Source organism: Schistocerca cancellata, chromosome 4 (genome assembly GCF_023864275.1).
Source record: "Schistocerca cancellata isolate TAMUIC-IGC-003103 chromosome 4, iqSchCanc2.1, whole genome shotgun sequence".
Taxonomy (NCBI): Eukaryota; Metazoa; Arthropoda; class Insecta; order Orthoptera; family Acrididae; genus Schistocerca; species Schistocerca cancellata.
The window spans coordinates 47,440,997-47,585,175 of record NC_064629.1 but is presented as its reverse complement, the minus strand read 5'-3'; the positions used below and the strand labels follow the sequence as shown (position 1 = coordinate 47,585,175).

General features: G+C 41.6%; 1 protein-coding gene across 3 annotated transcripts; it reads left to right on the top strand.

The window, feature by feature from the left end:
* The first annotated feature begins 34,675 nt into the window (after window positions 1-34,675).
* Window positions 34,676-139,437, top strand: LOC126184653 (R3H domain-containing protein 4-like). Of its 3 annotated transcripts, XM_049927133.1 has the most exons (7): window positions 34,676-34,854; window positions 51,827-51,990; window positions 58,977-59,092; window positions 92,618-92,788; window positions 95,359-95,500; window positions 111,271-111,319; window positions 139,255-139,437. In XM_049927133.1, exons 1-7 carry the CDS (start codon window positions 34,787-34,789, stop codon window positions 139,256-139,258), a joined length of 714 nt encoding a protein of 237 aa, XP_049783090.1. In that variant the 5' UTR covers window positions 34,676-34,786; the 3' UTR covers window positions 139,259-139,437. The 3 variants fall into 3 exon arrangements, with proteins under 3 accessions (XP_049783090.1, XP_049783091.1, XP_049783089.1); XM_049927134.1 differs by lacking the exon at window positions 139,255-139,437 and having other exon boundaries at window positions 111,202-111,319; XM_049927132.1 differs by lacking the exon at window positions 111,271-111,319 and having other exon boundaries at window positions 34,677-34,854.
* Window positions 139,438-144,179: the final 4,742 nt, after the last annotated feature.

Sequence of the window (144,179 nt, the reverse complement as noted above, 5' to 3'; positions counted from 1 at the left end):
CTACACTGGCCGTACACCACTGGTGATCGTCGAGGGGACACTGAATAGTGCACGGTACATCCAAACCGTCATCGAACCCATCGTTCTACCATTCCTAGACCGGCAAGGGAACTTGCTGTTCCAACACGACAATGCACGTCCGCATGTATCCCGTGCCACCCAACGTGCTCTAGAAGTTGTAAGTCAACTACCCTGGCCAGCAAGATCTCCGGATCTGTCCCCCATTGAGCATGTTTGGGACTGGATGAAGCGTCGTCTCACGCGGTCTGCACGTCCAGCACGAACGCTGGACCAACTGAGGCGCCAGGTGGAAATGGCATGGCAAGCCGTTCCACAGGACTACATCCAGCATCTCTACGATCGTCTCCATGGGAGAATAGCAGCCTGCATTGCTGCGAAAGGTGGATATACACTGTACTAGTGCCGACATTGTGCATGCTCTGTTGCCTGTGTCTATGTGCCTGTGGTTCTGTCAGTGTGATCATGTGATGTATCTGACCCCAGGAATGTGTCAATAAAGTTTCCCCTTCCTGGGACAATGAATTCACGGTGTTCTTATTTCAATTTCCAGGAGTGTAGTTGCTTTGTTATAGGAGTCGAGTTGACGTGAAATAGTCCAACGCAGAGTGGTGGCCATCCTTTTATCTCCTATTGTTTAGCTGACTATACACACTTTTGTTTAGGCATAGCGGCGTCGCCTTTAGGTGGCGGGCAGACGGTGGAAAGCTGAGATCGGGTGGCCAGCTGGACAGTTCTCTGTGATTTCGTTGTTGTTCCAAAGGACTCCGGTCATTCTGAGAAATACTTTTAACAGATTGGAAGAAAGACTTGTGGACGTTAAATAAAATTGTTTTCCATCACAGAACTAGAGGCCTATTGGAGGTATTGGGGACCTGCCTAGTCTGTGTCAGGTCGTGGCTGCAGGTAGGCCCCCAGCTATGTCACTATACTTTAGACGAACAAGCTGCATTCGAGACAGCCGTTCTTTTATCTCCTATTGTTTAGTTAACTATACATGCTTTTGTGTCGGTGAAGGACTATCGACTCAAAGCAGACAGCAGCCAGCATGTGCCACGAGGCTGCTGGCGGAGTAGCTCCCTCCCTCCGTCCATCCACCCTGTAGGTGGAGAGTGGGGAGAGGGCCGCGATTTTCGTCAGTTCGTGATTGTAGATCGGGGAGAATGCACGTTCAATTACCACCAGTCTTTTAGGACGACCATTTTCCCCAGTACCTGTGCTGCATTGGTTCAAATGGCTCTGAGCACTATGGGACTTTACTTCTCAGGTTATCAGTCCCCTAGAACTTAGAACTACTTAAACCTAACTAACCTAAGGACATCACACACATCCGTGCCCGAGGCAGGATTCGAACCTGCGACCCACGTGCTGCATTATGACCCATGCATTAGGAGTTCTGGTTTTTTCATGAAAATTTCGAAGTGTATTTAGAACTGTGACGCATTTTTTCCATCAGCTGTGATAGCGTGTACTGGATTTGGTTAGCTGGGCTGCAGGGTGATTTGCAGTTGGCGTCTGTAGCGAACTCTGACGTCAAACAGCGATAGATGCTGTATGCTTACAGGTAATACACTTTTTAAACTCCTCTCTGTCTAACACCAGCATGTCGTCAGTTGAACATATTTCCTGCCAAAAAGAATAAAGATAGTACCTTACACCCCAACCTTTTTCCTGCCAGCTTGTTGTTGTAGGATAGAGTCTGAGGTTTCTGCCGCTGGTTTCGAGTGGTATTGTGAAATTTTTTCCCAGTAGGATAACACCAGTTGTATGGTATCATCAGTTTTTGCGGCGTATTGCGATCTTATGCCGTCCTTGTGCAGCGCTATGCACGTAGTTGTGTAGTTAGGAGCGATCATTGTTGTTAATTACGTAATTAGGATCGATATTTGCTTCAGTTTCCCGACCAAAATAAATAAAGTACGCTAACCTAACTTTCCTCTCCCGCATCTGGACAGTTTCCATGTGTTAGCGGATGCACTTGTATGTATGGTCCAATATACTCTTCCTAGACATTTGTCAGTACCTTTTGGTAGGATTCCATATTTCCTTGATACTCTCACTGATGGGGAAGTGTGCCAAGTCTTTCCTGAGTACATCAGGAAATCTTCAAAAAATCTCGCACTCCTTGGGTTGAGCAATATGAAATTTTCTTGTATGAGACACAGGTACGTTCGTTGCATTAGGTATTCGAATTGTGATTATTGCTATTACAATGTAATGGTCAAAATCAACATTTGTACCCCTTTAGCTTCTAACAGCGGCAGAACACTTACGAGGTGCAACAGATCTACTAAAGAGACGTCTACATTACACTTGTGCGCTCGATTCTGGAGTATTGCTGCGCATTATGGGATGCCTACCAGATAGGATTGAGAGAGGACACCGAAAAAGGTCAGAGAAGGGCAGTTTGTTTTGTATTTTCGCGAAATAGGGGTGAAAGTTTGTCACGGAATTGATAAGGCGAGTTGGTATGACAATCAGTAAAACAAAGGCGTTTATCGTTGCGGCAAGATCATTTCACGAAATTTCAATCACTAAATTTCTCCTCCAAATGCTGACACCCACCTACATAGGGAGAAACGACCATCACTACATAAAGAGAGAAATCAGAGCTCGGACGGAAATATTTAAGTCATCGTTTTCCCATATACTGTTCGAGACAGAAACAGAAGAGAATTAGCTTGAAGGTGGTTCGATGAACCCTCCGCCAAGCACTTAAATGTGAATTGCAGAGTAGTAACATGGATGTACATGTATCACTGTCTATATGCAGCTAACAATGCCAGAATAACAAAACCAAGAGTTAACTGAACATTAATGAATGGGACCCTGAGGGAACAGCATACCGTTGTCATTGCTGTTGTCAACAGAAACTACCTTGTGTGAATGGAACAAATCTGCTTCCAAACAAATCACACAATGCACTGTGGTCGTCATTTGCGCTGCGCTGTTAAGCAGGTATTGTCAGTGCACTACAGAGAGAAAGATAAATTGAGTAAGATACAAAATGAAATGAAATTACTCTGTAACTTCTAACTGGGGACAATGTTCCCTAATACTAGAATATTCAGAAAATATCTAAGAACAAACTACTAAAGCTTTCTCGTTGCGTTTAGGTTCACCTCGTATATAACATTCTCATTACTTGGTTGGATTAATTGCTTGAATTGCAGTATCATTTGAGTTTATATTATGACAAAAATGTTAACATGATGAACCTAGTGGGAGTGTATTAATTATTTCTATTTATTGCCTTTGTTTCTATTGACTCACGCCAGTATGATGTTAATACGCTACATGAAACCTCCAATGGAACTCAATGATTAAAAGTATGACTGTCTGAATCACCATATATGGCAGCATTTCTTAGGGTATTTTGCTCAGTGATATGGAGTGTTGTAACTGAAACCATTGTTCGGTTTCAGATTAAACAGTAGTGCAACAGTATGGTAGGGAAATGAATTATGGGTTAATAAGTCTCAAGTTCATCAATAATTTGATGTTCTGACATGCAGTCATATATTTTCAGTATTTAAGAACATATTGTAGTTCTGTTTTTCTTTTCCCAAGACAAACTGCTACAAAGTACCCTCTGAACGAAGTGTTGTCTTTTATTTTAGTAGTGTTAATGACAGATACATCAATGAAAAGCCTTTTAACCAAACTATAACGATTTTTTCTACTAGTATTGTTACTCTAGACACAAATAAACTGTACTCCAATATGGAATAATTACGATATTTGGAACAGATGAGTTTTACCTATTTAACAATAGTAAGACAGTCTTCTTGTCTGAAAGTCACATCAGCAATATAGAATGAAACTTGGACAGTGCAAGCTACTTGTGTTAACGAAATGTTAGAAAAATCGTTAAACAGATGTAAGCTGGAGGTCCCAAGACAGAATCAAACAGGCATTACATCACTTCTTCAACCTACCTCAGCGTCTGCACATTGTCAGAACTATAATAACACAGAATTCCTACAATCATGAGTTCAAATTGGTGAGAATTGCACAACAGACTCCATATGACTTCCGAAACCTCTCTAGGGAAGCTTGTTGATGAAATACCACGTAATAGAGATGCAAACAAATTGTGTGTAAAATGCGAATATAGAATCAGAACTGAATGACAGTATTCTGTGACTCCTTGATAGTTCACCCACTTCAGCTGCTGATGTAGTGGATACACATGCAGCCTTTTCTGTGTAAAATGCAAATAATGATGGTTTGGTTTGAGAGGCAATATCCAATTCTTTGGAGCTTACACAATGGTTTCAAGTTTACCAACTATCTCTTTCTATCTGCTCTTTGCACTCTTATCCTGTACACTCAGCACAGTATTCAAATTGCCTACTAATAATAGTGACACACACTTTCTCAAAATTGATTCAGTTAATGGCTACAGCTTCGAACTATCTGCATCTACATGACTATTCTAAAGTTCGCATTTAAGTGCTTAGCAGATTATTTCTCTTCCATTCCACTCTCGAACAGAGTGCAGGAAAAACAAACACTCACATCTTCCAGTGGGAACTTTGATTTCCTCTGTTTTATTACGATGATCATTTCTCCCTATGTCGGTGGGTGCCCAACAAATATTTTTGCATTCCCTGGAGAAAACTAATGGCGGAAAATGCATGAGAAGATCTCACCTCAACAAAAAAACGCCTTTGTTTTAATGGTTGCCACCACAACTCGCGTATCATATCTGTAATAATCATTCCCGTATTTTGAGATAATACAAAATGAACAGACCTTCTTTAAACTTTTTCGATGTCCTCAGTCAGTCCTATTTAGTATGAGCCCCTTTTCATAGAGCAGTACCCCAGAAGGCGATGGACAAGAGTACCGTACTGTAACCAGTCTCTAAGTGTTCGGCCCATAATGCACGGTCTTTGGTTGGCTTTCCCTACAACATTAACTATGATATTGTTCCAGTTTAAGTTTTTCAAAATTGAAATCCTTAAGTATTTATATGACTTGACGTGGATGACCTCACACTTTTTATTATTTAGAGGTAATTACTACTTTTCACACCATACAGATATTTTGTTTAAATCATTTTGTAACTGGTTTTGGTCCTCTGATGACTTTACTAGATGGTAAACGACAGCATAATCTTCAAACAATCGGAGAGGATTGCTCAGATTGTTTTCTAAATCGTTTATATAGATTAGGAGCACTGTTGATAGAACTCATTACTTCACGAGAATAAAGAGATATGTGTGTTTCACAAGAACGATATTTTGTGAACCTTTGCAGGTTATGTGTCAATAGACAGTTTTCTTCGATATGGTTCATAATGTTTAGACACAGTATATCTTCCAAAGTCCTACTGCAAATCGATGTCAGTGATATGGTTATGTAATTCAGTGGATTATTCCTGCTTTTTTACTTGAGTATTGGTGTGACTTGTGCAACTTTCCTGTCTTTCATCGAGCTAACGGTTGTATATGATTGCTGAGCATCGTGCTGCTGTATCAGCACACAATGAGAGAAATCTAGATGGTATACAATCTGGACCAGACGACTTGTCTTTATTAAGTGATTTAAGCTGTTTCTCTACACCAAGGATCTCTACTTCTAAGTTACTCAAGCTGCCAGCGGTCTTTGATTCTAATTCGGGAAAATTTACTTTGTCTTCTTTCGAGGAGGAATTTCGGAAAATCTTATTTAGTAACTCTGCTTCAGTAGCACTGTCATCGATAATTTTACCCTGGTTATCGCACAGCGAAGGTATACATTGAGTCTTACTGCTGGTGCACTTTACACATGACCAGAATCTCCTCGGATTTTCAGCCAGCCTTCGAGAGACAGTTCCATTGTGGACACTATCAAAAGCATCTCGGATTGAAATCAGTGCTAAATTTTGGGTTACAGTGGTGAAGTAGGTCATCAGAAATCCCTTGGTTCAGGAAATAAATGTTCTTTGTATTAAACACAATTTTATTCACTGCAGCTATACAAACAGAATAACAAGTTGTATCTCATTTCTGTTTTTGTACCAATATCACAATTTTGCAACATTACATATTTGCATTATGCCATATTATACATTTGCTTATTAGGTATCTTCAACTTCCAGCATGAAAAGGCAATAAGTCTTATACACCATAGAACATACTTTATCTTAAATACTGTAATGTCATCGAAGTAATAATCATGTATTGGACAATGATTCAGATATCGATTCTTCTCTTCGATCATGATAATACCAACAATACAATCTGCAAACTGCCTGTTCAAGATACAAGATTTATATTGATATATACACTCCTGGAAATGGAAAAAAGAACACATTGACACCGGTGTGTCAGACCCACCATACTTGCTCTGGACACTGCGAGAGGGCTGTACAAGCAATGATCACACGCACGGCACAGCGGACACACCAGGAACCGCGGTGTTGGCCGTCGAATGGCGCTAGCTGCGCAGCATTTGTGCACCGCCGCCGTCAGTGTCAGCCAGTTTGCCGTGGCATACGGAGCTCTATCGCAGTCTTTAACACTGGTAGCATGCCGCGACAGCGTGGACGTGAACCGTATGTGCGGTTGACGGACTTTGAGTGAGGGCGTATAGTGGGCATGCGGGAGGCCGGGTGGACGTACCGCCGAATTGCTCAACACGTGGGGCGTGAGGTCTCCACAGTACATCGATGTTGTCGCCAGTGGTCGGCGGAAGGTGCACGTGCCCGTCGACCTGGGACCGGACCGCAGCGACGCACGGATGCACGCCAAGACCGTAGGATCCTACGCAGTGCCGTAGGGGACACTGTTGCTCCTGGGGTATCGGCGAGGACCATTCGCAACCGTCTCCATGAAGCTGGGCTACGGTCCCGCACACCGTTAGGCCGTCTTCCGCTCACGCCCCAACATCGTGCAGCCCGCCTCCAGTGGTGTCGCGACAGGCGTGAATGGAGGGACGAATGGAGACGTGTCGTCTTCAGCGATGAGAGTCGCTTCTGCCTTGGTGCCAATGATGGTCGTATGCGTGTTTGGCGCCGTGCAGGTGAGCGCCACAATCAGGACTGCATACGACCGAGGCACACAGGGCCAACACCCGGCATCATGGTGTGGGGAGCGATCTCCTACACTGGCCGTACACCACTGGTGATCGTCGAGGGGACACTGAATAGTGCACGGTACATCCAAACCGTCATCGAACCCATCGTTCTACCATTCCTAGACCGGCAAGGGAACTTGCTGTTCCAACAGGACAATGCACGTCCGCATGTATCCCGTGCCACCCAACGTGCTCTAGAAGGTGTAAGTCAACTACCCTGGCCAGCAAGATCTCCGGATCTGTCCCCCATTGAGCATGTTTGGGACTGGATGAAGCGTCGTCTCACGCGGTCTGCACGTCCAGCACGAACGCTGGACCAACTGAGGCGCCAGGTGGAAATGGCATGGCAAGCCGTTCCACAGGACTACATCCAGCATCTCTACGATCGTCTCCATGGGAGAATAGCAGCCTGCATTGCTGCGAAAGGTGGATATACACTGTACTAGTGCCGACATTGTGCATGCTCTGTTGCCTGTGTCTATGTGCCTGTGGTTCTGTCAGTGTGATCATGTGATGTATCTGACCCCAGGAATGTGTCAATAAAGTTTCCCCTTCCTGGGACAATGAATTCACGGTGTTCTTATTTCAATTTCCAGGAGTGTATATACAGTTAACACTGATACGATAAGAAACTGCAAAACCTTTTTTTTCAGAATATCATTTATTCATTTTTTGGTTCTACAACTGTCTTGACTTCACACTGGAAATATTCAGCTGTCACAGCTTCTGTTCAAGTGTTTCACTTGGAAGTGAGAATTAATATGAAAACTAGTTGTAGAAAAAGCAGCAGTAAAGGAGTTTTTGACAACCAAGAGGGAAGCAACCATAGGTTTCCTACGTTTAATGAAGACAGTGTTGCAGTTCATGTGGATGAAAACAAAATAACGACACCTAAAATATTTCAACATGTAGAAATTGCTCTAGAGCTGTTTAAGTTCTGCACCATACCACTCATCCGACCTTGCTTAATTGTGCTCTGTTTCTAATAGTGTCATTGGCAGACAGACATTAAGTCATTTCCATGTACACTACGTCCAGTATGTTTCGGTCGCACTGGTTCACCCAGAAGACATAAACCAACTGGGACTGAATGAAACTACTACTCAAGTCCACAAGACATTTTAACTTTAGGTCCTTCAGCAGAGGAAGCCATGACAGTTTTTTATCGCCTTCAAGACCCACAGATCTTCCAAGTCCTTAAAAATTCAAAATAGTTTTCTTCAGCTATAACTGATGAATTTTAAAATGGAAAGACATAGATTAAAGTGAATAGCGATTTCTCTTCTTCTAGAAATGTAAAACAAATTTTCTTACTCATTTTCAGGGTCTCTTAAGTGGCAACTGCTCTTGGTGGCCTATAGATGTAAGACTACGCGATTAACAGCAAATTGAAAAGTTGTCTACCAACAGGGAGTGCTGCACAGCATGTTTGAATGTGGATGATATACTGTTTATCACTAAAGTTAACAAGGTTAGGTGCACTTAAAATAATCCCCTGGGGAATGCCATTTTCTGATTGAATATTTCTGCAGAGCAGGTGGGATAGGTCTTCGGCCCTGAGTTGATTCCAGACTCTCTACTGAAAGCAGAAATTTACAAGAAAAATAGCAATAAATCGTAGTGGTGACTACGAAGGGAAGAAAGGAAGATAAGGTTTACATCGTGTCAGTAACTAGGCTGAAAACCGGCAAGCCAACTGGGAGGTCTCTTTTCCATTAATATGAGAATAACACTCTACTTAAAGGATAACGAGGAGGCAGAACATGATGATAATGTTTATAAAAGGGAACTGGAGTGCTGTGATTGTTCCTACTAACTTCCAGCTAACTTCAAATCTTAACTACATTTAAAATGGTTGGATCTTCTTTTCTTTTTGCTTTTGAGAGTGCGTGGTAAGAGGGCAGGACGCTGGATGTGAGACAGATACAGCAGTGTCTGATGTAACGAAAAAAGCGGATTGTGACATCCGAAAAGACAGACAGCTTCAAGTGACTCCATGAAGAATACCCTAGCTGGGCGAGCTCCTGGGGGTCAGAGCTATTTTGCATTTGCTAACTGCTCCCAACCCTATGGCTGAGCAGAGGGCAGGGAAGGAACTTCATTAGTGGGAGACTGGCGCTTTCCCATGTTCTGAAGAGTGCCTTCAGCAGATAACGATTTTACGCTTTCCCAAAGAAACATGGCATGCACGAAATAAGACCCTAGCCTAGGGGACAGTTTTTTACTTTCAAAGGAGCTCTAATGTATGGCTAGTTCCTTGGAGTGAAAACATGATTCGTAAAAATGTTTGTGACGTCACGAAGACGGAGTAGAAGCAGTAGCTTCTTGAAAAAGACGGGTGAATCAAAACGTCACTGGGATATTAACACAAGGTGATTTCTTGGTGAGATTTTTGTGCAAGAAGGAATAATGCTATTTGGTGGTTGAGTGTACTTATTCAGCAGTTGGCGAGCATGTCCTCTTAGGTAGGAAGAACAGAGCAGGCTGCACAGTACAGCCAGAATATAAAGGATTTATTTATGGGTCCCAGATGTGTATGGATCGAAGAGTGTGGGGAAGAGTGGGTGCGCTGCACATCTTGACAGCTGATCGGGGTGCAGAGTTCATGTTGGTGGAAGCACAGCCCTCGTCCTGTACCGCAGAAAAAGGGACAGTGGCATCTTTCTGCATGTCACATGCTGGACATTTACTGTGAGCGTTATTAGCAGCACCAGCATCGTAGGGCAACTCTTTGTCTGCATTTGCTCAGATTATTACAGTTATCTATCTTCCTGGCTAAAGTATGTTGTCTGTTTTACCTTTTTTATTTCCGTTTCAAACCTATTTTTGCACGTATCTCAAACCCTTTTACATATCATTTTATAAATACATTTCAGTCGTGAATATCGTATGAGCCTGAGATATTGCCACTAGTTTACTATTTCCTATATTTAGATTACAGTTCGCCTCCGTGATATTAGAATGCTACTGTATGTTTCCAGGACAGTCAATGTAATACTTCATTCTCTCTTGCTTAGATGTGTTGGAAGAAACCAATCAGTGTACGACATAACATCTAAACCTTAACTGTCTCAGTGATGTGCATGCTGTCTACAGAAAGCTTCCAGTTCCAGTCTGTGGCAGATCCACGATTTGAGCCTCTGACTTTGCAAGGGACTCGGAGCCAGTTAGCAGCGACCTTCCAGCAGCACGGTCGACTCGTGCCTGGAGGCAGGGGGTCACATCGTGGCTGCTGCAGAGGACACTCACCAACGCCGTCATGGGGAGCGAGAAGTTTTGTAATAACCGTAGTGAGATTTGTAGTATGAGCAACCTGTTGTTTCACAGTCTCACAGGGGTACAAATCCTCATTCTGTGAGCTTTGTGGGCCATTCAGCGCCAGTAAAGTGTTATATTTATCGTTGTTTCGGCCATAACGCGAATCAATTTTTTGAGTCTTAAGCGGTAAGACGCAGGAATTATGACTGTTTTGTTCTATGCTGTATTTGAGTGGTTTACTAGAGTAAGCAAAATTACAGACCAATACCTCTAACTTCTGTTTGCTGCAGAATCCTTGAACACATTCTCCGTCCGAATATCATAAACTTTCTTGAGACTGAGAAGTTTATGTTCACGAATGAGCACAGTTTCAGAAAGCATCGCTAGTGCGAAGCTCAGCTTGCCCTTTCCTCACACGGTATATTGCGAACTACGGATGAAGGGGCCGGCCGGAGTGGCCGAGCGGTTAAAAGCGCTACAGTCTGGAACCGCACGACCGCTACGGTCGCAGGTTCGAATCCTGCCTCGGGCATGGATGTGTGTGCTGTCCTTAGGTTAGTTAGGTTTAAGTAGTTCTAAGTTCTAGGGGACTTATGACCACAGCAGTTGAGTCCCATAGTGCTCAGAGCCATTTGAACGGATGAAGGGCACCAGGCAGCTCCCGTACCTCTAGATTTCCGGAAAGCATTTGACACAGTAACCAACTGCTGGGTGTTAACGAAGGTACGAGCATATGGAATAACTTCACAGATAAGTGAGAGGCTCGAGGCCTTCTTCAGTAATAGAACTCAGTATGCTATCCTCGACGGCGAATGTTCATCAAAGACAAGTGTATCGTCAGCAGTGCCTTAGGCAAGTGTGATAGAACCGCTGATGTTCTCTACATACATAAATGATTTGGAAGATAGGGTGGGCAGCAATCTGCGGCTGTTTGCTGATGATGTGTCTAAAGTGTCGAAGTTGAGTGACTGTAGGAAGATACAAGACGACTTAGGCCAAATTTCTAGTTGTTGTGATGAATATCAACAAAGTTTAAATGAGGAAAAAGGTAAGGTAATGCGGATGGGTAAGAAAAACAAACCTGTAATGTTCGGATACAGTGCTAGCAGAGTCCTGGGCGCAACGTTGCAAAGCGATATGGAATGGCGCGAACATGTGAGAACTCAGGTAGGGAAGGCGAGTGGTGAACTTCGTTTAATTGGGAGAATTTTAGCAAAGTGTGGCTCAGATGTAAAGGAGACCCCATGTAGAACGCTGATGCAATCTACTCTTGAGTACTGCTCGAGTGTTTGGGATTGAAGGAAGACATCGAAGCAATTCAGAGGCAGACTTCTAGATTTGTTACCGGCAGGTTCGAACAGCATGTAAATGTTACGTAGATGCTTCGGGAACTCAAATGAGAATCCGTGGAGTGAAGGTGACAGTCGTTTCGAGGAACACTAATGAGAAACTTTAGAGAACCGGCATCAGAAGCTGTCTGCCGAACGATTCTACTAGCGCCAACATACACTCCTGGAAATTGAAATAAGAACACCGTGAATTCATTGTCCCAGGAAGGGGAAACTTTATTGACACATTCCTGGGGTCAGATACATCACATGATCACACTGACAGAACCACAGGCACATAGACACAGGCAACAGAGCATGCACAATGTCGGCACTAGTACAGTGTATATCCACCTTTCGCAGCAATGCAGGCTGCTATTCTCCCATGGAGACGATCGTAGAGATGCTGGATGTAGTCCTGTGGAACGGCTTGCCATGCCATTTCCACCTGGCGCCTCAGTTGGACCAGCGTTCGTGCTGGACGTGCAGACCGCGTGAGACGACGCTTCATCCAGTCCCAAACATGCTCAATGGGGGACAGATCCGGAGATCTTGCTGGCCAGGGTAGTTGACTTACACCTTCTAGAGCACGTTGGGTGGCACGGGATACATGCGGACGTGCATTGTCCTGTTGGAACAGCAAGTTCCCTTGCCGGTCTAGGAATGGTAGAACGATGGGTTCGATGACGGTTTGGATGTACCGTGCACTATTCAGTGTCCCCTCGACGATCACCAGTGGTGTACGGCCAGTGTAGGAGATCGCTCCCCACGCCATGATGCCGGGTGTTGGCCCTGTGTGCCTCGGTCGTATGCAGTCCTGATTGTGGCGCTCACCTGCACGGCGCCAAACACGCATACGACCATCATTGGCACCAAGGCAGAAGCGACTCTCATCGCTGAGGACGACACGTCTCCATTCGTCCCTCCATTCACGCCTGTCGCGACACCGCTGGAGGCGGGCTGCACGATGTTGGGGCGTGAGCGGAAGACGGCCTAACGGTGTGCGGGACCGTAGCCCAGCTTCATGGAGACGGTTGCGAATGGTCCTCGCCGATACCCCAGGAGCAACAGTGTCCCTAATTTGCTGGGAAGTGGCGGTGCGGTCCCCTACGGCACTGCGTAGGATCCTACGGTCTTGGCGTGCATCCGTGCGTCGCTGCGGTCCGGTCCCAGGTCGACGGGCACGTGCACCTTCCGCCGACCACTGGCGACAACATCGATGTACTGTGGAGACCTCACGCCCCACGTGTTGAGCAATTCGGCGGTACGTCCACCCGGCCTCCCGCATGCCCACTATACGCCCTCGCTCAAAGTCCGTCAACTGCACATACGGTTCACGTCCACGCTGTCGCGGCATGCTACCAGTGTTAAAGACTGCGATGGAGCTCCGTATGCCACGGCAAACTGGCTGACACTGACGGCGGCGGTGCACAAATGCTGCGCAGCTAGTGCCATTCGACGGCCAACACCGCGGTTCCTGGTGTGTTCGCTGTGCCGTGCGTGTGATCATTGCTTGTACAGCCCTCTCGCAGTGTCCGGAGCAAGTATGGTGTGCCTGACACACCGGTGTCAATGTGTTCTTTTTTCCATTTCCAGGAGTGTACATTGCGCGCAAGGACCACGAAGAAAAGACACGAGAAATTAGGGTCCATACGCAGGAATGTAGACAATCGTTTTTCCCTCGCTCTATTTGCGAATGGAATGGGGGAGGGAATGGCTACTGGTGGCACGTGGTACCCTGCGCCAGGCACCATACGGGGGCTTGCGGAGTATCTATGTACATGTAGAAAGTGAGGAGTAGCGGCATGACCAGGTGGAGGAGCTTCTCTTTTTGTGATTGTGCGGTTTGTGATTTGGGATGTTGAAGGGCGAAAGCAGCACAATGACAGAGCCAGCGACGCAAGGCGTGTTGTAACCTGAGGCGATGCGGATTTTCTTGGAAAAGGTAGCTCAATTAACAGCGGATAATTTAAGTAATCAGTTAGCAGCCAGGGGTGCCTCAAGTGCCACAGCAGGAAGATCCGGCTGCTGCAGCGTTTATTGTTCCCGTTTTCGGGTACAGCATCTGAGGATGTGCGTTCTTTTGTAGAAGATATAGAGACGTCGGCTGCGACGAATGAGTGGAACATAATCAGTTGTTGCACGTGGCTAAGTTGTGATTAGCGGGAGAAGCTTAAACGTGTGTGATGTGTTCTGAGGCCTTGAGAAAGGTGATGAAGAGATATAAGACACAGAATAGTGCACGGTACTTTCAGGAGAGGTTGAGTACGATGGTAAAGAGGCAAGAGAAAACGGTGGAGAAATTCGCAGATAGGTTAAGAAAGATGAACGAGCACAATTATGAACTTGGACAAAGTAAAGAGGCAAATAAGGTTCTGATACAAGAGGCCGTGCAGAGGGATCTTGGTATCTTTTTGAGGGGGTTGCTGGTGAATATGTCTAGAATGTTGCGTGAAGGGTCACCGAAGGATTTGCACTCTTCTATTCAGTTGGCGATTCAGTATAAGAAAACAGACATAGCAACAGGGAACGTGGTAAGTGGCTAGTGTTTTCGACTAGCATAAGGTGTCATAAGTGTGGTTATATGGGAAATGTGCAGATGCAATGTCGCCAGCCCCAAGGGAATAGGGGTAGAGGTGGTAATCAGTAGTGTGGAGGATGGAGGGGTGGACATGGTAAAGTTAAGCAGTAATTAAGTGACAGAGGGAGCTCACCTAAAGGAGTTCTCACTTAATTTCAGTGCAGAGGTGGAATGCTCAGTGGCAGGATTTATAGGAACAAGAAATTTAAGATTTTGTTGGACACAGGGGTGCATGTGTCCATGGCTAGTAAGATCATAGTAGGTCAAAGGAAGTTGAACCCACCACATTACAGGTTGGGTGGAGTAGGGGATGGGGAGGTCACACCGCTGGAGCCAGTGCACATAGATTTTCGAATAGGGGAGATTCAATTTTATCTGTGCATGGAAGTTGCACTGCTTGTAAGCGAAGGATGTGACATGATCCTAAAGGCAGAGTTCTTGTTTCAGTGTCATGTCAAAATTGAACCTGGGCAGCGAACTGTGGAGCTTAGTGGAATGTTATTTTAGATAGGGGAAACCGTTGTCAACGCAGATTGGTCGAGAGGGGTGTTCAGTGTAATGAACAAACCAACTGAACCACGTACATTAGCACTAACGCTCAATTCGCATAACTGTGTGTCTAGTGGCACTGGAAAGTCACTTTGGGTGAATGTGGAGTCAGGTCTACCTGTGGGTTGGTGTGTATTCTTCAATCATTAGAAGAAAGTGACGCTTTGGATCCAGTAGGTTGTTTTGTGAAATATAGTATTGTACATGTACAAGAGGGGAATGATGTACGAGTAGTATCCATGAATGTGGATAAGTATAGTGCCATGGAAGTGAATCTGAGGAAAGTGATGTTGATAGCGAATTAAGATGTTCTGGATGAGCAACATTGGTGCACGAGGGATGCCCATAGCAAACAACCATGAGTCACTGATAGAGCTGCAATACATAAGAAAATTGAGCATATGAAAGGCGTGGAGAAGGAGCAGATGTAAGAATTGTTATGGGCATTTGAGGAGTTGTTTTTTTTTTCCACAAGGGCCATTCCCATTAATTCAACACAGAACACCAAAGGGGAACGAAGCACCATTTTACCATAAACCCTATGGTATACCAAGGTATTTGCAACTGATTGTCGAGGATCTTAATAACCTGCAGCTAGCTGATGGTATAATGGAACATAGTAATAGTGCTTGGGGAGATGGGATCATGGCTGTGCCAAAAAACTCTATCGATGGGACAAGGAAATACAGGTTCTGCTGCAAGACAATAACGGATATGCACCCCATTCTAAATATATATAAGACAGTAACGGATAATCACCCCATTCTAAATACATCTGAGACTTTGAATCACTTGGGACACTGCCAGTGCTTTGCGACCATGGGTCTGATGAGCAGTTATCATCATTTAGAAGTGACTCCAGAGGAACGTCCGAAAACTGCATTCTCCTCACATGGAGGTCACTACCAAAACAGAAGGATGCCATTCAGTTTAAAGAATGCTCTCACAATGTTTGAGAGATTGTTGGACAGTGAATTGAGGGGTTTGAAATCATGGCAGTGTCTTGTATACCTAGACGTCATTATAGTATTTTAGATTAGCATGGAACAGTACAGGCAGCGTGTAATGGAAGCGTTTAAGAGGTAACGAGTGGCATGTTTGACATTGTGCCTGAGGAAGTGTCATTTTACATTGGAAGAGGTAAGATATTTGGGACATATTATTAATAACGATGGAGTGCAGATGGATCTGAGGTTGGTACAGGCAGTGCTGCATTTTACAGAACCTAAATCAATTAAAGGAGTTCAGTTCTTTCTCAGGATCTCGAATTTCATAGAAAATTTGTGAAGGGATTTGCCGACATGGCATGGCTGTTAACATGGATGTTACGAAAAGGTGTAAAATTTGAGTACATGGGGGAGTGTCAGGAAGCATTTGCCAAATTAAAGGAAGTGTTGACATCGAGTCCGGTTCTTATTTTCCTAGTATTTGAGAGGGGATTTATTCTGGCATGCGATGCACCTAATCAGGCACTCGGGTGTGTTCTTAGCCAGGAAACTGATGGGAAGGGGCATCCTGTGACCTATGCATCAAGACAATTGAATGCAGCGGAAAGAAATTACTTGATGACAGAGAGGGAACTGCTTAGTGTGGTTTATAGGGTTACATTTTTAGGTGTTATTTGTACTGGAAAAAATTTCTTGTGGTAATAGACCACGGCACTTTGAAATAGTTACTGAGACTAAAAATTCCACCTAACAGGCTCGCAAGGTGGACTCTAAGGCTTAGTGAGTTCGACTATGAAGTCAAACACCAGCCAAGGAAGAAGCACGGTAATATGGATGCACTAAGTAGAAAAGTGGCAATATTGAAAATCCTGGGTCACAATCTTGCGATATGGCAGAAAATGCAGAACACTGATGACGATTGTAAGCAATACCAGACACAGTTGCAGTTTAACACGTATGATCGACGTCTGTGCAGAGAAACAAGGTTAGAACCACAATTAGTGGTGCCAGGAAAGTTGAACGAGGAAGTACTAAGAGAAGCAAATGATCATCTATTGTCTGGTCATGGTGAATGTAAGTCGACAAATAGGAAAGTAACGGAGAGGTGCTGATGGAAGTGAAGAAGGAATGTCATAGACCAGTATGTGAAGAATTGTGTGCAGTGTGTGCAAAGGGTCGATTTGAGTCAGAATTGTGTGCAAAAAAAATGGCTCTGAGCACTACGGGACTTAACGTCTGAGATCATCAGTCCCCTAGAACTTAGAACTACTTAAATCTAACTAACCTAAGGACATCACAAACATCCACGCCCGAGACAGGATTCGAACCTGCGACCGTAGCGGTCGCGCGGCTCCAGACTGTAGCGCCTAGAACCGCTTGGCCACTCCGGCCGGCAGAATTGTGTGCAGTGTGTGCAAAGGGTCGATATAAGTCAGAAGCAGGTACAACAGCAGAGACTGCAAGAAGCGTCAAATCCATTTTCTGTGTTGGGGATTGATGTCATAGGACCGTTCAGTCAAATTCCAGCAGGGAAGAGATTAGTTATGACGATAATAGGCCATTTTTCTAGGTTTGTATATATGGTAGCCATGCCAAATCAGCAGGTGACAATGGTCGTACAGGTTTTGGCGAACAACTAGATTCTGAAGTGTGAAATAACTGAAACGATTATTACCGACCAGTGCACCAATTTTATGTCAGATCTATTGAAAGAACTTTGTCGGTTTCTGGATGTAAAGAAGTTCAGGACGAGTGCTCTGTATCTGGAGGCAAATAGGATGATGGAACGTGTGCACAGAACGATCGGTAAGATGCTGAGTTACTATGTAAACTTACATCATCAGGACTGGGGCGAATATCTGGGGTAAGTTGTTTGCACTTACAACTCAAAGGACCACACGAATACTGGGTTGTCTCCATATGAGATAGTATACAGACGGAAAATGCCATCTCCATTTGACCTGATAAAAGTAGGAAAGGGAAGAAACAACGAATAAGTGTGAAAGTTCACAAGAACGATTTGGGAGATGTGGAAACGAGTGCACAAGAGCTTTGGAAAAGCAGGAAGAGGCAGTGAGATGAATGACGAGTTTTCCACAGTACAGAGTGGGGCAATGGGTGTTGCTGTCCAGCCCCTACGCGCCGAAAGAGAAGACCAAGAAATTCATCACCAGGTATCAAGGGCCATATCAGGTAGTAGAAACCACCTCACCTGTCAATATTAAACTTCAGTTCCTCACCAAATCGACAATTGTGCACACTGGACGTCTGTGGCCATTTATGGGCTGTCTAGATATAATTCTGGCTTTTTCACAAGGGGAAAAAGGGAAGAAGAAAACGCGAGGAATAGAAAGGAAATTTGTGGTAAGTTCCTATGGGACCAAACTGCTGAGGTCATCGGCCGCTAGGCTTACACACTACTTAATCTAACTTAAACTAACTTACGCTGAAGACAACACACACACCCAAGCCCGAGGGAGGACTCAGACCTCCAACGGGGGGGAGCCGCACGAACCTTGGCAAGGCGCCTCAGACTACGCGGCTACCCCATGCGTCGGAAATAGAAAAATATGATTGGGCGACAGCATTAGGTGCCATATGTATTGCGATCTGAGAAGTAGTAGGAAGTAAACGCAATTTTTTCTATTAATTAGTAGTGAACGACCAGTCCACTTTGTTGTAATTTAGTTATTGTTGTAACCGCGGCCGGAACGGTCGCGGGGTTGCTGAGAATGAAGCGCGGTGGGACCAAACAGGAGTGGCTCAGGAACAAACAAACGAACAGGAAAGGACAGACGTGGACAACAACGGATGACTGAGCAAGACCTTACGAACAACAACTCGCAAGAAGCAACGGGGTCACAAGCGACAACCTCACGAATCCACAACTTCTACTCGTACACGGAAACAAAGTAAAGTAAACACGCTGTCTGTAGGCGAGATGTCGATAGACTCACGCGAATATCAGACTGCCTCGCTGAGCTAGAGGCAGGCTCGTAAATACAGGATAGGGTACGTTGCTATTGGCTGCATGGGGTCATGTGCTCCACCGTGGAGCCCTCGCGTTATACGCAGGCCAGGAACGCGCGTAGCCACGGCTTACGGCGCGACAGCTGCAGAGATCTCTAATGGTAATCGAGGTCGATGCCATCTGGTGCGGATTCGAAACCCGCAGCGCTTGGTACCAGATCCTTCCCCCTAGAAACTTACGCATAGGATCGGAAATGCCCTGGACAGTACAGAGGTGGTCGGCAGAAGGGAGAAGACCCATGCTCGTCAACCGCCGTTGGTGGAGAGGAAGGAATGTCCGAGGTGTCCATGATGGCTGACCCAGAGGCCAGGCTGGCGGAGGGAGAAGCCGATCCACCTGGGGGTGGGGAGGGCTGACGGCAGGCCCGCGGGGAGGCAGCAACCAGAGGCATTGGCAGCGACTCGAGGATCACGTCTGTAACTGAAGGAGGTAGCAGAGGAGGAGGCAGTGGCCGGAGTCCCGGGGGGGGGGGGGGGGGCACACGGATGGAGCTGGTTATGATGGCGGCGCTCCAACCCTTAAGACCTCTGCACCGACGTCACACGCCACCCATGGGCCGCAACGACTGTGGCGGGCATCCAATCTGCCTTGCTCCCGGACACACGAGCCCACACAGCCGCGCCGGGGGTGTAACGCTGGGAGGGCTGGGAGTGGGGGCAGGAGGGGGACAGCATCAGCAAATGGAGCAGGGTCCGCAGCTGTCGCCCACAGAGAAGCTCCACAGGACTATGTCCGCCATTTGGCATGTTGCGACAGGTGCTCAAAAACAGGGTGAGGACCAACATGGTTGGACATGTGTCTACTACTTTTGTCAACTGTTGTTTAGATGTGCGGACAAGCCTCTCCACCATGCCATCAGAGGAAGGGTGGAAGGGCGGGCTATGGATATGTTTGATACCGTTGGCCTAACAGAAGTCGTGGAAGGAGGATGCTGTGAATTGGGGGCCATTATCGGTGACCAATGTGTGATGCAGGGCCAGGGGCATGAGTGTGGCCGCTGTGGTGGTGCACGCCATGTGGACGACATATGGGTATTTGGAGTAGGCATCAACGATAAGTAACCACATGCACCCCAAAAACAGGCCTGCAAAATCTACATGGATGCAATCCCAGGGCCTTCAAGGCACAGGCCAGAGTGCAGACGACTGAGGGGGGCTTGCCTGGTGATGCACACACACAGTGCACCTGTTGACCAGGTGGCCAATATCGCCATTGATGCCGGGCCAATACATGTGCCAGCGAGCAAAAACTTTCAATCGGAACATACCCCAGTGCCCGAGGTGTAACAAATTGAGCACTTGATGTCTCAAATCTGGAGAAATGACCACCAGATGGGGATCCAACTCTGTGGCCAACAGAAGGACATCATCGACCACAGAGAGCCTGTGGGACAGGTAGTGCCAGCGGCTGAAATCGGTCCGCATCCGACGAGTAATGTAGGCAGATCACCTGTGGACCACGTAGCGGAGAACCTGCTGCAAGATAGGGTCTCGGCGTCTAGCCATGGCTACGTGAGCAGCCATAAGAGGCAGACCATCCAGCGCATCCCGGCGGGCAGAATCACTGTGAAAGCAGAGGACCTCCTGTTGGTTAAACGCAGGATCGGGGCCTGCTGGGAGACGTGACAAAGCGTCCACGTTAGCATGGCGGGTGGTGGGCTTATACTGGATGGTGTAAGCGTAATTTCCTAAAAATAACGCCAAGTGCTGGAGACGTTGAGCCGTCCGCTCTGGAAGGTGAGAGTGGGGTCCGAAAAGCGTAACTAAGGTTTTATGGTCCATCAGGAGGGTGAAAGTTGCCCCAAAGAGATAGGTGTGAAATTTTTAGACGGCGAACACGATCACCAGGGCCTCCTTTGCAATCTGGGAGTAGTTCCGTTGGGCTGGGGTCAAAGTCTTAGATGCATAAGCGATGGGCTATTCTGAGCCATCAGCATTCTGATGCGCGAGGACAGCCCAATGCTGTATGCCAACGCATCAGCTGCCACAACCAAGGGGTGGTCCAGAGAGAAGGGAGCAAGGCAAGTGGCGGACTTCAGCATCTCCTTTAAACAGAGAAAAGCCTGATCACAGGCAGGGGTCCAATCAAAAGGCATCCCTTTGCGACACAAAAGATTGAGGGATTGAGCAACAGAGGCAGCCTGCGTCCGCATTACCATGTTGAGCTGTCGGATGATACACAATCTCGTACTGGTACTGAGACAACAACAAAGCCCATCTTCACAATTTTTGGGCAGTTCGTACAGGAACCGGCTTGGTCGAATAAAACAAGAACTGCAATGGCTTGTGATCCGTTACTAAGTAGAATTTTCTTTCATACAAAGAGTGGTGGAATCTGGTGACACCACACGCAATAGCCAATGCCTCTTTCTCTATTTGTGAATAGTTATACTGAGCTTTGAACAACACTTCTGATGCGAAAGCAATAGGCCTGTCTGTCACTAAATCTGTGCGAAAGCACTGCACCAATTCTGTAAGAGGAAGTATCGGCTTGTAATGCAACTGGTTTGTCAGCATCAAAATGAATCAAGCATCGATCACTGAGCGATGCATCTTTAAGTTTTTTTACAACCTTCTTCGAACTCATCTGTCCAAACAAAGGGGGTATTCATGTGATGCAATGGAGCCGCCATTAGTGCAGCATTCGGTATGACCGAATATAATAGTTCATTTTGCATAAAACTGACTGCAATTCTGTGATACTGCAAGGAACTGGCAGGTCACGTATGGCTAACAAATGTGACTGAAGAGGGTGTACACCATGACTGTTTATAAAATGACCAAGATACGGCAACTCAGGTTTAAAAAATCACACTTGTCCAGTCTACACTTTAGTCCTGCATCAGATAACACATGAAACAAAGCACACAAATTTGTAATGTGTTCTTCAGGTGTATGACCTGCTACGACAATGTCGTCCAAATAGTTTGAACAGTTTGGTACTTGAGCAGTCAGGTGTTCCAAATACCGTTGAAAAATGGTGGGTGTGGAAACACTGCCAAAAGGCAAACGCAAATATTTAAACAAGCCGAAATGAGTACTGACTACACACACTTCTTGAAATTCTTCATCGAGCGTTGTTTGAAGATCACGTGGCGCAAATCAGTTTTTGAAAAATAGCGTCTAGCGCCTAATTTGTCCATGAGATACTCTGGGCGTGGCAATGGATAAGTATCAATGAGAGTTTCTGGGTTGACTGTAGACTGTGAACACAGAGGCGAATGCGACCTGAAGGTTTGGGGAGCAAAACCAGTGTAATTGCCCATCAAATAGCTGATATGGGCGCAATAACTCCGTTATCTTTCGATTCGTTAAGTTCAGCAGCCACTTTGTCCCGTAATGCAATGGGAACAGTTCTGGCCCAGCAAAACTTAGGCTGAGCATTGTCTTTTGTAGTAATATGTGCAAAAAAATTATTAGCCTTGCCTAAATATTCGGAAAAGTGTTCAGGGAATTATTTCAGCAAGCTAGGTACACTGTGTTGTCAGTGAGTGCATTCAGTGCTAAAAACATTGTCCTGAATTTTAAAGCCAACAAATCAAACGCATCAAGGCTAAATATGTTCTCACAATCGTGTGATTGTAGCACAGCGAAAGTCACAGTTCGCATATGCGAGCGATAATGGCAGGCAAAGTACATTTTCCAATAATGGTAATGTCGTGTCCATTATAAGCCGTCAGGTGCATGCTAGTTTTAGACAGGCATGGGGAGCCTAATAGTTCATATGGGTTTCGATTCAGCAATATAACAGATGCACCTGTGTCCAAACGAAATTTGATATGTTTTCCACTGCGATACAAATGAACAAAACGTTTGTTCGACTGCCGTAGCACTGACGAAACTGTTGGCTTGCTAGTTTTGCAAATGCTTGCAGCAGGCTTTAAATACACATCATTTATTACAAGGGCCTTGTGACTAGATTTTTATGCGTGGGCAGAATGCGTACCTTTGTTCCATTGCAAATATACGGGTTGATGGTAGGATGCAATTTCTGGGTGAGGCGAAACACTGCATTTCCTACCGTGGCCAAAAAGTAGTACAGTTTCACAGTACCTGGTACATAGTGAGCAGTTACGTGGGCTTCAAACTGTTGCAACCACTTAAGCCACTCTTCTTCTCTATCATTAAACTGGCGAAAAGGCGGTACGGCACTCGGAGCTGTAGGTAGTGATTGTTGTTCTGTATCGATTGCTCAAGTCGTCAGAAGCTGCTGTACCATGTTTAGCAGTGTTGATATTTGCTGGGTCTGAAACTGAAACATCGGCATTAGATAAGTTGAATCTATCGCTTGCAGCTGAGGTGCCCGAGCAGGGAGTGGGAGAGGTGGATTGCTCATTTTGGAAGAGATAAATGCAATAAACAGACAGGGCAAGCAATAAAAATAACTACAAAAGCAAAAACAATTCCGCAATGCGCACCTGAAAACTCTGATTACCAAAAACACTGTAAGAGACACTATTAAAGCAAGTAAACACTCTTCTGTGAGGAAAAGACAATGTACAACTAAGGCACCAGCAAAACACAAAAACCCATGAAATGAAAACAGTGAGTCTGTGGAGGCTGTCAGCTCTAGGTCCTTTTGATACCTCGTCACCAATGTTGCATCCTGCCTACTTGTCAAATATGGGGTGCCTAGGAAACCTGCTTTCTCAGATCGCTCAAATCGTACTAAAGAGTTTATTACACAATGAATCAATGACAATACTTAGCTCTGATAATATATGCAAATAAGGAATCTCTTCAGTATATACAATTCCTATTACAAGTGTAGTAACACAGCTGATGCTTCCCGCAGGTCGCTTCTCATAGAACTCACACAACTGGCCACGACCAGTCGGGTGCAGCACTTACGTTCTCTTTGCGTAGAGGGCACTGCCATCACGTTGTCACCAAAAGAGGGATCAGTCCCCATACAATTGGCTCACGTCTTCTCCACAGCCCTCACTGCTCTAATGTTCCTGACTGGCGTGCCAGCGCTTGACTTTACGCTGGAACATATAACACGAATCTATAACTTTAAAAACTAGCAATGCGGATTGGCCCTTCCCCTTAAATGAACAAGTGCTCAATATTCTAGGTCACGTTCTTTCCATCAGTATCTAATCACAGAAATAATGCGAGAATGTGCTGCGATGCTCAATGCGTCAATGGCCACTCATTCAACTTGTGTGAACTGCAAGGCTGATAGGGCTATGGCCAGAGCTGTGTATACTACCTATTTTGCTCTCCTACTCCATGACAGGGTCCCCAGCCGGCTGTTGTCGTCATGCTATCATATCGATCAGGTGTGATGTTGGTGCAACTACAGCAGCGCGCATAAACGACACAATTCCGCGAAATTACCTGGAGTTCTAGAAAAGGTATACAGCTCCTCCGCAATTACTCCGTATCGCCCAGTACAGAGTACTGCATCCTTATCGGATGGACACTGAAAGGCAAGTGTGTCATCTCTACCAAAATCTAGTGTGGCGTGCTGCTCCGCTGCTGTGGCTGTAAAATCATAACATTTCAACAAATTTTTCACCAATGAGCGCTACTCGTGATCGACTGTGAGTGCGGGAGAAGCTCTGCTGACATTACATCGATCTGGCTAATAGCAGTCGCCTGTGGGAGTCGCCGCACATCCGAAAAACTTTCCAGATGCTTCCTTGGCGCCAGCGTCTGAATGGACACATTCTGCTCCTCTGTCCCATGCTCAAAAACTGTGGAGTGGGGGATTCACAGAGGTAATTACTTGCAAACAATGTCGCCAGCGACGCTTTTGCGAGCCCAGGGACACATGACAGAATGTGTACTCCAACGAACATCTGATTTATTACAAATCATCTCAGGAAAGCAAGATTTATATCTTAAGCACCAAAGAGAGGCAGAACACAAAACCACATTGAACCTGGAGAAAATGAAGATTAAATGTCTTTCCAGACAAGAAAAAATTCTGATTCAGCATCAGAAAATAGCGTGCCTCGAAGTTTTGATGGTAGTATAAATGTTTATGAGGGAAACAATTAACCTGCTAAAACTGCTAAAGATTTAGAAGTAGAAGCCTTGATTTTTGGGCTGATACGGTTCTTGGCTCCATCGAAACAGATGGTGAATGAACTTTATGTTAGATACATAGTAACTGTGAACGATGATAATTATTTCCGTAAGTTAATGAGAAAAAATGCCAAATGTGAAAGAACGTTTTTTTTTTCATTGATAGAGAGTGGAGCTTCAAAAATAAATATGTAGTGCAAGTGTTATGAGCTTCGAAATCTGCATTTTTTCTGTACACCACATTTGTGTTTGCTATAAATAAAATAAGATTATGTTCACGAAAAAAATTTCTCAAAAATTTTTTAATGTCATAAATTTTAAACGTCATAAATAGAACAATACATTTGCAATTTGATGTTAAATATATTTTAGGAAGGAAACACACACATAATACTGGTTTAATATTCTACAGTTTTTATTATTTATTTCTCAAACTGGTTTTCGGCTGTCACGCTATCATCAGGTAACACATGATGGTAAAACACCCAAAAAACGGCTTGTGAAATAAATAATAAATATTATAGAACATTATTCCAGCGTTGTGTATGTTTCCATTCACAATGTATAAAATATTTTACCAAAAACCAACCGAACAGTCAATCAAAGCAATTAAATATATTTAATTACTTTTTAGAATCTCAGGGATGAAGTATCACTTGAGTCATATGGTTATTTTAAATGAGTGTCCCAAGTATACTCATTTGCTGGGTAACTTTTTAACAAACATGCATTAACCCTACATAGTGATGACTAGTGTACAGCAAGATTTATTACATGAAAGATAAGTGGAAATATCTCAGAGTATAAATTTTTTGTAAGAGCAATCGATACTTTTGAAGTAGCTGATGTATCCCCAGTCTACAGTTTGTAACTATTATATACAGTACAGTTTCGTTACACAAAAACATATGCACTGACAAAACATGAAAGAGAGGTGACTGCCATTTTGATATAAAATGTCTTAAATTATCTGGAAAAGATCGCATAAATGATGCATGAATTTTGTACAACAAACTATCATACAGACTAGAAAGTATATACAAGACAAGAACGGCAAGATGGCGGAGCGTATAGAAATTGTAGTTAATCGCTCTGCAAACCAAGATTACTTAGCGTCACTAAAGTGCATGTTATCAATAAAATCGTGTCAAGTGGCGTCAGAATGTCCTCAGTTATGCAGAAATGGTATCATTCACATTGATTCGCGAAAATAGACCAACAAGTTATCTCGTGCGCGTGTGGTACGAAGTGCAACGGTCGTTAAGCCGCGATTGAAATGTGAAGTGTGCACCATGAACTTAAAGTGCTAGAAAAATTGTAAGACGATAAAATACTTATGTAGACCACCACATCAAGGTCGAAGAAATATCCAGATTTACAGTGACCCAAAACATACAAAATCTAAATCTATTTCAGAAGCATTCAAACTTTCTTCAGGAAATAGAATCCTAAATTTAGATTTAGTCGACGAACCTAATACTGTTGAGGCTTGCGAATCAGGTAAAATGCATCAAACGGGATGCTTTAGGCAACGGCTAGGTCACAGTACATTAGCAGAACCCGACTGTCGTAAAGGGAAGGTAAACAAACCATTTAACAACAACACTCAAAAGAAAAAAAATAATACTAATACAGCTCTGCTTGCTGACAGCCAGGGCAGAGGAATTACAGGCATGCTTAGATACCAGCAAAACATAAATACTCGTATTACGGTGCCAGCATTGTGAAACCTGGGGCTGGATGGCAGAGGATTCTGAAGAACTACAACAACAAAAACAGTGTATTACAAATTCAGTGTCTCGTGATTCTAGGTGGCGCCAATGATGTGTACAAAAACGAACTCAAAATTGCAACCACAGTTATAAGACACACTGAGTAAAATAGACGATCAAAACGGGATTGTGATAGGCATACCACATGGGCACGACCTTATGACATCTCCTCTTATAAACAAAGAGATTCAAAAGGCCAACATGACTTACAGATAGATTTACCAGTCCAATACAAATGCTTCTTTCCTCAGCATAGATGACCTGGAAAGAAAACACTTTACAGCATATGGCATGCATCTGAATAAATGAGGCAAATAATTACTTAGTCAGAGAATTAAAGTGTTCCTGGAAAGTATTCATCATAGAAATGAGAACTGTGACACCATTCCACTGCCACCAGGAAAAGAGGCATGCAAACATCATACACAACCAAGGCCATCATAGATCTGCACCATCCTTCTTTACCAGCTGATCCAGAGGACAAGGAAGCTGTCACTGTATATCCATCTGCACTCACAACAACAATAGGAATAGAACACACTGAAGCACCACCAGCAGAAGAAGAGGAAACAACTGCAAGTCGATCTGCACTCACAGCAACAACAACAGTAGAAGACACAGAAACACCACCAACACAAGAAGAGGAAACAACTGCAAGTGAAATGTGTAGTGTAACAAGCAGGCGAAAAATAGTGTCACCATCCCATCTGAAGGATTTTTTAATGTCAGGCCCAAAGAGGAGGAAACCACCACATTAAGTAGAACTAAATGTTAAGCAGTATTTCATCAAAATATACAATCCATAAAGAATAAAGTTCAGTAACTAGAATATGTATAATCGAACATTGGTGGTAGGAAGATGAAATTGTATATTTTGCATTATCATCATATGATATGGCCTGTTCCTATAATAGAAATGTGAAAAAAGTTGGTGTTGTGGTCTTCAGTCCTGAGACTGATTTGATGCAGCTCTCCATGCTACTCTATCCTGTGCAAGCTTCTTCATCTCCCAGTAACTACTGCAACATACATCCTTCTGAATCTGCTCATTGTATTCATCTCTTGGTCTCCCGCTACGATTTTTACTCTCCACGCTGCCATCCAATACTAAATTGGTGATCCCTAGGTGTCTCAGAACATGTCCTACCAACCGATCCCTTCTTCTAGTCAAGTTGTGCCACAAATTCCTCTTCTCCCCAATTCTATTCAGTACCTCCTCATTAGTTATGGTGATCTACCCATCTAATCTTCAGCATTCTTCTGTAGCACCACATTTCAAAAGCTTCTATTCTCTTCTTGTCCAAACTATTTATCGTCTATGTTTCACTTCCATACATGGCTACACTCCATACAAATACGTTCAGAAACGACTTCCTGACACTTTAAATCTATACTCGATGTTAACAAATTTCTCTTCTTCAGAAATGCTTTCTTTGGCATTGTCAGTCTAAATTTTATGTCCTCTCTACTTCGACCATCATCAGTTATTTTGCTACCCAAATAGCAAAACTCCTTTACTACTTTAAGTGTCTCATTTCCTAATCTAATTCCCTCAGCATCACCCGACTTAATTCGACTACATTCCATTATCCTCGTTTTGCTTTTGTTGATGTTCATCTTACATCCTCCTTTCAAGACACTATCCATTTCGTTCAGCTGCTCTTTCAAGTCCTTTGCTGTCTCTGACAGAATTACAATGTCATCGGCGAACCTCAAAGTTTTTATTTCTTCTCCATGGATTTTAATACCTACTCCGAATTTTTCTTTTGTTTCCTTCACTGCTTGCTCAATATAAAGATTGAATAACATCGGGGAGAGGCTACAACCCTGTCTCACTCCCTTCCCAACCACTGCTTCCCTTTCGTGTCCCTCGACTCTTATAACTGCCATCTGGTTTCTGTACAAATTGTAAATAGCCTTTCGCACCATGCATTTTACCCCTGCCACCTCCAGAATTTGAAAGAGAGTATTCCAGTCAACATTGTCAAAAGCTTTCTCTAAGTCTACAAATGCTAGAAACGTAGGTTTGCCTTTCCTTAATTTTTCTTCTAAGATAAGTCGTAAGGTCAGTATTGCCTCACATGTTCCAATATTTCTACGGAATCCAAACTGATCTTCCCCGAGGTTGGCTTCTACTAGTTTTTCCATTCGTCTGTAAAGAATTCGCGTTAGTATTTTGCAGCTGTGACTTATTAAACAGATAGTTCGGTAATTTTCACATCTGTCAACACCTGCTTTCTTTGGGATTGGAATTATTATATTCTTCTTGAAGTCTGATGGTATTTCACCTGTCTCATACATCTTGCTCACCAGATGGTAGAGTTTTGTCAGGACTGGCTCTCCCAAGGCCGTCAGTAGTTCTAATGGAATGTTGTCTACTCCCAGGGCCTTGTTTCGACTCACATCTTTCAGTGCTCTGTCAAACTCTTCACACAGTATCATATCTCCCATTTCATCTTCATCTACATCCTCTTCCTTTTCCATAATATTGTCCTCAAGTACATCGCCCTTATATAGACCCTCTATATACTCCTTCCACCTTTCTGCTTTCCCTTCTTTGCTTAGAACTGGGTTTCCATCTGAGCTCTTGATATTCATGCAAGTGGTTCTCCTTTCTCCAAAGGTCTCTTTAATTTTCCTGTAGGCAGTATCTATCTTACCCCTGGTGAGACAAGCCTCTACATCTTTACATTTGTCCTCTAGCCATCCCTGCTTAACCATTTTGCACTTCCTGTCGATACCATTTTTGAGAAGCTTGTATTCCTTTTTGCCTGCTTCATTTACTGCATTTTTATATTTTCTCCTTTCATAAATTAAGTTCAATATTTCTTCTGTTACTCAAGGATTTATAGCAGCCCTCGTCTTTTTACCTACTTGATCCTCTGCTGCCTTCACTACTCCATCCCTCAATGCTACCCATTCTTCTTCTACTGTATTTCTTTCCCCCATTCCTGTCAATTGTTCCCTTATGCTCTCTCTGAAACTCTGTACAACCTCTGGTTCTTTCAGTTTATCTAGGTCTCATCTCCTTAAATTCCCACCTTTTTGCAGTTTCTTCAGTTTTAATCTACAGTTCATAACCAATAAATTGTGGTCAGAGTCCACATCTGCCCCTGGAAATGTCTTACAATTTAAAACCTGATACCTTTTAGTATCTCCAGGGTTCTTCCATGTATACAACCTTCTTTTATGATTCTTGAACCAAGTGTTAGCTATGATTAAGTTGTGCTCTGTGCAAAATTCTACCAGGCGGCTTCCTCTTTCATTTCTTCCCCCCCCCCCCCCCCCAACCCATATTCACCTACTACGTTTCCTTCTCTCCCTTTTCCTACTACCGAACTCCAGTCACCCATGACTATTCAATTTTCGTCTCCCTTCACTATCTGAATAATTTCTTTGATTTCATCATACATTTCTTCAATTTCTTCGTCATCTGCAGAGCTAGTTGGCATATAAACTTGTACTACTGTGGTAGGCGTGGGCTTCGTGTCTATCTTGGCCACAATAATGCGTTCACTATGCTGTTTGTAGTAGCTTCCCCACACTCCTATTTTTTTATTCATTGTTAAACCTACTCCTGCATTACCCCTATTTGGTTTTGTATTTATAATCCTGTATTCGCCTGACCAAAAGTCTTGTTCCTCCTGCCACCGAACTTCACTAATTCCCACTATATCTAACTTTAACCTATCCATTTCCCTTTTTAAATTTTCTAACCTACCTGCCCGATTAAGGGATCTGACATTCCACGCTCCGATCCGCAGAACGTCAGTTTTCTTTCGCCTGATAACGACGTCCTCCTGAGTAGTCCCCGCCCAGAGATCCGAATGGGGGACTATTTCACCTCCATAATATGTTATCCAAGAGGACGCCATCATCATTTAACCATACAGTAAAGCTGAATGCCCTCTGGAAAAATTACGGCCATAGTTTCCTCTAGCTTTCAGCCATTCACAGTACCTGCATAGCAAGGCCGTTTTGATTAGTGTTACAAGGCCAGATCAGTCAATCATCCACACTGTTGCCCCTGCAACTACTGAAAAGGCTGCTGGCCCTCTTCAGGAACCACACGTTTGTCTGGCCTCTCAACAGATACCTCTCCGTTGTGGTTGCTCCTGCGGTACGGCTATCTGTATCGCTGAGGCATGCAAGCCTCGCCACCAACGGCAAGGTCCATGGTTCATGGGGGGGGGGGGGGGGGGGGGGGGTGAAAAAAGTATTACATTTAAAATCAGAAAAGACCTTGTAGCAGTGATTGAAGGCAAACATTCTGAATTATCAGCAGTTGAAATATCAAAAAAGATCATGCCAAAAAAAAAATTAATTGTATTTTGTTTGTATAGATCCCCTAATGGTAATACAGGCATTGTTTTCTCAAAACTCAATCAGACCTTGGATGAGGCATAGCTAGTCCCAAAATTAACATTCTCATATGTGCGGACTTAAATATCAACACATGGAATCAGATGATATTAGTAGTACATACTTGAATATCCTCTGCAGCTATGTGAACTGTCCAGCTAGAGTGACTAAACAATCTTCCTCAATAACAGACAATGTGGCAACAGGCATAGAAAGAAAGCACTGCAGGTTACTACCAGATCTAGGCCTATCAGATCATCTCTGTCAGATATTAAAAACAAATATTTATATAGAAAAGTCTGCCAAACTGAATGCATACAAAAGTGTCTTCTCAGAACCAAACCTATGTCTGCTCTCATACCAGCTACAACATGAAAAATAGAAGTGTCTGCAGAAACAAATGTAAACAAAATGTTTAATAAGTTCATGACAATATTTAAACTAAAACTTGAGGAAGCATTCTCCAAAACATTGCATTCCATTGGAGCATAAAAGAAAACATATATGGTTGACCGGAAGTACCAAAAAATCGTCTGAAACTCTAAGGTATCTTACATCCATTGAAAATAACCAGACTGACCCAGCCTCTTCAGAATTTTACAATAATTACAAGAGAAATTATAGAAAGGTAGTGGTAATTACAAAAAAAAAAAACTTGCAAACAGTAAAACATTAATGAAGGCAAATGACAAAAGCAAAGAAATCTAGAACATAATCAAACAGGAGACAGCAAATGTTGGACCAACACACCTGGAAACACAGATTAAAAACAAAGATGTGCAAATCAGCAACCCAAAGGAGCTAGCAAAGTTCGTGAATGAATACTTCAGCGGCATCGCTAAGAAACTGCAAGAGAAATTTTCTGACATATGTGTTCTACACCACCAGGACCAGCTACCACACTCAGTGGCACTCCTTCCACCAACAGAGAAAGAGGTGGCACTGGTAATACACCAATTAAACAATAAAACATCCACAGCGTTAGATGAGAGCCCAGTCAGCGGCCTTAAGAAATGTATAAACAACACAAAAAACCTTAAAAACAATAACTAATGTATCTTTCAGATCCGTCCGCTTCCCTGAATACCTGAAAAAAAAATACCAATAATCAGAAATGGTAATCCAGAAAACAATTTCTTTATTATCTCACATCTCCAAAACAACAGAAACCATGATGAAAAATTGACTAATGAAGTATGTATATAAATACAACCTCTTATGCAACGAACAATTCGGTTTCAAGCTCACAAGAAGTACACAGCCAGCTATAGCACAGTTTACTACAGTTGTATTTGAAGCATCAGACAAGAGCAAGAATGCAAAGGGCATTTTTTTGGATCTATCAAAGGCATTCCACACAGCTGAGCACAGAATTTTACATCAAATATTAGGAATAAGGAGTATGGCACAGAATTGGTTTAAGTCATATTTGGAAACCCATGTGCAAAGAGTTGAAGTCTTACATATTTCGGAAAGACTAGTGGTAAATCACTTATCAGATCCTAAATATATTAATATAGGTGTTGCCCAGAGAAGTGTATTGCGCCCAATGCTCTATAAAGCTATATAAATGATTTTCCGCAGAGTGTCAGATATGGAGGAAAGATGCTATTTGCTGATGACAGCACTGTGGTGATTACAGACAAAAATTTAACTCAGTTTGCAGAAAAAGCCAATGAAGCTCTCAGAGACGTTCATAACTCGTCATTAAGGATAGAGTAACTTTAAATTTGAGAAAGACAAACGGTATAAACTTCCGTGAAAATTTTGGCAAAGAAGCTATCCTCGGCATCTTATGCCCTGCGAATCCGTGCACCTGTGTGCAGCACTTCACGCTTCAAAGTAGCCTAGTTTGGATATATTAATTCAGTCCTCAATTATGGGATAATACTTAGGGTAATAAGTGCTGGAACATACAGACTGATTTCAAGATATACAAAAGAGCTGTATGAATAGTAACAAATATCTACAGCTCATGGTCTCACTGTAGCATTCTTGCTTCCTGAGCACGAGGTTCCAGGTTCGGTTCCCAACGGGGTCAGAGATTTTCACCTGCCTCGAGATGACTGGGTGTTGTTGTGTCGTCTTCATTATCATCATTCATCTCCATTACGGTTGGAGGAAGGCAATGGCAAACCACCTCAGCTAGGACCTTGCCTAGTACAGAGGTGTGTGTCTCCTGCATCATCCCCTATGCTCTGTCAAGGAGTATGGGACTTCATGATCATCAATAGTAACTGTAATGGGCAATAGTAGCTTAATGGGGCACACTGTAAACATTTATTCAAAAAGCTAGAAATTCTGACAGTTCCTTGAGAATACATCTATTAAAACATCATGTATATAAGAAAAAAATCTTAATCTTACACCACAAACAGTACAATACATGACCATGGAACCAAACTCAGACAGTGTTTACATCCAAACAGAAGAAACCTGTCAATAACTCAGTATAGTGTATTAACTATCGAATAAAATTGTAAAACAGACTGCCACAAGAAATAAAAGGTGCACATGATCCCCACACCTTTAGCTACTACACTGTAAATGAATATTTAAAAAAAATTATAGATTGTACCTTAATTTCATAAACATTGCACTATTTAAAAATTGTGTGATATGATTAGAAAAGTAGAACCAAGTGAACTACTGTAAGAGGAATGTTTACACTAGTAATTGAACAGTAATAATTGTACAAACATTTGACGTCATCCATAGAATGTATATTGTTCTATGGATAAACGAATCAATCAATCAGTCAAAATATAGAAAGAAATTAAGAATACCCTATGTATGTAGAATAATGAAAAACACAAACAATAAATTAGAGCGGAACTTTTTGTCAACAAGAATTTTTTCGTCTAATAATATAGGCTACATGTATAAACAAAATGAATACTTCTTGTCTGAATGTTTCTGTTGTTCATTTCCCCCAAGATTGCACTTCACATTCAACTGCACAACACACTACTGAAGCAAGGCTTGTAATGGAAGAAGAGGAGTCAGAGATCCATGCGAATGTCTCGCAGCATTGGATTTCCGGGATATGAATAAATAAATAAGGAAGTGATAAGATGAAATGCTGTACATATATACTTGTTAGAGAGCTAGGTGGCACAGTGGTTTGCACATTGGACTCGTCTTCCGGAGGACGACGGTTCAAACCTGCGTCAAGCGATCTCAGATTTATTTTTTCCGTGATTTCCCTAAATCGCTCCAAACGAATGCCGGGACGGTTGTTTTTGAAAGGGCACGGCCGATATCCTTCCCCATCCTTGACACAATCCGAGCTTGTACTTCGTCGCTAATGACCTCGATGTCGACGGGGCGTTAAAACCCAATCTTTCTTCCGTTTTATATACCTGTTGCGGTTTTGTGTGTAAATTGTAAACTACAGCATTGTAGTCATCTTGTACTGACGTTTGTAATATGCTTATATGTGTTTCTATAGCTTGTCGTGCCCAATACCAGTTTGTAGAATGATTAAAAAAAATAAATAAATAAAATATTACCACTACTTTTCCAACTGAAGCAATGGGCTCTCACACTTCTGGATTCAACTTTGTCTGCAGGTACCAAGATATTTATGGTCATGAACGAAGATTAAAAACTCTGAAAAATATAAACGCTTTTTATTCAACATCCGCTGTTCATGAACTAAGTACATGCATTTTTATTTCCCGAAAACTGAACAATATTAATTGTATGTGAAACGACATGAATCTTTGGTGTCAACTGCTCAATGACACCGATGTTGATAAACAGGTTGCAGTAACTTGGAGACTCTCCGTTCTGCTAGGAAAAGGAACGAGATATACGATTGGTGTGTAGTGGAAGGAAATGGGTGTAATTAAAAAGAACGATAGTAAAGTCAGCATAGTTTCACCAACATCGGATGATTCATTGCAGTAAGTTTAATGTTTATAAATTATTTTAAATGATAGTTTGTTGTTATAGAGGTAGAGATCGTCATAGAAGCCACTGGAGTTGTTTCGAAGTCGTAATGCAATATTTACCTTTTTTTTCTTCCAGGATCGTAGTAGAACTTGAGCGTTCAATCTGTTTTCATTCTCATTTAAATTTACATTGAAACAATTTCTTGGAGCTCAGTTGATTATTATCATACTCAGTGTCAACTGGAGGCCTCTCGGGCCAATACAAATATTGGTGCTCTTTTTTTTCCGTACTCTTATTTAAAAAAAAATCTTTGAAGTACCTACAAAGCTTTCGTTCGATACTATAAAAGATGACACAGTGGGTTCTTTTTCTTTAAAAGAAAAAGGTCGCGGTGTGTGTGTGTGTGTGTGTGTGTGTGTGTGTGTGTGTGTGTGTGTGTGTGTAGGGAACCTAATGTGAGTTTAAAATTTAACTTATTTCATGATAACTTAGTGAGTATATTTGAAAACTGTTTCCCTAAGAAAATAGTAAAACATGGTTGTAAGTAACCATTTAAAAAGCCAAGGCTTACTGAAGGGATAAAAAATCTTTTAAACAGAACAGGGAAAATTATCTTATAGCTGGAAGGAGTAATAATCCATAAACAGTCAAACATTTTAAAAACTACTGCATTGTATTAAGAAAAGTTAAAAATCCAGAAGTATGTGCTTTATGTCTGAGATTTGTGCCTCTTATAATAAAATTAAAACAGTTTGGAATATTGTTAAAAGGAAAATGACAACTGAGAGCACAGGAAGACCATATTTCTATCACACTCAATGAAAAGTTTATGAAAAGTCAGAAGTAGAAAATATTTTAATAACCGTTTCAAGAGTTGTAGAGAAAATGGGATCCAGCCCACCTCTCGTACTGAAATTAGGAAAAAAAATAAATTCACTCAAAACTGAAAGTTTGCATGGAATTCATGGCATTTCCAACAGAGTACTAAAAGCTTGTTCCCAACAGATAAGTAGTAGGCCTATTCTCAGCCACATATGTAGTAGCTCACTGCAGCTGACTGAAACAGGGCATTTTTCCAGATATACTGGAGTATGCCACTGTTAAAGCATTGCATAAAAACGGGGGCAGGTCTGATGCCAACACTGCCCAATCTCAGCTTTATCCAAAATTCTTGAGAAAGTGACGTATTCAAGAGTAGCTTCACGTATTTGTAAAAATAAAATACAAACAAAATGTTGGTTTTTCGGAAAGGCTTTTCAACAGAAAATGCTAGCTATACTTTCATTGATCAGGTATTAAATGCTCTGAATACCTGAACATATCCCACTGGGATATTTTGCAATCTCTCAAAGGCTTTTGACTTTACAAATCATGAAATTCCTCTGGAGAAGTTAAGTAATGTGGTATGAGTGGGATGGTGCACAAATGGTTTAATTTATATTTAACTGGAAGAATGCAGAAGGTTGAAATTAACAGTACAGATAGTCTGCAAAAATTGAGTCCTCTAACTGGGGAGGTAATTAGAATGGTGTCCCAAAGAGTTGTCCTGGGTTCCTTATTATTAAAACTTGGCACTCTATATTCATTAAGATGAAAAGCTAGTTATTTTTTCTGATGGTACAAGTATAGTAACCCCACTGAACAAACAAGAATTACCTGAGGAAATTGCAAACAATTTTTAAGTCATTCTCTGCAAATGAACTTTCACTAAATTTTGAGAAAACACAGTATATATAATTATGTACAGTAAAGAGTATAACACCATTCATAAATATAGATCTTGAACATTGTTGCTAAAGCAGAATATTCAAAATTTCTGGGTATTTACATTGATGAGAAATTGAATTTGAAGAAACACATTGCTGATCTGCTGGAACGGTTAGGTTCAGCTACTTACGTTATTAGGATTATTGCAGATATAGGTGATAAACATATCAATAAATTAGCCTATTATGTCTATTTTTGTTCACTGCTGTCATAAGATATCAAATTTTGTGGTAATTCCTCAATAAGTCAAAAATTATTCATTGCACAAGAGCGTGTAATCAGAATAACAGCTGGAGTCCACCCAAGATCACCTTGCAGACATTTATTTAAGGAACTCAGGATATTCCTAGTACCTTCACAATACATATACTCAGTTTTGAAATTAATAACCCATCCCAGTTCAAAAGTAATAGTGAAGTGCATAGCTACAACACTAGAAGAAAGCATGATCGTCAGAACTTTTCTGGGTTAAATCTGACTTTGGCACAGAAAGGTGTGAATTATGCTGCCACAAAAAAATCTTGGGTCATTTTCCAAACTTGTGTGTGTGTGTGTGTGTGTGTGTGTGTGTGTGTGTGTGTGTGTTTGTACATACTGACATGCTGCACATCACTACGAAAAGTAGTATTCATGATCTACGGAACAAGTATTAATGTAATGTAAACAGAAACGAAATTTATCACAGTGCAGTAGTGAGAAGTTGCAATCATTTTATGTATTTATTCAGTCATTTGTCCTTTGACCATTTGATGTGGTGGTATTGTACATGTCACACATAAGAGAAATAATATAAGCACATATGGAAAATTCTGAAAAACATCTATGGGCCAGTTCAGAGACAGGGGATCTGGATAAAGAGAGCAACAAAGGAATTGTACAAACAGGCAGAGACAATTACAGACAATATAAGAAAAAGAAGGGCAAAATTCTATGGGCACATTCATAGGATGAATGAAAATAGGCTGACCAAGAAGATTTTTAACATAGTGGTGACAAATAAGGTGAAAACTAACTGGCTAAAGGAAACCATGGAAGACCTCAAAAATCTAAACATCTCCACAGAAGAAATATCAAACAGAGGAAAATACAGAGAAAAAAATCAACAAACAGAAATTCGAAGAAACACCAAAAGAGAAGTAATCGGGAAAGAAGTGGTCAGAAGAGAGGAAGAAGAAACACAGTGAATTTATGAGACGTTTTTGGGAAGAGAAAAGAAAGAGACAGAAAAAAGTGCCATGAATTTGAAATGTACCAATCTATGTACCATATTGTCATTGTGAATATTGTGTTTTAACATTCTCCTTAATGGGGAATTAACGATGATGATAATAATAATAATAAAAGCACATATGGCATTGTCAAAGGAACCATCACAGCATTCGCCTTAGCAGTTTGGGAGAACTATGGAGAACCAAGTCAGGCTGGCTGAACAGGACACAAACTTCTCTCCTGCCAAATGCGAGTCCAGTGTGTTAACACTGGAAAGGAAACCACATTTACCTAGTATACAATGAGCTAACATCATGCACAGGAAGTACAATCAGTGAAATAACTAAAACTTGAAACTTTGCTGTATTACACTTCTGAAAAACTGTAAGCAAAAGAATACACAATAGAACAACTGCCAATATGATGTCCATCAAAACTAGTCTTACAACAGCTTCCCTTCCATGAAGAGCTGTATTGCAGTGAATCTGAGACAGGAAATCAGCAACAGAAACATTGTTTTTCAAACACATGTAGAGCATAGATGGTACGTCTATTAACAGATTAAAAAGTACCTGACAATGAGGACCTAGTATTTTTGTAAGCCAATGTGTTCACTGTAGAAACACTTATCAAAATAAATGTTTTTAACTCTGCTGTAAGTGTTGTCCTTCTCCAGCCACTTTACGTGCATTCGCCGTGTGTTATAAAGAATGACACAAAAGTGGTTTACATGTCTTTGGGTGTGAGTTGCTTTTGCTCACTCTACATGGAGGAACTTACTGTTGCCAGTGCTAAAACTATGGTAATCATTAGTTTGTAGGACTCCAAGATTAGCTCAAGTCTTGAACACACTTTTGTATATGTATACATAAGATACTTAAAGTCCACATAGTTTTTTATAAAGGGACTTGCAGTGAGCCCTAGTAGATCTGCATGACAAGATTGAAGTAGGCCTAACCATTTTCCATTGTGTTAAAATTTCATTAATTGACTATTAGTTTCACCCCAAAAAACGATTCCATAAGCTACAAGGGACTGCAGGTAACCAAAGTAAGCCATTCTAGCACCTTCTGAGGAGCATACTTTAGAAATGATTTTTCATGTGGTGTTTGAGTCATTTTTATTTCCTTCCATTCACTTTGACTTCTTTTTTCTAAACTTCATTGTCATGTGAGTAACCTCTGTGACACACGCTACTTTTTCCGGACTTTAGCCTGCAAATTTTCTAGATCTAAGTGTTCTCATTGTATGTGCTTACAAAAGACCTCACAAAGAAATGATTGGAGTGTGCTATGCTGATACCAGGATTCTGCTAATCACTGAATATTTCTGTATAGGCTTCAGTTTTCTCATTTTGAGAGCTCTGAAAGATGATCTGCTTTAGTTGTAAAAATAATTCAACAGCCAAGTATTTTTTAATTTAAGACAACTGGTTTCAATGGAAATTTGCTGTATCTTAAGGCATTGAAACTCTTTGTTGTGAAACAGGTTCATTTTACACTTGACCTCATGCACAAGATGTCAAGTGTGTAAAACTCAGCACATTATAAAAGGTTTATCATTGCTGAAATATTTAATAACATAAAGCACCTTGTGCAAAAGGCCATGTCCACATACATGCTGCTCACAGATGCTTGTTAGATCATGCAAACACGGTACACAAAAGCACATCAAAAAATGATGCCTGAAATGTTGTCATTGCAGAGTGTAAACAGATCGAAAGGCATCAATATTTTATTATCCAAAGGCCTCTGCAAAATAGCATGAGCTACCATCTTTTAGCTGTTTCTCCAACAGCAACAACAACAACAACAACAACGCAATGAGGTTTTTCGTCACTGGTTGCAAAGAAATCCTACTCAACATATATACCAAACTCCTTTTCATACAGACTTAAACTGATAAAATTCTTGTAATGTTTATATTGGGCAGCAGATCCATCACTGAAGTATTGAATGTGCATGATTTCATATATTGTTATCCTCAAATATTTAATCAGCCTCATTAGAACGCATGGTGAAGGCAGTCACTGGTTACACGAACACTTACATCCTGTAGTTCTTTACTACCAAAGTAAAGTGCAAAGGGGTGTAATGAGTGTGGTTTTTCTCCCTGTGAAACTCTTGGACAGCATGTTGAATGACAAAAAAATAGTTCTCAGCAAAAGCCACCAAAATAATCACCATCCCGCAGTATTTTCTTTCAGGTAGATTAGATTAGATGTACTTTATGTTCCAGTTGACCCATAGTGAGGAGATCCTCTGGGCTGTGGAACATGTCAAAAGACAAAAATACACAATAAATATTAACAAAAGAACAGATATGCTAATGTACCTTCCACAGATCCCAAATGACATTGAAAATCATATTTACATTTAAGAGACTATAAACTTGTCACCAATATTTATTCTTTCTATAGGTTTTTTAATTATTAATCCTAATTTGATTAGAATTTTGTTAGGATGAGATGGTTTGGGTTTGGTTTCGTATTGTTTAGTTATTTATTATCAAAATGTAAAATCTCACAGTGCTGGTATATTAACTGCACTTTCTAAAAATGTTCAATACACTTAGGTGCATAAGATAACTCGTAAGCTGTTGTAACAATGCATCATCAATTAAGAAACATTTTACAGAACTTATTTGCAATGATGATCACATCACTGCACCAAATTTGTGCAGAAGTCAGATTGTGCACAATATTCACATTGTGTGGTATTATTAACGTATGCGCATCAGTTGGTGCTGCTAAGATAGTTCATCAGTGGGGTAGGAGTTAGACACCAATAAATCCTTTACTCTGTTCTCAAACTGAACTTTACTACTAGTTAAACTTTCTATGGGTGCTGGCATGTTACTGAAAATGTGTATTGCTGAATAGTGGACATATTTCTAAACCAAAGTAAGTGACCTTAAAACTTCGTGAAAGTTATTCTTACTTCAAAAGACTCTCACAGTTATAGCTTTCGGCCATAAAAGCCTTTGTCAACAACACACACGCACATGGGCGCGCGCGCGAACGAACGCAACTTGCACACACGACCCAGCATCTCGCTATATGGTGAGTAGCAACTTTCCTTCTCATGATATTGTTACATTCCATCCAGGATTTTCCATTGTTTCATTAGTCGTCCGCCCAGTATTGCTTCCATGAACTGAGCTGTTGGTCTGAAAAAAAGATGTATTTATAATGACAGTTTTCTTTAAGGAATAAAAACATATTGGGAAGCACTAGTTAGTATCCACAGTTCCTTAACAGCCCTTAGCAGGATTTTGTTAAGTTCGCACAACAAATAATTAATATTGCACATTTTTGGGCTCGGAAAACTTGCTTGGCTTGATGAGTTACCTCAGAAAATTCCTGTATGACATTATGGTATGAAAGTAAGATACTATGCCAACTTTTTTTTTTATATCACGTATGTCTGACAATATTTGCATAGGAAATAGAGATTCATTTACGTGCTTCAGCAGTTTTGTGGTCTGTTCCTCGCAGGTGCTCACACATGGACTTTGGTTTGTTTTTAAGTGAAATGGTGGCTTTTCAGACCACGTGTTTTTGCAACCAGTTCCTCACTCTTCTACAGCTGCATGCTGCAACTCTAATGTATCCCCCTCAGTATGAACCCACAGTGTGTGTTGTATAATTTATTCTGGATCATATTATTTGAAAACATCTACCAAATAAGCTTCGAGCTCAGGTTTTCCGGGACATTATTTATTGATTCCAAGCAGCACACAGTTTTCTTGAATAATTTCTTGTAGTTATCATTCTTGATAGGTGTTGCAGCCAATGTCAGTTCGATAGTGTGATGTATTACATGTACTCAAACTGAGCCTGTACCAGCTACATGATCTGTAAAACGCTACTTCAGCCTGGGTTCACAAAATTTTGAGAAGCTCAATTCATTGACATTTTGTTTACTATATGCTGTAAACATTTATTTCAAGTTACAAAGTAGGAGCTGTTTCTGCTTATGAACTTTGTCAGCATTCAACCTTACTGCTATGTAATAACTTTTCCCTGGGCACAGCCGAGAAAATTTATCACCTTCAAAGAACCTGAGGACTTTTGTGTCTGATCTTACATGTAAGCCTTTTCCCCCTCTTAATTTTTGGGTACTGCCAAGATGCAAGCCTCCATCTTTAGTTCCTCTACCTGCTTCACCATTCTCACAGAATCACTAAATTGTTTTTCTGTGTGTTCTGTACTCCAGCTGCTTGGAGCCAGGGTTAAAATTTGACTTGAATGATGCACTTAATTTTTAGTTCATTAATTAAAATGTCCATATCCTTAAATTTCTGGCAGTGCTTCACTATTCGTGTTTCCACAGCATCAGTGGAGCTCACACCAGCAGCTACTGCAACAGGCTTGGTGATGATACCTTGTACATCCTGAACTTTGTGCCTTATGTAACCCATTGAATCCCATTTGCCAATTCGTTGAAGCCTTAAAGGCAAATCTCAGACACACACTCGTGAGGTGTTCACTGTGTAACAAGCTTTAGCTTATTCCATATAATCAGTATACATTAATTCTTCTTGCTCATCCAGATGCTGTAGTTGCTTATGAGCAGATTCTTGTCTACATCTTGGACAAAGCTTGTGGCCAGGCTCGAAAACTGTATAAGTCAACAATTTCAACATTTTATCATAAGAGACGCCAATTGATACAAACCCTTCTCAACTTTATATTTGTTTTTCCCAAATGGATTACAGCACATATTTTGCAGAAATTGAAACTCTGTCACCAGCAGGGTGTTATAGTATGAACAAATTTGGGCACCTTCTGTAGAGTCAAGTTCAGCTACAAGTTTTAAAAGCTCTTTGCCCAACAGTGATAGTTCATTCACTGGCTCAAGCTGACCACAGTAAAATGGTGAAGGCTTACTACAGTGCCATCTCATTAAAAAAAAAAAAAAAATAGGTGGGGGGGGGGGGGGGGGTTAGGAAGCATCAGACACTTCTTGGGTCATCATTTGTGTGGGAAACAAATTAGTTCAGCCACAAACTTTTCGAAGAGCAACACTAGCGTGGAACTGACAGTTCAAAGAAAATATGTATTCCTTCAACAGTCGGGTAAAAATGTTTTGGCGATGTTTTACCATTGTTTTCAAGAATTTAATAATGGTGTAAAAATGCAATAATTAATTTACAATAAAATTTTTTTTCTGTGTCTTAAGAGAAGTTGTATGAATTTTATTCAGGGATGAATTTTTAAAGTAGGCATGGATTTTCATTTATTTGTTGCTGCTTGCTTGCTCATAACTACACTTGTTTTTATTCAGATAAATGTAGGTTTCACTGGCTTTACTTTCTGTTTCACTGGTTTTACTTCCTGTTCACTCATTGTCACATTAGAACATGCACGCTGTGTATGAAAAGTAATCACTTCGAGCATTTATTTTCAACCATAATCACGCATGGGCCAAAAATTAAAATATATTAGCTACTGAAGCTTACAGAATTCTCTTACAGGATATAGCGAAATAAAAAGGATTAAAGACTGAGATTAAGAGTGAGATATGGGCCCCAAAGCTACCCACAGTTTGGCTACAAATGGCTCTGAGCACTATGGGACTCAACTGCTGAGGTCATTAGTCCCCTAGAACTTAGAACCAGTTAAACCTAACTAACCTAAGGACATCACAAACATCCATGCCCGAGGCAGGATTCGAACCTGCGACCGTAACGGTCTTGCGGTTCCAGACTGCAGCGCCCTTAACCGCACGGCCACTTCGGCCGGCAGTTTGGCTACCAAAACGTTTTAATGAAATTTGCGTGTGCATATATTTTGAGGAAGGACAGAGGCTATTATACACAAAGAACAAGATGACAGAATGGCTGTGTGTCATATTACTAACTCCTGGCCAAATCCGTCCATAAAATTGTTACGGCTGGTTAAAGATTGGCTCTCCAAGTCACACAATGAATTTGACGAATTTCAGCTGTCACCAGTTATATTTAAAAATCTGATCCTTAATATATTCTTATTTACCACAAAAGGTTTTTTTAAGTATTCAAAAGTGGAGGCTTGTAAGTTAAGATTACCTGTCATAGAAGTTATCCAAAGTTGGCACTATTGTTCATACATAAAGGTGTTGCGAACTTGGGGCCCCTACCTATGAGAGTCTGTAGAGATTGAACCGATGGAGATATTGAGCCAAAACTTTGTGTGTCCATCCTTGGACATTGTGGAACTTTTTGATAAAATTTCATGACATTTGGAAATGATCAAGTGGGGACTGCCGGTTCATTTGACAGAGACTGAATCGTATGTAACGACACATTCCGTGTCTGAGTAGCTTCAGCTTAGGTCTGTGGAACATCAGAGACTCAATAAAATTATTCAGTAACTAGTGTATATGCACAGACTGTTCATCTAGGTTTCTCTTCTATACTAATCTGCAAAAAATAACATTTGTGCAGAAATAAAATTTCAGCATTTGTATATTGCTGTAAAAACATTTATTTGGTGAGAGTAATGAGTTCTCTCTAAACATAACAACATTTCATTAGAAAATGAACCTATTTTAGATTGATGCAGGTACACTTCTTAGTTGATGGAGGGTTGGAGTAGAAATCCTTCTGCCATAGTTAAATGAGCCTGCTAACAATGGACTGTTGGTAACTGTTATGTATCAATTAGTCTCGACTGCAGAGGCAGATAGGAGGCTCCATATTGGCAATTACTGAAGTACACTCAAAGTTGAACATACTTAATCCTAAATATATAGATGACAAAAACTGGATGCAAATTTTAATGGCACAAACATCATATTAATTCTACACTACATAAAAAGTCCACATAAAAACTGGATAGTAAATACTTTGTGTTGTGCACATGCACACCCCAAACCTCTTGAAGAAAACAATTATGTAATTATAAATCCTTAAAACTGCATTGCAATAACTATTGATAACACAATAAAAAATAGGGGCTTTGGTATCAGTCCTGAATTTCATGTCAGGAATTAAAAAAAAAAGTCCACGTTGCACATACTCTTGCTTCGGCTCTAATACAACAAATTACTGGAATGAAGTAATACTACACTTAGACTACAATTAGACAAAAGAATGTAAGTACCCACATAATATGAAGTAGTCACATTTGGCACCTTAAAGAGCTGAAATTTGAAGATGCAGTCACCCCTGGGGTAATGTCTGTGCCATTGAATGCAAGCAATTCTTAAGTGTCGTTCCTTCCACTGTGGTCATAAGACTCGCTGGAAACAGACAATGAGCACACATACTATTGCAGACCCTCCGCCATTCCTCGCAATTCGAAGAAGATTGACTCTATTGTACACATCCCTTCGATACTCCTTGTCTGTTAACACATCCTATTTTAGGTGTCTGGATAAAAGCAGGATCGTTGAGAAACTGCATTTTTTCCCATTGCTTGGTAGGCCAGATACTGTGCTTCTTGCTAAAGCCTCTTGTTCTCATTCATTTAGGTCACAAGAGCCTTGGCAGTAGCAGCTTTACAATGTTTGTAGCTGCACAATTTTTAGTTGATGCCATTGGGTCACATTTAGTTTAGCAATCATTGTAGAAACAAAACTGATCTCGTTAAAGGTAGCAGTTGTTACTTCCTGCTGTGTTTATCAGTAAATTTTATTTTTGTTTTAGGATTGTGGTGAGCAGATTTCCTGTGAATCCTGTACACTACCATGACATGAAGTACTCACATGTTGCCACAGATTTGATTCATTTATTTATTTTTCTCAAGTTCCAAGAGATCGTGTGAGCCAAAACAACTCAGTCACGGATGGAGTCCCTACATACTACACAGAATGATGACAAAAAATTACGAAAATTGAAGATCTGTAACAGTATGTAAAGATGAATACCATATCAAAATGGCTCACATGCCACATCATTATTATGGTACGGGACAAAACCGACATCCGGTATTGGTAGGTTCAGCTGACCATTAGGAAGTGTAATCTAGGTGCAGATAATTTTCTTCTTGAGTGTTTATTAAGTGAATGCTACAGTTCCTTCTGATTATGTACATTATTAACCACAAATCTCATGTGGGGATACATGTACAGGGAGGGCAGTCAGAATTCCAAGGTGCTTGAACAACTGACCATCCTTTCCTGGGCTAATGACCGTTCATAATGCAGATTTGCCACAAAATATTACACTGTTGGAAATGATAGAGTGAAAGTAAGTAAAGTGTATAAGTTTCCACATTTCAGTCACAGTCACAGTGACAGTACAGATTTTTTTTTCCCTACAGGTGCAAGCAGTGAGCTTGTAGACAAGATCCTGAATGTGATTCATACATGTGATGCATCTCAGTAGGATGTCTGTAGGGTCTAAGACAGCACTGGTAAACTGAATCAGCATGTGCTTACTTTGTGCTTTTCACTTGAAATATTCAGTACATAAACCAAACTTATTAATCTTTTATGTGAAAATCAAATGTTGCATGATGATTGACTAGTCAAAAATCATCCCATCTGCTAATTTTTGGATAGGTGTGTTTACTAATTGAAGTGTTCACCAGACCTTCATGAGATTCTGATAGTCTTCACAAACTTGGGGAATCGTGCACGATGACCCCCTTTCTAATGAGGATTCATTACTTTGTTTCATTCCCTCACGGCAGTCTCTCCATAGATGGCATAGAGGTTTAGGGGCATCCACCACTTCTCTAGTTTTTTCCACCATTTGTCACTCAACCTTTTTTCCCCACACAAGAACAATGAAATTTCTTAGAAAAGCTACATTATTCAATGAATGTGTGGTAGCAGCAATTGAGAATTGTTCCATACCAGAACTGGAACCCAGATATCCTGTTTATCATAAGCAATCATTGTAACCATTAGGCTATCTGACTGCACCAAATGAGTGACAGACAGCAAAGTTGAATTTGGAAACAAAATGGAACAGTTTCTTCTTGAAAACTTTCTATTCTGTAGAAAGTATTTCTATTTTTGTAATTTGTAAAAGGCATAGATAGAAATTACTCACATGTATATTAAAAAAAGAGACTTGCAAATGCTCAGTGTGTAGCTGTATATATAAATAAATATGAACTGCAAATGAATGACTTGGTCTGTGTCTTTACAATTAATCATATAAATGATGGATGAAGCTAATGAAACTAACTACAGTTCTAGTTCTGACTCACTTTCATTGTTAAGTTAGTTTTATGTTCTATCGATCATCTGCATGATAAATCATCATGATGTGGAATCAGTCATTTTACATTCAAATAACAAATTAATTTGTAAATATGGTTACATGCTGATCATTTGAAAGGGTTTTTTTTAACTATGCAAATGTGGGTTAGTAATTCCTACCCACCACCTTTTACACGTTGGTCGTGGTGGTGGTGGTCTTCACCCCAAAGACTGGTTTGATGCAGCTCTCCATGCCACTCTATCCTGTGCAAGCCTTTTCATCTCTGAGTAACTACTGCAACCTACCTTCTTCTGAATCTGCTTAGTGTATTCATCTCTTGGTCTCCCTCTACCATTTTTACCCTCTCCGCTTCCCTCCAATACTAAATTGGTAATCCCTTGATGCCTCAGTATGTCTTCTACCAACTGATCCCTTCTTCTAATCAAGTTGTGCCACAAACTCCTCTTCTCCCCAATTCTATTCAATACCTCCTCATTAGTTATGTGATCTACCCATCTAATCTTCAGCATTCTTCTGTAGCACCACATTTTGATAGCTTCTATTCTCTTATTGCCTAATTTACCAGTGTCCATGTTTCACTTCCATACTTGTCTTCACTCCATAAAAATACTTTCAGAAAGGACTTGACGCTTAAATCTATACTCAATGTCAAAAAATTTCTTTTCTTCAGAAATGCTTTTCGTGCCATTGCCAGTCTACATTTTATGTCCTCCCTACTTTCACCATCATCAGTTATTTTGCTTCCCAAATAGCAAAACACATCTACTACTTTAAGTGTCTCATTTCCTAATCTAATTCCCTCAGCATCACCTGATGTAATTCGACTACATTCCATTATCCTTGTTTTGCTTCTGTTGATGTTCAACTTATATCTTCCTTTCAAGACACTGTCCATTCAGTTAAACTGCTCTTCCAGGTCCTTTGCTGGCTCTGACAGATTACAATGTTGTCAGCAAACCTCAAAGTTTTTATTTATTCTCCATGGATTTTAATACCTACTCTGAACTTTTCTTTTGTTTCCTTTATTGCTTGCTCAATATACAGATTGAATAACATCGGAGATAGGCTACAACCCTGTCTCACTCCCTTCCCAACCACTGCTTCCCTTTCATACTCCTTGACTCTTATAACTGCCATCTGCTTTCTGTACAAATTGTAAATAGCCTTTTGCTCCCTATGTTTTACCCCAGCCACCTTCAGAATCTGAAAGAGAGTATTCCGGTCAACATTGTCAAAAGCTTTCTCTAAGTCTACAAATGCTAGAAATGTAGGTTGGTCTATCCTTAAACTATCATCTAAGATAAGTCGTACGGTCAGTATTGTTTCGAGTGTTCATTTCTATGGAATCCAAACTGTTCTTTCCCAGGGCCGGCTTCTACCACTTTTTCCATTGGTCTGTAAAGAATATGTGGTAATATTTTGCAACCATGACTTACGAAACTGATAGTTCAGTAATTTTCACACCTGTCAACACCTGCTTTCTGTGGGATTGGAATTATTATATTCTTCTTGAAGTCTGAGGGTATTTCGCCTGTCTTGTACCAAATGGAAGAGTTTTGTCACAGTTGGCTCACCCAAGGTTATCAGTAGATCTAACGGAATGTTGTCTACTACTGGGGCCTTGTTTCGACTTAGGTCTTTCAGTGCTCTGTCAAATTCTTCACGCAGTGTCATATCTCCCATTTCATCTTCATCCACGTCCTCTTCTGTTTCCATAATAGTGCCCTCAAGTACATCGCCCTTGTATAGACCCTCTGTATACTCCTTCCACCTTTCTGCTTTCCCTTCTTTGCTTAGGACTGGTTTTCCATCTGAGCTCTTGATATTCATACAGGTGGTTCTCTTTTATCTAGAGATATCCTTAATTTTCCTGTAGGCAGTATCTATCTTACCCTAATGATATATGCTTCTACATCCTTACATTTATCCTATAGCCACCATCCCTGCATAGCCATTTTGCACTTCCTGTTGACCACATTGTTGAGAAATTGTTAATCATTTTCGCCTGTTACATTTACTACATCTTTATATTTTTCCTTTCATCAGTTAACTTCAATATCTCTTGTGTTACCCTAGAATTTCTACTAGCCATCGCCATTTTACCTACTTGATTCTCCGCTGCCTTCACTATTTCATCTCTCAAAGAGAGATGCTCTCTCTGAAACACTCTACGACCTCGAGTTCTTTCAGTTTATGCGGGTCCCATCTTCTTAAATTCCTACCTTACAGAATTTCTTCAGTTTTAATCTACAGTTCATAACCAATAAATTGTGGTCAGAGTCCACCTCTGCCCTTCGAAATCTCTTAAAATTTAAAACCTTGTTCCTAAATCTCTGTTTACCATTGTGTGATCTATCTGAAACCTTCCAGTGTCTCCAGGTCTCTTCCGTGTTTACAACCTTCTTTCTTGACCAAATTTTAACTATGATTAAGTTGTGCTCTGTGCAAAATTCTGCCAGGCGGCTTTCTCTTTCATTACTTATCCCCAGTCCATATTCACAGACTACTTTTCCTTCTCTCCCTTTTACTAATATTGAATTCCAGTCCCCTGTGACTATTAAATTTTTGTCTCCCTTAACTATTTGAATAATTTCTTTTAACACAGCATACATTTCTTCAATCTCTTCATCTGTGGAACTAGTTGGCGTATATACTTGTATTACTGTGGTAGGCACGGGCTTAGTGTCTATCTTGGCTACAATAATGTGTTCAGTATGCTGAAACTTCCTGGCAGATTAAAACTGTGTGCCCGACCGAGACTCAAACTCGGGACCTTTGCCTTTCGCGGGCAAGTGCTCTACCGTCTGAGCTACCGAAGCACGACTCACGCCCAGTACTCACAGCTTTACTTCTGCCAGTACCTCGTCTTCTACCTTCCAAACTTTACAGAAGCTCTCCTTCGTACCTTGCAGAACTAGCACTCCTGAAAGAAAGGATATTGCGGAGACATGGCTTAGCCACAGCCTGGGGGATGTTTCCAGAATCTCATTCTGTTCACTATGCTGTTTGTAGTAGCTTATCCGTTTTCCTATTTTCTTTATTCATTATTAAACCTATTCTTGCATTACACATATGATTTTGTATTTATAACCCTGTATTCACCTGAGCAGAAGTCTTGTTCCTCCTGACAGTGAACTTCACTAATCCCCACTATATCTAACATCAACCTATCCATTTCCCTTTTTAAATTTTCTAACCTACCTGCCCTATCTGACATTCCACGCTCCGATCCGTAGAACACCAGTTTTGTTTCTCCTAATAACAACATCCTCCTGAGTAGCCCCACCCGGAGATCCAAATGGGGGACTATTTTACCTCCAGAATATTTTACCTAAGAGGATGCCATCATCATTTCAGCTTACAGTAAAGCTGCATGCCCTCGCGAAAAATTACAGCTGTAGTTTCCCCTTGCTTTCAGCTGTTTGCAGTACCAGCACAGCAAGGCAATTTTGGTTGATGTTGCAAGGCCAGATCAGTCAATCAACCAGACTATTGCCTCTGCAACTACTGAAAAGCCTTCTGCCACTCTTCAGGAACCACATGTTTGTCTGGCCTCTCAACAGATACCCCTCCTTTGTGGTTGCACTTGTGATAAGGCTATCTGTATTGCTGAGGCATGCAAGCCTCACCACCAATGGCAAGGTCTATGGTTCATTTGGGGGGGGGGGGGGGGGTGTGTGTACACATTACAATAATAGTGTCTCTGTTTTACACATTACAGTAATAGAAATTCAGTGGAATAGGAGGAATGTTGACAACTTTTTCAGTGTGTTTCTTTTGAACTGCAGTGCTTTATTTACAATAAACTTCATGTTGGAATAAATGTACTCAGATGCAGTAGTCAAATTGCCTAACTCCTTAAACAACAATATAAGGAAAAGGATAGATTGCTACTCACCCTAAAAATGACACATTGAGTTGCAGACAGACGCAATGAAAACTCTATGAGGTGTACTTCCTTTGTGTGTGTGTGTGTGTGTGTGTGTGTGTGTGTGTGTGTGTGTGTGTGTGTGTGTGTGTGACAATGTCGGGCCCAGTCAAAAGAAATGTCTGCTGATTGCATTGGTTGAATTACTAAGTCCAATTTACTGCATACTTTTGGTTAGATAAGACATTATCCGTTGATTGACTATACCATCAATGCTGTAAAACATCGATTTATCTAGGAGAATATTGTGATGCATATTCAAATGCTTTAGACAAATCACAGAAAATATCAACTGGTGCTATTTTGTTATTTAATGCTTCTAAAATGTGGTGTGTGAATGTGCAAATGGTATTCTTGGTGGAGCAACTCTTCTAAATCCAAACCGTGAGTTACTGAGGATATTGGTGTTGCTTGGGTGGGTTGCTGTTCTAGAATACATCACATTTTTAAAACTTTCACTGATGTTTCCTCCTTTGACTCATGAACACTACCATCAAAGGTTCTACCATTGAGAATAAAATGGTGTAAACATCAGCGATGATGAAAGTGTGAATGTTTAAGGTTACTGATCCCAGTAAATGGTAAAAATGGGTTTGAGACCCATTGTGGCACAAATTTTCAGTTGTCACAACATATTCATCACATTGTTGGTCTCTCATGTCTGAATGATTTACACATATATTGTTTCATGTAATTAGATTTTCATTGATCGCATTCCCTCTTCATTTTATTGCAGTGCATTTAATTAATACCTTAGATTATTGTATGTTGAAAATTTACAAACTAGGGTGAACCTATATTGAAGAACACTTTAACACTGATCAGTACATCTTGTCAGGAAGACGTTATTGCTTATGAAAACTTCACTTCTGTAACAATTGTACAAGTGGTTAATTATGTGACATGGTTAACTTTTGCAGGATTGCACAAAGTGACGATGAGCTGTCAATTGCTAGTGTTAGCACTGATGTCAGTGCAAACATACCTCAACCAGTTCCACAACAAAGGAACTACCCAAAACCGATGTCTTTCCATAACACACGGAGAAGAATGGGCAAGAAGCAATCTAGGCGACATGACAATGGTAATGATATATTTTTTGTAACTTTTGAAATTCAACATTTTTCCATTTAGACTTTTTAATTGCACATTTGCAAAATAATTTGAAAGATTTCGAATTTACTACAAGGCATAGTTTAGGCATGATTTAAATTTAGGTGCTGTACTAGTTAATGTCAGCATAGTGTTGTAAGCAGAGGTACTAGGGCTTGTTTGAAAGAGGTTTTGTATGTTAATTGCTGGCAGCTAGCTAATGTGGGATATTGTTGCTCGAACAGTCCATGGGTATACTGCCGGTTCATAGTGTCCAACTCGGTACGTAATAACTTAAAAGTGGATTGGTCATTGTGTTCACAAATCTCGAATAAACTATTTATTATATTAAAACATAGACCAATTAGGAATATGTAGTTCAGGAAACACTCACTACTTTCAAAGCCGGAAGAAACTACTGAGTTTGGCTCATCTGTTTATTTCCTGCAAATGTAATTCTATGTGTAGTGGAAGTTTGTTTTGTTTGTATGTTCCATTCATAGATTTCCAGTGTTGCCGAAGTCAGAGGCACATAGTGAATTTCAATTGCTGTTACAAATTCTTGTCATTTTTCTCATTTTGTGTGACGGAGCATAGTGAATAACAGCATATCATTGTATCAACACGTCTTAAATACATTTTCTGAAGGTACTCCTAATGCATTAGAACCCAAAATCCTTCCCTTCTTTTTTCAGTTTTTCTGTGCTTTTGTCCTTTCAAAATCTGATGCTAATCTAGATTTACTTTCCTTCTTGCATATCAAATCTGCTCTTATTTCTCCACATCAGATCACCAGTTCGAGTTACAGTTTTGTCAGCCAGTCAATGCCTTGCAGTGAGTACCTATCTCTTTCTTATAAAGAGAATCTACTGAAGTTAGTTTATGATGTGTTTACATGTAATGAAGATAGCTAAATTGGTTCTCCTCAGGGTTATTAGGATGTGAACATAAATATTCTCAATGATGAAAAGAAACATATGGAGATCAATACAAAACTTGTTATTGATAAAGATATTGTTCTGAAGATAATGTTAGGCTACAAAAATTTTACGACATGCTGATTAGAAACAACAGAAGAGGAGTACCTCAGTATGTATGAGAACTCAATATAAGCACACCAGAAAAAAAAAAATTTGTCATGCCAGGACACATCACACTAATACTTCATGATAATGACATCAATTTGGTGAGGAAGTGTCCAAAAGTTTTGTCAAGTATGCTATATCCATCTGAAGCCACTCATTGATGGTTAGATCCCTTAGAGCTACCAAATTGCAGGGACTTATGATTGCTGTGTTTCACACATTGTTGTAAACAGTCCAGGGCATTTTCTGTGGGATTAACACGGATGATTTAGTGGCTAACCAAAATGCGATAGGGTGCTTCAGGTTCATCAAACAGGGAAGTTATACGTGCATTTCTGTGAACATAGGAAGGCAGGAGTGCTCACAGCATACTTATTCTGGTACCGTGTGCCACAGAATTTGAATCCGTACCAGACGTCATGGATGTCGAAGACCCCCTAGAGGTCTCTGCACCATCGCGCTGTAAGCTGTGGCGGCGCATGCCACCTGGCCCGCTTTTAGTGTGAGGGCGCCACAGTGGAACACGTGGTTCCAGTGGCCAATAACCGCGCCCCTGATAGAGTACTTAAGTGCTAGCCTCTCGCTCAGCCAGTCAGTCTAATCCCACGTAAGTCTGTGGACACATCGCCTTGCATTAGACAGCTTACTTACTTGTTATGCGTATGAGTGGACATGTTTGGTTTCCTGTGACTCTGTTGTTAGATCTTGTTGTTTGTTCGTTCTGTCCTTCGTTGGTCGTGTCCGTCCTCTCCTGTTGTGTTGTTGTTCGTGGGCCTATCCATGGGTCCTGCCACGCTTTCCGTCATTTCAACCCTGCGACTGTCCCAGTCGCAGTTACAACACTTATCATAAAGATGCAGAAGAAAGGGCAGTCTTTGATCACTGAGAATGTTGAAATAAACATCTTGGTTCATGTCCACTGTAACTTCAGTGAGGGAGCCCAAGCCATGGTCGGAAAAACACCCCAAGCACCACAGAACCACTTCTGCCTGAACTACACCTTTCACACACTGAAGGTCAAACACCTAATTGAAAAAATCAAAATCATGGCTCATCGGACCACACTACATACATACTTGCGATCACAAGTGACCCTCATTGATTTAGAGCCTAAAGACTGTCACTAAAATGACAAGCATGTACAAATTCCATGGACAAATTGCACCAACATTGATAAACAGCTGACATCTCATGTCCATTGTGCTGGGTAGTTCTTGAAAAGATCCAGCCTCACACAAGCCGAATATACAGCTTCACAGAATTTCAGCTAATTTCAACATCTTCTCATGGTCTCAGTACATACAAACCAAATACAGTGTATGAAACTGTAGACCACTCTATTTTCCTGTTTAATAAACACTCATTTTTCTTCTTCCACTAATGTATTTGGAAAAGTAGTAAATTTCTGAAATGAGTTCTACGTCTTTGATTTGCTTGATGTCATCATCGGTTTCACTTTTGCTGGCTTCACCCAACCTTCTTAATTATCTGCAGTATGTATCCCAACATTTGTCATCCCTGTAATTTTGCCTGTGCTGTCTCCCTCATTGCCACATTAATTATATCAAGTTGCCTTAACACATGCACCCCTCATTTTGCTTCTTTTGCTAGGAATTTTCCATTGGTGTACTTCCTTACCTATTCTGTCTCTAATACATCTTCATTTTATTTTTCATTGGGAAGTTGTCTTACATCCTTCTGTAACAACACTAGTGAAATGTCTGTTTCTTCTTGGCTGGTTTTTCATTTTCCATATTTTAGTTCCATATAATGATCTGTTCTGTATGTACAGCAACAGAAACTGCTTCCTCATTTCTTAGGTAGTGTTTGAAGCCAATATGTTTGTTTTGTTGAACACCTTCATTGTTTTTATCAATCCATTGCATATTCCTTGCTTTATGTGCATTATGTTATCTTGCTTTTTGCATAGTGTTATTCTTTCATTTCTAGGTGATTCCATTGTTACGTGTATAACATTTGTGCAATAAAAGGCGAAGTATTAACATGAAGATAAAACCCTAAAACTACCCATTTTTTATGGTTAGACCTTAATATGAACAACACACAGCCATTGTTTAGTGAAGAGTGCTACAGATGTAAGATAACACACATGTATTTGAAATTCTTATAATATCTGAGAGATTCTTCAATACTAAGAGAAACTTGATAGGAGTCTGGCAACAGGAATGGAAAGAAACAAGACACAAAGGCAAGAAGTACACAATAATTCAGCTATCAGTCACCTGTTCCATGGAATTTCATACAAATTCGCTGGAAAGGCATCTCACCTCACCTAATGGCCAGGTCAAAATTTAAGCAAGGATGTTTCCATGAACATCTTCATAGACTGCATGTTGTAGACACACCTTTCTGCTCTTGTGGAGAAGAGGATGACACAGATCACCTTTTTTTTTGGTGCCCCACGACATAGAAGCACTACAGTCCTTGTACAAGAAGTTGTGAAACTGTCATCCATTGCCAGCCTGTGTTAACAACAAAGGATCATAGACTTTTCTGTGTGATGTGCAGATTTACTGTTGCTGCAGTTATCCACATCTGAGACTAACCTATCACTAACAGTTGACTGCATGAAAGTGTTGTTACAATATTTGATTTTTCACTGATTACACAATATTGATCTACAACATGTGTGTGCATGCAAACACACATACATGCGAACATTAATTTTCTATTTATATTTATACATGTATATTTTATGCAAGTATGAGCTGGCTGTATGGTGTAAGCTAAAGACCAATAAATTCAATTAAAAAAATCATGTAAAATTCCTATAAAAGCAGAATCTCCATGAGGGACATGATAAATATGGGTGTCATCTAGTGACCTCACGAAAAGCCAGGGTGGGTGTGTGTGTGTGTGTGTGTGTGTGTGTGTGTGTGTGTGTGTGTGTGTGTGAGAGAGAGAGAGAGAGAGAGAGAGAGAGAGAGAGAGAGAGTGCCAAATGCTGCACTCATTGGCAGAACAGTTAACACACAAGAACTTCCCAGGACCCTTGCCTGTGGAACACAATCTTGTATTTGCCTCTCCAGAGCAGAGTTAAGATGTGAATAATATGAAAATAATGAGTGTAGTAAGTGTTGATTGTGCAAGGAGAGAAAAAGAAGTCATTAATTTAAGTTCCCATTATATTCACCTTGCGGCCTTTCAGACAGATATATCAAATGAAATAGAAAATTAAATGAAAGTTAACATGTCTGACAATCTCATTGGGGGTGGGGGGTAAGTGCGGGGGAAGGGAGGGCTGTCAAGAGTGGACCACCGCCTCTCAATGTACATATGTGTAGACTAAGCTGACATGGCTCACTCAGTGGATATTATGTATACAGTAAGCAGCCACATCATTATGACAATTGACCTGTTATTGATATAAACTCGTCCAGGCGATAGCAATGTCATCAACCTAACAAGGCTTCCCTGCTTCCATGCCATGATGCGTCGCCACTTCATAGTGTTCTGGTTGATCAGTGTATGTTTTGTGGTTGTGGACATACTGATCTTGCGTTATACTTTCTAAGTTTGAAAGGTGATTGTAAAGGCAGTAATAGAGCATAGTGATCAGTAAAAGATTATTTTACAAATATATGGGTTTGTTGATTAAAACAAAAATGTTTCTGACATTTCTGAATTCTTTTTGCCTTTCATCTCATTGCCAAGTAGCCCTCCTCAGTATTTTAGCAAAACTTTGTTACTAAACTTCACACAGACATAAATGCTACTGTAACGGTAACCACACACACACAATATGGTATATAATAGAGTTGAAGTTATCTCTTAATTTTTTAGTGTCCCTTCCTGGAGTTATCAAACCAACAAATCCCACTCAGGGCTAGCTACAGAGATTTTACAGCCCTGTGTGGAATTTTAAAGGGCTGGCACCCCCCCCCCCCCCTCCCCCTCTCCGGCCCTCCTTCCATATCCCGTCCGAGGCTGACGCCACCTTGCATTGACATCATATTTTTGCATATCACACTTGTATATCTTTTTGATGTGAATGTCAGCTTTTTGACGCAAATACTTCCAGCTTTTAGATGTGAACACATCCAGCTTTTCAACTTGAATACATATTTAAGACCAGAACCAGAATGAGGTACCAGTCAGTGAAACATACAATGCATTTTGTATTATTACTTCAAAATTAATTATGGAAGCAATATTCAATTATGTCACCAATATTCAGTTATGTCACTCACTGACTATACAACTAAAATCTACTAACTTTTTCTCATTCGCTGAACAGAAGGGAGAGTGCGGTGTGAAACCAGCAGTAACCACCACATCAGAGACATTGTTGATGGTATCGTTGTTACTTCTGTTGTACCAAGTGGAAGGTTGTAGGACAATGAATGACTTATGTATAAACATTTAATTTCTTGTAATGCCTATTTAGTGTGTTCATAGTATATAAAGGAAAAAGGCTATGGTCAAATATTGAGCTGGTGTGCTTCCCGACATGCCATGACCATGATTTATGGCTCAAAACAAGCAGTTATGCAAGAACTTCCATTTATTGTAGCAAGATGTAACAGTTATATGCTAAATGAAGTTTCTGGAATGTGAACAGTGTGAAATAGGGGGAAACTGGGTAAGCAGTTTGTAGAATGCATTTTAGTTTTGTCAGCTCTAAAATAAGATTTAACAGGTTTTTTTCCATAATATTTTTAATATTAATATCTATTGATTATGACTTCAACACCGAGGAAAAAAAGGGATGGGGGAAAACTTAAAAGAAGTTACAGACAAAGCAACAAATTTACTTCAGAGGATTGTGAGAAGAAGAAGAGCAATTTAAATGGTATTAATGGCAGATCCAAAGGATAGGGTGTGGTGGTGGGGAGGGGGGGGGGGGGGGGAAGGATGGCACACACCTTTCGATGTGTTAATGCTTATTAATCACAATGTTTGGATTCAAAAGACAATGGCATGTGACAGGAAGTGCATATTTTACTTATTTTTCCTGTATTTCAAAATCTTTTTCTTAGCGATACTCCTATGGTATTTAAGGAATTGTTAGGCCATCATATGCTGAAATTTTTCTTATTTCTTTATAATAAAGTTTATCACTTCTTTAGGGGCTTTCAAGTTGATGCAGGTACATTTCGATCATTGTGTAGGTTCACAGTAGAAATAGACTTGCCAATAGTGCCAGTAGCAACGTTTGCTATTTTGAAAGAAGTGACTAAGGTGAGCAACTCTGTCACTTCCTTTGTCAACTATTCCACAATGATATAGTGTTTCCAGTTAGACACTAGATTTTATGATGATTTGAATTTCCAACTTATTCTCACACTACTTCATTCATTTATACAAACTTTCATTGTCTTGTTTTTTCGTCCTTTTGAAACTGTGTTAAAAGTTAAGATTTTTCTTGCCCAAAAAAACCTACTGTCCTGTGTGGTGGCAGGACAAACCCCCTCTCCCAGTCAGCTAGCCTTGCTCACACCCTTACACATGCATGGCTATGTTGTCCTGGTACTGCAGCCAGACTGGGCTCAGATGTGTTACAGTGCTAGGACGTGTAGCCAACTGGGACAATTGAGACAGGCTTGTGTATTGCGTTAGTCTGTCAGCTTAAAGGAAGGACATTGAGAGCTTATAAATTATTTAAATTTCGCCTGTGTCCGCCGAAAGCTCAATGCCTCAACTGTATGATGGGTGGTTACCTTTACGACTTCCATAATTTTCCCTTCATTTCATGTTTTATTTATTTTTTGGTATAAATGAGGTAAGTGTTTCTTCGTCATGTTTGCTGACAGTTGTTAATGTACAGCAGAAGATATTTTTATTTACATTTTGTTTTGTGTGCTTAGTGTTACATATATCTGTGTTGTAAACTGTATGCAGTATTATTAAATCTTTGCTTTTACACTTCTAGCTATGCTGCTTGAGACATTAGTAGAAGAATCTGAAATCCAGGAAATCACGTTTCAAGATTTAATGCAGAATCCAAGTCCTGGTTTCTCAAGGCTCTTTGAAGATGACAATATGGAGGTCAGTACCTTAAATGATTATCAGAATAGTTTACATACATGGTATAGTTCTCAGTAATGCAAATATATTACAGACTGAGAACATATTTATAATTCAAGCTAACACAGTTTAAGTCAACAGAACTAGATCATAACACTGTTTTGTTGAAATTTTTTGTTACACGCACAGAATGATTCAGTGAAAATAATTTATTTTAGTCTTTATGGGTCACCTTAAGACAGCTTTTTAGAGGGAAAAGAACAAGTGTAATTCACTTGAATTACCTTGTGACTGTAACTGCAGTAGGTAATCATTAAGTCTTCATCCAGACCAGGGACACTGTTGTTACTTTCGTGTTTTGTGAAGCAGTGTTGACAGTGCGTGCAGTGGGGCGATGGCGATGTGTTAACAGCTGGTTATAAGTATCCAGTGAGATAGGAGCCGACAGATGACAAGATTATTGATGATCAGTTAAAGTAATTGTGCCAAATATTGGTGTGAATAGGGCCTGGGCATGTGCTGTGTATTCAGTAAACCAGTGGTTGCAACCCACAAGTTCTCTCAATATTTGCGATAACACTGAAAACAAATGTGACTCCTGATATACTGCTAAAATCAATTATTGAACTGTTCATTAACTGTAGCTATACATTTTTCATGTAACATTTGTTAGCTCTGCCTAATTGTAATGAAACGACTTCCTTCCAACCTAACGTATATCTTAGGTTGTGCTACAGATCAGTCTGCCACAACAAACTTCATTAAAAAAAAAAGTAGAAAAAAAATTTTGGAAGCTGTGACTGTGACAACTAAAGGGAACCTCCCATGACACTAAGTAACCATGGAAATATAAAAGGTTTAAATTTTGGCACTCAAAATACATCATCTCATTCTTCCCGTGTCATAGTTACCTAAAGTTATCTTTACATTGGCTATCTAAAACAGACAGGTTATATCATGTGAGTAAAATTAACAGTGAATGTTACCGTGTTAATAATGTTGTTGGTATGACTGTGAGACATAGTTCATGATTTCATACTGACTTTTATGGAGATATACAGGGTGAGTACAATTAAAGTTAAACTTTCAAAATGCTGTAGAAATAACACCACTGGTCAGAATGATGTCAAATTGCAATGGAATATTATCAGAGAAGGGGAAAAAAATATGGCAGAAGAAAAAATAGTGTGAAAATTGATCAATAGTGGCACTGAATGTGTCAGAATACGTAAATGAAAACACCTGTCATGCGCATGACCCATTGAAGTTGGTATAAACCTGCCAGGTACAGGACTTTTCCTTCTTTCACGTATGTGACGACCGCCATGACTGTCTCAGTGCAAGATCTCAGGATCTCAGGATCTCAGGATCAGCTGTATTACAAGAATGATGACTGTGCACACATCACTGTGCAGTGACACTGAAGGGTTTGAAAAAAGGCATTGGTACAATGACTGCCTTGGGTCTGGAGAAAAGATTCATAAATTCGAAAAGACAGGTTCTTTTGGTGTGCTACCTGGTAGAGGGAGAAAACAAATTGATTTGACATCATTGGAAGCAGTGGCCCCAACAATGCAGGAGATGAGTGGTGGTGTGCAAATGGTAGTGCACAGAGAGTTGCCTGAACATGGGACATACCAGTGAGCACAGTGTGTAAAATCCTATGAAACATCCTTCTTTGCTATTCATTCAAAATTGCCCATGTGCACGAGTTGCTTCCTGTTGATCCACCAGCAAGAGAGACATTTGCTTTAGAATTTCTTCCTCACGTGGAAGTGGACAATGATTGGCTATGGAAGATTTTGTGGACAGACGAAGCCCACTTCCATCTGACAGGATATGTGAATATACAGAATTGTCGAATATGGGCAGTGGAAAATCCACACGTAAATCAACCAGTACCACTTCATCCTGAAAAGGTAACTGTGGTGCAGGCTTAACCATTATTTATCGTAGGGCCACATTTTTTTCGAAGAGTCAGGTGCTTCTGGTCCTGTTACCTGTACAGTCACTGGTAAGCGCTATGGGTGTCTTGTGTGCAACCACATCATTCCAGCTCTCCAGTAGCGTATTTTTATGCTAGATGGTGCACCTCCGCACATTGCAAATCCAGTTAAGCAGCTGCTGAAGTGCCATTTTGGAAATGCTAGAATAATCAGCTGCAATTTCCCTACAGCCTGGCCATCCCAATCACCTGATCTTAATTCATGTAACTTCTGGCTGTTTGGCTATCTGAAAGATGTTGTGTTTGGTGTTCCAACTGCAAACTTACCTACGTTGAAGGCACGCATTGTGCAACACATTCAGAACTTGACCCCGGACACACTTTGATCAGTTGTGGAACATGCTGTGTTTTGATTTTCAACTTGTTGCAGAAAATGGTGGACAGTATATTGAATATGTTTTGCACCAGTCACATGGAAATTAATAGTCGGATTTGATTTTGATTGATGCTTTTTATGTGGTTCTTGGCCTCAGGGCAATTAAAAACTGATTTTTCCCATCCAATGTGATAACACCTTGCTGTGGTGGATGAGCTTATGTACCCAACAGTATCACACCTGTACACCCATGCACACCGATTAGTACAGTTTGTTTAATGTCAAACGTACACCTTAGGCATTGTTGTATGATTCCTTTGTCATTTGTAGTCAACCATTATTACATTATGATGCTTACAGCGCCATCTATCGCTACATTTCATAACTTTTTTTTCCCCCCCCTGCCATACATTTTCCCCCTTCTCTGATAATATTCCGTTGCAATTTGACGTCATTCTGACCAGTGATGTTGTTCCTACTGCAGTTTGAAAGTTTAAATTTAATTGTAGTCACCCTGTATATAGATGAGGTTGCAAGATTCCCTTGTGAACTAAACCTCCAAAAGTCTTACTCAGTCCATAAGAGGTGACATAGGAGCCATACAGATCAACTGAGCTTGACGTTGTACTTTAGAATGGAAGGAAAAGATAAACCTTTCTTGAATTACTTTTTCAAATTGAGATACAACTTCCTCCTACTTGTTCTGCACAGTATTCTCCTTGATGTCATCCCTTGCAGCAGATACTGCAGTGCACTGGAAATATTCTGAGCTGCAAAAGATCTGATGCATATGTCTGTGTAGGGATGTCCGGGTAGCAAATATAGTTTAAATAGTAGTTAGGGATGCTATTACAGTGCTTTTATTGTTAACCTTATAAAATACTGCACAATTATTAACTTTGATACACTCAAATTTGTAATATGCTGAAAACAAAGAGCCATGGTTGACATAGAGTTCAGACCAGGAGCACATAGTAGCTCCATCTGATTTACATGGTGCCCAACAACAATCACTAGCAATTTTGTATGACACAAGAGGGCTCTGTCCCTTGTCAGCAGCATATTCACCATCATTTGTTACTTACTGCAATTAGTTTACTGCATAGTGTAGTACTAGTAAAGAAACTTTAATGGCTCTTAGTCTGCCCCATGCATTTATTACATTAAAAGTGAGTTTTAATAATTAATGTTTGATACACGAATAGTAGTTGTTTCGTGCCATAATGTCAGGTGGTCCACGATGTCAGATTGCTACAGTAGAGATGATCTCGTGCCTTGTTTAGTTTCTCACACTACCAGCGTACTTACAATGACATGTAGTATGATCTGCCCACTGACTGTGAGAATTGCCTCCCAATACATTGCAGTAGCTCTCTGTATTACTGCTCACAATAGAAATTTAGCCATCTTAGCCATAGTGTTTCAGAATAATATGAAAAAATGAAATAGATGGGGCCTGAAATAAGAGGAATGTTACACAAAGGCTAAAACAATGGACCTCCATTTAATATGTGTGGGTTTCATGTTAGCATTGAGATGATTCCTTGAACAGACCGTTTCTACTTTCAGATCAAACGTCATGTTGGATGGATGTTGAACTCAACATTTCTTCCTTTGTTTGATTACGTGCTTCTATTCAAGAACTAGTGTAAAGTACAATAGCAGTTGAAGAAGTAGCAGGTGTAACCAACTTTCAGAAACAATTATTGTTTGCCAGGTATTTTATAGGAGGGTTAAATGTCCCTGTAATTCAGTCTTATTGGAAACATTCATTAGATGATAAGGATATTTTAACTCTTTCCTATATTGTATACTGCCTGACAAACTTAGTGAAGTACCCAGAAGGCATGATTGGAAATCACTATAACTTTACACATGCACGCTCCACTGGTGGGTACGTAAGTGTTATTAGTGTTTCAATTCTTTGTAACAGTTGAATTCCACCAGAGTACATTAGTGGTGTTCGTGTTTAGTGTTGTTACCAGGCATGGTATGAAATATAATGGGGTGTGAAAGTATCAGATGTTGTGTGATCACTGTGTAGGACATAGAGCTACCAGATACTCATGTGAGAAAGCATTGTCAGCACCTGACAGAGTTTGAAATGGGCCTCCATTTGGCTGGCTGATTGAATCTTGAAACATTCAGATTTTCAGGGCATTCAGACATGATAGTGGCCCAGTGTTGTACTGCACGGGAACCCGTGGGCAAGTATACTTGTGGTCAAGGTTTCAGTCGACCATGTTGGACCATCACAAGGGAGCATTGTTATATTGGGCGCCAAGCACATTGAAACCCTTTCATGTCTGCACTTGCTATCCAAGAACACATAATGAATATTGTGCAACATTGTGTCATCCTGTACTGTTGGTTGGAGACTAGCAGCAGCAGCAGCAGCAGCAGCAGGACTAGGGACACACATTCTGTTGAATAGGGTGTTGTTGACAAGACAACACAAATGGCTGCCTTTGTAGTGGTGCTGTGAATGGGAAGTATGGACTGCTGACAAATGGCACAGCATTGTGTTCAGCATTGAATGGTAGTTCTGCACTACCTCAGATGGTCATCATTTGTGAGCAGGGCAGTGACCTGGGGAGAGATCCCACTCTTCCAGTTTTTTATGAGAGGCATAGTGGTGATATTGCTCATGTCATGGTGTGGGGAGCCATCAGGTATAATTTCAGGTTATGAGTGGTAGTGATTGAGGGAACTCTCATGGCACAATAGTACATCACAGACATCTTGCATTCTCCTGCTAATTTGGTAGTGCCGTGGTTAAATTTTTTCAACAGAACAGCACTCATCAACACATGGCACATCTGTCCTAAACTGCCTGGGTGGTACTGAGATACTCCCACGGCCTGCGAGATTCCCGTATGTGTGTGGGACAGAACATGTGGGATCAGCTCGGATGTAAACTGTCACAGAGCCATTATCCAGGATATCAAGGATGACTTAAAACATTAATTTTGTGGGTCAGCTTGCCTCAGGAAAGGATACAACAGTAATATGACACACCCTTCCCAACCAAATCAGTGCATGCATCCAGGCCAGAAGGGGTGCAAAGTCATGCTGAACAGGAGATACCCTCTCATCCTGTGAAGTTTCATTTCATGGCCTCCTCCCCGCTTGGGTGCTTCACTTTTATCCAGGCAGTGTATTTATGAATATCACTGTTACTCTCATTCTAGCATATGTCAGTGGCATCAAATTTTGCCGTTGACAATGTATTTTTTAAGTATGATATTCATAATGCTCTAACCAGTGCCAACAAGGTGTGTGGTTTTGAACTCCACAGGTAATTCTAATTAATAGCATGTTTAGGAAATCGTACGTGAAGTCACATAGCAAGATTTTACAGGATGAAGAATGAGCATTAAGTGGGTGAAAAATATAGAATTTTAGATTTCATCTCCTTTCTTTTGGAGGGGCCCTTAAACTGCTTGTTGGGAGCAGTCATAACATTTGTGTGGCCTGTAAAAGTTTTCAGTCTTTCTAAGCAGATTATGCACACAAACAGATGCTTTATTTCCCATAATTCTGTGCAACTAATATTAAGGCTTCAAAATAACAAAAACCATAAAGTTTAGTTTTAAAGCTAGAGATTGAATTTGTAAGCAACATATTTTTGGAATAGAAGTAAGAAACTTTCACACAAATGTCGCATAAAATAGTCTTAGTTTGTATCTAAATTGACACATTTTGCCTCGCCCTTCAAAAAAATTACAGGTTATTGAGCAAAGAACAGATGACTGATCTCTACACATTGCTGTGGCCTCCCTCTGTTTCATGTGTTACTGCATACGTTGTAGTAGCTTAGTTTAATAAGGCATGCTACTGGTTCATTTTTTTACATCATGTGGCAGCCAGTGCAAGTCTTGCTTGAGGAAGAAATTTTGATTTTTGAATACCAGTCATGCAGTATGGGTTATAGAAATTCTGATGTAACTTTCAGTGAAATTAAAAGCAAAGGCATCAACATTTAGAATGCCTTAGAAGTTCCACTGTTAAACTTGGAGTAGAGAACGGGTACATGGAAAGAGTACGCTGAAGGCCACTGTGAGGGGAAGGAACTGTGTACTGACATGATAGAAGCAGGAATGGATGTTAATATGAAAGACATGGGCTGTAATATTAGTCTGAGATTGACAGAGCTGTGAGATAGGTAACAATCCTTCAAAATTTCTAAAGTCATTGGGGGAAGGGGCGGTAAGCAAACAATTATTCAGGCTAGTGTGTAGAATCTATGAGGCTGGAAACATACCACCAGACATTTGGAAGAATGCCATCCATAAAATCCCAAAGATATGAAAGACAGATATGCAAAAACTCTCATACAGTCAGCTTAACAGTTCCTGTATCAAAGTTGCTGATAAGAATTTTATAGAAGAGAATGGAAAAGAAAAGTAAGGATCCATAAAATAATGGTTAGTTTGGCTTTAGGACATGTAAAGGCACCAGAGAGGGGTTTCTGGCATTGCAGTTGCTCATGGAGGCAGGGTTTAAGAAAAATCAAGACAGCACCATAGGATCTGTGAACCTAGAAAAACACTGATCAACATAAAATGGGGCAAGATGTTTCTAATTTTCAGAAAAAATGAATGTAGGCTGTAGAGAGAGCAAAAGAACAAAGGCAGAGTAATAAGAAGGGAAGACCAAGAGAAAAGTGCTGGGATTAAAAAGAGACAGCAAGGAAAGTCACCTTTCTCCTCTGCTTTTCAGCCTGCAATGATGGAAATAAAGAAGGTTTCAGGGTGAAAAGACAACAATGACAATATTGAGAGATGACATTTATATCCTCAGTGAATGTGATGGAAAAATTACTGGACATGTTGAATGAATTTAACAGTGCAGTAATCACAGATTATGAACTAAGAGGGAACCAATGAAAGAAAAAATAAGGCGTAGCAGAAATGAGATTAGTGATAAACTTAACATGATAAACTTAACATCAAAATTGGGGATCATAGTTGACTAAGTGAAGCTTTTCTGCTGCGTTGGAAGCACAATAACTCTCAATGATTCAAGGAAGAGGGATGTAAGAAGCAGACTAGCACATGCAAGAGGCAGTTTATTGTTAAAAGAAGTTAACTTTTACCAAATATTGGGGTAAATTTGTCTAGTAAATTTCTGAGAATGTATGTCTACAATACAGCAGAGTAAGCTAGAAAATTAAGGTATTTGCAATGTATGCTGAAGATTAAGTTTGCTCATAACATAAGAAATGAAATGGTTCTCCACAGAATCAGCAGGGAAGGGAATGTGTGGTAATCAGTGAGCAGAAGAAGAGACAGGATGTTAGAGTATTAGCAGGGGCCAAAGAGGGCAAAAACTGTAGGGGAAAACAGCAGTTGTAACATATCCAACAAATAACTGAAGATACTGAGTGTAACTGCTGCTATGAGATGAAGAGGTTGGAACAAGATAGCAATAGGTCGACTGATGACAGAAGTTTTGGAACATGTCCTCATGACTCTATCTGTGGAAATGAAAGTAGGCCATTGTCAGAAAAACATATAACTCGCCATCCCTCCCTTTTCCCCCTCTCTTCCTTCTATCCTTCATTGTGCACAAATTATCCAGGACATGATCACCAACCTCCCCTGTGTTCAAGGAAGAAAGAAGGAAAGATGCAACATTACAGAACACTTAACTGATCTTTGTACCTTGAGGCCAGAAAGGAGTATGAATATTTACATCCAGTCAACATGGTAACCAATTTTATTAGTAGGGACTGATGGCCTTATAAGTTAAGTCCCATAGTGCTCAGAGCCATTTGTTAATAGTATCTCCAATGTTCCACCTGATGCACCAGCCCCAAAATGTCCTCCATTCTACTTTTGTAACCCTTCAATTAAGTTAGTGGCCTTTCCCTCAGATGGGTGTTCAAACTAAATCAGCAACCAAATCTACAGGGTGTTACAAAAAGATACGGCCAAACTTTCAGGAAACATTCTTCACACACAAAGAAAGAAAATGTTATGTGGACATGTGTCTGGAAAAACTTACTTTCCATGTTAGAGCTCATTTTATTACTTCTCTTCAAATCACATTAATGATGGAATGGAAACACACAGCAACAGAACGTACCAGCGTGACTTCAAACACTTTGTTACAGGAAATGTTCAAAATGTCCTCCGTTAGTGAGGATACATGCATCCACCCTCCGTCGCATGGAATGGCGTATTGTATCACAGCTCGTCCACAATACGATCACGAAGAGTCTCTACATTTGGTACCGGGGTTGCGTAGACAGGAGCTTTCAAATGCCCCAATAAACGAAAGTCAAGAGGGTTGAGGTCAGGAGAGCGTGGAGGCCATGGAATTGGTCCGCCTCTACCAATCCATCGGTCACCGAATCTGTTGTTGAGAAGCGTGCGAACACTTCGACTGAAATGTGCAGGAGCTCCACGCGCATGAACCAGATGTTGTGTCGTACTTGTAAAGGTACACGTTCTAGCGGCACAGTTAGAGTATTCCGTATGAAATCATGATAACGTGCTCCATTGAGCGTAGGTGGACGAAACTAAAATGAGCTCTAACATGGAAATTAAGCGTTTACGGACACATGCCCACATAACATCTTTTCTTTATTTGTGTGTAAGGAATGTTTCCTGAAAGTTTGGCCGTACCTTTTTGTAACACCCTGTATAACTTCAACAGAGGCCTCCACACTGGTTCAGTGGAAAGCACTCAGATTTTCTGTGGAATTACTAAAGGTGGAGACACCAACCAGAATCAAGCAGATCAGCACCTTTACACTAGCCAGTGGACCAAAGAGCCTGGCTTGATCATCATCTCGTCCAGAACTCAAAACCCAAAAATTACCACAAACACCCTAACTCCATAAAGCTAAGAACGAAACAAGAAAAAACCAAAACCTTACCCTGCAGTTTTACAAAGTGGGGCCAATAAAAGTGGCCCAGACGAGTGGCAGCATTAACGAAGAAGCAAAAGACCTAAAGTTTCTTCCAACAGGGTGGAACAACTGCCCATACAGCCAGCCGAACCATGGAGCACATTTACATAATCTTCACACCTGACAGTTGTTAGCAGAGGTCAGTCTGATTGTGGCCCAAGCTGACCACCAAGGTCACCTTATCTGTCAGTGTGCAATCATTTTGTGTGGGGAACCCTCAAGTCTAAGGTATATTGCAACACCGAGCGAGGTGGCACAGTGGTTAGACACTGGACTCTCATTCGGGAGGACGACGGTTCAATCCCGCGTCCGGCCATCCTGATTTAGGTTTTCCGTGATTTCCCTAAAATCACTCCAACCAAATGCCGGGATGGTTCCTCTGCAAGGGCATGGCCGACTTCCTTCCCCATCCTTCCCTAATCCAATGAGACCGATGACCTCGCTGTCTGGTCTCCTTCCCCAAAATCAACGTATATTGCAACAACCCTCATAGTCTTCAAGAACTGCAGCCTAATATTTCGGATGAGATTGCAGCAATTCCAGCAGTCCAGCTTCAAGCTGCCTTCAGAAACTTGCTGACCAGGGCGGAAAAGTACTATGAGATGAATGTGGTCATGTCAAATATCTGCTATAGTCATGTTAGTCCTTTCCTGTACTGTGTTTCTTTGTACCCTGGCATTATTTTGTTTAGATCACTTTCATTTGTCCCACCCTGTATACTGCCTGGCCCCCTCATCTAATGCAGAAGGGCATGTGTATTTTGATGTTACACCAACTTCACATTAGGGGCTTTAACAAAAAAAAAAAAAAAAAGAAAAAAAAACTATGACAGTTTATCTTAATTGCCTCCACTTTCCCCTATTTAATGGTACTACAGTGGAACTGTAATGGTTACCACAACCACCTGCAGAACTGATTACTATTTACCTTATTGTACTCATTGAACCCCCCCCCCCTCCCCCCCCATGAACCATGGACCTTGCCGTTGGTGGGGAGACTTGCGTGCCTCAGCGATACAGATAGCCGTACCGTAGGTACAACCACAACGGAGGGGTATCTGTTGAGGGGCCAGACAAACATGTGGTTCCTGAAGAGGGGCAGCAGCCTTTTCAGTAGTTGCAAGGGCAACAGTCAGGATGATTGACTGATCTGGCCTTGTAACAATAACCAAAACGGCCTTGCTGTGCTGGTACTGCGAACGGCTGAAAGCAAGAGGAAACTACGGCCGTAATTTTTCCCGAGGGCATGCAGCTTTACTGTATGATTAAATGATGATGGCGTCCTCTTGGGTAAAATATTCCAGAGGTAAAATAGTCCCCCATTCGGATCTGCGGGCGGGGACTACTCAAGAGGATGTCGTTATCAAGAGAAAGAAAACTGACGTTCTTCGGATCGGAGCATGGAATGCCCGATCCCTTAATCGGGCAGGTAGGTTAGAAAATTTAAAAAGGGAAATGGATAAGTTGATTTTTGATATAGTGGGAATCAGTGAAGTTCGGTGGCAGGAGGAACAAGACTTCTGGTCAGGTGACTACAGGGTTATAAACACAAAGTCAAATAGGGGTAATGCAGGAGTAGGTTTAATAATGAATAGGAAAATAGGAATGCGGGTAAGCTACTACAAACAGCATAGTGAACGCCCACACCTACTACAGTAGTAAAAGTTTATATGCCAACTAGCTCTGCAGATGACGAAGAAATTGAAGAAATGTATGATGAAATTAAAGAAATTATTCAGATAGTGAAGGGAGACGAAAATTTAATAGTCATGGGTGACTGGAATTCGAGTGTAGGAAAAGGGAGAGAAAGAAACATAGTAGGTGAATATGGATTGGGGCTAAGAAATGAAAGAGGAAGCCGCCTGGTAGAATTTTGCACAGAGCACAACTTAATCATAGCTAACACTTGGTTTAAGAATCATGATAGATGGTTGTATACATGGAAGAATCCTGGAGATACTAAAAGGTATCAGATAGATTATATAATGGTAAGACAGAGATTTAGGAACCAGGTTTTAAATTGCAAGACATTTCCAGGGGCAGATGTGGACTCTGACCACAATCTATTGGTTATGACCTGTAGATTAAAAAAGAAGAAACTGCAAAAAGGTGGGAATTTAAGGAGATGGGACCTGCATAAACTGAAAGAACCAGAGGTTGTACAGAGTTTCAGGGAGAGCATAAGGGAACAATTGACAGGAACGGGAGAAAGAAATACAGTAGAAGAAGAATAATGGGTAGCTTTGAGGGATGAAGTAGTGAAGGCAGCAGAGGATAAAGTAAGTAAAAAGAAGAGGGCTAGTAGAAATCCTTGGGTAACAGAAGAAATATTGAACTTAATTTATGAAAGGAGAAAATATAAAAATGCAGTAAATGAAGCAGGCAAAAAGGAATACAAACATCTCAAAAATGTGATCGACAGGAAGTGCAAAATGGCTAAGCAGGGATGGCTGGAGGACAAATGTAAGGATGTAGAGGCTTATCTCACTAGGGGTAAGCTAGATACTGCCTACAGGAAAATTAGAGACCTTTGGAGATAAAAGAACCACTTCTATGAACATTAAAGAGTTCAGATGGAAACCCAGTTCTAAGCAAAGAAGGGAAAGCAGAAAGGTGGAAGGAGTATATAGAGGGTCTATAAAAGGGCGATGTACTTGAGGACAATATTATGGAAATGGAAGAGGATGTAGATGAAGATGAAATAGGAGATACGATACTGCGTGAAGAATTTGACAGAGCACTGAAAGACCTGAGTCGAAACAAGGCCCCGGGAGTAGACAACATGCCATTAGAACTACTGACAGCCTTGGGAGAGTCAGTCCTGACAAAACTCTACCATGTGCTGAGCAAGATGTATGAGACAGGCGAAATACCCTCAGACTTCAAGAAGAATATAATAATTCCAATCCCAAAGAAAGCAGGTGTTGACAGATGTGAAAATTACCGAACAATCAGTTTAATAAGCCACAGCTGCAAAATACTAACACGAATTCTATGCAGATGAATGGAAAAACTGGTAGAAGCCAACCTCGGGGAAGATCAGTTTGGTTTCCGTAGAAATACTGGAACATGTGAGGCAATACTGACCTTACGACGTATCTTAGAGGAAAAATTAAGGAAAGGTAAACCTACGTTTCTAGCATTTGTAGACTTGGAGAAAGCTTTTGACAATGTTGATTGGAGTACTCTCTTTCAAATTCAAAAGGTGGCAGGGGTAAAATACAGGGAGCGAAAGGCTATTTACAATTTGTACAGAAACCAGATGGCAGTTATAAGAATCGAGGGACATGAAAGGGAAGCAGTGGTTGGGAAGGGAGTGAGACAGGGTTGTAGCCTCTCCCCGATGTTATTCAATCTGTATATTGAGCAAGCAGTAAAGGAAACAAAAGAAAAATTCGGAGCAGGTATTAAAATCCATGGAGAAGAAATAAAAATTTTGAGGTTCGGCGATGACATTGTATTTCTGTCAGAGCCAGCAAAGGACTTGGAAGAGCAGTTGAACGGAATGGATGGTGTCTTGAAAGGAGGATATAAGATGAACATCACAAAAGCAAAACGAGGATAATGGAATGTAGTCGAATTAAGTCGGGTGATGTTGAGGGTATTAGATTAGGAAATGAGACACTTAAAGTAGTAAAGGAGTTTTGCTGTTTGGGGAGCAAAATAACTGATGATGGTCGAAGTAGAGAGGGTATAAAATGTAGACTGGCAATGGCAAGGAAAGCGTTCCTGAAGAAGAGAAATTTGTTAACATTGAGTATAGATTTAAGTGTCAGGAAGTCATTTCTAAAAGTATTTGTATGGAGTGTAGCCATGTATGGGAGTGAAACATGGACGGTAAATAGTTTGGACAAGAAGAGAATAGAAGCTTTCAAAATGTGGTGCTACAGAAGAATGCTGAAGATTAGATGGGTAGATCACATAACTAATGAGGAAGTATTGAATAGGATTGGGGAGAAGAGAAGTTTGTGGCACAACTTGACCAGAAGAAGGGATCGGTTGGTAGGACATGTTCTGAGGCATCAAGGGATCACCAATTTATTATTGGAGGGCAGCGTGGAGGGTAAAAATCGTAGGGGGAGACCAAGAGATGAATACACTAAGCAGATTCAGAAGGATGTAGGTTGCAGTAGGTACTGGGAGATGAAGAAGCTTGCACAAGATAGAATAGAATGGAGAGCTGCATCAAACCAGTCTCAGGACTGAAGACCACAACAACAACAACAACAACAACAACAACAACCCATTGCAACATAGGAACTGAGTTTCATATAATACCATATCCCTCATGTTAGGAATTATCATGTCTGCTACAAATTCATAGTCAATACCAAGAGGCCACCTGGAGGATGATGCCTGGTGGACCACCACAGCACTGTTAGTGAGCAATTCCCATGCCCAAATGTCTGCTAGAACAGTAATACGTACTATCTACCTTTGTCCTCCCACAAGATAAGAGGCCATGTGGAACAGTTACCTTTAGCCTTTGTATTAATTCAACATGCTCACATCCCTTGTGTGGAGCACTATGATCACCAATAGTGGACAATTATTGGACTGACTGCTTTCAAAATTGGAACTATACTTACTAAACACAGGGGCTCTAGCATATTTTAGTGCTACCTACTTATACTTACGTGTTTCAAGTTGGTGGTACGCATAAGACATGCAGAATCTTACTGAATGCTTTCTCAGAAAATTATTTTGAACAATTAGTTCAGCAGCTTACTCGAAGTGTAAATGATTGCAAAAACATACATGACCTCCTATCAGCAATTGGATCATCATGACAGGTACAGGGATTAGTGACTACAAGGATGTTGTAGTGAGACTGATTACCATAACATCCAAACTAAACAAAAATATATGCAAAATTAATCTAATCAAAAAAGCAGATGACAATTGACACTTACCTAAGAGACAGTCTCCACTCCTTGCAATCTGACCATGTAAGTGTAGACAATATGTGGTTTAAATTCAAACAAACAGTATTGATGGTATTTGAGATACATACACACCAAATAAATTAATAAGAGATGGTACTGATTACCCACAGTACAAAAGCAGGTCAGAACTCTCTTTCAGAAGCAACGAAAAAGCATGCCAAATTTAGAACAACACAAAACCCTCAAGATTGCTAAAGTTTTACAGACACTCAAAATTCACCATGAACTTCAATGCAAGATGATTTTAATAGTTTCCACAATGAAACTCTGTCTCTAAATCTGGCTGAGTAACCAAAGATGTTTTTATTGTATTTAAAGTACACCAGTGGCAAGACACAATCAATACCTTCACTGTACGATAACAATGATGATGTGGATGATGACAGTGCCACCAAAGCAGAGGTTACTAAACGCAGTTTACCATAATCCCTTCACCCAGAAGATGAAGTAAATATTCCAGAATTCGATTTAAGAACAGAGCTGCATCAAACCAGTCTCAGGACTGAAGACAACAACAACTACTATCATGCATAACTAAGGAGTAGATACCCTCATTGTAGAAAAACAGCTTAAATCATTAATAAAGCAAGGCTTCCAGTCCAGATCGTACACAAGTGATGTTCCTTTCATAGTATGCTGATGCAATAGCTCTGTGCTTACCATATTTTATGGACTATAGAATGCTACTGACTATCAGACGCACCTTGATTTAAAGCAGTTTTAAAAAATAACATTTTTATCATTTTTATTATTAGATTGGAAAGCCAGACTAAAAAAGTTTTTAGTTTATAAAACTGAGCTGACCTTTAAAATGTCTGAAAATCTCCATCTGAGCTTTCTTCTTCTTCCTCTTCATCCTTTTTGTCACCATTGCTATCCTCCTCAGATATAAGATCAGTTTAAAAGGAGCCTGAAAGACTTACTAGTGGCCAACTGCTTCTACTCCATTGATGAATTTTTTAATAGAAACAAATGATGTATATATTCATACTATTAGTATTGTTATTTCAGCTTTAAAAAATTGACATGTTCCACATCCACGAGGATTCCCTCAACACGGATCTATGGAACAAAAAAATAATCTAATCTAATCTAAAAAGATGGTCTTCACTGCCATTGAGAGCATTATTTCTGCCACACTTCTTGAAAGATTTAACAGTAATGTCTTCTTACTTTAGATCACGACTCTTTGATCCACTGACAAGCTGTTCAATTGTAGGTTATTTTTAAACCTCCCTTAGGCATGAATTCATATTGGGTTTCATACATCAGCCATTTGTTCCATTCCTCTCTCATATACACTTTAAATGGCTTATTTATCGAGACATCGGGAGGTTGTAATTGTGCAGTACATCTTCCCGGAATAACAGCAAGCTCTGTATTTGCCTGTCTCAGTTTCTCTTTCACGGAATTTTTCAAATGACTACTAAACTGATATAGCACAAGAAGAGAACTCTTCTTCAGTGAAGCACCTTTCCTTCTCTCCCGCACTCTGTTAATCCGCAATTTCATACCAGCCTCATCCATCCAACCCATGTCATGTACAAGAACTCCCCCTGCGAGCCCGGCGGTTAGTATAGGCCCGAGGTATTCCTGCCTGTCATAAGAGACGACGAAAAGTAGTCTCACACCTTTAGGCTTTTATGTGATGGTTCCCTGTAGGGTTTCACCTCCATTTTTCAAAATTTTCCTGAAGAGCGAGTCAATTGGGGAAGGGCGCCTTACATGGTACATCGTGTTCATCATGCATTGAGATCTTCAGCCCACTTTCTTGTTGTGGCATTGCAGTCCCACTCATCCTCCCATCTCTTGAGCGAGGACATCTACCTTGGTGCATTTTCTTCCACCCACTATGCAGTGTCGCTTTCTGTGCTAACGAGGACCATGGAATTCTTTGCGCCTCATATCCAGCACGGTAGCCAGTCCGGTGTGGTGGGGCCGCCATGTTCCCTGTTGGTTGTAGCCCCTGACATCACAGGGATCGCTCTGCTGATGCCTGCGCTATTAACACCACACGTATGCCATAGAGTAGATGCCCATCTCCCTGGAGCTTTGGGACTTCCGGAATTGGCCATCCTGCCAGGTGGCCCTTGGTGAGGCTGAGTTGTGTCTGTGGGGAGGGGCCCTGGTCAGAGTGGGTGGCATAAGGGTGGATGACATGCCATGAAGCATAGTACGTCATCTCTTGCTGGTGGTCCGCCGCCAGCAGTCTCTAAGCGGGCAAAGTCTAACTTCAGTACTAAGTGTTTCATGGAGCATTTTGAAGACAAGTTTGGGAGGTGGAGGGCTTGTCCAAAATGGGCTCTGAGTCAGTCGTGATAAAAACAGTATCCTCTGCCCAGTCATGGGCATTACTCGCTTGTGACAAGTTGGGGGATGTTACTGTTACCGTCACGCCCCATAAGAGCTTAAATATGTTCCAGGGTATTATATTCCACAGGGACCTTCTTTTGCAGTCTGACAACAAGCTGCATGCCAATTTAGAGTGGCGAGGTGTTCATTTCGTCTGGCGCATCCATCGGGGTCTGAGGGATAATCTCGTTGCCACCGGTGCCTTCATCTTGGCATTTGAGGGTAACACATTGCCTGAGAAGGTCAAGGTGATGGGTCTACCGTTGTGACGTCAAGCCATATATCCCTCCCTCGATACGGTGCTTTAAGTGCTGGTAGTTCGGTCTTATGTCTTCCTGCTTTACTTCCAGCGTCATATGTCGAGATTGTGGACATCCATCGCATCCCAATACTCCATGTGCCCCACCTCCCATCTGTGTCCACTGCGGAGAACATATTTCACCTTGCTCTCTAGACTGCAGGATTTTACAGAAAGAGAGGAAAATCATGGACTATAAGACACTGGACCAACTGACCTACACTGAGGCTAAGAGGAAATTTGAGCACCTATATTCTGTGGCTATGACCACCTCTTACGCTGCCGCTGTTGTTGTGGTCTTCAGTCCTGAGACTGGTTTGATGCAGCTCTCCATGCTACTCTATCCTGTGCAAGCTTCTTCATCTCCCAGTACCTACTGCAACCTACATCCTTCTGAATCTGCTTAGTGTATTCATCTCTTGGCCTCCCCCTACGATTTTTACCCTCCACGCTGCCCTCCAATACTAAATTGGTGATCCCTTGTTGCCTCAGAACATGTCCTACCAAACGATCCCTTCTTCTGCTCAAGTTGTGCCACAAACTTCTCTTTTCCCCAGTCCTATTCAATACTTCCACATTAGTTATGTGATCTACCCATCTAATCTTCAGCATTCTTCTGTAGCACCACATTTCGAAAGCTTCTATTCTCTTCTTGTCCAAACTATTTACCGTCCATGTTTCACTTCCATACATGGCTACACTCCATACAAATACTTTCAGAAATGACTTCCTGACACTTAAATCTATACACGATGTTAACAAATTTCTCTTCTTCAGAAACGCTTTCCTTGCCATTGCCAGTCTACATTTTATATCCTCTCTACTTCGACCATCATCAGTTATTTTGCTCCCCAAATAGCAAAACTCCTTTCAAGACACTGTCCATTCCATTCAACTGTTCTTCCAAGTCTTTTGCTGTCTCTGACAGAATTACAATGTCATCGGCGAACCTCGAAGTTTTTATTTCTTCTCCATGGATTTTAATACCTGCTCCAAATTTTTCTTTTGTTTCCTTTACTGCTTGCTCAATATACAGATTGAATAACATCGGGGAGAGGCTACAACCCTGTCTCACTCCCTTCCCAACCACTGCTTCCCTTTCATGCCCCTCGACTCTTATAACTGCCATCTGGTTTCTGTACAAATTGTAAATAGCCTTTCGCTCCCTGTATTTTACCCTTGCCGCCTTTAGAATTTGAAAGAGAGTATTCCAATCAACATTGTCAAAAGCTTTCTCTAAGTCTACAAATGCTGCCGCTGCCGCTGTCACTATGAGAACAGTTCTTGGCCCATCAGTTCCTTGCATGTATGTCACCTCTCAGAACCAGAAGACTACACCTGTACCCTTGATGGTGGGGGGGCACTGTCCGCACCACCTACTTTGGTAGCAACCCCCCCCCCCCCCCCAACAATCAAGGATATCAGTCCCCACATCTTGAGCCGGAGAAGCATAAGTCATCTTCGGCTCCTCTTGCTAGGAAGGGGTCCCTTGGGTCACTCACTTCCCAGGTTTCTGCTAGTGGGAAAGATGACACCTGCAAGTGGCTGAAGAGCCCAAAAACAACTGGTCATTAGGCTACACGCTCATCCTCAGTCCCGCAGTCTTAATCATTGAAGTCCTCCCAGCCATGGAAACCCAAGGAGCAGTGGGAGAAATCCAAAAAGAAGGTCTCCAATACCAAGGAAATAGCGGTGGCACCCACACCACTCTTACCTACAAGCTCTGTGTCTGCGGATGAGGTGGAGATTTTGGTGTCCGCTGAGGACCTAGATCTTGCCGGACCCTCAGACACAGACTGCTCAGGCAAAAAGTTGGTGGCAGCAGGTGACCCTGAGGTGTAAACTGCCTCATTGAATGTGCCATGCCTTCCCAGTCTCATTATGATGTCATCCACCATTGGAATTGTGGCAGTTTTTTCCATTTCCTGGCTGAGCTACAGCAACTTTTAAGCTTTACCTGCGTTCTGCATTGACCTCCAGGAAACCTGGTTCCTCGCAATGCGGTCCCCTGCCCTCTGCAGCTATAAGGGACACTACAGGAACCTTAGCACTATAATAGAGTGTCAGGTGGAGTTTGCGTCTATGTCCTAAGCTCAGTCTGTAGTGAAACTGTGCCCCTTCAAACCCCTCTTGAAGCTGTGGATGTTAGAATAATGACGACACAGGAAATAACTGTCTGCATTGTATATCTTCCTCCAGATGGTGTAGTATCACTGAATGTATTAACTGCACTGATTGATCAACTCTCTTAACCTTTCCTACGTTTGGGAGATTTTAACTCCCATAACCCCTTGTGGGGTGGCACCGTGCTTACTGACCAAGGCAGATATGTTGAAACTTTGTCTCAGTTCGACCTCTGCCTCTCGAATACTGGGGCTGCTACACATTTCAGTGTGGCTCATGGTTGCTACTCGGCCATTGATTTATCTATTTTCAACCCAGGACTTCTCCCATCTATCCACTGACCTGTGTAGTAGTGACCACTCTCCTACCTTCCTGTCACTGCCACGGCATCAGGCCCATGGACACCTGCCCAGATGGGCTTTAAAAATGCAAACTGGGAAACTTTCACCTCTAGTGTCAATGTTGAATCTCCCCCACACAGTAACGTCGATGTGGTGGTTGAGCAGGTGATTGTTATTATCATTTTTGTGGCAGAAAACACTATACCTTGCTCTATAGGGTGCCCCCAGCGAAAGGCAGTCCCTTGGTGGTTGCAAGAAATAGATGAAGCAATTAAGGAGCATCAGTGAGCACTAAAGTGGCATAGTGGCACCCTTCCCCGGAACACTTCATAGCCTTTAACCTGTTAACTGGGTAGTTTGTGCGCGCGCGCCTCTTCCACAGTGGGTAATATACGCCAGCGCACCCGTTCGTGGTGGTGCTGCGCACTGTTCTCACGTTTTCCTTCGTGTTTTCATTGTTGAATTTAAATTGATATTGGGTGGAAATGAATAAAATATATTGCAGACGCTAACAAAGCTGTATTTTCACAAAATTACATATTGTTTTCAGTGTGAAACATTTTAAAACAAGGTGCTGCATACAAGGAAACTTCACATTTTGCGCACCAGTATGAAGTCTCTTTGCGAAGGCCTTTTCTCGTACACACCACACACCTCCTTGTTGCTCTTTTCTTTGTTGTGGGTGGCAGAAGGTCTGGAAACTGCCTGGCTGTAAGGCGTGTTGCTTTTGCTGTTAGAGGTGGGCGTCCTACTGATGTCCCTTGATGTGGTGAAGATATGGTCAACTGTTCACCAAGACTAATCAGGAAGCTCATTCTACTTTGTTCGCCACCATGTTGCTTGTACAGAATGTATGCGTTGTAGCATGCAATGTCCAACAAGTGGCGGAAAAGCTTCTGATAGTATTTTTTCAGCCTGCTTCTGACCATCCGGTAGCTTTGTAACTGAGAATCGCACCTATCCACGCCCCCCCCCCCCACCCCCCCCATTTTCTTGTTGTAGTCAATGACAACTTGTGGCTTTTGAACGATTCCTTTCTTCGAGTTTACATTTACAAATGTATTGTCATGGAAGGTGCTGATCATAACAACGTCTCTTTTGTCTTTCCATTTCATTACCATTTGCTTGCCTTTGTACCCTGTTATGTACTCCCCTTTCTTCAGTTTTTCCATTTTTACGAAGTCAGGGAAACCCTTCCTGTCTTGCCGCATTGTGCTGACAACATAGGTGTTATTGCTGGTTAGTTTGTCCACCAAATCTCTACTGGTGTACCAGTTGTCAAGGTAAATACAGTGGCCTTTCCTAAGTAGATCGTGTGCAAGCGCCAAAACAATTCGAGAGGTTATTTTTTTGTCTGGATAGTGGCTACCATAATTAGTGTCCTTACCAGTGTAAACAATAAAGTCCCATACATACATGGAACTGCTTTCACACAGTTTGTACAGTTTGATGCCAAATCTGGTACGCTTTGATGGAATATATTGCTTCCATCCAAGCCGTCCTTTCCAGAGCAACAACGATTCGTCAACGGTGAGTTTCCTTTCTGGCATGTACACTGATCTGAATTTATGCCGCAGATGCTCCATAATGGGGTGAATTTTGAATAGTTTTCTGCTGATGGTGCCTAGTGGATCATATGAGGTATCGTCAGCAAAGTGGAGGAATTTCAATAAAAGATGAAACTGCTTTTCACTCACCACTTTACTGAAGAAAGGTGTGTCAACTGATTCCCTCTTTGAAAAGTACATTTTGTCTTCTGGTTTGTGAAGAATTCCTTGCAGTGCAAGCATTCCAATAAGTGTTTTTACCTCGTCGCATGTAGTATTCTGTCAACTGTGAACCCTGGAGCGTGTTGCTAAATTGGGATGAGAAGCTATGAACTGTTCTGCATATAAGTTCGTCTGTTCAGCTATCATTGTCCACAAAGCATCATCCACAAAACACACAAAACAACTCATCACATCGTTTTGTTTTAGAGGCAGAACTGTACCACTATTACCACTAAACAAATATTGAATATGAATTGAACTTGCACGCACAAATTCACTAGTTACCATCTGCTGCAGTAGTGTCTCATCGTCAGATGTTTCTGAATCGAAGTCACTTTCACTAGCCTCAACATCTGTATCTTGAAAACTTTCAGAACTGTCACTGAAATTATCGTCACTTTCTAAAAGCAGCTTTTCAATCTCTGAATCTGACAAACGAATTCTTTTTGCCATTGCAAAAGATCACTCGTTAACGCTGCGGTAAACACAGACAACAAAGGCACGCTTTTGCGGCTGCTTCACAGGACGCGTTTTCTTGATGCGCGCTCGGGTGGACAATGTTACAACTAGCCTAGAACATGCTGTGTTGCATGACAAGAGCTGCCATCTTGTGGACGAAGCTCTACGAATACCACAGTGTCAACGGCAGGCCGATAACTAGCTACTAGCCACAGAATGCAGTGGACAGATATATCCGTACTACCCACTGTGCAATAGCGCGCCCACTTAAAAGGTTAAACGGCTCCGTACCTGCATTTGCCAACTTATCAAACGACTGAAGCAGGAGTGTTGGGAGAGATGCCTCGACCGTTGGGTGCCGTACGTCACCTTCTCAAGTCTGGGCAAAGATCAAACGTATTTCTGGGTACCAGACCCCCAACAACAGGTATTCCTGGTGTTAACATAAAGGGCATGTTATCTACCGATGCAAACGCGATTGCTGAGCATTTTGCTGAGCACTATGCTTGAGCCTCTGCATTGGAGAATTGCCCCCCAGCCTTTCGCACTCTGAAACAGTGGCTGGAATGGAAAGTCCTGCCCTTTACTACACACTAAAGTGAATCGTATAATGCACCATTTACAGAGTGGGAACTCCTCAGTGCCCTTGCATATTGTCCCGACACAGCTCCTGGGCCAGATCGGATAAACAGTCAGATGATTAAACATCTCTCATCTGACTACAAATGTCATCTGTTCATCATCTTCAACTGGATCTGGTACGATGGCGTCTTTCCGTCGCAGTCATAGGCTCTAGCCCATGGTTTCCAGTTTTCGGCCACAAAGGCGTGTGTTATGCACTTCTGTCAGCGTCGTACCAATCATCCAGACCAGAACTTTACCTTAATGACGATTCACTCACTGTAGTGGAGACATATCAGCCCTTAGCACTGGTTTTCGGCACCTGATTGACTTGGCTTCCTCACCTTCATTAGCTTAAGTGGAAGTGCTGGCAGCACCTCAATGCCCTCCACTGCCTGAGCAACAGCAACTGGGGTGCTGATTGCTCTACACTGCAGCAGCTCCACAGAGCCCTTGTTCAATCACGCCTTGACTATGGGAGCCTGGTTTGGCTGTGCCCTCAGCATTGCATTTACTCGACACAGTGCACCACTGTGGCGTTCGCCTAGTGACAGGAGCTTTTAGGACGAGTCCAGTGATCAACGTCCTTGCGGAGGCCGGAGTCCCTCCATTGCAGGTTAGGCGTGCACAGCTGCTTGCCAGTTACATCGCACACGTTCATAGTTCTCCTGCGCATCCAAATCACCATCTCCTATTCCCACCCACGGCGGTTCATCTCCTGCATCGACGGCCCAGGTCAGGGCTTCAAATGGCAGTTCATGTCCGATCCCTTCTTTCCGAACAGGAGTCCTTGCCTTTACCACCTCTACTTGAGGTCCATTCACGTACAAGTCCATGGTGTACACTTAGGCCGTGGCTTCGCCTGGAACTTTCGCATGGCCCTAAGGACTCAGTTAACCCCGCGGCTCTATGCTGGCACTTCGTTTCAGTTCTTGACATGTACTGAGGCCACAAAGCGGTTTACACCGACAGCTCGATGGCTGATGATCGTGTCAGATTCACTTATGTCCATGGAGGACATATTGAACAGCATTCCTTGCCCGATTGCTGCAGTGTTTTGATGGCAGAGCTGGTAGCTATGTCTCGTGCTTTTGAGCAAGTCTGTTCATGCCCTGGGGAGTAGTTTCTTCTGTGTAGTGACTCCTTGAGTAGCCTACAAGCTATCAACTGGTGCTACCCTCGTCATCCTTTGGTAGCGACCATCCAGGAGTCCATCTATGCCCTGGAACGGTCCAGTCGTTCAGTGTTGTTTGTCTGGACCCCAGATCACATTGGAATCCCAGGCAACGAACTTGCCGACAGGCTGGCCAAACAGGCTATGTGGAAACCACTTATCAGTTTCTCTGCAACTGACCTGCATTCAGTACTATGCCGCAAGATTTTGCAGCTTTGGGAGACTAAATGGCATAACCTCAGCACGCACAACAAACTGCGTGCATCTTGTATTCAAAATTAATATATAAATGTCCAGTGTGTGATTTAAAATTTCTGCAGAGCTGGCAGAGATGCACCTGAATTTTGGAGGCAATTTTTTTATTTTAGGAAAAAGTGCATATAATAGGCTCTAAAATACTGTACCATTAATATACAGTCTCTCACTCTTTGGAAGTGTTGTGACTCGCCGATTATTCAAAGTGCCGCCGCGCAATTACGCACGTCCTCTACGTGCGGCGCTGTCTGCCAGCCATGCAGCAGCTGCGCCACCTAAGCAGCCAGCTGAGCAGCGGCCGCTAGACTGAGACTCAGTGTTTAATCGAATGCCGACTTGTACACAGGTCAAGTTACTCAGTGACTTATATGTGTTGTTTTGTTGTCCGAAATATGTGTTAAATTTGAAGATTTAACAGGACGATCTGTACCTAAAGAATGGAAAGTTGCACAAATCACACCACTACATAAGAATAGAAACAGGAGTAACGTGCTGAATTTAGACCCAGGTCACTAATGTCTGCCTGCAGTAGGATTTTGGTACATATACTGTGTTTGAATATTGTAAATTGCCTCTAGGAAAACAATTTATTGACAAACAGCCAACACATATTCAGGAAATATTGTTCTTGTGAACAACTAGCACTTTCTCAAGAGATAATGAGTGCTATTGACAGGAGATGTCAAATTGATTCCATATTTTTATATTTCCATAAGGCTTTTGACACTTCTAATCAAATTGTGTGCTTATGGAATATTGTCTCAATTGTTTAACCAAATTCATTCTTTCAGAAAAGTCACAGTTCATAATAATTGACAGAAAGTCAACGAATAAAACAAAAGTAATGTCTGGTGTTCACCAGGAAAGTGTTATAGGCCCTCTGCTGTTCCTGAGCTATATAAATGATTTGGGAAGAAATTTGACCCATCCTTTCAGATTGTTTGCAGAGGACACTGACATTTAGCATCTTGTAAAGTCGTCAGATGATCAATATGAATAGCAAAGTGAGTTAGACAAGATTATCCGCATGGTGCGAATAGTGTCAGTTTGCTCTAAATAATGACAAGTGTGAAGTCATCCACATGAGTACCAAAAGGAATTCTCTAAACTTTGGTTATATGACAATTCACGCAAATCTAGAGGCTGAGCAGTGTGGGATCCACATCAGCTAGGATTTACGGAGGAAATTAAAACAGTTCAAACGAGCAGTTTTTGTGTTATCGCTACATAGAGGAGAGAGTGCCATGGATATGATATAGGAATTGGGGAGGCACTCATTAAACTGAAGACATTTTTTGTTGCTGTAGGATATTCTCATGAAATTTGTCGCCAGCTTTCTTCTCAGAGTGTGAAAATGTTTTGTCGGTGCGCAGCTGCGTAGGGAGAAATAATCATAAAATAACATAAGAGAAATCGGAGCTTGCATGGAAAGATCTAAGCATTCATTTTTCCTGCATGCTGTTAGAGAGTGGAATGGTTGAGATGTAGCTTGAAGGTAGTTTGATGAACTCCCTGACAGGCACTTAATTGCAAATTGCAGAGTAATCATACAGATGTAGATGTTGGTCTCACAATATGCAGCTCTAGCTGTAACATGAGAAACAATGGAATGTTCAAGGGGAACTTTGTGATGATGATCACTTTCCAGTAATACTGTCCCTAGCAAACCAAAGGACTAACAAATTTCTGCTCTGCTGCTGTCTTGGATGAGGTAACTCAGAAGCCTACACCTCTGAAAGGCTGTTTCCTTAATACCAGTTTAATTATAGTCAAAGCCAAATCATGATTTTTTAAATTAAAAGATGAAAATAATGAATGTTGGGAGCAGTGTATCTCATCTCATAGCATCTACTAATGGAAACAGAAGCACTGACCTCGAGGATATTGCTGAACTTCTAGTAGCACACTTCACAGAAATGTGTGTACACAGTAATTAACATCCTACTTTTACAAATTACCCACATTTGCAGAACACAATGTTTTATACTTCAACAATCAACACCTAGAAAATCATAATGTCTCTTTTAAGGAATAGTTACTCAGTATATCTTTAGCTTTATGTCAAGCTGTGTCCTCAGGGACTGAAAATACCTGATCAAATGTTGCAACACCTTACACCTTAGCAATAACAGTCAAAAGAGTATCCTGTAAATTTTTAACGAAACATGGTAGGAGAATTTCCCTCCCAGTAATGGGAGAGCATCATGGTACCCATCTTAAAACCGTGAAAATGTGTATGGAACATAATGATGGATCAAACTGCCTAATAGCCAGTTTTATGCAAATCATTACAAAGAATAGTTATGACTGGTCATGTGTGGAATCCTGCAGACTTTGATTCCACTGTGCAGTTTGAGAATCCTGGTCCACCAATTATGGCCTTTTTGGGTCCAGGACCTGCAAGTACGACATGCTTTTTTACTCTGCCAACACCAGATCTCCATGTTATTTGACATGCAAAAAGTGGACAATACCACATGGCATTACCACATACTGTACACCTTATATGAATGACTTTTAGTGACTGCCTGCCCATTTTCATACAAAACTTTGCATCACTCAGTCTGACTCTGCTCAGAGTGAGCACAACCTTTATCAATCAACACATCTAAGGGAAAGGGCTCCTGCAGGGAGCATCATAAAGTTCTTCCCTCTTTACGACAACAACAAACTGCTTCCCTCTTTGCGACAACAATAAACAGTACCATAGCTGCAGTCCAACTGTTGTGACTCGCCGATCATTCAAAGTGCCGCCGCGCAATTACGCGCGCCCTCTACGTGCGGCGCTGTCTGCCAGCCATGCAGCAGCTGCGCCACCTAAGCGGCCAGCCGAGTAGCGGCCGCTAGACTGGGACTCGGTGCTCATTCGAATGCTAACGTGTACACATGTCTTACTTGTCAACTTACTCTGTGACTTATATGTGTTGTTGTTTCGTTCCGAAATATGTGTTAAACTTGAAGTTCTAACAATTGGCGACAGGGTAGTGGATTTTTCCTTTTCACCGTTAACTCACAGGGTTCCATGGCTACTGTCGAGCAACTATTGCAAAATCTCCTTGAACAGCAAACGCTTCTAACAGCGGCGATTTGCGATTTCGTCACGGCGTCAAATGCGGGGCGTTTCTCGTCGTTGGCTATACCTCCTTTTCCTCCTTACGACGAGACGGCGGAAGATTGGTCTGATAATGAAAAACGTCTTCGACAGCACTTCTTGGCATTTCATGTCATGGACAAACAACCGTGTAAGTCTCTGTTCCTTTCCTGGATTTCACCTCAAATGTATCGGTTGTTGTCGCAATTGGCTCCTTTGAAGGATCCTGCGTCTTTGTCCTTTGCTGAAATGTGCTCACTTCTGTCTATTTTCAAAAGCAAACGCATGTGGTAGCCTCTCGTGTTGCCTTTTATCGTTGTCAAAAACAACCAAATCAATCCTATCGCGCTTGGGCTGCTGAACTTCACGGCCTCAGTCGAAAGTGTCAATTTCTTACTGACGTTCACAAAGAATCCTATGCCGATTCCGTGGTACGGGATGCTATTATCCGGTCGGCACCCGACAAAGAAGTTCGGCAATGTGCCCTTGAGTTGGCGAATCCGACTCTAGATGAAGTTCTCTCCATTGCGCAGTCTTTTGAAATTTCTCACGCCGCTGGGGCGCAAATAGAGGCGTGGGGTGATGTCGGGGGAAATACAACCTCAGTGCACTGTTGACGACGCGTGCGGCACGTCCCCGCCGGCTGACGTGGCTGCAGTGCGCTCCCACGCGCAGCCTCGGCCTAGCCGTAAACAACCCGCTAAGAAACTGCAGCAAAACCCCCGGCAACTTCCTTCATGTCCGCGGTGTTTTACGAAACATTCACGCGAGGATTGTCCCCAACGTTGGGCTGTGTGTCACAACTGCAAAAAGAAAGGTCATGTGTCTTCCGTTTGCAAATCCGACCGCATACATGATGATCATGAACATGACGCTGATTCTGATTGTGTTGTCTGTTAATTGCACTTCTTCCCTTTCAGGGAAGTTATTCCTCACTGTCCAAATCCTTGGTCAAGATGTTCGCATGCAAGTGGATACCGGTTCTGCTGCCACTATAATTAATTCTCAGACGTATCTTCAGCTGGGTTCTCCACTCCTGTGCCCTGTCACTCGGCAATTACGGACGTACAATAAACAGAAGATTTCTCTCTTGGGACAGTTTAATGCTGAGGTATCTTACAAATCCGTCGTTCGCACTGTTCCCATATTTGTGGTCGACCAGAGCAACGCAGAAAATCTTTTTGGTTTCAATGCCTTTCGCGTTTTGGGTTCTCCATGGATGACTCTGTCAATATTGTCTCTGATGCTATTCCTTATGCTCAACTGGATTCCTTGTCGACGACATTTTCGTCCCTTTTTTCTCCTGGGTTAGGCCGTGCAAATGAATTTGAAGCTCATATCACGCTCAAACCCACTGCTCGGCCCAAGTTTTTTCGGGCTCGGTCCATTCCTGTGGCCCTTCGTGATCGAGTAAAACGGGAGTTGGATCGTCTCACTGCTTCAGGGGTCTTGCTTCCTGTCACTTCCAGTGAGTGGTCCTCTCCTGTCGTTGTAGTTGCTAAGCCAAATGGTGATATTCGTCTCTGTGGTGATTTCAAAGTCACTGTAAATGCTCAATGTCTCATCGACATTTACCCTATGCCCCGTCCTGAAGAACTGTTCACTAAACTTTCTGGAGGCCAGTATTTTTCTAAAATTGACCTGTCTGAAGCTTATCATCAACTTCCTCTCGACGCTGCTTCCCGGCAGTTTCTGGTCCTTAACACGCCTTTCGGTCTCTATCAATACCAACGCTTGCCATTCGGGGTTGCTAGTGCCCCTGTTCTCTTTCAGCGATTCTTGGAACAATTATTGCTCCCTGTCCCTGGGTGTATCAATTACATGGATGACATTGTTGTCACTGGCTCCACCACTGAGGAACATCTTCAAAATCTCCGCACACTTTTTCATGTCTTACAGACTGCCGGTCTTAAGTGTAATCTTCAGGAAATCACAATTTTTTCAGGCGTCTATCACGTACTTGGGGTTTCAACTTTCTCGGGATGGTATTCGTCCGCTTCAACAAACTGTCGCTGTGATCAATGCCCTTCCTCGCCCTACATCTGTTAAGGAACTGCAGGCCTTCTTGGGGAAAATAGCATACTATCACAAGTTTTTACCGTCTGCGGCTTCAGTGGCTCAGCCGTTGCATCGCCTGTTGCATAAAAACGTGCCTTTTCACTGGTCCGCGTCATGTGAAGTGGCTTTCCAGAAGTTGAAGACTATGCTGAAACAGGCCCCGTGCCTGGTTACTTATCGACCTGGCCAACATCTTGTTCTTGCCACAGACGCCTCTCAATATGGGGTCGGTGCAGTCCTTGCGCACCGTTTTTCTGACGGTTCGGAACAACCCATTGCTTATGCCTCCAAAACGCTCACGGATGCCCAACAAAAGTATTCTCAAATTGAGAAAGAAGCTTAGGCCATCATTTATGCTCTTCATAAGTTTGGTGTTTTTCTCTATGGCTCAAAATTTCATCTTATTACGGATCACAAACCACTTGTTTCCTTGTTTCATCCATCAACGTCACTTCCCGACAAGGCTGCACACTGCCTCCAGCGTTGGGCTCTTTACTTGTCCCGTTTCAATTATGAGATTCATTTCCGGCCAATGGCTCAACATGCGAATGCTGATGCTCTGTCTCGCCTTCCCATGGGTCCTGATCAGGCATTCGACAGGGACGAACTTTTGTGTTTCCACCTGGATGTTGCCGAGCAGCGGGTTGTGGACGGGTTCCCCATCACTGGGGGCAGGCTGGCGGCTGTTACGGGTTCTGACCCTACCCTCTCCTGGGTTTTACCCTGTATTCAGAAGGGTTGGCCAGATTGCCCGTCCGCTAAGACTTCTGATCCGTTGCGGAACTACTACACTTTGCGCTACCGCCTCACGGCTAGGGATGGTGTTATGCTCCTCTCCACTGACAATGCTTTGCCGCGTGTTGTGGTACCTGCGTCTTTGCGTGCTTCGGTCTTGCGCCTCCTTCACCAAGGGCACTGGGGTGTGTCTCGCACAAAATCTCTGGCGCGCCGTCATGTGTACTGGCCTGGCATCGACTCTGAAATAGCACACATGGTCGCTGCCTGCGGCCCTTGTGCGTCACAGGCCGCTGCCCTGAAGTCATCTTTGTCACCGTGGCCTTCGCCTGAGAAGCCCTGGGAGCACATTCATGCTGACTTTGCGGGGACCCTTTTTAGGTACTTATTGTCTCCTCGTAATTGACGCCTACTCTAACTTTCCTTTCATTGTCCGTTGCACGTCACCTACCACCGCGGCAACCACCAGTGCTCTCGCCCGCATTTTTTTTTGGAAGGCCTCCCCTCTACTCTTGTTACTGATAATGGTCCACAATTTGCTTCTTCCGAATTTGCAGATTTTTGTGCTCATCACGGCGTTACACATGTCACGGCCCCGCCGTTCCATCCACAATCCAATGGTGAGGCTGAACGACTGGTCTGCACATTTAAGGCTCAGATGCGGAAACTTCTGACTTCTTCTTCTGCTGCTGATGATGCGCTTCTCCAGTTTCTGGCGTCTTACTGTTTCACCCCCATGGGCGACCACAGCCCGGCTGAGCTCTTACATGGCCCACAGCCCCGCACGCTACTTCATCTTCTGCGGCCTCCCACCTCACGGCCACGGGTGCCTTCACTGGGCCAGTTCACCGCCGACGACCTCGTCTGGGTACGGAGATATGGCAGGCGGCCAAAATGGAGCCTGGGCCGCATCTTAAGACAGCGTGGCAGACTCCTGTATGAAATCCAGATGGACACGGGTGTTGCAGTGCATCATTCAGACCAGCTTCGGCCTCGGGTGCCAGCAACGCCTGTTCCGAATGCCGCCACACCACCTTTGGCTCTGCCTGACGATCCAAACTGTGACTTGGACAGTATATTTGCAGTCAGATGCTTAGGAGACGCTTGAACACAACCTTCTCAAATATTTTTGAAAAAATCCGGTAAAAGGGAAACTGGTTGATAGTTTGATGGTATCTCTTTATCCCCCTTCTTGTAAAGAGGCTCACCTTTAGCGTTATTTAGCAAGTGTGGAAATGTTCCACTGATAAGAGATTGAGTACACAAATAACTTAAGGTAGAACTCAACTCGCATGCGCACCCTTTGATTACTTTTGTTGTTACATTATCATAACCAAAATAATTCATAAAATCTAAGGATTTTATGATGGATGCTACTTATTTGAGAGACGAGAGTGTCATTTCCATTTTACTGAAGTTATTTGTAAAGACTGATATCAGATACTCCATTGCAATTTATAAAGAACATCTGTACCAAGGTACATCCCTTACAAAACTACTTCAGGGACACACACAATTTTCCTGGATTAAGGTGCAAGGAAGTTCTTTCCTTGTCGATAAAGAAAGTGCAACCATCATTTCCAGCTCTAGCATTGTATGACAAGAATATTGGTAGAGAACTTTACACCAGTCCTAGCAGGAATGGGATAGGAGCAGTTCTAGTACATATTCGAGAAGTGCTCAAAAGGTGATAGCTTATGCTTCCAGAGTACTCTCGCAATATGAGGTAAAGGACTCTACAACTGCCTTGCAGTTCTGTGGGCCATCAACAAGTTGCTGTTATATTTATTTGGCAAACCATTAATTGTTGTGACAGATGACCACTCTCTCTGCTGGCTGACCAGCATGAAGGTCCATCAGGTGGACTGCCGAGATGGGCATGTAGGCCTCAGGAGTATGATATCCCAGTGATATATAAAAGTGGCTGCAAACATGAGAACACTGACTGCCTTTCAAGGAATCTTTTGGCAGAACACAGCAGGGTGAACAAAATCTGGTACCACTGCCTTGAATGATGTTGCTGTTGAACAGAGGGAAGCATTAATGAAAAGAATAGAAACCTTGAAGGAGGATGAACCAACCAAAGGAGAATTCCACTTATAAAAGGGAACAGTGTATAAAAGGAACTATGGTTCAATGAGGCAACTCATGTATGGCCAGCTATCCTGAAGTTTTTCCGTGAGGTTCAACATCTGGTCATCTGGAATTCATGAAGACTCTAAACAGGATCAGATGCGGGTATCACTGGCCATGTCTTTACCAATCTGTTACACACTGTGTGAGAGACTGTAAGGAATGCCAGTGATGGAAGCACATGCTGCATTTACCTCCAGGACATCTGGTACCAATTTCACCTGCACAAGGCAACTCCACTGAATTGAGAGTGATTTCTTGGGAGGCTGCTGAAGTTGACAAATGGGAATTTATGGACAATAGACCACACTGACTACCCCACCCACTAAACTGTCACCAAAGCTGTGCCAACTGCTGCAGGTCTAGAAATTGCAAGGTTCCTTGTAGAAGACATCATTCTGAAGCATGGAGCACACTGTGTGATGATCTGTGATCATAGGAAAATTTTCCAGTAGAGGTAATTTGATGTTGTCATCCCTCACACAATGACAACTGCTAACCACCCACAGATGAGTGACCTGACAGAACACTTTAATAAGACATTGGCAGGTATACTCTCAATGTGCATCGATAGTGAACAGAGATTTGGGTACAAAACTACCTGCCATAATATTCACATCCCGCCATATGAAGGAAGACCCTACATACTTCACACTGTGCTTCTGCTCCATGGTCATGAGGCCAAAACAGCATTGGATACACTGTTCCAATTTGAACCAAACGGTGCTCAGGATGGCTATGTGAAAAACAACACAAGGACTGAATAACTATGACAGCTGGTTTGCCTACAGGCTCTGGACACCAAGGAGAAGGACTGAGAGTGCAATGAAGCTAAGCACCAGCCAGTGAGATATAGGCCTGGAGACTTGGTATGGAGTTTTTATGTCTGCAGAAACTAGGGCTACTGGAAAAGTTAGTAAAGTGCTGTCTTTCGCCATTTGCTGACAGGAGGGGCTACCTTCAGTGATAATAATAGGGAAAAGGATGTGACAGTGTTAACAGAAACTGAGGATCTGCCGGAACTGGTATACAGAGAAGATGTAGATGCTATAGTCGGCTCCAGTGGAATGGGAATGCCGTGTGGTTAGGGCCTCCCATCGAGCAGACCGTTAGCTTGGAGCAATTTTTTCGAGGTAATGCCACTTCGGTGACTTGAGAGTCGATGGGGATAAAATGACGATAAGGACAACACAACACACAGTCCCTGAGCAGAGAAAATCTCCGACCCAGCCGGGAATCAAACATGGGCCGTTAGGTATGACATTCCATCACGCGGACCACTTGGCTACCAGGGGCGGACAGCTCCAGTGAGAACTTACAAAACAGCAGGTAACTGTATCCCCAGGAGAGGGAGAAATGTTGTGAGATGCGCCGCATGCACTGTGGAGTAGTGGTTAGAGTTACTGGCTGTTGTGGCAATTATTTGTTATTTAGTATTTACCATTTCTAGAATGTTCTTTAAATTTTTTATGTTTGTGATTGCATAGTCAGGAATATTTTATGTTTGCATAAATAGAAACACTTGTGTTCTGTCTGTACATTGCTGTTCTTAATGAAAATACTTTCGGTGACAACTGTCGTACTTCATTGATGACCCGCTTTTGGATTGGGACTTGACTGTGGTTACAATGTGACAGTACACATTATGCATTGCAGGATCCATTGAATTTTGATCCATAGTAGTTAAACTTGTGAAAAATGGTATGTAAAATAATTTAATGATAATTATATGTGAAGAGTTAAAACTGTGAGGGGGCCAGGATTCGGACCAGGATCTGATTTTTGCAGGTAGTGCACTACCAAACACTGTGCTTACAATACCAGAAGTAATTCTCTAATTTAATGATAGTTGCAATAAGTTCATTTCTTTGACAAATGTATTTTGGTTTATATTTCATATAAATGTGCATTTTTCATGAATTTCCATTTAGTATTTAATGTATTTTTTCAGAAATGGTATGAATTCATGGAGAGCAGTGAAGAAGTGCAGAAAAAAATCATTGAACACAGCCCAAAAAAACGCTCTTCGCCTTTTAACTCCTCTCAGAACAGTGCTGGGAAGGAGTTTCAGAGGATTAAAAGTGGTGTCAGAAATGTGCTGAAGAGATCTCATGTACCTGTGGTAAGTTTATTTTTGACACCTTAATTGGAGAATTTAAAATACGTGTAACAAATATGTTAGATCCGTTATGTTATATTTAAGCTCGTCACTGGACTTAACACTAGATATTAGATTTTAGTTATAAAATAACCATATCAGCTGGCTCAAGGTTCCAACTGATATGTTTGTTCTTTCTTATTCTTCACAATACCACTCGTGATAAGAGTAAGGATATTGTTTCAATTGTCCAGGCTGACAGGGAATCAAAAGACAATTATATTGTTTTCATAATGCTACACTCTTCATAAGGAAAGAAGACTACTTGAAATGTCTGCTACAGAATTCTGTGTCATCCAGTATTATTATTTTGTGTAGCCTCAGTTCAAGGAGGACTAGGAAGGACATTAGGTTCACCAATCTAATAACTGAAGATAATAGAATTGCGGAAATATCCTGTATGAGATGGGCTCAGATTAGAGTTATAAAACTACCATATACTGCCAAAGTAAGCTTAGTGTACAGTAGTTCCCCTGGTAGCTTTTCTCAGTTAAGGTCATACCCACGTTACCTGTATATTGGATCTGTAGTGTACTATTGGATGTTATCTCATAATGATCCTTTTGCTTTCTTTACGTTTGCAATGAGTGTCTTACTATATTCCCCTAAAATCCAGAAGTGGTGAACCATCTAGAAACTGAGTGAGGATATATAAAGGGCCAGGGAACCTACGGAACATTTTTGTTCTGCATACTTACCCTCATGCCTGTAGTTTCGTGAGAATAAACAGTACTTATAGAAAAACTGAAATTATCAATGTTTAATACAGGTTTTATTAAAAAATTGTTGATTTGTAATGTGAAACAGAGGGATGTTGTAAAAATAAAGAGAATGATTCAAATTTATCATAAAGTGTTAGAAAAAACAAAAGGGTAAAAAAAAGGTGAAACAAATATATATCAAACATCACTTCAATACTTTGTCAAACTTCTGTAAAAGATGTTTCTGTTATTCATAAACAACCTTTGCATTTATTGGTAACAACTCTTGCCTTCGATCATGATGAAGACCATTCTGTTGAGTACAAAATAATGATAATTGTACAAATGTTTTTATGTTTGTGCATGTAAACTGTACTTGCATCAGAATTAATTTCTGTGGTTACATAAAAGTGGAGAAGTTATGAAATCAACTAATTTTTATTATTTATTAAAAGACATGCAGTTCTAATTATGTGCAAAACAACCAACCAAATAAATAAAAAACAAAGAGAAGCCATTATATCCTATTTTCTCTCTTACACATTCATTCATGTTTTTCCCTACCAGTTCTATCAGTAGTCCTACACTTTACTATGTCATTTATGTAGTGTACCAAAACCACCGTACCGTAGTTTTGGTAGAGTGCAATTCTAGTTCTCAATAATGAAACAGTAAACATCTTGCAGTGTGTTGGTGTAAAAGACACTGACAGTGCTGGTACACATAGACTGCATTTGCATACCTCAGGTATTTCAAAACATAATACAGAATGCGTATTATAGCTGTGCAACGCAAATATACAGTTTAAGGCATCTCTCATCATCATCATCATCATCATCATCATCATCATCATCATTGTTATTATTGTGGTGGATAATCCTTGCCTCTACAATTATGTACTAGAAATCACAAGACAAATGTCAACCTATACAAGTATTTTAACTTAACAACTTCCGTAAACAGAGACAGTTGCTAATATCGTATTACAAGTCAAATCAAAGTGGCAACCCAAAGAGATACTTGTGAGATACTTGTTGTTTAGTCTTTATTCTTTCACTGAGGCATACCACTTGGAGTCAACAATTTTTCTGACTTTTCTGTACATTTGTATAATTTTTCTGTCTTCCGTCCTACTTAACTTTATAATCGTTGGAAGAAAACAGTATATTCTGAATAAGTTTGCTTAAATGATAACTTTTACCTAATAATACTAGCTTGCAGTAAAAGAATGAGCATTTAGTATTATAATGTTGCAGAACCTGATGTGTCAGTGGTTAGTTGAAATTATGTTAAACATTGCACAAACTGTGATAGATACTTCCATTTTTCTGGCAGTATTTTGTATTGCAGTTGTCAAGTTGTGGATCCCGGAGTGGCAAAGCCATGGTCAAGAAGTAGGAGTAAAATAAATTTTAGATAATTTAGAATTATTCCTATCTATTTAAAAAATGTTGAGAGAAGGCTTGTACAACATTCATTTACAAGCAGCAGCAATTTTGAGTAATTCTCTCTCTCTCTCTCTCTCTCTCTCTCTCTCTCTCTCTCTCTCTCTCTCTGTTTGTTTGTGTGTGTGTGTGTGTGTGTGTGTGTGTGTGTGTGTGTGTGTGTAAAAGTAATTTCTTCCAACTGGGTATTCTTTTTGTTTCTCTTTTTATTATTCAGCATGAAATGATTTTATCCACCAGGCTTTTGTTCCATTTTCATTTCTACACTTACTATTTGTAGAGTTTGTTCTGTTCACAGTATGCTTGTGCTCAATGTGCTGCTAAATTATGAACATTCCATTACATTGATCACATTTGTAATGTTATTTTGTTTTCAATTTTTTTTCAGGGAATGCTTACCTACCTTGAGACCGAGGTTGTAAACTTTTTCTCTAAGTCCCCACAGAGTGTGTACATTTCAGGAATTCTGTCCAGTTTTGAAAGATTACTTCTGCATGCCATATCACAGTATCACCAGCTCTGTTCTTTCAGTGAGTACATTTAGAAAGTGGCAGTTTTTACTGTAAATATAGTTCATAAATGAATTCTGACAAAATGTTCACTGGTTTCCACAAAATTAGCCGGTCACAAAAGCTGCAACAGTTTATAAAAATGAAGCAATAGACACTGTAGGCGAGTGTGGTTTTACCACAGTAGTGCTGGAGAAACTACCACACCCAAAAGTGACACTGGAGTCCGAATGAACCATCTGCGTATTTGGAGAAATGATGGCAATTGGTGTTTTGAAAATGAAAGACAGCAGCTTAAATGTCAACTTGAGGCATCATTTACCAGATAGACAGTAGTGGAGAGCTATTGGCGAATTTTGCTCCTTAAAAGTACTGACGCTGGTTAAATGTTCACCATTCTGCTATTCATAAATTCTGTCAGCAATGTTTAGCTACATGTTGGGATTTAAAATAATTACTCATGGGCTACAAAGCACTGTTATTACCTGTATTTGCTATAAGGACTCGAAGGATTGAACTTTGTCACCATCGACTCTAATGTGTCTTCGCTGTAGCCACCAGAAGGTGATATATCTATTGGAGAATTGAGAACAACAGCTAGGGTTGATCCCAGTATCCCATCCAGTCGGTCATTTCATGCAGCTGTTAGTAACCCTAAGGTAGCAGTTTTACTGGATTACTTTGAGCTTCAAATGTAGGTGGGTCGTTTGCCAATCAACACAGGAAGCAGCTTGATGAGACAGTATATTACCCTCTCAGCTAATCTTATTATGGATAAGATTGACCTAATACATTGATCTTGTTGATACTAAACTCTGTGATCGAGAAATGTGCAGGTCCGGTTGAAGACAAATGTGGGCATAGTTTTGTCAAAGTATAGCACTGTTCATATATCTTGCCAAATGCTTGGTACCCTGCAGGCTGGTGTAACATGGGTAGGTTTGTTAGAAATCTTACTACCATGTACAAATTCCTGGCACAGTGGATTTGTAGTCCAGATGAAATAATAATCGGAGTAGACAAATGAGGTGTAATAGTGTGGTGTGCAGTGTGGTATTGGGGGGGGGGGGGGGGGGGAGGAGTTGGAAGAGCTGTTCTTCTAGTTGTCAGGATGGCATTTGGCTCTCCCTCTTGGGTGTTGTGGGATTGATGGTATGACAAGGGCTGCAGGGGTCCATTGGAAAAGTGAAGTGGCTGCAGCAAAACAAGCTTAGTGCAGCCACAGGTGTGCACTCTTGCTGTGTGGCATAGCTTGGTGTTGACCCACATCGTCTTCATGTTGGTATCATAGAAGTGGCACCCTTGAAGGTTGCACATGCCGTGGGGTCCCCAGCGTCCTGTCAAGGCACCGAGTAGCATCAGGAGCCAACAACTAAAGCTAGCACGGCATTCCGATGGGAGTTCACTTGGCCCAGCTGGCAGTGTGAGGGGCTGAAAGTGAGACTGGCTGGCTGGTAGTATGCTCAGTGGTTAGGAGAACCACAGTTCAACCCTAGATCCATCTGGACTCCCTGTGGGTCCGGGGGTAAGAATAGGCCTGCGGTATTCCTGCCTCTCGTAAGAGGTGACTAAAAGGAGTCTCAAACGTTTCGGCCTTAATGTGATGTTCCCCTAAGGGGTTGTGTTCCGGGTAGCATACATTCCCTCCATTGTGCGCTTCCATCGTCACCCTTGTGATATACGTGAATATTAGACACCCGACATCCAGCATGGTAGCCAGTCCATTGTGGTGGGGTCGTCATGTACCCTCTTCGTGGTAGCCCTCTGACTACACAGGGATCGCACTGCTGATGATGCCTGAGCTGCTACCTCCCCACGTATGCCGAGTAGTAGATGCCTATCCCTCTGGGGTATCAGGACTCCTGGCAAAGGCCATCCTGCCAGGTGGTCTTTGCAATGGCTGGGTGGCGCCCATGGTGAGAGCCCCTGGTCGAAGTGGGTGGCATCAGGGCAGATGACCCGCAGTGAAGCGTGGTACATCATCTCTCGCTGGTGGGCCTCCACCAGCAGTCTCTAAGCGATCTAGGTCTAACCTCAATGGCAAGAAATATGATCAGAGATCATTTCCCTCCCTGGCCACTCCATGGGAGCAACATATGGCTAAAGACGGCAGTGCAGATTATTCACCTTGGTACCTTGTCTGTATGCGAGTTGATGGTGAATCGTTTATGTCGACCAAGCCTCAGTTTTTTGTGGAGCATTTAGAGGACAAGTTTGGGGAGGTGGAGGGCTTGTCCAAAATGCGCTCTGGGTCAGTTCTAATCAAAACAGCATCCTTTGCCCAGTCACGGAGGTTGCTCACTTGTGACAAGTTGGGGGATGTTTCAGTTACCATCATGTCCCATAAGAGTTTAAACATGGTCCAGGGTATTATATTCCACAGGGATCTTCTTCTGCAGTCAGATGATGAACTATGCACCAACCTAGAATGATGAGGTGTTCACTTCGTCTGCCGCATCCATCGGGGTCCGAGGGATAATCAGGTAGCCACCAGTGCCTTCATCTTGGCCTTCGAGGGTGATGTCTTACCCGAGAAGGTCAAGGTGATGGTTTACCGCTGTGATGTGAAGCTATATATCCCTCTTCCGATGCAGTGCTTTAAATGCTGGAAGTTTGGGCATATGTCATCCCAATGTACTTCCAGCATCACGTGTCGAGATTGTGGACGTCCTTCACATCCCAATACTCCATGTGCCCCACCTCCCATCTGTGTTAACTGCAGAGAACACCATTCCCCCTGCTCGCTGGACTGTAGGGTATTCCAGAAAGATCGGAAGATCATGGAATATAAGGGCCTCGACTGCCTGACCTACACTGAGGCTAAGCGGAAATATGAGAGGCTACATCCTGTGCCAATGACGTCAACCTACGCCACTGCTGCAACAACGGTTCTCCCATCTCCCATGTCGTCATGTACGGTTGGCTGTATGATCCGTCAGAATCCACCTGCCCCCTTGATTGTGGGGGGCATTTCACTCCCTGTTGTTCCGGCTCCATCTACTTCAGGAACACCCCCCCCCCCCCCAACCATTGGGCCACTTCCCAGCCAGAGAAGCGTAAGACTACTTCGGCTCCTGTCACCAGGAAGGGGTCGCTTGGGGACCTCCCTTCGCAAGTTCACACCAGTGGAAAAGTGGACACCCACCAGTGGCTGAAGCAACCACAGGTTGCTGGTCGTAGGGCTTCACAATCCTTGTCCGTCCCTAAGGCTGACCCGGTGAAGCCCTCCCAGCCGGAACCACCAAAGGTGCAGCGCGAAAAGCTGAAAAAGAAAAAGGCTTCCAAGAATCCAGCCGTATCGGTGGCACTCATCCCACCACTTCCTACAAGCTCAGCATCTGAGGATGAGGTTGAGATTCTGGCGTCTGCTGAGGACCTGAATCTCGCCGGAGCCTCGGACGCAATGGATGTCACTCGTGCGGGTACTGAATCGGTGGTAGCAAGTGACCTAGTGGCGTAATCTGCCTCCCAGTCCCCTCTCGCCTTTCTCAGCTGTGGACAATGTCATCCTCCAGTGGAACTGCAGCAGTTTCTTCCACCATCTTGCTGTGCTCTGACAACTTCTCAGCCTTCACACTTTCTTATGCATTGCTCTTCAAGAAACTTGGTTTCCAGCAATGCGAACCCCCGCCCTCCATGGCTATTGGGGTTGTTATAAGAACCGGGCAGCTTATGAAAGGGTATCTGGTGGTGTCTGCATCTATGTCCTTCACTCGTTTCACAGTGAGTCTGTTACTGTCTGCAGTCTGTATCTTCCACCGGATGGTGATGTCCCGCAGCATGTCCTGGCTGTGCCGATAGTCCAATTACCACCACCTTTCCTGTTACTGGGTGACTTCAATGCTCATAATCCTCTGTGGGGTGGACCAGTAGCAACGGGCAGAGGCAGCACCGTTGAGCATGTATTGGCATAGCTCGACCTTTCCATTTTAAATGATGGTGCCTTCACACATTTCAGTGTGGCGCATGGCACGTACTCAGCCATCGACCTTTCGATCTGCAGCCCTAGCCTCTTACCATCTGTCCAATGGAGTGTGCATGACGACCTGTGTGGTAGGGACCATTTTCCGATCTTTCTGTCACTGCCACAGTGTCACTCTTCTGGGCACCCTTGCAGATGGGCTCTGAATAAGGCTGACTGGGACTTGTTCTCCTCCATTGCCGCTATTGAGCCTCTTTCCAATGAAGCTATTGATGCGGTGGTTCACGTGGTCACCACCGGCAACTTATTGCCACAGAATCTGCCATTCCCCATTCCTCTGGTTCCCCTCGGTCGAGGACTGTGCCTTGGTGGTCGCCTGCGATTGCCGAGGCGATTAAAGATCGCAGGCGGGCGCTCCAGCGTCACAAGTGGCATCCCTCATTAGAAAACCTCATCGCCTTTAAACTGCTCCGTGCGTGGGCCCACCGCATCATTTGCCAACACAAGCAGGAGTGTTGGGAACGGTATGTCTCCACCATTGGCCTCCATATCTCTCCATTGCAGGTTTGGGCCAAGATTAGGCGCCTCTATGGCTATCGGATCCCTATCAGTGTCCCTGCGCTCTCACTGAATGGAGCAGTTTGTACTGACTCAGACGTAATTGCAAACCGCTTGGCAGAGCATTTTGCTTTGAGTTCCGCTTCTGCAAATTACCCACTGGCCTTCCGCTCCATTAAAGAGCGGTTGGAACGTCGGAGCTTTTCATTTCACACGCGCTATCCTGAATCCTACAATGTTCCATTCAGTGAGTGGGAATTCCAAAGTGCCCTAGCCACCTGCCCCGATACCGCTCCCGGGCCCGATCGCATCCACTGTCAGATGCTGAAACACCTCTCAGTGGACTGCCAGCGATGCCTCCTCGACCTTTACAACCATATCTGGGTCAAGGGTGAGTTCCCGTCGCAGTGGTGGGAAAGCATCATAATGCCCATTATGAAACCTGGCAAAAACCCATTGGAGGTAGACAGCTACCACCCCATTAGCCTCACCAATGTTCTTTGCAAGTTGCTCGAATGCATGGTGAGCCGGCAGCTGAGTTGGGTACTCGAGTCTCGTGGCCTTCTGGCTCCGTCTCAGGGAGGATTCCGTAAGGGCCGCTCTGCCGCTGATAATCTGGTGAGCCTGGAGTCTGACATCCATACGACCTTTGCCCGCCGTCAGCACCTCGTCGCCGTCGTTTTTGACATGCGGAAGGCATATGATACGACATGGCGACATCACAGCCTCTCTACACTCCATGGTTGGGGACTTCGGTGCCCACTGCCGATTTTCATACGATATTTTTTGTCGCATCGTACCTTCTGCGTGGAAGTTGCGGCCTCCCATATTCCCCCCCCCCCTCCCCCCCCCCCCCCCCCCCCATCCCCCGAGATCAGGAGATACCGCAGGGATCTGTCCTAAGTGTCTGCCTGTTTTTAATTGCAATTAATGGGCTCGCTGCGGCGGTGGGAACGTCTGTCTCAGCTTCCTTCTATGCTGACGACTTCTGCCTCGACTATCGCTTCATTCGCATTGCAGCTGCTGAACATCAGCTGCAGGGCGCTATCCGCAAGGTGCAGTCTTGGGCTGTAGTGCATGGCTTCCAGTTTTCGGCTGCCAAGACCTGCGTTATGCATTTCTACCAGCGACGCACTGTTCACCCTGAGCCACGGCTTTATCTTGACAGCGAACCTCTTGCTGTGGTGTACACACATTGGTTTTTGGGTGTGGTTTATGATGCCCGGTTGACTTGGCTCCTTCACATTCCGCAGCTTAAACAGATGTGTTGGCGGCATCTTAATGCTCTGTGATGCTTGAGCCACACCAGCTGGGGAGCCGACCGATCTACCCTCTTACGGCTCTACCAGGCGTTAATTCAGTCCCGTCTGGATTTTGGGAGCCTGGCTTATGGTTCAGTGTCCCCTTGTGCGTTGCGGGTGCTGGACCCCATCCTTCACAGCGGGATCCGACTTGCCACTGGAGGTTTCCGGACCAGCCCTGTGAACAGCATACTTGTGGAGGCAGGTGTCCCTCCACTGTGGTTACGGTGCCAATGTTTACTGGCCGCTTATGCTACACACGTTTGTAGCTTGCCCAGACATCCTAATTATCGTCTCCTGTTCCCTCAGTCGGTCTTCCATCTCCCAGAACGTCGGTCCCAGTCGGGTTGTACGATCACGGTCCACGTCGGAGAGCTTCTCTCCGGGGTTGGGGTTTTCCCTCTTCCACCTCCTTTCCGGGCCCCTCTGCGTACACTCCTGTGGTGTGTGCCCCGCCCCTGCCTTCGGCTCGAATTGGCACGGGCCCCGAAGGACTCTGTCCTTCCTGAGGCCTTCTGCCGCGGCTTTCAATCCATCCTTGCCATGTATCAGGGCTCTGACGTTGTTTACACTGATGGTTCGATGGTTGCTGGTCATGTCGGTTATGCTCTCACTCTAGGGGACCATTCTGAACAACACTCATTGCTGACTGGCTGCAGCGTTTTCACTGCTGAGCTGGTCGCCATCTTTCGTGCCCTAGAGTATATCCACTCCTGCTCAGGTGCGTCCTTTGTTATCTGTAGTGACTCCCTGAGCAGTTTACAAGCTATCGACCAGTGTTTCCTTCGCTCTCGTATGGTGATGACTATCTAGGAGACCCTCCATACTCTTGCCTGTTGCGGCCGCTCTGTGGTGTTTGTGTGGACCCCTGGTCATGTCGGCGTCCCGGGCAATGAACATGTTGACCACTTGGCCAAACAGGCCGCCAGTAAACCAACTCTGGACATTGGCCTCCCTGAGACTGATTTGCGAGCAGTCTTACGGCATAAAGTTTTCGCGCTTTGGGACGCTGAATGGCGCGATCTGTCCACACCCAATAAACTCCGTGCTATCAAGGAGACGACTGTGTGGCGGTCGTCCATGCGAGACACTCGCAGGGACTCAGTCGTCCTTTGTCAGCTCCGCATTGGCCACACCCGGCTGACGCACAGATACTTACTGCGCCGTGAGGACCCACCTCTATGTCCCTGCGGAGCGGCTTACGTGGTGGTCCGCAGTCTGGGGCAGAGGTGGATGTGGGGCACTGGCTCTCAGCAGGCACTTGGGTCGCTGATGTTGACGCTGCGACACGTCCGAGCAACGTCCAGGGCAGCCAGGTAGTGTCAGCTGCTGTACTCAGGTTTGAGCATTTGTTCTGTGCACAGTCTTAGCAGCACAACTGCTAATACAAGTATGAAGAAGAAAATGACTGTCAGGGCACATTCCTTGTTGTATAGCTTATGTATCAATTGTTCAATTCAGAATTATTTACATACATAAAGTAGTTAGATTTATGCAGTAAGCTAGCTTTGATATTGAAGAACTTTGCGAGTAATGTTACTTCTATTGTTCACTGTCATTAAAGTGGCTCATATTCACAGGTTAAATGGCGGTCAACTTGATGTTCAGCTCCCAGTAGTTTCCAATCAATGTTATAATATTCACATACGTGCTATCTCACTCACAGAACACAGATCGATAACTGATGTATCGGCGACCCTCGTCAGGCATAAATCACTGCAATGTGTTTTGCTAACAATATATATATATATATATACACGGTGGTTCACATTTTGTTGGCCTGTCCCCTTTTAGCTGTGCTCAGGCAGAAATTTGTGCCGCCTGATACGCTCCCTGCCCTTTTAACAGATAACACTGCCATGGCAGGCTTAGTTTTGTGATTTATTTGGGCAGGGGGCTTTTATCACTTAATCTAAGTGTTTGTCTTTTTTTGTGTTGAGTCTGGCCTTTGGCCTACGATTTTAGACTAAGTTTTTAGTGTGTTCCTCAGTGGTTGGCTTTTCCTTTTTTGTCTCTATGGTCGGCCAACCACTGTCACACTCTGTGTGATTTTAATTCCTTTTGTCTGGTCTCTGTCTAAGTCTTTCTTGTCCCGTGTCGTCTGTTCCATTGTTAGTTTTTATTCTGTGCGGGTGTTTGGAGTTTTGGAAAAAGGGACCGATGACCGTAGCTGTCTGGTCCCTTCCATCCCACAAACCAACCAACCGACCAACCTAGATCCATCTGGTGGCAGTTAAACCTGCATGGCAAGTGGTCCTATCAAGATGACTGTGGAGTGCCAATTCAAGGCATTGATGCTCTGATGGCTTGCTTGCTTGCTTGCTTGAACAGCCAATAATTATCTGCACCAAAATGGATTTATTGTGCTGTTATGGCTGCTAGCCACATACACTGCATACAGAATTGCCTCCTGGTTTCAGTAATGGGCCAGGCACTGACTGGCAGGCAGATGGCGACACCCAGTGAATGCTGTGGCACAATGCCAGGTCAGCATATTGCCACAAGTGGCCTGCTGTATGGCTTTGAGCCCATCTGCCTACACGTTTGTTGTTATTGAGGGACTTTAAGCAAGAACTTCAGCCTATAGTTCACTTTGAAACCCTAGGATAATCTAAATAGACAATAAAGTGGACTTCAGAAACCTAACTGCTTCTGCTACTTCATGAAGTCTGTGGCACTCAACCCATGAACAAGCGTCTTGCCTTACTGCAGCTGTAACGCAGCCTTTTATATGCTGCAGCACTAAGAGGAAGAGGTGACAAGCCTATTGCTGTGGCCACCTTTCACCTCTGGAAAATATCTTTGGTACTCAATTTGATAACAGGCTGAGTGGAGCTGAAGCCATCGTGGAGGGACTCGAAAGAGGAAAAATCCCCTTTTGTACCTGAGAGTGAACCCAACATCTCCAGGGTCTACCTTCCACTGAGGTCTACCTGCCATTATAGCCATAGCAAACTGAACTGCCGAATCCGAGGAGAGGTTAGCAGAGCTGAGACAAAAATTAAATAATACCAAAAGAAATGAAGTAGGATTATCAGAAGTATAGCAGAAGAAAACAAAGACCACATAGTATTGAAATTGGGACAAATGTTTTACAACAGTGCAGTGAACAGATTTACCTGTAGACTTTATTGTAAACGAGGAAGTTAAAAAGGATGTTACAGATATTGAAAGCATGCCTCTCGGAACAGTAAGACTTTACCTTTAAACATAAACAAAGGATATTTCATGAAAATTATTTAAGTTTATGCACTAGGCTGCTCACAGTGTGGTGGGGAGGTAGATGAGCTCTGCAAGGAGCTATAGAACTGATAAATCACAGCATAATGTGGGAGCCTTTGATCCAAAAGTTGGACAAAAACTTTCAAATGATTCTCCGGTGGAAAATTTTGGGTCCAATACCAGAATTAATGAAGTGAATACATTTGTAGAACTTACAAGAACAAAAATACTTTCTTTCAGGAGATGTTATCAATGACCAATGAAAATGATCAAAATGATCAAAATATAATAAATTTCATTTATAAGCTGTAAAGAAATCATACAGACTGTAACAGTCCTAAACCACTTTTAATTGCAAGTCATGAAACATTAATAGAGACAGAATTAAAGAGAGATTAACTAAGAACATAGGAATTAAATGTAGATCATGAGAATGTATTTAAGAATGGGGTGGCGTATCATATGAGATTGAGCAACAAGTTCACTATCGTAGAAAATAAAAATTTTACATAGACAAAATGTGCAGTTATTTAAGATAGGTGCTTACCCAAGCAATAAAAGATTTTTCCAATAAAAAAAAAAACAGAAATAAAGAAAATCTCAAGTTGAAAAAGGAAGTCATTAAATAAAAGATGGAAATGCCAAGCAAACAGTAACAGAAACCTGCTGTACTCAACAAAATTATCGACAAATGTCTTCCGGAGGTTGTGGGAAGATATAATGGGACTGCAATAACAGAAAACAGTTGGAAGCAATAATAATGTGAGTAAGCAAAATATAGGTTTATATAAGGTAGGTGTCATTGTCTGAGAGTCAATATATCACAATACTTGGTAACAAAGAGAAAATCGTATAAGCATTTAAAGTTTCTTCAAATGATTGTATAGTTCAGTAGATGATTCAGAAATGCAGTTTGAATTTGTTTCATCAGAAGTTATCAAGTCTGTATTTGAAGTAATACAAGAGGTATTTGCAGTGTGTCTGCAGAGAAAGGCATTTGCCCATAACTGGAACATTGCTGTAATTATTCTTCTTTTCAAGAAAAGTGGCTTGAAGGCGCAATTATAGACATATCATAGTTATATCTGTAATGTAAATTACATAAAATTTTCACTTGCTGTATTGAAAAAGCATTGTATTTTAATCAAGAAAAGGACCATCCTGGCTTTGGAAGTGGATGTCCACACAATGGACCACTTGCAAGTCACAAACAGAATTACAGAAAATACCAGTGAAATTGAATTACTGTGTTGTCTTGGGGATTCTTTGATTTTGAGAATGATTTTGACTCAGTTTCAACAAAATCTGTAGCAGTAGCTTTAGTGAAACAAGGTTTTGAACTAACTTGTGTTACTGTATACTGAAGAATGTATACTTTGTTGTTATAAGCTTTCATTATACTTGATCAGAATAGAGGAAAATTCATGACTGAAGGGGGAGACAGGGAAGATGATTCAGTATCGCCCCAACTATTCGCAGTAGCCTTAGAAGAATATTTCTGATCATTAAAGAGGTGAAAATGTTAAAGGAATATGTGTTAGTGGGACACATCTGAATTCCCTATGTTTGGTTGATGACTTTTACTGTTTGCCTCTAATGCAAGATAAGTTTCAGCAATGAATAGAACAAATTATTCCAGTAAGTTTGAGGTTGAAAATCAGTTGTAAGATAACAAAAATAATGCATAAATGTTCAGACAATGGCAGAAGACATAATTATGACTAATTAAAATAAAATGGCAGTGAACAGGACATGCAGCCATAAATAAATATAGTAGATGGACCATAGGAATTCTTTATTTGGTTCCAAGAGGTAAGAAAATACACACGACAAATAATGATATTATGCATGCTTATAACTTGCTGAAGTAATGAATAAGAAAAGGCTAGAGAAAGCCATTGTCCGGCACTGGTTATCAAGTGGTTGCTGCTGCTGCTTCTGCCATGATGATGGTGGTGATGATGATATGATGATGATGATGATAATGATTTACGGTCGTACACTGATAAATTGGTTGACAATTTCAATGTACAAAATGAGAAAGCTTAACTACACTCCCTTGAGGACTAATACCTTCAACAAAAAATAACTTTGTGCATTGTGTAACCAATTCCAGGTAACCTAAATTATTTGCGTGGAGCTTTATTTTTATAATTTTTTATTCAGTGCTGTGTCGTACACTTTCATTAGCTTTAATTGCATGAGACGCGCACAGTTGAATTTGAAACTTCCTGGGAAATTAAAACTGTGTGCCAGACCAAGACTCGAACTTGGGACATTTGCCTTTCACAGGCAAATTCTCTACTGACTGAGCTACCCAAGCATGACATGTCCTCACTGCTTCAATTCTGCCATTACCTTGTCTACTACCTTCCAAACCTCACAGAAGCTCTTCTGCAAACCTTCCAGAACTAGCAGTCCTGGAAGAAAGGATATTGTGGGGACATGGCTTGCCACAGCCTAGGGGATATTTTCAGAATGAGATTTTCGTTCTGCAGCGGAGTGTGCGCTGATATGAAATTTGGGATTTTTGGTGTTTCACAGGTATTGTAAAAGAAAGAAAACAGTTACTAGCAGCTTTTAAAAGCATGTAGAAAGCTACATGATAAAAGTGTCTCTAACGGGTTAACGGATATGTATAAGCTGTAAAATTTCAGACTTTCGTGAAGGAAATCATTTTCCTGTGCAGGCTGTTCTACACTGAAGCACCAAAGAAACTGGTATAGGCATGCATATTGAAACACAGAGGTATGTAAACAGGCAGAATATAGCACTGTGGTCAGCAACGCCTATATGACAACAAGTGTCTGGTGCAGTTGTTAGATCCGTTACTGGTACTACAATGACAGGTTATCGAGATTTAAGCGAGTTTGAACATGGTGTTATAGTCTGCTCACGAGCGATGGGACACAGCATCTCAGAGGTAGCAATGAAGTGGGGATTTTCCTGTTGAACCATTTCAGGAGTAGAATGAGAATTTCACTCTGCAGTGGAGTATGCGCTGATATGAAACGGAGTTAGAGTCTCGGTCCGGCACCTTTGAGCGTGCCACCTGTTAACTCGTCTTTCTCTGGGTCCCTAGTCATGTGGAGTCCCAGGGAATGAATTGGCAGACCATTTGGCTAGAGAAGCAGATACTTACCCCATTTCCTTTCATGATTACAGCCGCAGATATGCGGATCTATATCATATCTCTCTTTGCCCAACAGTGGAATGCCATCTGGAACGCTGCTGCTCCTAGTAATAAATTCTGCACAATCAAGGAATCTACTGCAGTTTGGGGCACTTATTTCTTCCCCTGTTGGAAGGAGTCCACTGTTTTACGCATTGGCCATACACGGCTCACCCATTGTTTCCTCCTACGTAACGACTCACCTCCACAATGTGGTTGGGGCACCAGGCTGACAATACCTTACATATTGGTGGCATGTCCCCTTCTTTCGTCCCTTCATGCTAAGTATAGTCTTCCTGCTTCCTTAAATTTAATATTAGCAGCCAATCCACAGATGGTTGACCTGGTCTTTGGTTTGCTCCGTCAAAGTGGTTTTTATTTCCAGATACAAGGTTCTCCTTTAGTCTTGGAGTGGGGATGGTATGGTTGTGGTTGGGACTCCTTTTGCAGTCTTCACAGTCTGTGACCCGATGACCGCCCTCCCCCCCCCATTTTTTTTTCCCAGTTTTTAGATACGGTCTCACCTTTTATGCTTTTACTGTGTGTGTTTTAAAGTTCATGCTTTTATAATTTGACTGCTCTGACTGAATCCGTCCACTTTTAGCAGACACTCTTTCTTCTGTAACTCACTTTCGAATTGCGGGACTGATGACCTCGCTGTTTGGTCCAATACTATCTGAATTCATCAATCAGTCAGTCGGTCCAGCACACAGTTTTAATCTGCCAGGAAATTTCAGTTCACAAGTGTACTGTGAATATCAAGAATCCGGTAAAACATCAAATCTTAGACATCGCTGCAGCTGGGAAAAAAATCCTCGAAGACTGTGACCAATGCGACTGAAGAGAATCATTAAACGTGACAGATGTGCAATCCTTCCACAAATTGCTGCAGATTTCAATGCTGGGCCATAGAGTGTCATTGTGCATACCATTAAATGAGTCGAAGGCCCACTCGTGTACCCTTGATGACTGCACGACACAAAGCTTTACACCTCGCCTGGGCTCATCAACACCGACAGCGGACTTTTTATGCCTGGAAACATGTTGCCTGGTCGCACGTGTCTCGTTTCAAATTGTATTGAGCGGATGGACATGTAGGGGTGTGGAGACAACCTCGTGAATCCATGGACCCTGCATGTCAGCAGGGGACTGTTCATGCTGGTGGAGGCTCTGTAATGGTGTGGGGCATGTGCAGTTGGAGTGATGGGGACCTCTGATACGTCTAGTTACGACTGTGACAGGTGACAATTGCGTAAGCATCCTGTCTGATCACCTGCATCCATTCATGTCCATTGTGCATTCCGACGGACTTCAGAAATTCCAGCAGGACAATGCGACACCCCCATGTCCAGAATTGCCACAGGGTGGCTTCAGGAACACTCTTCTGAGTTTAAACACTTCCACTGGCCACCAAACTCCCCAGACATGAACATTATTGAGCATATTTGGGATGCCTTGCAACGTGTTGTCCAGAAGAGATCTCCACCCCCCTCGTACTCTTACAGATTTATGGACAGCCCTGCAGGATTCATGGTGTCCGTTCCCTGCAGAACTACTTTAGATGTTAGTCGAGTTGATGCGACACTGTGTTGTGGCACTTCTGTGTGCTTGCGGGGGTCCTACACGATGTTAGGCAGATGTACCAGTTTCTTTGGCTCTTCAGTGTATTTTGAAAGAAAGAGTTTAGTTCAGAATTTCAAAATAAAACAGCCTACACGGAAAAATGGCTTCCTTCATGAAATTCGCAATGGCTGTGGGCCTATACATTCAAAAGAATTTGCAAAATAAAGAGAGACATGATTCAGTCAGGTGGTAATTTATCAAATGCTAATAAAGATGACTGGAAAAAGGTATCTGAAAAAAATAGGGTGGTGCCAGGTTCAGATGATATCCTTTGTTATCAGTTCAGCGGAAACATAGGATGCTAGTGAGAGAATCATAAATCTTCATTTAAATGGCATGTAAGATTGTTTTTATAGGAGTTACTAGCACTTATGAAACACAAACAAATTTGTGACTTATGAAAACAAATGAGAACTATGCAAGTCTGAATGAGATTTAGGGAAGTTTTGATGTCTCATTAGATGTGTATCATACTGAAACTTATTTGTTGTAAATGTAGAAAAGAGTTCGAGGAAGTCTGATAGCACAGATTTGTTTGGATTGCTTTATGTCATTATCAGTATGTGCTTAGGAATACAGTATGTTTGGTATAAATTGCTCAATGAAAGATTGTATTTAATGTTGCTATGAAACGTTTAAGGACCAGAGAGACAGTATTCCTGTTTTGTTTAAGCAGGTACTGCATGGTATGTATCTCAGAAATTTCGCTGAACTTTTTGTGGAAAAGCAGAGGGGATGAAAACTTATATACATTGAAAATCTGCCAGGCAGAAAATGTAATCCTTTTAGAAGACTGCAATGGACAATGTAGTTCTGTGAAGTAACACTTCATGAATTGGATGTATACATAAGAGAACAGCATTGTTGTTGATTTTAAGCATCTGCAAAACTACTCCTGCAATAGAAAGAACTTTGTGTGAACTATAAGTTAAGAGGACAAAATTTTCGCTCTGGAGCAGACTACCTGCTGATATGAAAATTCCTGGAAATTAAGTGTGTGCTGGACCAAGACTCGGACACAGGAAATTTTCCTTTCATGGGAAAGTGCTCTTGAAAGGTAAGAGATGAGGTACTGGCAGAAGTAAAGATTTGAGGATGGGTCGTGAATTGTGCTTACGTAGCTCTGTCAGTAGAGCACTTGCCTGCGAAGGGCAAAGGTCCTGAGTTTGACTCTGGGTATGGTACACAGTTTTAATCTGCCAGGAAGTTTCATGTTTGGAAATACATTGGAGAATTTGAGTATTAGGGCAATGCAGAGAATTTGTTTTCTCTAATGATATTCATGTTTGTGGAACATTGGACCTAACCATGTTGGTTGCACTGTGACATAAATGAATTGTTGTTCAGAACAAATCTTTATTTGATATCACTTTAGTTCAGGTAGCTACAATTTATTTAGGTAAATGCTGGGGCATTTCCTTCAACAGATGCATTTTTCAATCTCTGGAAAAATGTGAAGTGATGTTCCATTAATGATTGTACTGCCGATGTGATGTTAAATTCTCAAGAAATGTATAGTAAGAGGGAGGGAGGAAAAAATAAGTTTACTGTGAGGGACAGTATCTGACAAACATACAAAACTGAGAAATCTGTGGGGAATTTGGTTAGGTTGCAGACCAGTCAAGTCAGCTTGCTTAATATAAAGACTGTTATATACTGTAAACAATAAAAATTTTAATGTCAGTAACAGTCATGGTAAAGCCTAACCTAAAAATGTTCGCATTTTAAAAAAACTTAAATACAAAGCTTGCAAACTAAATACATTGTTGAGGATGTCACCAAGTGTTTAATATAGTTGTGCCAAGATGACTTGTGTTGTAATGTAGATTATTTCTGTCATAATGAGGAGAGGACCTGTACATATTCTGTAATGGATGTAAAGAAAACTGAGAATGGTTATATTGAACCTATGTGTTTATTACAGATGCACAAGAAATAAATTCATGAAAATGAAAGTGCAAGATAATTGTTAGTGAGATTCATCATTTTTCAGAGCACTGGTCTTCAGAGTTATGTGGCAGCAGAAATGAGACTGTACATAGGTATGTTGCCTCAGGTATATCAAAACGGGAATTATTTTGATTAGGTGATGAAGGGATTAGCTTGGCCTAAGACGTCTTGTGTATGGAAACTGTGTTAGTTAACAGTAACCTTTGTTGTTTGACCTGTTTCGCAATAGTAATGGTGTCGGTGGTGGTGTTAGAGGATAGGATATAAGCACAGTTAATTGAATATATGAATATTAGCATCATAATTGTGCATGAACAAAGGAAAAAAATGAGGATTATGATTAGTTGAATATTATTTTGCTTTAGTAAAGCACAATTTGACTGGAGCTTAAATAATAAAGCACAAAACTATGGGCTGTAGCTGATACTGTAATGATCAGTTATTATTGTAAAGCAGTTTTATCATGTTATATGTGATGTACCATATTTACCCGAGTATAAGACGACCCTCAATAGAAGATACCACACCCCTTTTTTTTTTAAAGGAGGCTTCTTGAGAGAAATTTATTTTTTTAATGTATTCTGACAAATCAAAATTACAAACTTTTATTGATGCAAGGTATCAGCCTGAAAAGTTAACATATCAATTCTAGAACTTATACCATTTACTGTCTTAATTTTTACTAATACGAGGAGAAATAAAAAGAAATTGTTTAATTTTTAACTTCATTGTCATTTTTGTTTACTTAGCTTGTCATCTGTGGTACCACAGTTTTTAATCACCATTGTAACAAGACATCTGCGAAACTTTTATCTTTGTCACAAGTAGTTCGCTGAGACCACAGCTGTCTTTTTTTTTCCCCCCTGAACACACAGTGGCTTTCACGTCTATGTTGATGTGAAGATGTTAAAATGTTTCTTGCTTCCAAACATATCATCCACCTCTCATTGGCTGTGTAGAACTAGCAGCTGACACACCCTTATCGTACCCGTCATATCTCATGGTTAGCACCAACAGCATTGCTGCACGAAACTTGTAAGTATGCCACTGGCCCTAATCCAGACTTTCAGCATCTTGTGCATAATTGTATGATGTTGTTGAGTATTTATCCAATTTTAAAGTCAGTTCGATTGCATGTGCAAATGGATTCAGACAAACTGCCATTTAAACATGGTAGATTTTTAGAAAAAGTCAAAGTACACAGTATTCATGCTCGTGGTTGGCTGCATGACAAAATTTGCTGCCCACTCAACACTCCCCTCCTGGCACTCATTGTAGTTCCCAGCCAAGCTGCTGTCACTGTGTTCCATAGTGCTGAGCTTGAGCAGCGTGCAGGTCATATGTAACAACAGGTCGCAATTACAATTCAGTCCAGTTCTCTAACTTCCACTCGTCCCACAGTTCAGTGACATCTTATTATGAATATCAGTCAGCTACACTGGTCTGTAAGTTGTTTTTATTTTGTATCATTCACAGTGAGCCCATTTTGGCACATTGCCATCATCAGGTGCTCTCTAAATACATAATTAAGTGATGGTCTTCATATATTGGTCTGTAACTATGATCAGAAAAGTTATAATACATCGTTAGGTGTTTTTACCTTACATGTAACATCATTGCTATAGTGTCTTTTTAAGAATCGCTACTTTCTCCTAGGTGTACACAGGAGATGTATATCTGATTTTAGTTGGTTTCCATGTATACTATATTTCTGACAGCTTGGATGATAGTGGATCAGCGATATTACATGTTCACATAGTTACCGGTATAAATAAGTGGTGGTTTGTTTCTGATCATGTTTTTTCCTGGAGTTTGCTTTAGTTTTATTTGAAATTTTTTATTTTATATTTTTAATTTTTTTATAATAATTTTGTTATTGCCTATGATTAATGTTGGTGTTATGTCTTTGTTTTATGCTTTTCATGTCATTATTGCTGTTACTGTGGATAGTGTTATTTAGCGGCTCTAGTTTATTACTTTGCCCATTTTCTTGATTTTGTAATGTGAATAAAGTTTTCTATGTGCTTTTTGTGCTTTAAGTGGGTTTATTCGTTCAGTAAATTTGTAGGGTTGCTGTATGCATGTGTTACAAATGCCACAAATTCTACATAGGACAAACCAGTAGAAACTTCAAAACTAAATATGAAGAGCACACCAGAGATAGGCAAAACAACCCATCCACGTTTTTTCAACATCTACAAACAGAAAAACACTATGTAAAACATATAGACAAAGCACTAGGAACCCTCCATATTATGCAGAAGGGAATATCCATGAGGAAATAGAGATATATTGGCATGCATACATTACCCTAAAAATTTACTGGACGAACAAACCAACCTAATGCACAAAAAGTACATAGAAAACTTTAAACAGGTAAAGTAATAAATTGGGGACGCTAAATAACACACATCCATAGTAACAGCAATAATAACGTGAAGAATATAACACAGTCGTAACACCAACATAAATCGAAGACAATAACAAAATCGTTAAGAAAAAATTAAAAATGTAAAATAAAAATCTCAAATATAACTAAACCAAACTCCAGGCAAAAAACATAATTTGAACCAAACCAATAATAATAATAATAATAAATAATAATAATAATAATAATAATAATAATAATAATAATAATACATCCAACTGGCTAAGGAATTCAAGGACATGTGGCATCAGGATAAAGTCTACATTATACCAATTATACTATCAACTATGGGAGTCATACCTCACAATATCCACCAGTACATCAATGCAATACAGCTACATCCAAACATATATATACAACTACAAAAATCTGTAATTATTGATACATGTTCAATGACCCGAAAGTTCCTAAATGCAATATAACATATACTGTACAGTTAAAAGGAAGTCACGCTTGATCAAGGTCCGTGTCACTGTCCATTTTTGACCAGACATAACGTCTGAGAATAGAAAGAAATAATAATAATAATAATAATAATAATAATAATAATAATACAATAGGCCTCCGGTATGTTCTGCCAGTTGTAAAAGGCGACGAAAAGAACAAACCACTAATAGGGCTAACCCCCCCCTTTTAGTGTGATTAATTGGTTCAGGACAGAACTAAAGAAGCCTCGGACAAGCGCCGTCATGGTCGGGGACGACGTTTGAACCCTATGCCCGCCCACAATGGTAACGACACTGCTAGCCAACTGGAAAATGGTTTAAATCCAAATAGAGGTGTTTTGCAGGATACGCTTCCTGCAACCACCCTAGAAGGAAAACAGACAGAGGGTGAGGTGGTCAGATGAAGTTAATCGACACCTCATGTTCTGTTATTACCAAGCAACAAACTTAGGAACCAACACAACTGGATACAGATCACAAGTATACACAACATTTATTATCAGATACCCAGAATTAAAATTTTTAACAGAACAACGACTAGCTGATCAGATCCGTGTAATAATCAAAAATAACAGGATACCCCAGTCAGAATTAGAAAACATCAAACAACAAGTACAACAAATACTGGAACAAAATAATGTGCAATCAGAAGAAGAAGAAAATACAGTAACGGACTCAAACATCCCAGAGCAAACAAACAAAGAACAACACGCATCAATTAAACAATCAGAGGAAAACGAAATCTTAAGACAGCCACCAGAACAAGCACAAATAGCACTCGAAGTAAGATATAGATATAGAAGAAAAATTTCAGCTGACATACACTCCTGGAAGTGGAAAAAAGAACACATTGACACCGGTGTGTCAGACCCACCATACTTGCTCCGGACACTGCGAGAGGGCTGTACAAGCAATGATCACACGCACGGCACAGCGGACACACCAGGAACCGCGGTGTTGGCCGTCGAATGGCGCTAGCTGCGCAGCATTTGTGCACCACCGCCGTCAGTGTCAGCCAGTTTGCCGTGGCATACGGAGCTCCATCGCAGTCTTTAACACTGGTAGCATGCCGCGACAGCGTGGACGTGAACCGTATGTGCAGTTGATGGACTTTGAGCGAGGGCGTATAGTGGGCATGCGGGAGGCTGGGTGGACGTACCGCCGAATTGCTCAACACGTGGGGCGTGAGGTCTCCACAGTACATCGATGTTGTTGCCAGTGGTCGGCGGAAGGTGCACGTGCCCGTCGACCTGGGACCGGACCGCAGCGACGCACGGATGCACGCCAAGACCGTAGGATCCTACGCAGTGCCGTAGGGGACCGCACCGCCACTTCCCAGCAAATTAGGGACACTGTTGCTCCTGGGGTATCGGCGAGGACCATTCGCAACCGTCTCCATGAAGCTGCGCTACGGTCCCGCACACCGTTAGGCCGTCTTCCGCTCACGCCCCAACATCGTGCAGCCCGCCTCCAGTGGTGTCGCGACAGGCGTGAATGGAGGGAAGAATGGAGACGTGTTGTCTTCAGCGATGAGAGTCGCTTCTGCCTTGGTGCCAATGATGGTCGTATGCGTGTTTGGCGCCGTGCAGGTGAGCGCCACAATCAGGACTGCATACGACCGAGGCACACAGGGCCAACACCCGGCATCATGGTGTGGGGAGCGATCTCCTACACTGGCCGTACACCACTGGTGATCGTCGAGGGGACACTGAATAGTGCACGGTACATCCAAACCGTCATCGAACCCATCGTTCTACCATTCCTAGACCGGCAAGGGAACTTGCTGTTCCAACAGGACAATGCACGTCCGCATGTATCCCGTGCCACCCAACGTGCTCTAGAAGGTGTAAGTCAACTACCCTGGCCAGCAAGATCTTCGGATCTGTCCCCCATTGAGCATGTTTGGGACTGGATGAAGCGTCGTCTCACGCGGTCTGCACGTCCAGCATGAACGCTGGTCCAACTGAGGTGCCAGGTGGAAATGGCATGGCAAGCCGTTCCACTACATCCAGCATCTCTACAATCGTCTCCATGGGAGAATAGCAGCCTGCATTGCTGTGAAAGGTGGATATACACTGTACTAGTGCTGACATTGTGCATGCTCTGTTGCCTGTGTCTATGTGCCTGGGGTTCTGTCAGTGTGATCATGTGATGTATCTGACCCCAGGAATGTGTCAATAAAGTTTCCCCTTCCTGGGACAATGAATTCACGGTGTTCTTATTTAAATTTCCAGGAGTGTATATAGAATACAAAGACACAAATACAGACATTAGACCATTATTGCATAGACTGCCAAATAACCCACAAGTCGAAACAACAATAAAAACTATCAACACAATCATACACAACAAAATAAATGAAAACACAACTATGGAAGAGTTACAACTACTGGTTTATATAGGAGCACTCACTACACTTAATATACACACTAGGCAGAGATCAGACCCACCAACACACAGAAGAAACCCACAAAACCAGCATGGCAACACAGGCTACAGATCAGAATAGAAAAACTGAGAAAAGACATCGGACAGCTAACACAATTTATAAGAAATGAAATGTCAGAAAAAAAAACGAAAAAGGTTAGGTAAAATCTCACAAGAAGAAGCGATAGAGCAATTAGATGAAAAGAAGCAGAAATTACAAGCACTGGCCAAACGACTTAGAAGATACAAAAAAAGTGAAAATAGAAGGAAACAAAACCAAACATTCAACACAAACCAAAAGAAATTTTACCAGACAATAGATAACACACACATTAAAACAGACAATCCACCAAACATAACAGACATGGAACACTTCTGGAGCAACATATGGTCAAACCCGGTACAACATAACAGGCATGCAGGGTGGATACAAGTAGAAACACACACATACAAGATGATACCACAAATGCCTGAAGTGATAATTTTGCAACATGAAGTCACCCAACCAATTAATTCTACTCACAATTGGAAAGCCCCTGGAAAAGATAAAATAGCAAATTTCTGGCTAAAGAAGTTCACCTCAACACATTCACATCTAACTAAATTATTTAACACTTACATTGCAGACCCATACACATTCCCTGATCCACTTACACATGGAATAACTTATCTGAAACCTAAAGATCAAGCAGATACAGCAAACCCAGCTAAATATCGCCCCATAACATGCCTACCAACAATATACAAAATATTAACTTCAGTCATTACACAGAAATTAATGACACATACAACACAGAACAAAATTATAAATGAAGAACAAAAAGGCTGTTGCAAAGGAGCACTAGGATGTAAAGAGCAACTGATAATAGATGCAGAGGTGACATATCAAGCTAAAACTAAACAAAGGTCCCTACACTACGCATACATTGATTACCAAAAAGCTTTTGATAGTGTACCCTACTCATGGTTACTACAAATATTGGAAATATACAAAGTAGATCCTAAATTGATACAGTTCCTAAACATAGTAATGAAAAATTGGAAAACCACACATAATATCCAAACAAATTCAAATAATATCACATCACAGCCAATACAGATTAAGCGTGGAATATACCAAGAAGACTCATTAAGTCCTTTCTGGTTCTGCCTTGCTCTGAACCCACTATCCAACATGCTAAATAATACAAATTATGGATACAATATTACTGGAACATACCCACACAAAATCACACATTTGCTATACATGGATGATCTAAAACTACTGGCAGCAACAAATCAACAACTCAACCAATTACTAAAGATAACAGAAGTATTCAGCAATGGTATAAATATGGCTTTTGGAACAGACAAATGTAAGAAAATAGCATAGTCAATGGAAAACACACTAAACAAGATGATTACATATTGGATAACCACAGCGGCTCCTTAGAAGCGATGGAAATAACAGATGCCTATAAATATGTAGGATACAGACAAAAAATGGGAATAGATAATACAAATATTAAAGAAGAACTAAAAGAAAAATATAGACAAAGACTAACAAAAATACTGAAAACAGAATTGACAGCAAGAAACAAGACAAAAGCTATAAATACTTATGCTATACCAATATTGACCTACTCATTTGGAGTAGTGAAATGGAGTAACACAGACCTAGACGCACTCAATACACTTACACGAACACAATGCCACAAATATAGAATACATCACATACATTCAGCAACAGAAAGATTCACATTAAGCAGAAAGGAAGGAGGAAGGGGATTTATAGACATACAAAACCTACATTATGGACAGGTAGACAATTTAAGAAAATTCTTTGTAGAACGAGCAGAAACTAGCAAAATACACAAAGCAATCACTCATATAAATACATTGGCTACACCACTGCAATTTCATAACCACTTCTACGACCCTCTAGATCACATAACATCAACAGATACAAAGAAAGTAAATTGGAAAAAGAAAACACTACATGGCAAGCACCTGTATCATCTAACACAGCCACACATCGATCAAGACGCATCCAACACATGGCTAACAAAAGGCAATATATACAGTGAGACGGAAGGATTCATGATTGCAATACAGGATCAAACAATAAACACCAGATATTACAGCAAGCATATTATTAAAGATCCCAATACCACAACAGATAAATGCAGACTTTGCAAACAACAAATAGAAACAGTAGATCACATCACAAGCGGATGTACAGTACTAGCAAATACAGAATACCCCAGAAGACATGACAATGTAGCAAAAATAATACATCAACAACTTGCCATACAACATAAACTAATAAAACAACACATTCCCACATACAAGTATGCACCACAAAATGTACTGGAGAATGATGAATACAAATTATACTGGAACAGAACCATTATAACGGATAAAACAACACCACATAACAAACCTGACATCATACTCACCAATAAAAAGAAGAAATTAACACAACTAATCGAAATATCCATACCCAATACAACAAATATACAAAAGAAAACCGGAGAAAAAATTGAAAAATACATCCTACTGGCTGAGGAAGTCGAGGACATGTGGCATCAGGATACAGTTGACATTATACCAATTATACTATCAACTACAGGAGTCATACCACACAATATCCACCAGTACATCAATGCAATACAGCTACATCCAAACTTATATATACAACTACAGTAATCCGTAATTATTGATACATGTTCAATTACCCGAAAGTTCCTAAATGCAATATAACGTATACCATACAGTTACAAGGAAGTCACGCTTGATCAAGGTCCGCGTCACTTTCCATTTTTGACCAGACATAATGTCTGAGAAAAGAAAGAAATATTAATAATAAACAACTGAGTTCCCACATATCACTTATTTATAATGGTAACTATGTAAACATGTAATGTCACTAATCCACTGTGATGCAAGCTGTCAGAGAAATAGCACACATTGAAACCAACTGAAATCGGATATACGTCTCCAGTGTACACGTAGGAGAAAGTAATGATTCTTAAAAAGACACTACAGCAATGATGTTACATGTAAGGTAAAAACACCTAACAATGTATTATAACTTTGCTGATCATACAGGCCATTATATTAAGACCAGCACCTGATGATGGCAATATGCTGAAATGGGCTTATCATGAATGATACAAAATAAAAACAATTTGCAGAGCAGTGTAGCTGGCTGATATCTGTAATAATCATGTTATTGAAAGACATATTTTGCACTGTGTACCCCAGAGAACAAAAGTTAGTGACATCTGTTGGTATGATCTCCACAACAGGCCATTCCACTGCAATGTATTCTTACAATAACAGTTGTACTCGGTTTACATCTACGTAGATACTCCACAAGCCACTGTACGGTGCTTGGCAGAGGGTACCCTGTACCACTACTAGCCATTTCCGTTCCTGTTCAACTCGAAAATAGACCAAGGGAAAAAAGACTATCTATGTGCCTCCGTATGAGCCATAATTTCTCGAATCTTACCTTCGTGGTCCTTAAACGCAGTGAGTGTTGGTGGCAGTAGAATCGTTTGGCAGTCAACTTTAAATGCCAGTCCTCTAAATTTTCTCAACATGTCTCTTGAAAAGAACATAGCCTTCACTCCAGAGATTCCCATTTAAGTTTCTGAAGCATCTCCGTAACACACGTGTTGTTTGAATCAGCGGGTAACAAATGTAGCAGCCCACCTCTGAATTGCTTCAATGTCCCCCTTCAATCTGACCTGGTACGGATCCCAAACACTTGAACAGTACTCAAGAATAGGTTGCACCAGCATTCTATATGCAGCCTCCTTTGCAGGTGAACCACTCTTTCGTAAAATTCTCCCAATAAACCAAAGTTGACTATTCACTTTTCCTACCACAGTTTTCACATGCTTGTTCCATTTCACATTGCTTTACAATGTTACGGCTAGATATTTAAATGACTTGACAAATATTGTAACTGAACATCACAGGTTTGTTCTTCCTACTTATCCACATTAATTTACATTTTTCCACATTTAGAGTGATCTGTCTCCAAATTTTGACAAAGTCATCTTGTATCTTCCTTCAGTCACTCAACTTTGACACCTTACTCTACACAATAGCATCATCAGCAAACAACTGCAGATTGCTGCCCACCCTATCTGCCAAATTGTTGATGTATATAGAGAAAAACAGTTGTCCTATAACACTTCACTGGGGCAATCCTGATGATACCCTCGTCTCTGATGGACATCAACCATTGAGTACAACGTACTGGGTTCTGTTACTTAAGAAGTCTTCAAGCCACTCACGTCTCTGTGAATTCGTTCCATATGCTTGTACCAACATTAGCAGCCTGCAATGGGGCACCATGTCAAATGCTTTCCAGAAATGTAGAAAAATGGAATCTACCTGTTAACCTTCATCTGTAGTTCACAGTATATCATGTGGGAATAGGGCAAGCCGAGTTTCACACAAGCGATGCTTTCTAAAACCATACTGATTCGTGGACAAAAGCTTCTCAGTATCTAGAAAGTTTATCATATTTGAACATATTATATGTTCAAGGATTTTGCAGCGAACCAAAGTTAGGAATATTGCTCTGTAATTTTGCAGGTCCATTTGTAAAACCAAATTGGGATTCAATCCAGACCTAGTGATTTATTTGCTTTCAAACCTTTCAGTTGTTTCTCTATGCCAGAGGTGTGTATTACTATGTGTGGTTGTTCAAGCAAGGTCGATGCTGTACCTAGGTTTTCTGCGTACCTGGAAGTTTCAAGCTTATTTGAATGCGAGATTGTCCAAAATAAATATGTATGAAACGGCTATAGCTGAAGCGTGGCCTACAAAGAGAAGACAATCCCTATATAAATCTATTAAACAATATAAAAATGTTAATGACCTCAGCAATAGTTTAATTTGCGAATATAAGACGACCTCGTATTTTTTGAATGACAAATTTGGGAAAAACCCTCATCTTATAATCGGGTAAATATGGTAAATATTATGGTAGCTAGATTCCATACTTAGTACCATGCAAACCATCACACATTTATATTTTTAATTGTTGGTTTTGTGTTGTGAGAAATTTGTATAGTTGATTTGAAACACTAGTAGTGTGGGAAGTTGTGTAAGGGTGTCACAGAATTTTGGTATTGTCTTGCTTAGTATTGGTAGCTTTCATATTTTCAAACGGTATGTGGCAGCAGACTATTGTATGTTGAATTCAATTCCAGATTCATGTACTTCATGGATCTGAACTGTAATAATACTTTCCTAGGACTACATTACTGTGTAGTTTTCTAACATTTAAAAACATAATTATTTTGTCTTTTCGTGCTTGGATGGCAGGAGTACTCAAACATGCCACCTCCCACCCCCCACCTTATTATTTGCACATGCTGTGCATTAGATCAGGATTACTATCTCATAACCCATAACTCCTTTATCTCAAACTGTGGCACAAAGTTACAATGCTTGGTTTCATTTCTAAATTCATATCAATTGAAAGTTCTCTTGGTCGGGCCAATATTTGAGACAGCTCATGGTTAAATCATCGTTTTCCAACCTTATGACATAGGCTATTTTTAGGGCTGGTCATTACTATATGACATAGGCTATTTTTAGGGCTGGTCATTACTATAATACCCTCAATGCGACAATGTCTAACACCTTTTATATATCTGCTTATTGAAGTGTGTATCAAAGAAACCTTTTGTAAAACTGCAGAGGGTGAGACCTCTGTTGTGTCCTCGTGTTTGTTTGCTAAGGTGTTTTATGATTTTAAGAGCTTCCTGTCAAGTGACTTTTCTCATTAAGGTATACCTGCCATTTTAGTTTGTCACAAAACACACACAAATCTGAGTTGTTTAAATTTAAAATGGTACCATTTATATGAGGCTTAACTGATGTAAAATTATTTGAATGATAAAAATATGTGCAGATGGATTTTCCTGATGACAATTCAATTTTTTTCATGTCCATTGTTCCAATCTCTTAATTTGCAGCAGAAGTTCATGCAAGGTTGATCTAAGATGTGGAAGAGTTGTGTACAGCTAAACTCTGAGAGGGTGTTCTCCAAGATTGTTTGTTTGTTTGTTTCATTACTCTGTTACTTGCCAAGCTGCTGCTGCTGCTGCTGCTTAGATAATATGGGTACTATTTCTTTGCAGTTTAATGCACACACTGCCCCCCCCCCCCCCTTCTCTCTCTCTCTCTCTCTCTCTCTCTCTCTCTCTCTCTCTCTCTCTCTCATCCATAATAGCAATAATCCAAGTCCACTGTCTCTACATCTTTATCAGCACATTATGTAACTTATGAGCATACTTCAGGAATGTCTGTGCATTGTATGCATTGTGTGGTTTTGGCAGTATGTGAACTTGAAACTTACAAGGAGGTCAATTTCCAATACCTTTGAACTAGCTTATGTGAAAATCTCACTTTGTATCATGAGGTTAAGTTTTTTCTTTGCCCACGGATGGGAAACTGTTCTTACTTGTCACGATTGTATATAAAATATTTATCATGTCTCTGATGTTAATTTACCACAAAATATTATTTGTCTCCCCTGCGGGTCCAGGGGTTAGAATAGGTCCAAGGTATTCCTGCCTGTCGTAAGAGGCGTCTAAAAGGAGTATCGCACGTTTCGGCCTATGTGATGGTCCTGTGTGGGGTTTTACCTCAATTTTTCAAAATGTTCCCGAAGAGCGAGCCAATTGGGGAAGGGCACCTTACATGGTGCATCGTGTCCATCATGTGCTGAGACCAATCACATCCTTCATTGACTTGGATGTGCACTTCTGCTCATTCTCCAACTGTTGGGCGAGGTCACCCTCCTGGATGCGTATTTTTCCAACAACTGTGCAGTATCGTTTTCTACACTGACATTGATAATGGGCTTGTTTGCTTGGTTGCACCTGATATCCAGCATGGTAGCCAGTCCGTTGTGGTGGGGCTGCCATGTACCCTGTTGGCTGTAGCCCCTGACCACACAGGGATCGCTCTACTGATACCTACACCGTTAACTTCTCACGTATGCCAAAGGGGAAGATGCCCATCCCCCTGTGGCATTGGGACCTCTGGCAATGGCCATCCTGCAAAGTGGCCTTTGCTGCGTGCGTCTGGGTGGCGCCCATGGTGAGGGTGGAGTGGGTGGCATCAGGGTGGATGACACGCGATGAAGCATAGTAATCGTCTCTTGCTGGTGGTCAAACACCAGCAGTCTCTAAGGGTTCACGGGCCCAATTCAATGCACAGAAGTATGACCCCAAATCATTCCCCTCCCTGGCCACACCATGGGAGGAACGTTAGACAAAGGATGGCAGCAGCTCTTATTCACCCCAGTACCTTGTATGTTCGAGAGCTGATGGGGAACCTTTCATGACGATGAAGCTTCAGTTTTTGTTGAGCATTTAGAGTACAGGTTTGGGGAGATGGAGGGCTTGTTCAAAATGAGATCTTGGTCAGTCTTGATCGAAACAGCATCCTCTGCCCAGTCATGGGCATTACTCACTTGTGACAAGCTGGGGGTGTTTCTGTAACCATCACACCCCATAATAGCTTAAATATGGTCCAGGGTGTCATGTTTCACAGGAACCTTCTTTTGCAGTCTGACGATGAGCTGCACGCCAATTTAGAACGGTGAGGAGTACATTTCATTCGGCGTATCCACGGGGGTCCGAGGGATAATCAGGTTGCCACCGGTACCTTCATCTTGGCCTTCAAGGGTGTTAAATTACTCGAGAAGGTCAAGGTGATTGTCTACCGCTGTGATGCGAAACCCTATATCCCTCGCCTAATGTGGTGCTTTAAATGTTGGAAGTTTGGTTATATGTCTTCCTGCTGTACTTCCAGTGTCACATGTCAAGATTGTAGATGCCAATCACATCCCAATACTCAATGTGCCCCACCTCCCATCTGTGTCAACTGTGGAGAGCACCATTCGCCTTGCTCGCCTGACTGCAGGATTCTCCAGAAAGAAAGAAAAATCGTGGAGTACAAGACCCTGGACCGATTGACGTATAGTGAGGCTAAGAGTAAATTTGAGCGCCTACATCCTGTGTGCATGACATAGTCTTACACCGCCACTACACCCCATCAGCTCCGCCAAACCCAGTCATCTCTGAGCCAGAAGACTACACCTGCCACCTTGATGGTGGGAGGCGGGGGGGGGGGGGGGGGGCACTTCCCTCCCTTTTGCTCCTGCACCACCTACGGGAGCAACACCCCCTTGCCCCCCACCATCAGGGACATCTATCCCCACTTCTAAGCTGGAGAAGTGTACAACTTCTTCGGCTGCTCTTGCTAGGAAGGAGTCCCTTGGGTCACTCCCTTCCCAGGTTTATGCTAGTGGGAAAAATGACACCCGCCAGTGCCTGAAGACTCCAAAAGCAGCTGGTCGCAGGGCTTCAGGCTCATCCTCAGTCCCAGAGACTGAATCAGTGAAGTCCTCTTAGCCAGGGAACCCCAAGGAACAGTGAGAGAAATCCAAAAAGAAGGTTCCCAAGACCAAGGGAATTGCAGTGGCACCCACACCACTGCTACCTACCAGCTCTGTGTCTGCGGACCTAGATCTGTCTGAGGACCTAGATCTTGTCGTATTGTCAGACAAAATGGATATAGATTGCTCGGGAAAAAAAATCAGTGGCAGCAGGTGACACTGAGGCGTAAACTGCCTCATTGAATGTTCCACGCCTTCCCCATCTCAAGGTGACGTCTTCCTCCAGTGGAATTGTGGCAGTTTTTTCCACCGCCTGGCTGAGCCTCAGCAACTTTTAAGCTGTACACCTGCTTTCTGCATTTCCCTCCAGGAAACGTGGTTCCCCGCAATGCGGACCCCTGCCCTCTGCGGCTATAAGAGATACCACAGGAACCATAGTGACTGTAATTGTGTCAGGTGGAGTTTGCATTTATGTCCTAAACTCAGTCTGTAGTGAACCTGTTCCCCTTCCAAACCCTCTTGAAGCTGTGTTTGTCAGAATAAGGATGACGCAGGAAATAACTGTCTGCAATGTATATCTTCCTCCAGATGGTGTAGTATTCCGGAATCTATTAACTGCACTGATTGATCAACTCCCTAAACCTTTCCTACTTTTGGGAGATTTTAATGCCCATAACCCCTTGTGGGGTTGCACCATGCTTACTGGCTGAGGCAGGGATGTCAAAACTTTACTGTCTCACTTCAACCTCTGCATCTTAAATACTGGAGCCACCACACATTAAAGTGTGGCTTGAGGTACTTATTCGGCCATTGATTTATCAATTTGCAACCCAGGACTTCTCCCATCTATCACCTGGAGAGAACACGGCGACCTGTGTAGTAGTGACCACTTCCCCATCTTCCAGTCACTGCCCCAGCGTCAAGCCCACGGACGCCTGCCCAGATGGGCTTTAAACAAGGTGGACTGGGAAACTTTTAACCTCTGTGGTCACTGTTGACTCTTCCCTACATGGGAAAATTAATGTGATGGTTGAGCAGGTGAGTACAACAATCGTTTCTGTGGCAGAATACACAATCCCTCGCTCTTTAGGGTCCCCCGGTGAAAGATAGTTTCTTGGTGGTCGCCGGAAGTCGCTGAAGCAGTTCAGGACCGTTGGCGAGCACTCTTCCCTGGAGCACCTCATAGCCTTTAAGCGGCTCCATGCTTGCATTCACCAACTTACCAAACAACGGAAGCAGGAGTGTTGGGAGAGATGTCTCGACAATTGGGTGCCATACGTCACCTTCCTAAGTCTGGGCAAAGATCAAATGTCTCTTCGGATACCAGACCCCAACAGATGTTCACGGTGTTAACATAAATGGCGTGTTATCTACCAACGCAAACGCGATTACTGAGCACTTTGCTCAGGCCTCTGCATCAGAGAATTACCCCCTAGCCTTTCGCACTCTCAAACAGTGACTGGAAGGGAAAGCCCTCTCATTTACTACATGCCACAGTGAATCCTATGGTACCCCATTTACAGAGTGGGAGCTCCTCAGTGCCCTTGCACATTGCCCTGACACAGCTCCTGGACCAGATCCGATCCATAGTCAGATGATAAAACATCTCTCATCTGATTAAAAGTGATGTCTCCTTGTCATCTTCAACCAGATCTGGTGCAATGGTGTCTTTACATCGCAATGGCAGGAGAGCACCATCATTGCGGTGCTCAAACCTGGTAAAAACCCACTTGATGTGGATAGCTGTCGGCCCATCAGCCTCACCAATGTTCTTTGTAAACTGCTGGAACGTATGGTGTGTTGGCGGCTTCCACCAGGGTCGCTCTACCATTTATAATCTTGTGTCCCTCGAGTCTGCCATCCGAACAGCCTTTTCCATACGCCAACAGTTGGTTGCCGTCTTTTTTGATTTGCGAAAAGCATTTAACATGACCTGGCTACCTCTTATCCTTGCCACATTATAGGAGTGGGGTCTCTACGGCCCACTCCAGATTTTTATACATAATTTCGTGTTGCTTTGTACTTTCCGTGTCCAAGTTGGTGCCGCCTATAGTCCCCCCCCCCCCCCCCCCCCCTATTCAGGAGAATGGGGTCCCACAAGGCTCTGTATTGAGTGTCACTCTATTTTTAGTGGCCATTAATGGTCTAGCAGCAGCTGTAGGGCTGTCCGTCTCACCTTCTCTATATGCAGACAAGTTCTGTATTTCATACTGTTCCACCAGTACTAGTGTTGCTAAACGGTGCCTACAGGGAGCCATCCAAAAGGCGCAGTCATGGGCTGGAGCCCACGGTTTCCAGTTTTCGGCCCCAAAGTCGTGTGTTATGCTCTTCTGTCGGTGTCGTACCGTTCATCCAGAACCAGAACGTTACTTTAATGATGATCCACTCACTGTAGTGGAGACATATCGGTCCTTAGGATTGGTTTTCGATGCCTTATTGACTTGGCTTCCTCACCTTCGTCAGCTTCAGCAGAAGTGTTGGTATCACCTCAATACCCTCCTCTGCCTGAGCAACACCAACTGGGGTGTAGATCGCTCTATGCCACTGCAGCTCTACAGAGCCCTTGTTCAATCCTGCCTTGACTGTGGGAGTCTGGTTTATGGTTCAGCGGCACCCTCAGTGTTCTGTTTACTCAACCCGGTGCACCACTGTGGCGTTCGCCTAGTGACAGGAGCTTTTAGGACAAGTCTGGTGACCAGTGTCTTTGTGGAAGCTATAGCGCCTCCATTGCAGCTTAGGCGTGCGCAACTGTTGGCCAGTTAACGTAGCACACGTTCATAGATCCGGTGCGCATCCGAATCACAGTCTCCTTTCCCCATCCACGGCCGTTCATCTCCCGCATCAGCAGCCCAGGTCAGGGCTTCCAATTGCAGTTCATGTCCAATCCCGTCTTTCTGAACTGAAGTCTTGCCTTTACCACCTATACCACCTATATTTGAGGTCCAACCACATACACGTCCATGGTGTACAACTAGGCCGCAGCTTCGCTTGGATCTTTCGCATGGCCCTAAGGACTCAGTTAACCCCGCGGCTCCCTCTGCCACTTCCTCTCAATTCTTGAGAAGTACTGAGGCCACGAGGTTGTTTACACCGATGGCTCGATGGCTGATGCTCACGTCGGCTTCACGACTGTCCATGTAGGACATATTGAACAGCATTCCTTGACTGATTGTTGCAGTGTTTTCACGGCCGAGCTGGTGGCTGTATCTCGTGTTCTTGAGCAAATCCGTTTAAGCCCTGGGGAGGTGTTTCTTATGTGTACTTACTCCTTGAGCTGCCTCCAACCTCTCGACCAGTGTTACCCTCGTCATCCTTTGATAGCGACCATCCAGGAGTCCATTTATGCCCTGGAACGGTCCGGTTGTGCAGTGGTGTTTGTCTGGACTCCAGGTCATGTCGGAATCCCTGGCAACGAACTTGCCGACAGGCTGGCCAAACAGGCTGTGCGGAAACCGCTCGTGGAGGTCAGCTTCTCTGCAACTGACCTGCGTTCAGTACTACGCCGCAAGAATTTGTGGCTGTGGGAGGCAAAATGGCATAACCTCAGCATGCACAACAAACTGCGTGCCATTAAGGAGACTACAGATGTGTGGCAATCCTCCATGCGGGCTTCTCGCAGGGTCTCTGTGGTTCTCTGCCACCTCCGCATTTGCCGAGCTCGGGTGACACGGCTGCCTCCTGCACTGTGATGACCCACCTCAGTGTCGGTGCAGCGCCCGGCTGACTGTGGTGCGTATCTTGGTGAGCTGTCCTTTGGCTGCCCTGCGACAGACTCTTCAGTTACCAGACTCGTTGCCATTAATTTTAGCTGACAGCGCCTCATTGGCTAATTTAGTTTTACGTTTTATACGTGATGTTGGGTTCTATAATTCTATGCAAGTCTTAGCACATGTCCTTTGTCCCTTCGTGTTCTTCACTCTAATGCTTTAGGGTGGATGTTTTAATGTGTTGCAGAGTGGCTGGCTTTCTCATTTTATTCTCGTGGTCGGCCAGCCATGATCACCTGCTCTTATTTTTACCCCTTCTACCTGTTTCTTGCTTCTCTCTATGGTCTTCTGTTCCTGTTCTTGTCCATAGTAGTGTCGGTTGTCTTTCTGTCGTTCTTCTGGTTCTTCCTTTCTCTTGTTATTGTGCTGTATGTCTCCTTTTTTTTATCTTTCCTTTGTGTAATTATTTTACTGGGAACAAGGGACTGATGATGACCTCTAAGTTTGGTCCCTGCACCCCCTCTTTCAAACCAACCAACCAACCAACCATTAATTGTCTTCCATTCATGGGCCTAACCTGTTGAAGTAATGTCTTGTGGGTTGACAAATAGTCCAGACACAATAAACTTTGATTTTTGCTGTTATGGGTCACACAACAAGAGATACAGAAGTGAGGTACAAAGATACTGACTGTTCACACACCAAATATTCTACAAAAACTCAAGAGTGTGTGAAACTGAGAACTCTCCATAGGACCAATAAGATAACCTTGTAACACACAGTGTTCCTGAAGTGTGCTGAGAAGCTGCATAACATGTTGAAATAAATGATTTATTTGTAATAAAATAATATCAGACACGGTGGACTTCAATTTTTGCTATTACAAATCACACAATGTCTGGAACAGAAAGTTACATAGAGTCTACAAAAACTCAGTGTGAACAGGGAAAAAATCAGCACAGCAAAAATTACACCAAAGAGTTGACGGTAGAGTAAAAGTCTTTTTCAGAATTATTACTGGTTTACAGCCCCTTACCTGATACTGACGCCGCCCCCCCCTCCCCTTTTCATGCAGGAATGTCTCGTAGGCTGTCGTCTGCTATGGATAACTTACTTGCAGTCAGAACAAAGCTCACTACTTTGATGTTTCCTCTGCACTAGTATGATCCTTAAACACTCTTTCTATAAGAGAACGTGTCAGTGTCTTGTTACTAGTCACTGCTCTGGAAACCAAATTAATCTTTTTTTGCTTTTATGTCCTATTTATGACTACTTCGATTTGGAACATGAAAGTAAATTTCTTCAACAAAATTTCTGAGTGTGATTTCTTCCTTAGCAATAACTTAGCAATATCCTTGGCAACATCTTAATCTTTTTCTCAACTTGTCTTAGTGTAGTTGAGTGTGAATGCTGTGTAAGTCACAGCTTTGCCCACATTCTAAATGGAAATGCACTTTTAGGTACAGAAATCCTGACCAATCTAACAATACTGTTTTCTTATTCAGCGGCTCGATTTTATTGTGGGCTGTATGGTGCAGTTTTCTGGTGCCCCTTCAAACAAAGAATTTTGCTCCTATATTGATTCTTAATACACTCCTAGAAAATGAAAAAAGAACACATTGACTCAAGTGAATAAGACCTGGTATACTTGCACGGGACACTTGGAGAGGGCAGTGCATGCGATGATCAAAGGCGTCACAGTGTGCTCAGCAGTTGTTTACCGCCAGAGCCAGTGGCAGCCAGTTTTGCCGTGGTATACAGAGCTCCTTGTGTGTCTTCAGCATTGTCAGCATGCCGCGACAGCGTGTATGTGAACCGTTTGTGCAACTGATGGACTTTGAGCAAGAGTGTATGGTGGGCTTGCAGGAGGCTGGATGGACATACCGCAAAATTGCACAACACGTGGGGCAAGAGGTCTCCACAGTGCATTGATGTTGTCACCAGTGGTCAGCAGAAGGTGCATATGCCCGTCAACCTGGGTCCAGACAGCAGTGACGCACAGATGCACGCCGAGACCGTTGCACTTTACGAAGTGCCATGCAGGACTACACCGTCACTTCACAACAAATTAGGGACACTGTTGCTCTGGGGGTATCACTGAGAACCATTCGCAACCGTCTCTGTGAAGCAGGGCTACAATCCCGCATGCCGTTAGGGCATCTTCCATTCACACCCCAACATCACTCAGCCAATTTCCAGTGGTGTCACGATAGGCGTTTATGGAAGGACGAATGGAGATGTGTCATCTTCAGTGATGAGAGTCGCTTGTGCCTTGTTGCCAATGACGGGCAAACGCATATGTGGCATCGTGCAGGGGAGTGCCAAAATCTGGAGTGTGTACGACAAAGGCACACAGCACCAACACCCGGAATTGTGGTGTGGGAAGCCATATCCTACACTGGCTGTTCTCCACTGGTGATAGTAGAACAGTGTGCTCTGAATGATATCAATCGAAGACGAGGTAAACATTATGGAGGCAAAAAAAAATTTTAACAAAAATTTTTATGCTTCATAGCACTGTAAGCTTCATTAAGTAATGGATTTATCTACAAATGACAGATGAATTGTAATACAATGGTTATGGTGAGGGTTGCACATTAAACTCACTGTACTGTGCATTGTGCATGACTGCATAAGTTTGGCATTCAACAGTTGTGGCACTGTTATAGTGCGCGTCATATATCTTGGCGGCCGAGTTTAGGTTCGTTCTGCGCATCTGACGTCACAAAACACAGTCAGCCAATAAACAGAGAACGACGTTGCCAGATCTCGACTGCAGTGCAGAGCATGGACGAGTGTCTTCAGTTCTAGAAACGTTCAGTCACAAATAAAGTAATAGATCAAAAGCAATGTCTTGATAGCAGACTTTCTTTTATAGAATGTTTGGAAAAAGCATTCTTTATACCAACTGCTTCATATTCTATTAATTAATTAAACCAAACAAGCAATAAGACTCCTAATTCAGGTGATAGCAAGGAAAGGTGTTTGTTTCAATCTCACGAACTGCTTTTTCGCAATAAAGAACAGCGGTAATTGTTTATTTCCTATTGTACTTCGACGAAACGTGAGTAATTCATAGTCATACCAACAGTGTTTATAAGTAGTTGCGTGAGTGTTAGACTCCTTATGGAGTTACACTGTTCGATGAGCTGAGGTGGCGGAACGGTGAAGGTGTAGGCTGCCAAGCGAAAGGTTATGAGTGCAAACCGTGTGTGGTGCTTAATATTTTCTTTATTTTAAAACAATATTGGAGTGCCTTACTTCACGAATTTTATTCGTTTGAATGAAATTTCGAGTGCTTTGCCTCTTCATCAACTTTTTCGCTGCTGCTGACATGTGCTCCGCGCAGTGCGCGATTTTGTCATCACTGCACTTCTCGCCTGTGCAGACACATGGTGTTCCCACTGCTTTGACACACTTATCATTCGATTTCACAAAAACTATTTGGCCAAAAAATTTGATTTTTACACGTCTTCTTGACTGATACCTTCCCCCCATAAATGACTTAATTTTGTTTTGATGTGCAGCATTAAATGTAGTAAACCATTGCACGAAATTTTGAAGAGTTTGCAGAGGTAAAAGTCCATAGCGTATACTTTCCGTATGGTCGATTTTAGTTGCCACAATGTTGAGAATGAAATGTGGACAAGATACCTAAATTTCATATAATATTTACTGTATAACAATATCTCATTTAATTTAAGTACCACATAGGTGTCGTATGTAATATTGAGAAATATTCCGTCTTTCGCGACTGTAATAAAAGTTTTATTTACCCAGGGCGCGTTTGGCTTTATTTTAAAGCACTTCCATCGGTGAAAGCTATGGCACATACACAATGGTATTCGTGTTCTGTTTCTTGTTTTTGTTCCACAGTCGCAGTTTTACCAATGGTATTGAAATATATCCCTCTTCTGCAACTGTAATAAGCGACTTATTTAGACCAGACGCGTTTCTCTCTTTTGAAGCATCATAAGAGGACTGTATTTTGTGTCCTCCATTGCCAAGTCACCTTTCGTAGTTTTGTGCTGCGGTAGCACAATATTCAACGTTTGTGTTGGCTCATCAGTGTTTTAGCAAATAAATGCTGTTTGTGTGTGCCACACACAAAATTATATTTGACATAGCTCTGAGCACTTCACTGACAGACGGAATATTCAAATCCTAATGTTTTTGTAAGTCCACAGTTTTGTTTAATGTATTTTGTCTACTTCCTTTTGATTGATTGAAGTGCTTTAAAATAAAGCCAAACGTGCCCAGTGTAAGTAAAACTTTCGTTACAGTCGCGAAAGGTGGAATATTTCTCAATATTACATACGACACTTATGTGGTACTTAAATTAAATGAAATATATAGGTATCTTGTCCACATTTCATTCTCAACATTGTGGCAACTAAAATCGACCATCTGGAAAGTATACTCTATGGACTTAACCTCTGCAAACTCTTCAAAATTTCGTGCAATGGTTTACTGTATTTAATGCTGCATAATAACTGCGTTGAGCATCGAAACAAAATTAAGTCATTTATGGGGGGAAGGTATCAGTCAAGAAGATAGGTAAAAATCTAATTTTTGAGCCAAATAGTTTTTGTGGAATCGAATGATAAAGAGTGTCAAAGCAGTCGGAACACAGTGTGTCTGCACAGGCGAGCAGTGCAGTGACCAAATCGCCCACAGCGCGGAATGCAGGGAGCACGTCTTTGTAGCAGCGAAAGGGTTACTGCGGCCGTGGTGGCTTTACTTCATGAACTGCACGCTCCCCCCTAAATGTAAGCGTGCAAACTATGCTATACTATGGCGCTGCTTCTCTTAGCGCGTGCGTCGGGTGCAACTGGCAACGCAGCAATCTCCTGCGTCTAGGCGGGCATGCGCGAGCCGCCAAGATAAATGAATTGAACTATAGTAAGTTAAGTCCATCCACCATGAAAAGGTTGTACCACATCAGATGGGAAAAATCTGTTTTCCATTATTGTAAGGCTTGCATAGAAAGCAACAATGAAATTGGTTTTTAATTGTTGTGATACTGGCACAAGATACATTCAGTATGCTGTCCACAGTTTTCTGTAACAAGTTGAAATTGAGAAACAGCATGTTCAACAACAAATAACTGTGTCTTAGATGTCACATTTAGAATGTGCTGCACAATGCATGCATTCAGCCCAACTAGATTTGTAATTGGAGCACTTCAACACATCATCAGTCAAATAAGGCCACAGCCAGAAGTGACACAGGCTAAGATAAGATAAGGTGATCTGGACAGTTAGGCTGTAAGAAAATGATGGCTGATAATTCTAGTATTTCCAAGATGCCTGTGCACCAGCTGCTTTATTGGCTATGCAATATGTGGAGGAGTGCCGTCTTGCATCTGTTGAAGGTTTGCAATGATGTTGGTGCACAAAAGATTCTCATAGCATTTACCAGAAATGGTAAAGGTAACAGAACCTGCAGGACCTATCTCCTTGGAAAAATATGGCCCTATGATCGTTTAGTATAAATATCTATGGAGAATTTGCATGCACAGAACAAGAATTCTGTCTGTAACATCTCCTGCAGTTCAAGTCACATGATTTTGGAATGGTGCATTTTAGCCTGTATAGGACAAAACTCTAGGCCCCGATGGAATCCCTGCCAGATTCTATACTGAATTTTCAGCTGAGTTGGCCTTCTTCTCACTATAATCTACCATAAGTCCCTCAAACAAAAAACTGCGCCCAGTTCTTGAAAAAAGGCACAGGTGACAAAACTATCATCCAATGTCCTTGACATTGATTTGTTGTAGAATCTTAGAACTTATTTTGAGCTCAAGAATAATGAGGTATCACGAACAGAATTACCATCTCAATGTCAACCAGCATGGTTTTTGAAAACATTGATTATGTGAAACCCAACTCTCACTTTTCCACATGACATACTAAAAGCTTTTAATTAAGGGAAACAGTTAGGTGCAGTATTTCTTGATTTTCGAAAAGCATGTGACTCAGTACCGCACCTATGCTCATTGTCAAAAGTGCGATAGTATAGGGTATGAAGTGAAATTTGTGACTGGATTGAGGACTTTTTGGTAGAGAGGACACAGCGTATTATCTTGGATGTAGAGTCATCTTTAGATGTAAAGTAACTTCGGGTGTGCCCCAGGGAAGTGTGTTGGGATCCTTGCTGTTCATGTTGTGTAGTAATGACCTAGCAGACAATATAATAGTAAAATCAGGCTTTTTGCAGAAGATGCAATTATCTGTAATGAAGTGGTATCTGAGAGAAGCTGCATAAGTATTAAGTCAGATCTTGATAAGATTTCAACATGGTGCAGAGATTGGCAACTTGCTCTAAATGTTCAGAAATGTAAAATTTTGCACTAAAAAAAAAAAAAAGTTGTGTCCTACAACTATAATATCAGTGAGTCACTGTTAAAATCGGCCAGCTTATACAAGTACCTGAGTGTAACACATTGTAGGTAGGTGAAGAGGAATGATCACATAGGTTCTGTCATGGGTGAACAGGTGGTGGACTACTGGGGAAGGGCAAAGAGTCTACAAAAGAGATTGCTTACAAATCACTTGCGCCACCTGTCCTCGAATGTTGCTCAAGTGTGTGGGACCTATACCAGATAGGACTAACAGGAGATGGTGAATGCATACAGAGAAGGACAACATGAATGGTTACAGGTTTGTTTAATACATGGAAGAGTGTCACAGAGACTCTTGAAGACAGACAAAACTATCCTGTGAAAGCATATTAATAAAGTTTCAAGAACTGGCTTTAAATGATTACTCTGGGAATGTAGTACAACACCCTGAATATCACTCACATAGGGATCGCGAGGATAAGATTACAATAATTAGTGCACGCACAGAGGCATTCAGTCAGTCATTCTTCCCACACAGTATATGCGAATGGAACAGGAAGAAACCGTAATAACTGGTACAATAGGATGTACCCTCTGCCATGCACCTCATGGCGGTTTGCAGAGTATACATGTGGATGTAGATGGCTTGTGAAGAGCAGTGGTATTGTGCTTTTAGCCACAGTATCATAGCTCGGATTCCACTCTATTTACAATATTTCGGTAATGGGATAAGAAGTGACAGTAAACTATATTTTTTTATGTTTTCTGTTGCACTTACTCATGTTGTTGAATCTCTGTTCTAATTAATTAAGCTACAATGATGCTGCATAGAGAACTGTCTCGTGCAAAAATAATTAGATAAACACAAGGGTTTGAGAATGTGCATAAATTGGAGGAAATTAACCAGACTGTCACTTATAAATTTTAACATAACACTCAAGTGTATACAGTGACTGGCAGTCTCGTAAACACGCACAATCGCAGAAATTATCTCTAGAGTACAAGACTTTATAATACTGTCTCTCAATGTTTTTCAACGTATAAAGTGCCTCATATCAACATGACATTTACAATTATACATTTTTTGTATATACCTGTGAAAAGTAACTGGTCCTCCCTTCATATACTTCTCTTTTGATCTGCAGCAATGGCAATACTGCACCATAGCTGTTACTAAAAGTCAGATGTGTAGAAACGTGTACAAAACAAGGCAAATATATTAAAGTTTCACTATTACCAAAAATTGTAGACTACCAGTGGCATCCAAAAATCATGTGATTAGCCTGGTTTGATGATGGGAACGTGAGCAGGAGGCTGTGCTCACTCCATAGATGTATATACTGTATGCCTATGATAAACAATGTAGCAGCCCGCACCACACAGTTACCTTTGCAAAATGAAGTGGTACCAGTTGATGTGCGAGTGAATTTTCTGTTACCCATATTCAGCAATTCTGTGTATTAAGATTCCTTGGGGATGGAAGTGGGCTTCATCTGTCCACAGAATGTTCCATGGCCATTCATTGTCCACTCCCATGTGAGCAAGAAATTCTAGAGCAAATGTTTCTTACTAGCAGGTCATGAAGCATCTCCTTAACACGTGTAATTTTGAAGGGATGGCAATGCAGGATGATTCATAGAATTTTATGTGCACAGGCATGTTGAAAGTTTGGGCAATTCTCCATGCACTGCATGTTTGCACATCATCGCTCGACCCTGCTGTGGCCCACACCATCAGATCAACCATTTTTCTCCCTTTGACACTTTGTACTTCAAAAGAACCTGCCCTATTTTTTTTTTTTTTTTTTTTTTTTTTTTTTTTTTTTTTAATATATTTCATATTCATTTACGCCAGGCCCTTGACAGGTAATGGACCAACACCTTTTTAAATACTTTCGAGTGTTGATAACTTCTGCAGAGCTACTGGTACAAAGTAACATTCTTGCAAAAGAGCTATACCAGCAACTTGTGATTGTGCATTGAAGCAGTCATGCCGAGCACATCAGATGTAAACCGAGGAACAGCCATGTACCCTGCATCTTTTATTTTGAATATTGTGGTATTTACAGTGCTATCTAGAGGTAATTTTTTCCCATTATGTTTCCACCTCCTTCAATAATATTGTGTTCAAATTTGACATCTTTTGGAGCAGTGGTTCATTTTTTACAGCATTTTGAAACTGTAACTTTAATTACAACCACCCTGTAGTTGTGAGTCCCTCCATTTGAGTCTTAATGTGTCTTGTCAGACATCATCTTTTGCTGAACTGTGTGTTAGACATGCATTTAATGGTGATCCACAGATAAAAAAATTGTTGAATAATCTAAAATGGATTGAAGTTAAAGAAAATAACTTAAAAGATATTCTACCTGAAACTCATAACGTTGTTCTCTAGAATTCTTGATGCTGCCCACTGAGGTATCACCATCAGAACTAACGTATCACTATTATCTGCTACATACATATTTATTACTATGATACTCTGCAATAGATTTTAATTACTAACAGAATTGCTTGCATGTATGTCCAATACACTATATTCGCACAAATGTACAGTGCCAACATGTAAATATATATTTTTTTCTGCTGTTTTAGTTTCATTACTGTCACTATAAAATCCAACATTACTGTGAACTTTCTCCAGTTCATGTTACTGGGATATTGTCATATCTGGTGCTAAAGCACAGTTGCCAAGTTTTATGATTATGTGACCAACTGAAGGATCAGATGTGTTCAGAGCAATGTTTCCTTCCTCCATCGTGTTTTTATGCACTCTTTTTTTCCACAATATTTAAAGAGACAAGTCACCTTTAATAGATGTTACTTTAAAATGAGCTTAATAATTATTATAATATTGAGATTAATGCTGGATGTATGGTGGAAGAGCTGGTCTGAATTTCTAGTGATTTCATCTGTTTCAGGGGCACAGGGAGTTACAAAACAATAAATGGGTCATGTTTTATGTTATGGCTAAATAAGTCACTTTATACATAATGTAACCCATTAATTGCAATTGTGATGCTAATTATTTAATAATAATTTCTATTGGATCTGATAATCCAGTGATTTTGTTGTTAGATCATTTCAACTTGATTCTGTTGCTTGGTGTTATTCTGTGTATAGATATTTTTAAAGAACAGTTATGTAATGAACATCTGCGTAATCAAAACCATTTTTATAAGAGTAACAAAGCATTATGATTTGATCATATGCATGATCATTGTGATACTCCTTATTTTCTTGAATATATCAATTTAGAATGTTGTTTCTTCCAAAAATCAATATCAGATTTGGTTCTATTCCTGAACTGAATAGAAGTTCAATTACACCTTCTGATTGAACATGCAGTTTTGTGAACTTTCTTCATTTTTTAAAGTGTTGTTACATTATTTTCAGTGCTACCTTGGGTAGTTTGTGTTGTGTGATTTGTTGTGACAGATTGTTGTTGCTATACTATCTAATAACAATTTCACTAAAACTAACATGAATCCATGAGTACATTGCTTAGTATCTTCATACATAATTAGAAAAGATCCAGCAGATTAGAACTGTCTTTTCTTACCACTGGAAGCATTTGTGAAACATTTTGTTTGTATTACTGATTCTCAAGTTTATTCTTAAATTATAATACTAAGGTCAGCCAGAAACCAATGTGACTTTCACTTTCTTTTTAGAATGAACGACAATGTTGAACAAAAAAAGCATTGCGGAACTTGAGTCCTTGTGGAAAGTTTTCATGTTACAGAAATAACTATTCATATTGTTTGGCACACACTGAGAGACCCACACCACAAGTTGATTTTCCATGTCCATTATGTTTGTGCCACAGACAGCTTAGACATTCCTAAATAAATATCTTTGAAGCTATAATCAAGGAGAGACTGCAAGACTGGAAAAAAGAAATCTAAATTAAAACTGCTGTTACTATTGTCATTTATATTTAAGATTTGTTGTAGCCTCCAAACAAATATCAGTAGCATAATTACCAGTCTTAGGAAAGAAAAAAACTAGAAAAAATGAAGTCTCATGGAAGTAATTTCATAATGAAATGACACTGTATTGGTGAGAGAGATATTTTATATAGCTGCAGGAAAATGTTTTTGTATTGTTGAGAGATATATTTTATAGAGCTGTAGGAAAATGTTTTATTGTAACTGGAAGTTGTTTCAAAAACAAAAGAGAATTAATGTGCATTAGTTTCTGGTTGTTCCTTATAGATTCTCATGTTAGTGTACACTGAAAAGTGTGTTGTAATTTACAGGTAGAACAGATGAATCCTCTCACACAAGACACGTGCATGTATGGAATGACAATGATGGGTATACCATTCCGAAAATGCTTTTGAGTGAATACTTAGAAAGCCGTGAACAGAAATCAGCAGTGAACTAGATATGCACACACACACACACACACACACACACACACACACACACACACACACACAAAATTATAACCTTCACACAAGTTTCAAATGCTGCATACAGTTGTACTTGCTGTGCTTCACAAAAGTATGCAAAGTTCAATCATGCAGTAATGCTGATTTGTTTACCATAAACAAATGACTCTTGTTTTATTTGTCTTCCCCACCTTTTATCCTCTTGTTCTGTAGCGTACTTTCTTTTACAACAAATGTATATTGACAATAGTGTATAAGGAAACAAAACTCAATTTTTTTGTGATTTATGTGTACTTCTGTTATTGTTTAGTTCATTTATGGAAGCATTTTGTAAATATTATGTTTTGTTGTGATAATGCTCAGATTATTTTGAAATGTCAGCATGTTGTTCTGTATTTGTAGAGACCTTTTACGGACACAAAATTAAAAAGACATCACAGCTATCACCCCCATGCTGTTGACAGTTTATTTCACACTTATCCCAAATTTCCAGTGAAGTAGCAACCTCTCCTTGGCCCCTACCTTTGACAGGTGAAATAACGTGAAGAAATCACTGTTGGACAAATAAATTATTAAAATGATGGCTAAGATAATGAGGTTGTTGGCACGAAAACAATGTTTTCTGGAGTTGTTACATAGTGCAGAAGAACATTTACGTATCACATATTAAATCAGCAGGAGGGGGTGGGTTTGAGGAATCCCAGGGTTCATGACTACTCCCAAAAAAATGTCATGGGTGCATTAATATTTTTACGTATTGTATATAAATTTCCAAATTCCAAAGCTAACTTTCAGTCCAAAAAAGCAGCAAGAAAACTGTCTCAGAAATGGCCAGGAATTCTAAAACTTAAGCTATATTTAACACGAGATACTTGTGTAATAACTCACCCATGTGGATGGAGTGTGAGTGAGACAGGTAACATTCCAGCAAAGGTGCACAGTCACTGGCTGATGGCACTGGCTGTCAACAAATGCAACACAGTTTGTGTGTCCACAGCTACAACTCGCAAATCGCAGGAAGTTTGGTAAGGGAAGACAAAGGGAAAGACAGTCCACTAAGAAGTAAAAAATTGAGACTGACTTGCCAAATGTAGGCAGAAACAACTGCAATGAATAGCATCCTTCTCATTTACCTACCCTAAGTCTGACACATGTATTCTGAATCACAGTATTTAGTGAAATAAGACTAATGGTAAGTGAACACTTTAATTTTATAGTGTGTAAATTATGATTTATCAAAGTTGTGAGAGTCATTGCAATTAAATTAATGACGTAACATGTGTACAGGGTGGACCAGATAAGTGGCCCACCAAGTGATACGATTAGACGTGAATGTATGCATATACCCACACCCTGTGATGTGCACACCACGTGATCCACACCAGTAAATAGTGCAGGCTGTGTCAGTGTGAGTGGAGCAGTGCAAAGCAGACAGTAGTACTCATAGTGGAGCAGTGGATGTTTGTTGTGTACAGCTACATGACAACAGTCATGGAAACAGCATTGCCAGTTGTTTGCTGAGAAGTTTAATGGTGTCAAAGTGCCAGCAAAGAGTGCCGAAAATGGTGTCGGGCAGGATCTGTTTTAAACAAATATGAAATGTGCCTGCACACCAGAAAATGAGGCTGCAGTTCACCAGAAAATGCTTCAGAGTCCTATCAAATCAACCTGACGCCTGTCGCAAGAGACCAGCATATCATGTTGATCATGTGGACAAATACTCCACCTGGATCTGCACTGTCTGTTGTTCATGCATTAAAACTAGAGGATGCTCCTCAGTGCCTGCAGTTTTGGGAGTGGCTGTTTGCTGAGATAACAGTGAATGACTTGGACTTGGATCTGTGCTTTATGCCCGATGAAGCCTGGTTTCACCTGAGTGGTTATTATTAACTCGCAGAATCTCACGTTCTGGGCAGTGGAGAATCTGCACAACTTCTGTGAAACACCATTGTATGATCAGGAGGTTGGGGTTTGGTGTGCAGTGTCTGCACACTACATTATTGGTCCCATCTTCTTTCATCAGATGTTGACTTCAGCACATTACATTGCCACTATTTGGAAACCATTTGTGGCAGCATTAGCAAAGGAGGAAAAGACATAGTTATTTCCAACAGGATGGAGCAACTGCCCATACAGCTGGCCGAACCTTGGAGTACATTTACACTATCTCCATGCCTAACAGAGTTGTTAGCAGAGATCAGTCTGGTTGTTGCCCTAGCAGGCCACCCAGGTCACCTGATCTGCCAGTGTGCACTTACTTTGTGTGGGGAGGCATCAAGTCTGTGTGTTGCAACAACCCTCATAATCTTCAGGAACTACAGCAGAACATTTCGGATGAGACTGCAGCAATTCCAGCAGCCTAGCTTTGAGCTGCCTTCAGCAACTTTCTGATCAGGGCCTAAAACTGTCAAGACATGAGTGGTGGTCACTTTCAACATCTGCTATAGTCAGGCTAGTACTGTATTTCCTTTCCTCTGCTGTGTTACATTGTGCCCTGGAAGTCTGTTCTCCACGCCACTTTTATTTGCCCCAACCTGTACATGTTAAATTTTTATATGTATGCTTTTCAAAGGGTATATTTTAATGAATTTCTTGAATGTTGTTCTAAAGTCATATACTGTTTATGGATGTAAACAAATTACTATTGTCTCAGTAATAAACTGGATAAAAATAAGAAAACATGCCTGGTTAAGGGCAAGATAGGCTTCAGGGTCCCTAGAGTTAACACCATTCCATCGGTGTGTGGAAGCAACTGCATTGGTCTGTCCATTCTTGTAGTTTCGTATTGTACAGAATGACACAGGCACATTAAAGAATTTAGATCTTGAAAAATCAGTGGTAGCTGACATAATTTTATGTTATGTTTGGTGACTGTTCCATTTCATATATAGGGCTGAAGAAATGAGAATGTGCAACAGTTACTTTTAGTGGGACAGCAGTTATGATTTTGATAGTTCATGGAAGCGGACTCTTGACATTACAATTAGAGAGAGATTTGGCCAGTTGTATACTACCCAACAAGGTTTCAGCAGCATCCTTCTATTGCCGATATTACATTATTTCTAGCATTACGAGGTCACAGTGAGGTAGATTGACCAATTACAGGATTGCCATTGCGTATAAGAGACCACCACAGCTACAGGAATGACAGTTAGTTCCCTTTGGTGAAGATGATGGGTGTAACCACAGAAAGCTTCAGTTTTTTGCTTTTAATTTCTTACTGCAAGTGGACTGAAAATATCTAGAATGTTTTGGGTTGTTTCCACTAAAAGAATCTCACAAATGGGCAGAATTTGCACATAATCAGTCCATACAAAACTATACTACTTTGCATATAAATGATCTGTTTTTAACAAGAGAATCTTGACAGACAGTTACCTGTTATGGTTGAGAGAATGTGGTCATTACTGAAGTTAGTGTTTTTCTTGTAAATAATAGTATTGAGATCTGATGATTTCCATTTGCATTGAAGTACTATGGATGTTGACTTACAAAAGGAATTAATTCTTTTCTTGTTTTTAACATATTTTATAACTGTCTAAATCAACATTTTGCTTTCATTTACATAAATGTTTGTGGAAATTTAGTCTTATGCATTTTTGATCCAGGGTATTCAGATTTGTTACTCATGTCACAAAGAATGCTTGGTAAAGTTTTAACATTTCAAAAGAATTTTGCACTGAGTTAATTAGAAATTGATTGATATCTAGTGTAGTAACAGCACCTTTCACATGATGTGACACTGACCAGGAGAGACTGTGCATTCTCTCCAGCAACAGGAATTTTTGATGGCTAGTTCAGTCTAATAATAGTAACTGGAAAATAAATCTGTGGACAGGTAAATATCCACACATTTTAACACTTGAGGGAGGCTAATTATCTGGTGATCAGGAGGGTACATTTTAAACAGTTTTGAGAAAGTTTAGTATTTGATGCTATGCAGTGTGCATGTAGTACCAGAACAACATTATTGGGAGGGCAGTACCACTGTTAATAAAGTGTCCTCAATGATTTGTTGAAAGGTCTCTCTCTCTCTCTCTCTCTCTCTCTCTCTCTCTCTCTCTCTCTCTGTGTCTGTCTGTCTGTGTGTTGATCAGATAAGTTTAAAAAGGGCTCTTGACAGCATTCCAAGCCATGGGGTGTCCCATTGGATCAGTATACCATTGTATGGTACTGATGTAGGTGTCATTCATGGCAGTTATCCACAAGGTTGAAGTGACATTCAGCAGAAGAGATTAACTGTAATATGATTTTGTTCCTTCTCCCTGGTGACTGACTGTAATACTTATTACTGAAAATGACTTACCTTTTCTTATAATGTTTCTTCCTTTTTTTATGTATTCTAAACCTGTGGCACTGCATTTCAAATTTGTATCTAGTAAAACAAGAGAGAAATATTTAATATTGATAGGAAATAATGGACCCGAGTCCAGAGGATTTATGTAACTCACTCTTTTCTGTGCTTCTTTACAATGATTTTTTTGTTTTTCAAAATATAAATATCAATAGCTTATGTGAGGGAACTTGAAAAGGTAAGATACACATATTGCCATACAGTAATACAATTGCATTGACAGAAGAGAGTACATATTCTGGGTTTTCTGCCTAGACTGTTTTATTTATTTACTTATTTATTCAATACAGATAACATGTGCATCACAGTGTGGGAGTGAAATGGTGCAGCAATTGGAAACTTACTACAAAATTGAAGTATGTGGGACAGTACAGTCCCTTTGGATGAAACATCTAAATTGCACACAAATTCACTGTGGAATTCTTGTGGTGTATGG

What these genes read in the sequence shown, in the direction of transcription:
- LOC126184653 (XM_049927132.1), top strand. Translation starts at nt 34,787, where the DNA reads ATGGGTGTAATTAAAAAGAACGATAGTAAAGTCAGCATAGTTTCACCA. An exon ending in TTGAAGATGACAATATGGAG is followed by an intron (nt 59,093 to 92,617) that starts GTCAGTACCTTA and finishes GTATTTTTTCAG; the next exon opens with AAATGGTATGAATTCATGGA. An exon ending in TCACCAGCTCTGTTCTTTCA is followed by an intron (nt 95,501 to 139,254) that starts GTGAGTACATTT and finishes TGTAATTTACAG; the next exon opens with GTAGAACAGATGAATCCTCT.